This window comes from Microcebus murinus, chromosome 10 (genome assembly GCF_040939455.1).
Source record: "Microcebus murinus isolate Inina chromosome 10, M.murinus_Inina_mat1.0, whole genome shotgun sequence".
Taxonomy (NCBI): domain Eukaryota; kingdom Metazoa; phylum Chordata; class Mammalia; order Primates; family Cheirogaleidae; genus Microcebus; species Microcebus murinus.
Window position 1 is genome coordinate 20,422,940 of NC_134113.1, and position 103,138 is coordinate 20,526,077.

General features: G+C 38.7%; 1 protein-coding gene and 2 long non-coding RNA genes across 6 annotated transcripts; 2 read left to right on the plus strand and 1 right to left on the minus strand.

Annotated features, from left to right (window-relative positions):
- Positions 1-8,145: 8,145 nt before the first annotated feature.
- Positions 8,146-80,669, minus strand: NR1H4 (nuclear receptor subfamily 1 group H member 4). Of its 4 annotated transcripts, none has more exons than XM_012787636.2 (11): positions 80,455-80,669; positions 64,899-65,056; positions 64,110-64,244; positions 48,748-49,113; positions 31,384-31,524; positions 29,377-29,510; positions 26,419-26,517; positions 25,978-26,077; positions 22,455-22,601; positions 9,933-10,046; positions 8,146-8,765 (listed from the first exon to the last, which is right to left on the minus strand). In XM_012787636.2, exons 3-11 carry the CDS (start codon positions 64,186-64,188, stop codon positions 8,527-8,529), a joined length of 1,419 nt encoding a protein of 472 aa, XP_012643090.1. In that variant the 5' UTR covers positions 64,189-64,244; positions 64,899-65,056; positions 80,455-80,669; the 3' UTR covers positions 8,146-8,526. The 4 variants fall into 4 exon arrangements, with proteins under 4 accessions (XP_012643090.1, XP_012643089.1, XP_012643087.1 ...); XM_012787635.2 differs by having other exon boundaries at positions 31,372-31,524; XM_012787633.2 differs by lacking the exons at positions 64,110-64,244; positions 64,899-65,056; positions 80,455-80,669 and adding an exon at positions 55,487-57,336.
- Positions 44,929-50,789, plus strand: LOC142873343 (uncharacterized). The gene is made up of 3 exons (XR_012921399.1): positions 44,929-45,014; positions 46,065-46,110; positions 50,700-50,789. It is a non-coding gene; the product is annotated as an uncharacterized LOC142873343 (long non-coding RNA).
- Positions 57,338-91,504, plus strand: LOC105883958 (uncharacterized). Its single transcript, XR_012921398.1, has 5 exons — positions 57,338-57,601; positions 78,911-78,982; positions 79,564-79,652; positions 80,365-80,446; positions 90,482-91,504. It is a non-coding gene; the product is annotated as an uncharacterized LOC105883958 (long non-coding RNA).
- Positions 91,505-103,138: the final 11,634 nt, after the last annotated feature.

Below are 103,138 nucleotides of genomic sequence, written 5' to 3' on the forward strand. Positions count from 1 at the left end.
AGAAACTGAAATGAAGAAAACAGTCCCAAGCCTTCAAAGTGCTCAGCAGCTTGGTAAAGGCCAAATGGAAGTCTATGGAGGTCTGTGAAAGAGGGAACAGCTAAGAGTCTTTAAGGGTGATGTCAGGTTTGAAGGAAACTGAATTTTGAAGTTTGAATAAGATTGTGTCAGGAGGGAAGGGTAATTGGGAGTAAGGAGTGCTTTCCATGGAGAGGGAAGAGCAAATGCAAGGTTCCAGAGATCCGAAAGCACAAGAAATGTTCTGGGAATGGCAGTTTTGAATGACTAAGATTTGACAATCAGGAGACAGATCAAGGTGTAGGAGTAGGCACAGATGGAAGGTCTGGTAGGTGCTGAGGAAGCTAGATTCTTTTCTGCAGGCAATTGAGATGATGATAAGGAGGGACTGATATGAACATATTTGTGTTTTAGAAAAAAATGTTTTCAAGGAATTTTGAGGAAGGGAGTAAGATAAGTGGCAATTCCAAAACTTAAAAGATGACAATTACCCAAACTATCTCAGAAAGAATGGTGGGAAAGAGGATGTCTTTATATATACATATATATATCTTTTACATTAATTCACAGTACCCCACTCCTTAAGCACACTTACTGTATTACCTGTCTTGATTTTAACACTGCAATTAGTAATTGAGGGTTCCATCTAATGAGCTGCAATCTGCTTTCATGTTCAGGCTTTCTAATTGGTGGTTAGGTTAATAGGCATGTTTTAGAGGGCCTCTCTTTACTTCAAATTGGCATGGTTGTAACACGCAAAGCAAGACTCACCAGTTTGCTTCCATCAAATCACAAATTTGACTAGTTCTGACTTTCTAATTGTGAAGATATACTTCACTTAAAGAAAACACCATGTTTGGAAATATAAGTTTTAACATTAGGAATAATCATTCATCTGACTAAAAATCTCTCCAGAATACAGGAGGGTCTGTATTAATCATATAACACTTGGATCTTGAAATAAGATTTGGCTTTTTCACAGCCCTACAAGAATTCTTCTACTGTTTAAAATACACTGTAGGTGTTGGAGTTTTTTTGTTTGTTTGTTTGTTTGTTTTTGATCAGTTTATTAGTTGTTTTGTTCTGCATTTTGTTGTCATTTTATAAATATTTTTAATTCTTTGACATTGTTTGATGTCAATCTATGGATGGTGCTTTGTGTAAAGTACTGGATGCAATCTTTGTGCAATTGGGGTATTGATTCATTTACAATTAATTGAACTCCTTATTCAGCAAATAACTTATTGGGAGCCAACTATACTAAAAACAATACTAAGCTCTGTCTTAAAGGAATGTTACTGATTAGTGTTAGCAGATATTATGTATAAGTAACTCCATAATATGAAATGTTATGCTTACAACAGCTGTGGTCGAGGATGAAAATAATAGTCCCAAACCCCTCCAACAGACTAACGGACCCTCTTTTGGCTAAAATCACCAAATTGTAATGCTCCCACCATGGCAGGATGGGAGGGTGGTCACATCCCATTTACTTTCACTGCTGAGCCCTTGCTAATCATTACTAGATTTTGTCAAAGGCTGGCTTGAGAGAAATGAAAGGCTGGAAGACCCCTCACTTCATTCATCTCACCACCTGGCACCCTCCTCCTGTTTTTTATGATTCTGACATGTCAACTATTTTGGACCACAAAGAACATTTTCCTGATGTATGACTGTGGACTATGAACTGATTTGGGCCAGTCTCCTGAGGATGCAGAGTTCAAGGACTTATGCCCTATATTTCACCTTTTTATGTATAGGACCTAATTATAATTCATTTAAATGTTGAATCTCCTCCCTAAAGTGAACATGGGTCATATGTTTCTATATGTTACACACATGTAAACCTAATGTACATACATGTGGGTTTTTTTCATGAATATTCATGAACTTATCCTATATCCTATTGAATATGTATACCCTGCTGCCCCATTTAGACTGTGTACCTACTTCTTTCTCTCCTCTGATGCCTGGCTTTATGGTTTTAACAGAGGCTTGCTTCAACCCTACAAGACATAATTCCCTTAGAAATAAAGCTATCCCTTTAAATTCACTAACTTTGTGACTCTTTTTCAGTCCATATGGTTAATACTATAATGTTACGTTAAATCTGTGTAGTGAGTTGAAGTGTGCCCCCCCCCAAATTCATGTTCATTCAAAATCTCAGAATGTAATCTTATTTCAAAATAGAGTCTTACAGGTGTAATTAAGGTAAGGATTGAAATAAGATTACATCATACTGGATTATGGTGGGCCCCAAATCCAATGAGAGTGTCTTTGTAAGAGACAGAAAAGAGCACATTCACACAGAAAGGAGGGAGGGAGGAGGAAAGGGAGGAGAGAGAGAGACCAGGTGAAGACAGAGACAGAGATTGGGACTGTTCTTCCATAAGCCAAGGAATGGCAGGAGCCATCAGAAACTGAAAGAGGCAAAGAAAAACTCTCCTGGAGACTTTAGAAGGAGTTTTGCCCAGCTAATACCTTGATTTTGGACTTCTGTCCTCCATAACTATGAGAGAAGAAGTGCTTGTTGTTTCAGCTGCCAAATTTGTAACAATTTGTTACAGGAGCTCTAGGAAATTAATGTAATCTCTATCTGGAGAGGGATGTAAAAATCTGACAACATAGCAAGAATGACTGCAGCAAGCTACAATTTCCATTCTTCCACTTCATGTACAAGAGGTGGTCACAAATATTAGCAATGTAGTCATACCAGGCTCTCACAGAGCTTATTGCCCAAGTATTACCAAGTTTCTATCACATATAGCTATATGTGAGAGAAAAAATCTTCAAGCTCACTTAAGAAAAAAGAGAATGTAATGGCTCATGCAATTAAAATCCTGGGATAGAACTCTCTAAATTTAAGCACAGCTTGACCCAAGATTTCAAATAGCATCATCGGAATCCAGTCTCTATTGGCTCTGCTTCTCATGTGGGCTTTATTCTCAGATGCCCTCTGGTTACAAGGTGGTTTCCAGGACTTCTAGTTCTACATTCTCTTAGGTTCAGGTCTAATCAAAAAGTAACTCTGTGTAGTTTCTCAAGTTAGAAAACACAAACCATTCCGGGTGCTTCCAGAATAGGGAGTTTAACATGGATTTTGCTTCACAGAAGATAGAATTGCTGAGAAGATAAGCAAGAGAAGAGACAACCCAGAGATGACCAACAGTAGGAAACCACCACAATTCTAGGGTCTGTAAGTTCAAAAGAGGAGTTCAGAAGCTAGGAGCGTCAGCACTAGGGGAGAGTTTTCCCAGTGGGACTGGCAGCCATGTGGGAGATGCAGTCTTTACCGGAGATGAAATCTGCAGCAGAGAGGGTGAAAATTAGCCTAGATTTTCCCTTCTTCCATCGCCTAATCTTTCACCAGTCCTTCAGTGATTGAACTTGGCCAGAGCCAACAGGGGACCTACTCAATGCAGCCTGTTAGGGGCTAGCCATCCTTCCCAATGTGAGCAGAGAAGGGAAGGGTAGGAATGGAACTGAACACAAACAGGATATATTGGTGCGGTTTTTGCTGTGATAACTTTATAACAAACAACTTCCAACATTTTGTGGCTTACAGTAATACACGTTGATTTTTCTTGTTTGTGAATCTGCAAGTTAGTTCACGGTGGAGGAGAAGGGTTCTGCTTCAAGCTGTAGGTTGGGTTTAGGCATGCTCCTTCTGTCTCTCATTCTGGGGCTTGCAGCTCCCCAGGGCATGCTCTTCTCATGGCACATGGCAGATGGACAAGAGCAACAAGAAGAAACATGTGATGTCTCTTAAGGCCTTAGCTCAGAACGGACAGACTCTCACTTCCACCCACATTCCATTGTCCAAACAAGCCACATGGGCAAGCCCAATATCAGTGGGTGGGGATGTATGTTCTGCCCACTGTCATGAGAGGCACTGCAAATTTGTAGGGCAAAGGGCCTGGACATATAATTCTATTACTGGGAGAGAATGAAGAATTTGGAACAATAATACAATACACAGCATACAAGCAAATGAGGGGCACCACCTTCCTCCCAAAATTGCTCCAGGCAATATCTCTCATTTTCTTTAAATGAGTCACATGCCCAATCCTAAACTAATGGCTGTGATATGTGATGTAGGATGCTCTAATTAGTTATGCCTGAGTCACATTTCCAACTCTGGGGCTGCGGGTGGGATCAACTAGGAGAAGGGAAAAGGGTGGTTCCCCTGAGGAAATTAGAGGACTCTTATCAGAAGCAAAGGCAATAGATATTCTGAGTATCCAAAAAATAACAGTCAGATAATACCCAAATGTAATATGTGACAATTTACTGAATTTATTATTTCTCACAATATGAAAAAAATAATAAATTTTAATTTTGTAAAAATCTGGGAAAAAGTAAAATTCTACTGCTGTAAAATCAATGAGTGAAATCAGTTTCTGATTCTCAAACAAAAACGAAATATGGGCTATGGTATGAATACTTGTGTCCCCCTAAATTTTATATGTTGAAATTCTCATCCCCAAGGTGATGGTATTAGAAGGTGGGGCCTTTGGGAGGCGATTAGGCCATGAGGGTGGAGCTGTCATGTTTGGGATTAGAGCCCTTATAAAAGAGACCCCAGAGGGCTAGCTCTTGCCTTCCACCATGTGAGGACACAGCTAGAGGGTGCCATCTATGAACCAGGAAGCCCTCACCAGACACCAGATCTGCTAGTCCCTTGATCTTGGACTTCCAGCTTCCAAAACTATAAGAAATAAATTCCTGTCGTTTATAAGCTACCCAGTTTAGGGTATCTCATTATAGCATCCTGAAGGGACTAAGGATTAGAAAGAGCAGGACTTTTCAACCTCAGCACATTGACATTTGGGGCCAGATTATGGCTGCAGGAGACTATTCTGTGCTTTGTAGGAGGTTTGGCAGCATCTCTAGCCCCTACCCACTAGATGCCAGTAGCATGCCTGCCCCTCAGTCATGAGAACTAAACTGTCTCCAGAGATTGCCAAAAGTCCCTGTGAGACAAAATCACCCCCCCCCCCGTTTGGGACCTGGGGTGGGGAGAAAGGGAAAGGAAAAGAACAAGAAAACTCCTTTATTTGCCCCTTTCTCGGTTGGTTTAAGAGGATGCAGAGCTCTGGCAAGTGCATCCTGTCTGGAAGCCTAGAATATAGGTGGGGCAGGAGGCAAGGCAGGAGTAGGACAAATGAGGAAGTGTCTCAATGGCCAACTGCTCTGCCAAGGAGGTAAGAGTTTTTGCTGAAGACAGTAGGAAACCATTAAGTGGGGTGTGTGGGGGAATCCTTCTAATGACAGTGTGGTAAAGGATCCATGAAAGTGCATATCAGAGAGTGCTTCTTTCATAGAACTTGTAATCTGTACTTCATTTTTTGTGTACTTATTTCTCATCTGTCACCATTACTAAATTGTAAATTCCATGAATCATGTTTTATTCACTGCTGTCACTCCATTACATCAAAACTCAAGAGATATTTAGAAATAAAACACCAGCAATACACTAGCAATGCACCAGCATATGGCAGTTGATTTTATTATTAATAATAATAATAGCTACCATTTACTGGGTGCTTAGCACTTGCTGGTGCCACTAATTAACTTGCTTTTGAAACATCATCAGGCTTAATTTTCACACCAACCCTGTTAGTTAGGAATAGCATATTGTCCACATTTTACAAATAAGGAAACTGAGGCTTAAAGAGGTTTAAATAAGTTTTTTTTGAAAGGTCACATAGCCAATTAATGGCAAATCAGCTTCTGTGATACTCCATATCAATGATATGCATTTTCCAACCATAAAGCCAGATTCTGCCATGTTTCTTCATGGGTATGATATCTAATTTCAAATTTGTACTCTTCTTTTACTCCTTATCTTGCTCTGTGGATTTTCCTTAAAGTCTCACAAAAATGCTTTGTGGGGAAAAAAATCTATTAGTGAATCGTTTCTACTCACAACACCAAATGGATAGGCTTTCTCCACACCGATAAGCAGTTCCGACACCAACTGGGTGTCCTACAATTGAATTCAATTCTGACACCAAGTACCCAGAGGTAGTGCAGACCCCACAGGTTGGAGGCTCAAGATTGCCCCCACTTCAGATGCCAGCCATGAGGACCAGGGGACACCCGTACTTCTGACCAGCCAGCTAGAAATCGGGGGTTCCCACACCCCATCCTCGGGTTTCAATAATTTGTCAGAACAGCTCACAGAACTCAGGAAAACAGTTTACTATTCCCAGTTTATTATGAAGGATACAATTCAGGAACAGCCAAATGGCAGAGAGGCCAAGGCAAGGTACGGGGCAGGGCAGAAGTGCAGAGCTTTGTGCCATCTCCAGGCATGCCATCCTCCAAGAACCTCGGTGTTTACCAGCCCAGGAATTTTCCAAACCCCATTTAGGGTATTTCTATGGAGGTTCCATTGGCTGTGGGGATTGAAATCATTTTCCAGCCCTTCTCCTCTCCTTGTAGGTTGGAAATTGGGGCTGAAAATTTAAACCCTCTAACACCTGGTTAGTAACAAGTCCCATCCTGAAGCTATCTAGGAACACACCAAGGGTTATTATTAGTAGCATAAACTCAGGTGAGGTGGAAAAGGGGGCTTGCTGTAAACAGTAAAAGATGTTCCTATTACCCCTATCACTTGGGAAATCCCAAGGGTTTTAGGAGCTCTGTATCAGAAACTGGGAACAAAACCCAAATACATCCTTCTTACAGTATTGCAATTAGTTTTCCCTGTGATAAGCATTATTGTTTGCTATTACAAGGCCTTAACCACTTGAATAAATCCAGACCTACAGGATTAAGCTTCTGGCTCTGTCTACGCAGCCCTATCGACTCTGGCTCATTCCCCACCGATTTCTGCAGAGATAGCTTGTGATCTGGAGGCACCAAACCATGTTTGGTTCCGTGCAACTGGATCTACCCTTTCAAGCATTCAGAAATTGTTTCTTAAATGTCCTTTCCTCACCATTCTCCTCCCCTGCTGGGCCTGCAACTTCCCACTTACTCTCAATTAATCGCCTAAACCCCTCTAAGCAGTAGGTGCTGATCTCTTCTTTTTATAGTGGTGAAACTAAGCTTAGTCGTGCACCCTGCCTTCCTCCCCCAGATCACTTCTGGTCTTTTAATATCTGCACAATTCCCCACCTTTCTCCTTTTGCTACTGCCTCATCTCTCCGCCCTGAACTCCCTTCCCTCTTACTCTGACCCATAGAATTTGGGGCTATCCTTTGAAGCCCAGAGAAAATTCCATCTTTTTCATGAAACTTGCCTAGGTTCCTAGTAAAGTCCACGGCACTTTCCTCTGCACCCCTTTGTAACTCCTTCCAGGCAGTCACTGGGTCTTAATCATTTTATAACCCCCGTGGAGTTTAGCAAATGAATCTTGTACTTAGTGGGGACTCAAGACATTTTTGTCATATCAAATAGAATCCAACTGATGTAGCCCCAACTCATTCCCTTTTCCACTGACTAGTTATTTTTAGAATTCCAGGGTTATTTTAACACACACAAAAAACTCTTTGCTTGCTAAGCAAGCTCCATTTTGGCTGACTTCAGGAGAAAGGGAGATATTAGCCCATTATTTATAGAAGGTGTTTTATTGTATTCACCAAAGGATAGTGGGGAGAAGAATGCAACAGTATAACAATGAAGGAAGGAAATGAACTAATTCCTGCTTTGGGGGAAGTGTACAACAGCTGTGCACCCAGCTGTAGGAGTGTTTTCAAAAAGCAAAACAAAACAGAAAAATGATTAATTGTATACACTGAAGCCAATAGTGAGCACTTTTAGGAGACATGAGGGAAGGTCCCACCATTGTAGTTATCTGTATATTCTAAAATTGTAAATGAGGCCTAAGACCCAAACTATGGGAAAAGGAAATGCCTGAGGGAATATTTTATGTGAAAATCGTTAAGTTTTCTTTGCGCTATTCTCTTTGAACTTCAAAGAAAAGGAAATGATCAGAGGGTTATTACAAATGAAAGAATATTCACCAGGACTTTTCTGGGATGAGAAAAGTGTCATTTATGTTGGGAGAGTGTATCTTTCTATAAATTTTACCCCCTCAGGTTCAGTAGGATGTCTTTCAGCACTTAAAGAAACAAGAGTTTTTATATTTGTCAAATTTTGCTCCCAAAGAAAAGCCTATTTGCCATTATGTTTGGTTTATTGCCAAAATTGAATACAACTCTTTAATAAAATAAATCCAATATGTTAAAGGGAAGAGCAAAATGAGATTTTTTTCCCAGTTCAACAGGTAGAATTGAAGTAACAATCAATTTAATTAGGCAAACAGGGCATACCAGTTAGAACGTAGGATTCCCCGAAGCCTTGTGAAATACAATGCAGACAAAGTGATTCTATCTAGCCCCGTATTTACAATTGTGGAAATTATATGTGTAATTATTACATAAATATTCATCAAGATTCCTTGGATGAAACCAGGTACAAATGAAACAAAGGAATGTTATACATCAGATTTATAGCATGAGTGAAAAAAGTAGCCAGCCCCTTCCCCTGCAATGCTCATCACTGTACATCCCAGACTTCGCAGAGAAGTGGGGTAAACTTGTGGTCGTTCACTCTCCATGACATCAGCATCTCCGCGTGGTGGTGATTGAATGTCCTCAGTTCGGTCAGGCGGCCCAGCAGACAGGCAAAATGTTGAGGATTTTCAGGCTGATGGATCTTACACAACTTCTGTAGCACGTCGAGCAGTGGCTCCTGAAGCTTCTCTATTGCCTCTCTATCCTTTATGTACTGTCTGTCTGTTTTGAAGTTGGAAATAAAACGACAAAACAGAAAAAAGTGGAAAAGCATTAATTTGGCATAATTACAGCAATGCTAACTTTTCTGAAGTGTAAGCTTACAAATGTTGTGCACTTAAAATGTACACACTGTGTCCAATTGGATGAATTTTTATATATATACACACACACACACCTATATTCATGTAATCACAACTAGATCAAGATACAGGACATGTAATGCTCCAAAGAAACCTCCCTAAATTCCCATTCCAACCAGAAACACTAAATGTGGACATAGTGTCCTTTCTGGTGGGTATAGCTTCAGCAGTGGAATGGCTGGGCCATAGGGCACATGCATAATTTTAGTAGGTTCTGCCGAAAAGTTTTTTTTTTTTTTATCATACATTATAATTTTTATGGTAAAATAAAGTAACAACTAGCACTTGCTCCCAAATTATTACATATAAAAACACAGATACGTTTTATGTACAGAGGTATTCATTTCAACATTGTTTAGGACAATTTGGAAATATCCTGAATATAGTAAAAATTAGGTAAATGTTTATATATCTACACAATGGAATACTATGCATATATTACAACAAACTCTTACCAATATAATTTTTTAATGACTTGTGAAAAGACTTTTGAAGAAATGTAAACTTAGAAGACACAGTGTGTTCTCTATTATGTTAAAAAGTATATAATTTCATTTGTATCCCCGCTCAAATATCAACCACTTAGAAAAGCCTTCCCTGAAAAGTACTTAAAATAGCATTTTCCTGCCACTTTCTTTCTTTATAGTCTCATTGTTATTTTTTTGTAACATTTGTCACCTCCTGAAAAATTATTTGTATTTGTTTCTTCATTTATTATTTTTTTTCACCCTCCTAGAATGTAAGCTCCTTGGGAGCTGTATCCTGCTGTATCCCCAATGTCTAGAACTATGTTTAGTACACAGTAGGTGTTCAATACACATTTATTCAATGAATGAGTATCATGTTTAGAAAAAAGACTGACTGTTACACTAAACTGTTAGCAATGGTTCAATTTGAATGGTAGAATTGTAGGCCATTTTACTTTTTCCTTATATTTCTGTGTTTTCCGGATTTTTTTCAATAAATATTATTACTATAATACAGAGGAAAACATGGCATAAAAATTAAAACATAACATAGAAATTACCTGGAGAGAGGATGACAATTGCTGTGAGCAGAGCATATTCTTCTTGAGTCATTTTCAATTCCCCAATACTTTTATAAAAACTAAACATAGGCGTTATATAGTCATCAGAGATACCTGTGAGGGAAGTTGCAGAATCATAATAAAAGTTTTGAGTAACTGAAAAGGGTAAATCTAGAAACACATTATATATATATACATATGTTACTTTTTGCACCCATATGCACACATTCAAATACTTACTTATAGATCCCAAAGGAAGGTCACTGCAAAGATCAGTTAACGAAATCTTCAATATACAGCCTATTCAGCATTATCTTTGTTCCAGTCACTACTGAATAATAAATGATAATGCTCCCAAACTGCCAAAAGAATCCCAGGAACTTCACTGTTTTCTAGATGGTATTTAGTTAATCTTTTTAATATCAATATCTATAATCAATGCAGAGATAGCATCTTAACAAAAAGTGGTTGTTCTTCAGTCCAAAAACGTAAACAGCTTCATTTAATAAATAGGCCAGGGTTCTTATCAAAGTGTTCTGATCTCTCTCTCTCTGAAGTAGCAAACCTTTTATTTATCCATTGCCTCCTAAGCATTGGTACTTGGATGTTCTCTTCAGACTCAATATGTCCAAAATCAAGGACACTGTGTACAGAACTAAACTCTTGCAATTTCCTCCAAATCCACTCCTGTCCTGGCGTTTCCATGCTCAGTGGCTGCTAGCCTCACCCACTCAATTGCCTGGTCTGACAACTGACATTCAGGTGTCCAGTCCTGTGGCTTCTACCTGCTCAGTCTCAAGTGATATCCACAGCCCTCTCTACTGCACCTGGCACCGGCTTAGTTTAAGCTCCCAACTCTCTTCATCTAGGTCTTGCAGTTGCCTCCTTACTGGTCTTCCGGCCTTCAGTCTTGTCTTCCAGCCACCCTCTATTCAGATACCAGAATGACCTTTCTAAAAATTCAAATCTTTCTCCCCACCTCTTCTTATAAACCTTCAAAAACACTCTGTGGCTTTTGACATACAGTTTTAATTTTCTCCCTTTGTGCATAGGAACCTCTGAGACCTGTCCCCTGCCTATCTCACCACTCGAGATAATAACAACAGGAGTTCATGTATAGTGTGCACTCACCATGTACGAGGCACTGTTCTAAACACTTATTGTGCTAGAATTCATTTGATATCTCTAAATCCCACGAGGTAGATTCAGAGAGGTTATATAACTAGCCCAAAGACACACAGCTGGTGAGAGGTAGGAGCAGGATTCAAACCACAGCTGGCAGGCTCCAGAGTGCTGACGGTGAGCTGTGACTAAGCTGCCCCACCTTCCCTCACACAGCCTTTCCTCTGGCCACCCTCAGCCACACGCGGTTCCCCAGGCAAGTCACGCTGCCCAGTTTTTGTAGATGTTTTTCTCTCTACTTGGAATATCCCCCTTCTCCTTTATCTAGCTCAGTCCTCTCTGTAATTTAAGACTCCTTTGTGCCATTTGCCCCACTCATTCAACAAATAGTAGTTTGGCACCTGTTCTGTGCAAAAGAGCCTTTGGCTGGGGAATCGTGGAGACAGAAAAACAAGCAAAACGACAGCAACAAAAAACCTGTGATGTGACTTAAGAATGAATTAAGATGAGGATGAGTTTTTCAGGACTCATCCAGATGGAAATAGACTGATCTTTTCCTTCGCAAACCAGATCTAGAGCCAAAGAGCTTTGGCTGAACCAAACCAGAATAAGATTTGCTTCCAGATGCTACCGAGTATAGTTATCATCTAACGGTACACTTCGCAGAGAGCGAACTTATCAGAAAGTCTGAATCCTCTCACCTTTAGAAGAATATAAAGAATCTTCCCAAATTGAATCCTTGGCCTTTCCCTCTCGAGTCCAAATACCACACTCCTCTCCCCTTCGACTTTGGGTTTTTTAATTGGTCCCAGTGGGCTCTATTAACAACAGTGTCTTTGTTGAACAACTTGGGGATTGCATCACGTGGAAGACTGCCCTTTACCCAGCTGTTACAGATTGAACAGAATACCCATGAGCAAACCAGATACAGCTTAAAATGCAGAGGATTGGAGTATGTGAGCCTGGAAATATCAGCTCTGGCTTCCAGTAAGCAGAGTGGTAAGAGGTCATGAGCCAGCTCTGAATTTGACGTCTGGCTCAATGACTTGATCTTGGGCACGTTGCTTAGACTCTTTAAGCCTCAGTTTTCTCATCTGTGAAATGCTGTAATGTGTAATGTAATGTATTCTCTGTAGAACAGTAATGTTAAAGAAGATAGTATCTGTAGTGTGCTTAGCACAATGCCTGGTTCACAGTAAACCTTCAATAAATGTTAGAACAAATAATTATAATAGCCATTATTATTCTTACTCAGGAGAATTGAATCAATATATTAGTTCATCTTAATCTTTATTCATCCTAATCTTAAATTTGTGTACTCTTGTTTTTATAAAACTATGTTGGAGGTTTCTTATTATTTATTTTTAATTCACATTTGTTTTGATTGGATATGTTGGTTTTAAAAAAAAAATCCCGCAAATTATAGGGAATAAATACAAATGGTCGAATCAGTGTGATTTGCCTCACTATTTTTCTAGATATTAGAGCTAAACTAAGATCTGTATTTTCTTGGTAAGGTTGTTCTTTTTCATCTTCAAAAAAATGTCAATCTTTATGCTTTTTTCAGCATTAAGGGACTACACCCATTGGTTGTAGTTACCTAAAACAATATTAATAATTCATGGTAATGCCATTATTTTAATAGTACATGAGAATTTGGGGATAATATTCAAGGCAACTGATTTGAAAATATCTGGTTTTTAAAAAATCACCTTCGGTTACCTAATTTTCCATTTCATTTGTCTTTCTAAATCCCTACTTACCCTCCAAAGATGTCACCTCCAAGACATATCTAATTACAGTTGATAATGTTTGGGAAAAATTAGGTTAAAATGTTTATTATGATTGTTTCATCTTGTGCATGTTGTAAAAGCCAAGAGTGAATATAGTGAAATGTAGAAAACAAATAATAGGAGAGTTTAAGAAAAAAAAATTTGCTATTGATAGATCAAATATAAATCTGCTTTTGGAATTAGAGTCAACAACCAGAATTAACTGTGCCGGCATAAACAAAGTGGGTGTTTCAAGTGTTTGCAAACCAGCAATTTCTAACATAAGAAATGTAACAATAACATCATCCTGAAGGGGACAGCCTTTTCCAGTTTTCCGGCTTCCTCCTTCTTCCTGGAGACTTACTTCCTTTTTGCTTGCACAAATTTGCTTCCTTTTTGCTTGCACAACCACGTAGGTGACTTTTTGACCACAAGAGGGAGCTATTTTATAACTTAACTGCAAAGACTTTGCCATGGAAAAGTTCCCAGCTGCAAAAAATCATTTATGATTTCTCCTCCTTTGTTTCTTATTTGTTCCACCTACCTCTTAAAAAAAAAAGTTTGTGATTGAAAAATTAATTGTTCAATGATCAGGAATATTCTTTGATAGAATAGCCATTTGATAGAATTAATACCATACTGCTTTAAGTTGTTTTAAATATAAATGCGTTTTATTTACTAATTAACTTCCTGGTCTTAACTGGGAACAAAAACAAAGCAGGTTTATTTGTGTGTGTGTGCGTGTGCACGCATATTATATATGTTTGTGCGTGCATATTATACAAGACACATCTTCTGGTATTTTAAATTACCTCTATGTATGATTTATTATAAATGACATTCTCAAGCTAGACTGAATATATTGTTTATGTTTAAAATGTTACCATTTGCTCTAGAAATGGCACCGCCCCATAGCAGAAAGCTTAGGGTATACCTGACATGGCACACAAGGCTATGTCTGCCTTCTGCTTTCCTTTCAAACTAAGTTCTCACTGTCCCGACGGTTTCCCTATGAATTAATGACACCGATTCTTCTAGCTTCCTAAAGCTGATTCAGTTTGTTGCCTACACGACCTGTCTACCTTCCCCATCCCTCCCCCATAGCCATATTCCGTGATGGAGGCAGATCCTAGCTCCAACCCTAGGTCCAGTCACTGTCACTCTCATTTCCCACATCAGAAGCGGCAGCAGTCAGGGACAGCAATGCAATGCTGGCCCATGAGACTAAAGGAGAGTCTACTGGGAAGCTCTTAAGAAAGATTCATACTCAGGAAGAGACCACCTCTTTTTCCTTTGGGCATTGTTGTGCCTGGACTTAATGCCTGGAACTGCTGTGGCCATTAGATGACCAGGAGGAGAAGCAGCCTATGAGTAAAGCCAAGGATAGCAGAGCAGGAATATGAGAAGGATTTTTGTTTCTGATGGATGGTTGAGCCGCTGAATTAACCAGTTCTGTTGCCATGCTTCCTCTGGGTTTCTCATTTGAGCTAATACATTTCCTTATTTTTTAGGCTATATTGAGTTAGATTTTCTATTACTGTTAGCCAAGAACATTCTGACAGCTCCCCTAGCAAGGAGCTACACTTTTTCTGTCTTCATGCTTTTTTCCCCTGAAATATGAGAGAGGACCCTTGTTAACTAAGGCACCTCACCCATGTTTCAAGGCCAAGTTCAAATGTTGGTTTCTTGGGAGAGATTTCCTGTCACAGAGAAGCATAATTAGTTGCTTCCTTATCTATGTTCATTTCTATTGCACCTATCATGATTCATATATCTCTCCTTCCCACTGGAGTATGAAATGCCATATAAATTTTATGACAGCAGGAACCAGTTACTGTGTCCCCAATGCCTGGCCCATAAAGGGTGCTGCATAGGTGTTTCTTACTCCTCTCTCTATCTGTAAGAACCTGCATCCTGCTGGTTCCTCATCCTCCTGCATGATAGGAGATCAATAAATGTTGGCTAAATTAGGTTGTAGTATGTTCTGTTAGTTCCATGTGACAAAGGTGACATCGTTGCGAGATGCAATGGGGACAAAGGATGCCATTAAGATAATGAAGACATTGTTGTGGGCCTAAGAGACTGGACTCTGTCCTCTACTTCAATGGCTAAACTCTCCCTAGTGAGTCATTCGTGCCATACTCTTGACCCTAAGTAAAAAGCTGCCATCAAAGCACCAATTCAGAAAAGAACGACTTTCAAAATAAAATATTTAATTTAAAATGCTTAATAAACAATACACTTTCCATGGGTCCTAGTGGCTAAAAATTATCTGGCCAGATTAGGTCTCACTGGTGCTTGGGAATTGCCAGAGTTTGTACTGTCAGGTATCAGACTCATCTCAACAAAATTCACTGATATTTGTGTACCTAACATGTGCCAGGCACTGTGTTAGTGCTGGGAGCACGAAGTCCTCAAGCCGTTAACAGATCAGTGGAAGAGGAAGATGCAGTCAGTCCTCCATGTCTGTGGGTTCCCCATATCCATGGATTCAACTAACCACAGATTGAAAATATTTGGAAATAAAATTGTGACTATAATGAACATGTACAAACTTTTTCCCCTTGTCATACCCTAAACAATACAGTATAACAACCATTTACATTGTATTAGGTCTTACAAGTAATCTAGAGATGATTTAAAATGTACAGGATGATGTACATCGGTTATATGCAAATACTGTACCATTTTATATCAGGGATTTGAGCATCCTCGGATTTTGGTACCCAAGAGAGGTCCTGGAACCTGTTTCCCTTGGATCCAGGGGGATGATGTACACAAATAAATATATAACATCCCAAACTGAGCAAGTACAAAGGGCTTGGGAAGTGGAGCTGAGGAACAAGGGGTTCGGCCTAAGAGAATGGGAATCTGGTCACTTGTATTCCTGTAATACTTCCTCTTAATGTGAAGATTCTTCCTATAATTTGAGTCCCAAATTTTCCCATGCCAAAATTATAATGTGGCCAATTTGAAAAGCAAAATTAGAGATGTTAGGAATTCTAAACTTTAACTTAAGCATTTTACCCTTTCCAATAAATATTCTGCCATTTGTTTCTTTATATTTTCAACCCTTCTTTCAAAGTCAGTATCTGAACTGATAGTCAGCTTAGATTTGCATCTTGGGAAAATGGAGTTCTGATACCTGTTTTCATGTTGTACAGGTTGCAAAGGCTAAAGCAGTAAAATCATAGAGCAGAAAAATCAGCACAACGTACTTTGGTATGGTAATACTAACTAGCAGCAACTTCCTCACTCTAATAAGATTATCCCTTTCCTTGACCTCATTGTCCCTATTCATTTTATCCTTTACTTAAAAGCAATTTGAAATTCCTAAATGCCGCTCATACTTCATGTCTCAACTGAAGGGCAGGAACTGTGTTTTATGAGGTCTTTATATTCCCTACTAGCCGATAGTTGGGCAAATATTAGACGTTGGTGAGTGTCAGGTGCAAGGTATAGAAAGAGTGCTGGGCTTTGAGTTAGAACAACTGCCTTTATTTCCCGACACCCTGATGATTAGCTGTAACATGCACGTATGAGGGGCCATTGGGAGTAGTACTAACAAGATGATGTACGTAAAAACAAAACATTAAAAAAAATCACAAGACACATTGTTATATAAATACTTAATTGAATATTTTTATGTCTCTTGTGGGCATCCAAAAAGGCCAAAAACTACTATAAATTTCAGGGGTTATTTATATTTGAAATGAACAGAATAAGTTGCTATGATCTGTGAGAGGTTATTGGTAATTTCCTTAATGTTAAAAATGTAAACTCATTCAGCATTAGCAAGCCTATCTCAGTCCTATCATTTTATATCATATGATTATTAAAAACTCTGACTTAAAAACCTAGTTGTATTATAATACTAGATTAGGAATAAAATTATTGATGCATTAGAATTGTGTAGAAATAATTCAACCACAGGTTTTATCAGATATATGTTCTAAAGCCTCAATTAGCATAAATAAACACTATCTCTCATTAAGTATAAGCACCTGAGGAGACAGTATCTTTGTGTATATAATCGGGATTTAATAATAACAAAAGAGTATGAATTTGAAGAACAAGAAAAGAAATTTCACAGTCTATTCTTTAAAGAGTTCTGTAGGCATAAACAATGCAACTTTCAGACATCATGTTACTCTGGAGTTAAATGTACAATAGAAATAAGAATGTGTTGTATTAGCATAAGAATAAAAAGTTATTCTTAAAGGTCATCTTGCAAGATCAGGTTTTTATGTGGCATGTGGAAGAGGCAATGTTCTGAAAATCTACTGGGAGAAGCAAATTCATAAATATTAATAGATGGAAGCATCATTATAGACAATAAACTATGAAGCAGCATGTGAGTTTGGGTGGTTTTTGTTGTCACAATATGCAGTTGATATTTGGGGAAAGTATCTTATTATGAACTAGAGACATGCATATTTATTTACATTGACCATATTTTGGAAAACTTCATTCTTGAACTTTTCTGAAACTTGAAGAATCACAAGTTCTGAAACTTATGAAATTACAAGCAAGGTTTTTTCTTTTCTTATTGATTATATGTATTTTAACCGGCAAGATGCTCATCATTACTTGCTTAGTTATTGTGTTCTTCTCTTTGCAAGTCTCCCTGCTTCTTGTCTCAAGGTATGATGAAGAAGTTAAGTTCTTGCCAGTGGAAAGTCAATAGAAGTAGTGTATGCCTCTTCTGGGTCACACCCTCACACGGAGGGTGGGCTGTTCTTTCCCTCCTCTGCCCTCCCCACTGGCCGGAATCTGGTTGTACCAAAATGATGGGGAGCCACTTCAGACCACATGGTGCAGTCAGCAGTCTATGGATGGATGAGCAGCAACACAGAAAGACACGATGAAGCTGCCCTATCAGTCCTCATGCCCAGGCTATTACAAGACAGAAACAACTTTCTATTTTGTTTGAGCCCTCTTTATTCTTAGTCTCTGTTATAGCAGCCAAACCTCTAACTAAAATTATATATGATACATGACTATTTACTTTCATGTATATTTCCCCTGGAAGACGAAGTCCTTGAGGATTATGACTTTATCTTATTCATCTTTGCCTCCCCAGTGTACCTGGCCCCTGGCAGTACTCAATAAAAATTTGTTGGAAAAAGAAAACAAAAATGAATGAACAGATAAACAAGTCCCCAGTGCATATGATCCTCCCTTGCTACTAGATGATTACCATACTGGCAGAGTCAAATGAAAACAACAGGATTCTACACTGACTCAGGGCTCATCAAGGGAGAGGGGGAGGGCTACTGAGCCACCCCGAGAAATATGGGGAGGTATTCTGAGATGATAATGTGAGCCAGAATAGCTTGATTGTTCTTAAGGTTGAGGGGATATTGGTCATCTCCACTCTACGACTCATCGTCAGAGGTGTTCTTCAGGCAAAAACACAGGTGCTTGTAAAGTGCTCAATTTGATAAAAGGAGGACTAGGACATTGTTTCTGCCAATTGGAGGTAGCTGATGTGTTGCAGAAAGGCTCCAGAAATGTGGGGCAGCCAGAAGTCAAGGGAACCTGCGTGTGAGCATGTACCTTGAAGCTTCGGATTCTTCATAACTAGGACCACTCCACTTACCCCAACAGGCTGGGCTCTGGCCCAGACTCAGGAAACCCTGGGGGGCCCCATTTTGCATCTAATTCTAGGAACTTGGCCCCAGCCTTGTTTCTCATGACGATCCCAGTCTTGGCATATTGACTAAGCTTGGAAGTCCATCTTCCTCTAAGTTTGACCACATTTCCATGAGCCTTAACTCTTATGGCATGTTATTGAAATAGACCTTTTATCAATAAGGTTATCAGGTGAGAATGAGGGTGGAGAGATGTTGGAAGTTTGAAGAGAGAGAAGAAGGTGTGAGATGGTTTCCCATAAGAATAAGAGTGGGAAAGGGGATACATGGGTGGTGCTGAGGTCCACTCGAGGTGTGTGTTCATTAACCTACAACCACACGGCTTCAGTTCTCAGGTTTGAGCACAGAGTAGGTGGAGAGTTGTATTTACTCAGAGATGGGGTGTCCTTTGGTGAGAGAAAGACAAGGAGTTGAGGATATGCTGTGAATGATCCAAGGAAGTGATCATATTGATGGACCATGAACACCAAGTCAAGTACTGAGGGAAGTGAGGTCAGGCAAATGGTGGTATTAATAGAATCAATGACCAGAGGGTTAGTGGGATGAGAGGTCAATGAATAGAAATTGTTTTAGGACAAAGAATCCTTGGAATCAGGGTCCTGGAAGCGGGTAAGCTGGAAAGTTACGGGGTAATGTTAGAGAGAAGAGATGCTTGGGACTCAGATTTTGGAGGAAGGAAGTTATTGGTATTAACAGGGTCTAGGTCTGGTGTAGGACTCATAATATCTACTCGAGGTGTTATAAAGAGCAAATGACATTTTTGTGAAGCACGGCATTGGCCGTGGAGATGCTCCATTTGGATCTCCCTTAAGGACAGCTGCAGTGTGGAGCATTGCCCGCTGTTAGCACGTGCTGCTGCCCCTGTGAACACTGAGGACATATTTACACTGGTTGTCTCCCAACTGCACAATGGGTGTGTCAGTGCTGGCCCAGTCAATGGGCAGCTTGGACTAGGTCCCTCTCCGTTGTTCTGCCTGAGACTTTCTCAGAACTGCGCTGTGGTCTGAGGCTCTCATAGCCAATCCTTCCTTCCCACTCTCTGTTCACAGGTGTCAGATCAGTGTGGTGTTATCATGTCCTGGCCTACACCTGCTCCCCCCCCCTTTATTCTTCAGGGGCATTTCCCCCAACTGGGGGAAATGGCACACTCAGTCCCATCTTGGTATCTGCTTCTTGTAGGAACTAGAGCTCACACAAACACTTAGAATAGAGCCTGACACATAGTAGGTGCTGAATAAGTATCTTTTAGTATTATCATTAACAGCCCCAGACATTATGTAAATATGCATTTTATGCTTACATATATAAATTATAAACATTTATAATTTTCCTCTTACTAATTCAGTAAACTTTTTGAGAAAACTAATTTTTTTTTCTTTTAGATGAACCAGAGCAGAAGGGATTTTCTCCACCTCATCCAGGCTGGGGAAAGGACCCAGTACTAACCTGGTGGTCACCATGAAAATGGCAGCACCTGACTTGGCTCAGGACCCAGGAGGTCTGATGAAGCCAGTCAAAGATTTAGAAAAAAGGAACCTGAGCACCCAGGAGAGAGAGAGAGAGAGAGAGAGAGAGAGAGAGAGAGAGAGAGAGAGAGAGAGAGAGAGAGAGAGAGAGAGAGAACAGCTACTAGACAATTTCCCTTCAGATATCCTATCATCAAAACACTTCATTTCATATGATAGATATTGTCTGGCACCTGAATCAACTTTAAATGACTCATCTTTGTGGATGAGGAGAGAAAGAACACAGCAGAACTTCCATACCCAAATTGCCTTTCTCCTTTTCTTACACTCAAATGCAAAAGAGGTATCTGTTCCCCAGATTAACTAGTATAGGCAAGTTTTAGAAAAATGAGACCTTTTGTTAGTTAGTTGTCAGTCTGGGATACAAATAACTCTGATATTCAGGAGAACAACCATCTGAAAAGTAAATAGATGGACAGGCTTCATAACTGAAGACAAACCTCCATTCATTCCACAGGTTTTTGTTGAGCATCCATTCCAAGCCAGACATGTGCTAGGTGTCTAGGATAAAATACTGACTCAAAAAGAGGAAGACCCTGCCTTGTGATGTTTTTATTATCGAAATCCAGGCAAAATGGCAGAATATTAAAGTTAGACATGATTTCAAAGGGATAAAATTGGTTATGGAATCTATTTCAATAGCTTTTTTTTAAAAATGAAACATGCAGCAAATAAATAACGAACCCTAAATTCAAGCTGGATTTCACAGTTTCCTTAATCACCACAGTTTCTTGATGAATATACTGAACACACATTAACCAGAGTATGATTCTTTGAGAGTTAAAGAGACCTGTCTGGAAAATGAATAATATTTTGTCACATGTCATTATCTCCCTTTATTAGTTTTTTTAAAAATTAGATTTGACTCATGGATTTTCCTAAAGAGAGCACCAAGCCAGGACTAAATAAACGACCAATGTATGCTGGTGAGGCTATATCTATCACAGGTTGAAGCCACCATAATTTGCTATATAAAGAGATAACCACCAATCTACCTTCAATTGCTTAAATCAACAACAAAATTTATCCATGTGAAAATTTAGTTTGTGTCCTTTAATTCTTTCCTAAGTTGAACTGTCAGTTACTGATTGTAGCTTTAAAATCAGGATACTTCAGTAGCTGCCTGAATGGCTGAGTGACTGGCTAAATCACCAGTCAGAAAAAAATGAATTAGTTAAGAGAAGAAAAACAATAAGACTTGTAGGATTGGATTGTGCTCTAGAGGTTACCTGACTCAACTTATTTTCCTTTAGCCTGTACACACACACACACACACACACACACACACACACACACAGAGTATAAATTAAGGCCCAGAACAGTAGGTGATAAAATATGTCCAGGGCCAAAAATCCATATTTCTTGACAACATAATGTCTTTCAAAGAATGTTAAGCTGCAGTGATATATCTCCCAGATCCTTCCTGTCCTCTCCATTTCTCCTGGCAGCAAGGATGATATCCTTGAAACCTTTCACCTCCTAACAGGCTTATCCTAACACTGCTGGAAGATTTACAAAGCTTGATTTTGGTGTTTTCCCTTCTCAGCTCAAAAATCTTCCAAAATTACTGAGGAAATAGCAAAATCTTTAGCCCAACATTCAAGACCCTCAATGATCTGGTTCTGGCTTTTTTTCCTTGTTAATTTCTCTTTAATCCAATCAACTCAGCTACAAACTCTTCTTTGTGTGCACATCCTGAGCTTTCTTGCCTCTCTCCCTTTGTGCCTGCTGGTCTTTCTCTTCTGCACCGCCACTCTGGGTATCCAAATCTAATCTCATTCAAGCCCCAGCTCAACTGCCAACAGAACCTTTTCAGAGCCCTCCCAACTAGAAGTCTTCATTTCTCTCAGTTTTTCTCTTCCACATTTTATTATAATCAGGTACAGTTCATCTCTCCTCACTAGACTAGAAGCTTCTAAGGGTAAGGAACAGTGAAGATTTCTCTCTTACTGCCACCATAGTACCTTGCCTTTAAATGTTTGTTAAACTAGTAAATCAATGAATATATTAAGAATAATGCATCTGTTTTAAAAGTGTATTTTTTACATCTACCAATGATGCTAATTATAATTTTAATTTTTAACTAGGAGGAAGAGACATAATGACTATGGAAAGACTGCTTTTAAAAATAATTTCCAAGTTTTAAATTACTGTACTTATATCACAGATGCAGATCAGCCTGAAAACTTTCCTTCCAATTTCTATTCTAAAATACTGGTTTTAAAATCTTTAAACTTATTTCAGTCCATCATAGAATGATATTAATAATACTCTAGAAAGAAAAGGCTCTAAAAGTCCTATTTAACACATATCTTTTTAAAACCATTCTCCATGCTAGGCACAATGGACATATAATATTGTATAAGATTGGCCAGAGCCCTGTCTTCATGGAGGTGTGCTAATTTTACTTGCAGTAACAAACTCTTTTACCACTAACCAAATACTTACCACTCTTTCTAATTCTTTCTTCTAATAGGTCAGCATGTCCAGATGGAAGTTTCTTATTAAAAATCTCAGCTGAACGGAGGAACATAGCTTCAACTGCAGACCCTTTCAGCAAAGCAATCTGATCTTCATGGTCTAAAGTCTGAAATCCTGGGTAAAGATGATAATCAAATCAATATCAAGGAATTGTATTTGTATAACAATTTTTCACATTGTATATGTATAACAATATTTCATCACCATTGATAAAATATTTCCATAAAGTGATTTTGTAATTGTTTTACAATTGGGTAGGCTAGTTGAGTCAATAAGTATTTATTCTACTCCCCAAAATAGAAGCCAACTTTTATCTTATTGAATAGGATTTATTAAATGAGTTAGGCAAAAGGAGATGTCAAGTCCTCACCAGATACATATATTATGTCAGAGACAGAGTGATTCAGATGAAGCAACCCTCAGAAACCGGAGTTAGGCAGATACTCTTTGAGCCACTATTTTTGTCACACCTGGTGTGAAAGGGCCAACTTTGCAGAATGGAAGCATCGGCAAGCCAGAGAAAACGTTATGTGCATCCAGAATATTTGGCTGATCCATGAGTCTTCAGTCAATCTACAGAATGTGTAGCATTTCCCCAAAAAGCCAACCAAAGTCATATTGTGGTATCTGTTCTGAACTCAGGACTGCACCATATGGGGTGGGGAAAATCAGAAAAATATGGGAAGAATTGCCAACCTAAAGGAAAATACACTGCCCTGAAAATCCAAAGTCCTTTCTCCAGGCTTATATGGTACAGTCCCCAGCAGCCTTTCTGACCTCACTTCCTGCTCCTTATTCCCCTCACTCTTTGTGCCCCAGGACACTGACCCCCAGGTTCTACGGTGAACACACAAGCCCACTTTTGCCTCAGGGATGAATGCTCTTCCCAGATACCCCCATGCCCACTCCCTCACTGCGGTGAGGTCTCTGCTCCAGAGTTACCCATCCTAAACGGGTACTCCCAGCACTCCTATTCTCTCCCTGCTTTATGTTTGTTCATAGAACTTACCATTACCTGACACGGTATGAGAGATTTATTTGCTTATTTGTTAATTGTCTGCCACCTCTATTGAGGGTAAACTTCTTGTGGACAGATACTTTATTTTATTTACTTTTGTATCCCCAGTGCCTGGCATATAATAGGTACCCAAGAATTATTTGTTGAATAATTGAATGACCAACTGAACGAATGAGTGAATGGAAAACAAAACACAAGCTGACGTGCATGCTGATACACACACACAAACTAATATGAATAGAGATAAATAATGCCTTCAGGGTCTAAATGGCTTAGGAAAGGATTAAACAACAGTGGGAGTTTAGAGAAGAGTGCAATGCTAGGGATTCAGAGTCACTATTCTTGAGAATCTCCAAGCTTCTTTGAGGGCAGGAGCCATGCCTAATTCCCTTCTAGGTCTCCAGCACCTTGGACAGTGCCTGGCGCAGGCTATGCTCTGCAAACTTCTGAATGCAGTGACTCAACCTTTTTTTCACAAAATGGCCTTTCAGTATTTCTATTATATCCCTATCATTACTATTTGTAATGATGTTATCTCTATGATTATTGATAAATAATTGTTTTCCTTCTCAATGGTTTTTGTGCCTTTTATTTATTTCTGTATTTTCAATTTTTTCCTTCTGTTTTACTCATTGAATGCACATTAGTTGTACTCTTTCCCTCAGGAGCTAGGCTAGGCATTGGGAAAGAAGAGATGTTAAGATATTGGTAACACTTTCAGATAAGCTACTTTCTTATGAATATGACTTTTATTTGTCTTCAGTTATTTCTTGGTTCAAAACCAACTGACCATTTGAACTGAAAACTCTTCTCCCATAAATAACTAAAAGCATCATATTTCTCCCTTTTCCAATTCTTCCCCCCACAGATTTTTCTCTGGTGTAATTTTGTTTTTGTTTTTTATCAAGATTTCAGTCAGCTTAATTAGCATATAGCAAATTAAGTTCCTCTTTCATTGTTAATAAAGAAATGAGAGAATAATTAATGTTTCAATGATGGCAAGAACTTTCTCCTCACATTTTATGAATTTTATGTAGGCTAATGTCTATTCATGACACATTTAATAAAATAATGACAGAAGGGAAATTAATATGTTTAATTAAAATCCTATGTCAGAAGTTTCTTTCTATAATTTAATATTACAGTGTTATGCTGCTATCCAAGGTATTAATATTTATTATACTCTTCTAGACCATGAGATTCTGATGTAGCAAGATTTTTTTTAAAATACTGAAACAACTTAAACCTATTAGCTAAGATATCATTGATAAAATGGCAGAAAGAATTTGAGACTGGGAGATAAGACTCCTGTGTTTCAGTTTTGTGCTGGCACCATCAGAATAACTGTAGATAAGTCCCTCTCCCTTATCTCACACATACAACTATTCATCAAGCCCCATCAATTTTTGAATCTCTCCTTATTTTGTTTTTTCTTTTCTTTCCCACTGCTATTGCTTTATTTTAAACCCTCTTGCCTGGACTTGTGCAGTAGCATACTAACTGATCTTTCCTGCCTCCAGTTCAAATACATCTTATACAAACCTGATAAAAACATCTATTTAGAACAAAAAGTTTATTTCCCTCTCTAACCTACCCAAATATCTTTACCATACAGGAGACATGGATTAAATTCTTTAGCTAAGACCCTTATCAGTCTGGTGCCAACTTACCTTATTGTCTATTCAAGGAGCCCACCATAGTCATTTTACTACAGTCATGCTGAATTTTCTTTCCGATTTCTAATAACCCTATTCTTGTTGATGTCTTATTATCTTTTCACAAGCATATCTCTAAACTTAGAACACCCCTTCTCCCACATGCCAATTGGAAAAATTCTTTCACTTTCAGACACAACTCAAATATGATCCTCTCTGAAATCTCCCCTTCTTTCCCAGGCACAATTAGCAACTAATTCCTCTCCATTCATATAGCATTTCACGTGTGTGTGTGTGTGTGTGTGTGTGTGTGTGTGTGTATGTGTGTATTTTTATTATACCCTTTAATCACTCTCCTTGAGGGTAATAGCTAGACACAGTATAGAGTAGGTATAAACAACAGCTTATTGAATGAACAAATGGTTGAATGGCAACTTCACAAAGTCTCAATTTTTTAATCTATTGATTTGGAAGAGTTATAAATGATTTTAAATATACTTTCCACCTCTCATATCTATAGTAAAATCTCATATCTATAGTAGTTAGACACATCAATTTAAATCAGATGCAATATTAATTTTACAATGAAAAGACCTGCCTCTCTCAATGTTATGAGAATATTTTAGAGTGTAGCAGAGAAATAACTACATTTTTATAGGTAAAAGTACCTGGCAATAGTAATAGTGATAATAGATCTGATCTCACAAAAAATGTTTTGAGAATTGAACAAAACACTTCATGTAAAGTGGTTAACATAATCTGTGGCATATACTTAAGCTCTCAGTCAATATCAACTTTTGTTATTAAAAAAAAATACCTGGCAGCTTTTTTGTGAATTCAACAAGAATCTGTACATGATTGGTAGCCATTTCAGTTAAAATGAGAAAATTTTCTTCTGCACTGAATTCTTCTTTTAACTAAATTTTAAGAAGAAAGTAAATGATTAGTAAGTAGATAAGAAAATGATAAATCAATATAAAATCATTAGACTAAAGAAAAACTAGATTTAGAAAATAAGATTTAAAGACCCAGCTAATGGTTTTCAGATCTTTGAAGAGAAGTTACCGTTACCAAGATAGATGTGAGACTGCTTACTCTTTAATTATTTAATGTTGATAAGAGTTTAAATATATAACTTAAATTCTCATCTCTAATCATTTCAAAGTGACATATTCATATATAAATTCCACCTTCAAAGTAATGAAAGCTCAAGAAAATACTAACTTCAAACCCATGTATTTTCAGATATAATACATACAATTTTGTTTGTTATTTCCTGAGGCATCCTCTGTTTGCTATATGAATCCATAATGTAATGTAGAAGATTCTGTTGATCTGGGGTGAGTTCAGTTTTCTCCTACACTGGCAAGAAAATAAAAGGTGTTAGGGAGGGTGGTTATGAGGCATTCTTTCTACATGTGCATTTATTTGGAGTGAACTAATAATAGAAATCACCGGAAAAGCCCTAAATAAGCAGAAACTATGAACTCTAATATAGTTTATAACTCTTTCTTTGTCCCCTTGGGAAAGTCATATCACATTTCACTAAATTTTTTCCAAGTTGCTCATTTTTCTATCCATAAAATAAGGGTAACAAAATATTCCTCTCATGTATTTCTTAGGAATAAATAATAGTCTGGATATAAAGCATATTGAGCCCATTCATATGGAAAGTCAGTGAACATTCAAGGTTTAATCATAACTAATAAAATGTTCCAGCATAGTGTGAACACTATGAATACTATATTCATGTAGATTTAATATTCCACATGAATACTCTTAGAATATGACCCATGGACCAAATCCATCTGGTTTTGTGAATAAAGTTTTATTGGAACACAGCCACATTCCTTTGTTTATGTATTATCTGTGCTACTTTTGCACTAAGACAGCAGAGTTGAATAGTTGGACTACAAAACACTGATGAAAGAAATTGTAGATGACACAAATGGAAAAACATCTGATGGCTGTGGATTGGAAGAATTAATATTATTAAAATGACTATACTTACCAAAGCAATCTACAGGTTTAATGCAATCCCTGTCAAAATACCAACATCATTCTTTGAAAAATTAGGAAAAAAAATTCTAAGTTCATATGGAACCAAAAAAGAGCCCAAATCGCAAACACAATCTTGAGCAAATAGAACGAACCTACAGGCATCACGTTGCCTGGCTTCAAATTATACTACAAGGCTATAGTAAACAAAGCAGCATGAAACTGGTATAAAAGTAGATACATAGATCAATGGTACAGAATAGAGAACCCAGAAATAAAGCCACATACTTATAGCCAACTTATCTTTGACAAAGTTGACAATAACATACACTGGAGAAAGGACACCCCTTTCAATAAACACCTAGAAAAATTGAATTGGCATATGCAAAAAAATAAAACTGGACCCTTATCTCCCACCATATACAAAAATCATCTCAAGATGAATTAAAGACTTGCATGTAAGACCTGAACCTATAAAAATACTAGAAGCAAACCTAGGGAAAACTCTTTTAGACATTGGTCTAGGCAAAGAATTCATGACTAAGACCTCAAAAGCACAGGCAACAAAAACAAAAATAGACAAATGGGATTTAATCAAACTAAAAAGCTTCTGCACAGCAAAAGAAATAATCAACAGAGTGAATAGACAACCTAAGGAATAGGAGAAAATATTTGTAAACTATACATCTGACAGAGGACTAATATCCAGAATATGCAAAGAACTTAAACAACTCAACAACAACAAAACAACCTCAAATAACTCCTTAAAAAGTGGGCTAAGGACATGAATAGACATTTTTCAAAGGAAGACAAACAAATAGTCAACAGACATATGAAAAAATGTTCAACATCACTAATTATTAGAGAAATGCAAATTAGAATTATAATGAGATAACATCTTACACCAATCAGAATAGCTATTATTAAAAATACAAAATAAAACAGATATTGGTGAGGATACAGAGAAAAGGAAACCATTATACACTGTTGGTGAGAATGTAAATTAGTGCAATCTCTATGAAAAACAGTATGGATATTTCTGAAAGAGCTAAAAATAGAACTACCATACTATCCAGCAATCCCATTACAGGGTATCTAATCAAAGCAAAAGAAATTAATATATAAAATGGTACTTGCCCTCGTATATTTATTGCAGCACTATTCACAACAGCAATGATACGAAATCCACCTAAGTGTCCATCAGCAGAGGACTGGATAAATAAAATGTGGTATATATACACAACAGAATACTATGCAGCCATAAAGAAAAATGAAATAATGTCTTTTGCAGCAACATGGATAGAACTAGAGGCCATTGTCTTAGCGAAACAACTCATACGCAGAAAGATAAATACCTCATGTTCTCACATATAAGTAGGAGCTAAATAATGTGCACACATGGAAGCAGAATGTGGAATGATGGACAATCATTGGGATTCAGAGGGGTGGGAGGGATAATGGGAGGTTGCTTGGTGGGTACAATGTGTATTGCTCTGATGATGGATGCACTGAATACTCTGACTTCATCACAATGCATTATATCAATGTAGCAAAGTTATACTTGTACCGCATGTATATATACAAACAAACAAATTTAAAAAGTAAAATTTTAAAAAGAGAACATCATCCATTAAAAAAAATTCCACCAAATGTCCTGTGCATTATCATAATGTATCTGTCTAATCATCCGGGATACCGTTCTCTATTTTGGTCTAAGTTGCTCAAAGAGTTTCTTGAGAAATTTGTGACCTCAATGGGAAAGGTCTTTCTCTATTAGTCAGTAGATGTGCATTCACCCTGTTTTACTCATTGATAAAGACTAAACTGTAGCCTCTATTGAGACCACATCCTTCCCAGCTTGAGCCTCTCTTCTTAATGATAGGGAAGAAAATGATCATCAAAATTCAGTTGGAAAAAATGTATCTTATACACTAAATCATTCCCACTGGCAATCACTAGGTAGTAGGAGTGGAATGAGATCAAGTAGAGGGAAAACTTTCACTTTTTACTTTATGCCCTGCTATTATTCGAATTTTTACATTAAAGCATATATTATTCTCTTGATTAGGAAGAAAAGAAGGAATCTATTTTGATGCACAGTTGGACTAGAAATTCTACTGTGGCCATCCCTCTAATCCAAAAACCTCCCAGCCAGATCACTATACACCTAGAAGCTCAGCTCCTGCGGGCTTTGGCAGACACCATTGCATGTTATTACCCTGCATGATTTAGTCGTCGAGGTCACTTGTCTCAAGTCACGACCTTCACTGTCTTCATTCACGGTCTGAACTGCTTGCTGCTTCATATTTTTTCTCAGTCGTTTAGATTTACACTGGATTTCAGTTAACAAGCCTGAAAAAATAAGTATAGAAATTTTACCAGTCACAGAAAGTACTGTTGAGTATGTGGTCATGAAATAGCTGATATGTACTCAGCTCAGAAGATCTCCTGTGCAATTTGGCACAGAACTAATTGTAACCTTTCTGGTATTTTAAAAAGAGAAGGCCAAGGTTTAAGAATTGACCTTGAGCAAGAAGTTTAATCTCTGTGACTCTCAGTTTCCTCTTTTGTAAAATGGGAACATCCACATCATAGAGTTTTGTGTAGATTAAGTATAATCAGATCATTTTGTAAAAATGGGCTTTATATAAAGAATTTGTGATGCAAAAGCATTGTACAAATGCAAGGTATTCAGCCTATAAAAAGGTTAGCATTAATATTATTTTCACCCATGTGTATATACTGTACCATAAGAAGTATATTCAATTTCACATTATACACACGTAAACTTGTTGAGTAAAACAAATGTTAACATTCATTAGGGAAAAATTGTAAATCCTGTTAATTTTCAGAACTGTACGAATTATTGAGAATAAATTTAAAGTTGAAAATAACTCAAGGTGACTTTGAAAAGTCATTTTGAGTGATTATACAATATTATCATTGATTTACACTTAAACAGGGCTATAAAAAAATTTAGAACAGTCTTCCATATTCCCATTTAACGTCCTTCTTTTTCTCTCAATGTTAATAAAACAAAGTTCCAGGATTTTTGTTGTTGCTGTTGTTCAGGGAATTTATTTTGTAGAATCAAGAAAGATCTGCATCTGTTACTAGACAAGTTTATGTTCATGCATAATATCATAGCTTCTCATAGGTGGATGTAAGCAAAATGTCCTTGGAGATGCATTTGGAACAAGTTCATATTTAAGTGATGAGCAACACGAACCACCCAGTGTCAAGGTGTTTCCATTGCAAGACTGGATTCCAGCAGCAGCCCCTATTGCAGGCTCTTGTTTCATGGATGCTAAGATGAGATTGTGATCAGCCACTATAAAACTTTCATCTACCCAGAGCTGGATTATTTACACAGGCCTATTTTTCTCCCTCTTGCACGCATTATTTCCCTGGGTCCATCCCAGTTGCCTGTACAGTTCGGGAACAATAGAACTGGAGTCACCTTCCAAAGGCTTTTATTTCATGTGGCATTCCCTCCCTGAATGTTATCATCCCCTTGGTGACATTTGTTTGTCTATTTGTGTTTTGAGGAGGAACAGGACATATCTCAGAATCTGAGTGGTCTGTAAAATTTGCAGAATGAAAAATTAATTATGTTATATAGTAGCATGCATTCCAGTTTTTGATGAAGATTAGAGTTCCTCACAAAGCCAGCAGTTAATACAGTGTCTCTTTATCAGATCAAAGGACAAAATTATATTAAAACTGGGAGTAGTTAATTTCCGGTGTAAACCTATACAAATTGGTTCAAAGCTGCACTAAGAGAAGACAGATTCTTAATAAAATGACTTGGTTTAAAACTCTATTTAGACAATTCAGAGGCAGTTATACCTTATAAAGTGTTCTTATTTTTTCCACAACTATAAATTTATATGCTAATTAAGGAATAAATAAGTATATTAAAATCAAATTTAGAGGACACTTTCAGACTGCCATTCTGGGTAGTTCATTAAAGCATGTTATTTGAACTGTTTGTTAATACCATCTCATTTCATGTACAATTCATTGTAACAAAGAACAACAAAAAAAAATAGGCATTTCTTTCAGGTGAATAAAATGCTCTTTATCTGACAGTTTGGACAATTTCAGTGGTTCATTACCCTTTTCAAGAATGTACCATTCTCATGATGTGAGTTACCTGACATCTGCCTTCTTAAGAGACTTTTAGTGGAATTTAATTGCTTGAAGTGAATACCTGTATACATACATTCAGCCAACATTCCCATCTCTTTGCATTTCCTTAGTCGGCACTCTTGGCACTTTCTTCGCATGTACATATCCATCACACAGTTGCCCCCGTTTTTACACTTGTACACAGCGTTTTTGGTAATGCTTCTCCTGAAGAAACCTGTGGAAAAAAACACTGAAAAATGTCAAAAGTCCTCTTACAACATCTCACCTTTGGATTGCAAGATGGCAGAACATTTTTTCATGAACTGCTGGACAGCGCCCAGGCAATCCGTGAGTACGCTGGTAACAGAGAGTACTTTCAATTACACTGTGCTGTCGAGAAAGCTGATGTTTTTAATTTACCTCTCAAAAATAAACACAAGTTTGAATTATAGCCTATCTTAGGAAAACCTCAGCTTGCTTTATTTTTAAGATAAATCACTTTCATACATCTTTACTGGGAGAAAGTTATGTGCCACTGAGTGCTCGGTGCTGGTGTACAAAGGCAACTAATTCAACTCCCTCCCCTCCTTGAGTTTATAGGCTGGCTGAGGACAAAGACATGCAAACAACTAAACACCTGGAATTAAGGGTTGCATGGGTTCTGAAAGGAGCCTGTGCTGAGGCAGAGCAGACACAAAGACTGGTCAGTTTGGGATGAAAAGGTCAGGATAAGAGAAGAGCATTAAGCTAAATCTTGGAAAGTGAGTTGCTGCTTAGCAGGCATTCAAGGAGAAAGTCGCATTCAAGGTTTCACTTCACTGCCTAATATGCCATCCTGGAATAATATTAAAAATGCCGACCTTGATCTAAAAGCAAACATCTCCCCTGAGAGGGTGTAGCACAGCTGCAGCCTGCAGCAGGTAAGATGCCTAGAGTCTGGAAGGGATAGGACTGGCTTCATCTCTGCATTTCCTCTTCCCCACTCTCCTTTTTCTCCTCCATATGGCTAACCATAGCTTCTGACACTTTCAGAGTCGAGGGGCCAGTGTTGAATAGAGAGAGGACTGTGGAAAGCAAGAGAAGAAATGACAAGAATGTGCTTACTTCCCTGGTATTGTTATAAGTTGGCTTATACTTAGCAAGTTTTCAAAGTTGACTCTCTCCTTGGGTTGGGTTCTTTAGAGACTTCCTGCCATCATGGGGAGACTCTCATCTGCACTTTCTTGATGAAAGCAAATACATGTCTCTTCTAGCCCATGGCTTGCATCTTCTTCGGCATCTAGGAGTTTGGCAATTTTCTCCACACTTTTCACACTGAGGTCCTCCCTGTGGCCCTCTTGGCACAGACCTAAGATAATCCCATGATGGTTTTCTCTAAGTCCAACAATCTCTGGGGAACAGAGAAATCGCTTCCACTTGTCCATGAGCAGTCAGCCACCCTACCTCCTGCCTTTCAACTTCTCAGGTGAAAGTCAGACACCAAGCCTCATGTCCCTTGGCTTCAGGGAATATGTTCTCAAATTTCTCAAGTGATCCTGTTGAAGACCCTTTCATTAGGCCTGGGGCAGTAGGACCTCTTTAATGTACAGATTTGGGAGCAAGAGGAGACACCTTTTTCTACTTCTCACAAAGGTACTATACATTCCAGTGGTGGCCTGAGGGGCAGACATTCCCACCTCCTTTGCAATGGGGATGTAAGATGCACATAGATTACTAGTCACATGCTCCAAAATCTTTACAAGACCTCTCTATGATTTCCAACTCCTGAGCTCTTTATACCTTCAAAATAGGTGAAGTATTTAACTGGTTTTTGAATATCCACTGCAAAATTTCTGTAAGATGGGCTCACTTTGGAATATAGCATCTAGTGTCTTTTTGCCTAAAATTAAAAAGTGAGTCTTTCCTATTTTAACAAACTGTTGGAATAATATCTAACATTTATTAAGCACTTAAATAGCTATTGTTTTAACCACTTTACCTCCCACTTAGTTATTCAATCATCTTATCAATGTTAAGATGAAGGTGGTATTATATTTCCCCATATTATATAGATGAAGAAAAAGAGGTACAGAGAGGTTAAGAACTTTGGCCATGATCACATGGTTCATGAGTGGACTAGGAAATTTCAAAGCCAGGCAGTCATGCACTAAAGCTTTTAGTCTTAACCACTGTATTACAATTGCCTCCCTTGGTTCAGAAGAGAGTAGAATAACTTAATATTAATTTCCTCCCATCTGAGAGCTGCATTCTCTGACCTGGGAGATATCAAGATGAATAAGGCATTCCTTATCCTCAGAACTTCCAACTTAGTGGGAAGACAAAGAAGTAGATTCTCAGCATAATACAAGAGATGAATGACAAGATGGTTAAATAAGTAATACATTGTTGGGATGTAGACATGAAAGAGATTATTTCAGGGCCACACTATATGCTTGCAAAGGTTGTGCCACATTTAGGGAGTAGGCATGGAGATTCGTGTATTTATTATGACAATTTTCCAGCAGAAGGCAATTAGAAACTTTTTCTAATAAGGTATATATAATATGATAACTTCCCAACAGCTACAAGTCAGGTGTCCTGAGGAAAAGGACATATGGGTTGGAAGCAATCCTGATTAATTCTGAGTAGGAGGAAACCAGGGAAGGTTCCATGAAGGAAGTAGACATTGGAGGGCAAGTAGGGTTTTTGAAACATGGACCATGAGGAAGGAAAAGCATTCTGGGAATAAGCAAGGGCAAGGTGTCATGGAAGCTGCAAGGCAGGAGGGGATAATCCTTCTTGGTGGGAGGGTAGAGTGTGGGGAGACTTAGTAGGAGATGGGTAAGGGGTTGAAGCAGGAACAGTATTGATTAAATGCCCTTGCATGCCAAGCAAAATTGTTGAGTCTTTACCATGCAGAAAGAGAGAAGCCATTGAAGGGTTTTGACAGAGGAGGGTATGACCTAACCTGTATGTTGGGAAGACTCCTTGGAGCAGGGTGAAGAAAGGTAGCCCAGAAGATTGGAGACTAGAGACAAGAGTCTATTATTACCATACACAGTTAAGAGGTGATCAATGCCTGAACTACCCTGGGAGAGAATAGAAAGGAGGAAACTGAACGTCAGGTCTTGGTAACAAACTAAATATGAAAACAGAGGCTGAAGGAAAAGTTAGAGATGTCAAGGTTAACAAAGTCATGGACTTTCTTGTGAATTTTCCAGCTGGTGTAAATTTCAATAGGAAAGATCGTAACGTTTTCCTAAATGTCAAATCCAACCAAATAGTCTAAAAAAAGACTTTGTGCTTCAGATCAGTGTTGATATTGAGAGTGCAAATACCAAAGCATGCATTTTAAAGGAGACTAAAAGCAGAAAGAGAATTTTTTTTTTCCTGGCACCAAACCATGACCTCAATGACCAATTTGGTCCACGTGAGTCAGTCTTCTTACTAATCTTTAGCCCCTCCCAGGAATGATCCCTTTAAAACTGTCATAGATACTGATAGACAGCTCAATAATTAACAGAATAAAACTTCTTATTCCACGATGAGTCAAAGGAACAATGCATAGAACAATTCTGTAGGTTTTCTCTTTTCCCCTACTCTGGTACTAACTGAAAAAGAAGTCATTATCATCTCAATAGCTGAATTAATTAGCTTTCACTCTGAGATGGTAACACAATATTATCATTTATCATTTAAATATGGGTACATATACTGTATTTATACTTATGCAAATCTATCCATACACATACCTCTGCCTCTGTCTTGCTCTTTCTTGTGCATATTCAACAATGCTCATATCAGAAAAGTCATTTGAAAATGAATGGAAAGGAAATTCACTGAGGAACAGAGCCTTCCTGGTAATGAAAAATGAGTAGAGGAAGAGTTGGCATCGCCATCCGGGGAATGTGTAGCACCAGGGGAAATCCCTGAGGTGCCAGGGGAATGGCTATACAATGATACTTTTATATGAGTCCCTCAATTGTGCAGAATTTCGCACACCCTGCTTTTCTGCTTCTTTGTACAGGTGGAACCCATTTACTCCACCTTATTCCCAAGGCATACACTCATACGTGCACATGCACATGTATGTGTCAGACTCCAGTGACTGATACTGGTAGCCACTGGTAGGAAGCCACCTATTACTTCAAAACCAATAAAATATTGGTTGATATTTTAAAATATTAAGAGTCTCCAAGTTTTTTAAATAGCAGCAAACACACAGAGCTGAGTAACTAGAGATCTTTATACCTAATAAGTCCTAAACAGAAACAGCTTTTAGGTCTGTCTCAGCTTACATAGCACTTATTTCGTGCCAAACCCTGTTCTAAACCCTTTGCAAAATGGCAATTCGTTCCCTATTCATAGTAATCCAATGAGGCAAAGGAGACTGAGCTACACAGAGGTTAATTTGCTCTGTCCCACAGATAGTAAATTGTAAAGCTCAGATTTGAACCCTGATAGGCTTAGATCAGACTCTATTCTTTTAACCACTATAGTATACTATCCTGTCAGTAAGGAGTTTACATTCTTAAAAATTATCTTGAGGCATCCATCTCTCCAGGTCTCATATAGCATGGTAAGTGCCCAGACCATAACAGAAGCTCGTTACCTTTACCAATTTGAGTTCATAAATGAGTACTTTGCAGTAATTGTAGAAATGTTAAGGTGAAAGGATAATTTATCCAATTATTCATGTATATTTTGTTCTTTTCCATATATTCCTTTTTCATTTTCTTCCCACTACAAGAGGGTAATCATATTTTACGTTCACTTGCCGGAACAAAGTTGAAGTTTTCTACCTCTAAATAACTCTTGCCTATGGCGTTTGTTTTCAATTCCTTGTTGAAAGGGTTATACTGGATCATCTCAAAGATGTTGAAGGCAGAGGTCAATGCTTTTAGAATTGGGGGAAGCAAAGGCAGCTTAGCTGGAAAGAGGTTTGGAGAACTTTCCCAGAGCATGAGAATGGGATGAATCTCACAGGTTCTATGAGTATTGAATCAGCACCTAGAAAGAGCCTCCAGAGAGGCGACAGACCTTTAAATGGGATGGTTGGGATGAGGACAGGAAGACACTGAGAATCATGGCCTTGAAACCCTGGGGTAATATTTCCATGCTGAACCATGGCCAAGTTGTTCACTTTCAAGGGATCAGTTCAAAGTTAGACACGGAGTATATCAACAGGTAACAAAAGAATCCACCCTGTGTAAGACTCCTGATATTTGTGCATGATTCTAGGGGAAAGAACACCCCAACCATAGCCCAAATGAAATTTCTCCTCAGCCAGGAAGGTTATGAGCTTGGAAAAGATTAAATATGATTTAGAAAAGTATAGAAATATGATATGCTGTACACCTAGTCCTACCTTTTCCAATAACAGAGAATTTCTGAAAAATTACACATAAAGCAAATCCAATAGAGGTGACTACCTAAAGAACTAAGTGAAAATGAACTAACTGAAAATGAAAACACAACTTGTCAAAACTTATGGGATGAAGCAAAAGCAGTATTTATAGGGAAATTTACACCATTAAAATGTGTATATTGATTTAAGACTTAAAATCAATAATCTAAGCTTTCACCTTAGGAAACCAGCAAAGAAGAACAAATTAAGCAAGCAAAAGAAATATAATAAAAAATTAGAGCAGAAATCAATGAAATTGCAAGTAGAAAAACTATAGAAAAAAATCAATGAAACCAAAAGCTTGTTATTTGAATAAATCAATAAAATCAATGAATCTCTAGCAAGGCTAACCAAGAAAAAGAGAGAAGACAAAAATTACCAACATCAGAAATTAAGGAGGGGCCCCTCACTACTCACCCCATGGACTGTTATTAATAATGCCAAGCCCCACGAATTTGATAACCTAGATGAAATTCCTTGAAAAATACAATCTACCAAAACTCACAAAAGCAGAAATTGCTAATCTGACTAGGTCTATACTGTTAAAGAAATTGAATCAATAATTAATAACCTTCTAAAACAGAAAGCACCAGGCCCAGATGGTTTCAGTGTTTTATTCTAGCAACACTTAAAGAAGAAATAATAACAATTCTCTACAATCTCTTCTAGAAAACAGAAGCAGAAGGAATACATCCTAACTTATTTTATGAAGTCAACATTACCATAATGCCAAAACTATATAAAGACATTATAAGAAACGGAAACTACAAGTCAATATCTCTTTTTTCTCATTTTTCTACTTTAATTTCATTTATTAGCACTTGCTTTTGTTTATTTTTATTTTTGTCTAGCATTGCATTTTGAGTTCATTATAAAGATCAGTTCATGCGGTGGATTTTGGAAGTGATTTCCTTTTGAGATGGATATGAACTGAGCTTTTCATCAGCTTTTCCCAAATTCAAGCCTACCTTGAAACACCTGGACTCCAAGCCCAACAGACAGTAAGTCAGTCTTACACACTGGAGGGCCTCTTGGGCAACTCTACTGAGGAGGAGATCCTTATTGGCAACTAGTGGTTCATTCAGAACCACTGGCAAGGGTAACTTGGCCATGATGAAGTTGGCTTGGCACACCTTGACTAGGACAGAGGTAGCTGTGCAGATGGTTGATAAGATGGAATGGAACTTCTTTAGACTCCAGGGACTGTACAAGAACAGCGTGCTGCCATGCACGCAGCTGCACGGGGCCTGGGAGGACTCTGTGCAGTGGAAGACAGAGGTTTGCAAACTGCTTCCCACATCTATCACAGCACCTCCCAGGCTCTTAAAAGCATTGCCTCCAAACAGACTTAGGAGTTTAAGCTTTAAAAGATCGAGCTTCCTAGGAGATACGAGGAGGGGCATGCCACCTCCCCACCATCAAGCCTCCCACTTCAATACCCCTCCTCAAAACTGCAAAGACTGGAAAGATGAACTTCTCTGGGGGCATTTCTCCCTCCTTCCCTTGCCCTTCTCTGTCTTTTCTTCCAAGATTATGGGGAGGGAAGATGATTCTGCAAAAATAAACAAAGGCTATCCAAATGACAAAGAAGAAAAGAAGAAATACAAAAAGCCAAAAGCAAAAATAACCCCAAACAACAACAACAACAATAAAACCTCTAGTGGTTATTAGTGGCTGCCTCAGGGGACCTAGGGAGAGGGGAGGCGCAGGGCCTTTTCCCCATGATATGCCCTTCTTACCATTTGACTTGGGAATCTCGTAAGATCATTGCTCTGAAAAAAAATGTTTATTAAGTCATGAAGTAGTCTAAAGGAGTAGAAAGCAAAAATCCACTACTGGGCGTCTGCTGGGAGAATGAGGACAGGATTATGATGCTCTGCTGGACGATGGCTTTCCGTGGCCATTTCTACCCTAAGGCAGGCAAACTCCCAAGAGCTGGTGGCTTACGCTGACCAGACCCTGCGCCTGGCATCCTTTCCGGACCAGGTTCTAGATTCCCAGTTAGGAGAATTCCAGCCATGGGAGGTGCCTACCGGCCGCTTGTAGTTGCCTGGGCCCAAGGGAATTAGTTTGCTCTGTGAGGTTAAACCCTTACCTTCTAGACAGCTGCTTAAATGATTATTTTCATTTCTTTCTCACTCTTCTCATTCAATAATTTATGCTTTAGAAAGTTTCTTTTAGTCATCACTTACATATTTACATATTACTAATATATTTGCTTTAAACTTTTTTTTTCCGTTTAAATCGAGTTTTCATCATCTTAGTTGTGTCTTGCCTTATCGCTTATATATTTATTTGAAATGCCAATTCACATCTACTGGAAATCATCCTTTTACCATTTCCTTTTTCTGAATATTCTTTTAGATATTATTACATTGATTTTATTTTTTTAATCTTTTTTTGTTTGTTCGCGTCACTGTTTTCTCTTCGTGTCTGTTTTAGTTCAGTTATATAAACTGTTTTCTTGCTTTTGCTGTAAAATGGCAGCTATGAGGGCAAGAATTTTGTCTGATTTGCCACCACTGTACTTCCCATGCTTAGAATAGTGCCTGGCATATAAGTTGGTACTTAATAATATTTGCTGGATAAAGGACTGAATTAATTATCAGGAAGAGGGAGAACTTAGAAGACAATGTATGACCCAAATTGTTATAATTATAACAATAATAAAACGAGAATTCATTTAAAAAATAAAAATGCTTGATGCTTAGTGAGCACTCATGTGTGCCAAGTACAGAGCTACGTGTTTTAAAAACAATGTCTCATTTCTTTTTTCTTCACAACAAACCCACTGATAATAGCAATAATAGCAGAGATTTATTGAGGATTTATCACAGGGAAGAACGGTGTTAGTTGCTTCACACACATTACCTTATTTAATCCTCATGACAACCAGTAGTTAGTTCCCTATCTCAAAGGGTTGTCCTGAAGATTAAATGAGTTATCACGTGTAAAACCTGCACACAGTAATCACTTGACACAGGTTATCTTTCATGGTCACCACCATCATCGTCACCATTGTTATCGTCACAATTATCATCTCCTCCTCCCTCTCATCTTCATTATTATCCTCATTTCACAGGTGAGGAGTCTAAAGCTCAGAGAGGTTAAGTAACTTAAGACAGCTAGACAGAGAATCAGCTGAGATTGGAATCTAAATTGTCTGTCTTCAGAGTCCCATCCTTCCCACGATGTTTATACCACTTACTACAAAAGGCTTCCAATGCAGTGAAATAGTTTGGAACCCCACTTTGCATCATTCTCTAAGATAATTTGACCCACAGAGTTCATTAAGATCATTCTTAAATTTTATAAAAATCAGACCTCCCTTGATCTCCAATAGGATTTCAGTAAGTTTATCTGTAGGTCAGGGCTCCTCAGGTTTTACAAATGTCCATAAACAAAGGATCCTTTGGAAACGCTGCCTCTATTCTATACTAGAATGGTTTCAATAATTTTGGAAGCCTTTCTAAAACTTTAGAGCTAAGTCTAATGCTGGTTCACTATCTTATTTAAAAATATATGCAAAAGGACAGTAGCGTTGCGCATTCCCTCAGACAGTGCCTTTTAAGAATTCTAGCATTCTCTCTCTGATATGTGTAGACTCTCCTGACGCTGAAATGAATGTGACAGACACTGACCTATTTGGAAATGCGGCCATTTGAAATTTTCAGTTAGAAGCTGATCGGTTTTGTCGGTTGGGGTTTGAGGTTTGAATCAAAATTCATTCATACATTAGCACATTTCCATATGCCGCACTGATAACTGAAGGGGAAGGAAAGCTCTTGATTTAATCTACTGCCAGGCAAATGGCAGTCATTGTCACTCTACATTATGCTTCTGTTCTGCAGTTATTACCTTAAAAAATTGAAAACTACAACTTCTCTCATTGACGCTGTAAATGTTTATGACAAATAAAACCACGCAAATTAAAATATTTCTAATGGAACCAGATATAAAGAACAATGAAATCACGAAATTTAACAATGTTCTTTGTTTTACTTCTAAGTTTTTTAAAAACTTCTCTTGCTCTGTGTTTTTTTTATTTGTTTTAAATATCACAGGTCTGACAGATCTGCAGTGAATTCCTAAAGCAAAAGAGCTGGCAAGATCATTACATATAATAATCTTATTTAATTCTCATAAACACCCTGTGAAATAGATAATATCCCCATTTTGCAGATTTGTGGCTCAGAGAAGGAAAGTATTGCATAGACTCAGGATTGGTTGGCTTTATATCCACTACACCCTCCTTCTAATCTAATGCATATCCTGTACCATAGAGGTGGGAAAGTAGAACACAACCTTTTCCCGACTCCCTTGCAGCTAACCTGGTAGATATGATTTAAGTTTTGCTGTAGAGATGCCCTTGTAAGACATTTGGAAAGGGGAAATGAGGCTAGAGCTGTGCCTCTACTGCTTCTGTTGTTTCTACTGGCAAGCAGGATGGTGGAGTTTTGCTATGGTAGCATGCTGGTTTCCACTTGCTAGCTTTGAAGGCATTGAGCGGCAGGCAGCATGCAGGGCATTCATTATTTGTAGGTGCAGCTTTAGCAGGCAAGCCATGCCTCTGGAGCCAGTAATGGTAGTGAAGGCAGCTTCCTGATCTCTAGATGGCAGCTGAGGTGGTGTCTTCCTGGAGCCAATGGTTTCGTGATGGCCTCTTGAGTACCTCTTTTCTTGATTGCAGCAGAATAGTAACCTTCCTGGCAGGCCAGTTCTGCACTGTGGCATGGAGCATCTCCTGGAGGCTCAGATAGAACCTGTTACTCTGACTCTTCCAACTTCTGCGTTAATTCCTTTCTGCTTGAAATGTTGGTTCCTGTTTCATTTCACTGAACTCCAACTGATAAATATTAAGGAACTTGCTTATTCAGCCAAAAAGTACACAGCCTAGATTCAACGTGTGCTTGTCAGACCCCAAAGCCCAAGCTCCCTTTGATGGAAAGTTACAGAGTGAAATTTGCTTTATATCTGCTGAGCACAGATATCCAAGAGATGGGGGTGGGGGTGGGGGACAAAGTTGGCTGAGCAGCTCTCTTAAGACCAGCCAGGCAAGGGGTGCCAGTTCTTTCATATGTGCTCTACCCTACTCTACGCTCCTCTGGTTTTCATTGCAGCCCCTTCCCCTTTCTCCATTCACTATGCTAAGACAATTTTCATCTGTTTTCTTGAAAGAACACACAAAGTGCACAAAGGAGCCTATTATTTATTGGCTGACCAAAGCCTAAACACCCTAATCCCAAAGACTAGATAAAATTTCTTCAACTTGGGAGGAAGCAGACAATTAAAGAGTAAGTCAAATGTTAGGCACTTAAGAGGGGTCCTGAGCTCTGTCCCTGCTATGCCCCTCTGCCCAGACTGAATTCTAGGATGGGTGGAACAAGAGACAATAGAAACTCCATGTCACTTGGGATCCTAGAACAGAGAGATTTTTGTGTCCTTTCCTGGGTAGAGCTGGGGAGTCTCTCAGGAGTCCCCGCGTCCAGCATGGCATAGAGCAGATGGAATGGCTGTGTGGTCTCTCTGTATCCAGGTGTCCTAGCACAACACTGGGGCAACATCGGGGACCCCCACACATCTGAGCAGAATGAAGCAGACAGGCAGGGCCAGGAGTGTGCTCAGGACCCTAGGGGTGGTGCCACAGAGACCTTTCCCACTAGTGTCTGAAAACCAGATAGGACAACACCCCAACAGATGCCAGACTGTGTCAACAGCCTGGGGACAAGAGCCCTACCCAGTACCCAAATGCTCCGCAACATTAAACTCCAGAAAAGGTCTGGAAGGGATGAATAGAATAATGCTGGAGTGAATAAAACAAAGTTTCCACCAGGGCTTGAGATTGCATTAAGTTCAATTATATAAATTAAGGTGGCATTTCTTGCACATACGGGCTATGGGTTGAGTGTTGTGCTCACTCACTACGAACACTCATGTGAATGCTCAAGAGCATTTGCTTTAGAACAGGGGTCAGCAAACTATAGCCAACCCGCTGTCTGTTTTTTATTTTCTTGCCTATTTTTGTAAGTAAAAAAGGAAAGTTATTTTGCAAGTAAAGCCCATCTGGTATGTGGCTGCATTTGCACTATACAGTTGCAGATTTGAGTAGTTGCAACAGAGGCTGTGATGGTGCAAAGCCTAAACTATTGACTTTCTATCTCTTTATAGAAAAAAAAAGTGCTAACCGCTGGTGTAGAACATAGGCCCTGCCTGGTTCCATTTCGTCCCCTCCCTTGCATAATGCTTATCCTTTTGCTGACACCATGGAGGTGAATTCTCAAATCAAAATCAGTGAAAAAACTCTGGCTTTCTCTGCTTTTAAAAATGTGTTTATGACCAAATCCAGCTTCTTCTTTCTAAATTTCCTCAAAGATCAGTTCTCTTCTGACTACTTTCTCTGTTTCCCTGTCTCCTGTGAGACTTTCCTGCTACACTTTCCTGGTAGCCTCATATCTCTGACTTCTTCTAAGTCCTTAATGGGCTTTTCCTCCTCTACATGCCTTTAAGGTTGGGTTGTCCTTGGCCCACTGGTCTCACTCTATTCACCCTGCCATGCACCAGAATTCTTCTTAAGAGGACTTAGTTTTGCTAAATAATTCACTTCTAAGGAGGTGAGCCATCCAAGGTTACTGATCTTACAGGTTTATTCTCTTGGCTTAGATAATACCGATACCTTAATACCTAAATGGAGCACTTGATTTTCTTCTTTTAGCCACTGAATTAGTCAATATTATCCTTGAGCAAATAACTCAAGAATAGAATGATCACTTAGTGGGCATTAAAAGGCACCGTAGCCTCGTGGTCAATCATATAGACACTAGAGTTAGATTTATGAGTTGTAGTGTTGAAGCTCCATCCCCTTATAAACTGGGAAGCCTTGGGTAAGTTGATTAACTTCTTGTGCTTCAGTTTCCTCTTCTATAAAATGGGCACAAGGTGCTCAACATTACTAATCCTCAGGGAAATGTAAATCAAAACTACAATGAATATCGTTTCACTCCATTTAGCATGGTTACTATCAAAAAAGCAAAAGATAGCAAGTGTTGGGAAGGATATAGAAAAAAAGGAACCTTTACACACTGCTGGTGGGAATGTAAATTAGTACGGCCATTATGGAAAAAGTATGTATAAAGTATGTATAAAGTTTGTATAAAGTTTCCTCAAAAAAGTAAAAATACAACTCTAGTATGATCCAGCAACCTCACTACTGGTTATATTTACATTCCCACTGCTGGTGGGAATGTAAATTAGTACGGCCATTATGGAAAAAGTATGTATAAGGTATGTATGAAGTTTCCTCAAAAAATTAAAAATACAACTCTAGTATGATCCAGCAACCTCACTACTGGTTATGTGTCCAAAAGAAATGAAATTAGTATGTCAAAAAGATATCTACACTCCTATGTTTATGGCAGCACTATTTACAATAACCAAGATATGGAATCAACCTACACGCTCATAGTGGATGAACGGATAAAGAAAATGTGGTATATATGCACAGTGAAATACTATTTGGCCATAAAAAAGAATGAAATCCTGCGATTTGTGACAACATGAGTGAACCTGAAGAGCACTATGTTAAGTGAAATAAGCCAAGCACAGGTAGACAAATACTACATGAGCTCACTCATATGGAATCCAAAAAGGTGTTCTCATAGAAGTAGAGGGTAAAATAGAGGTTAGGAGAGGATAAGGGAAGTGGGGAAGTGGAGACAGGGAGCAAGTGGTCAGTAGGTACAAAATTACAGTTAGATAGGATGAGTAAGTTCTGATGTTTATTGAAGCATAGGATGAATAGAGTTAACACTAATGCATTCTACATTTCACAATAATACCTACTTTCCCCAGTTGCTGTGAAGACCTGAGAAAATGTAGAACGCCTGCCATAATAATTAGCATGCCATTGGTGTTAGGTCTGGTGGAGGGTAAACAGCTGGCAAGGAAGTGACTAAGGGCGGAAAGTGGGAACCGAATTGTGCTAGGAACCAAATTGCAGATGGGAACTGTTTCCTGGTGGGAACATACATAGTAAGAAGTCCCCAGTGACCTTTAACTGATCTAGAGCTTATTACCATCTAATTAGCATAACATGGGTGGAGCCTTGTGAAGAATTCTGGGGAAGACAAACGGGTAGAAAGGGAAACTGTTACATAACCAACCTGTTAGGTAACCTGTCATGTGATCTGTTATATAACACCAAGCTGTCAATCACCCCAAAAGGCTAGGAAACAGCAACCAATCCTGCCAGGAGAAAGGCGGGACAAGCTAGTGCGCATATAAAAGACAGGGTGTACTCAGATGTCCTCTTTCTCACTGACCCAGTCCACCATCTGTAGAAGGTATTTTTGCTTGTGTCTTTTTGTGTGGCTTTACTTTCACTTCATATAGGTTCTTTCTCTTTCCTTTAATAAACTGTGGGGGGTGGCTCTGTGTCTGTGATCACTCAGTCATTGGTTCCACGCGGTACCATTACTCATTCTTGACACTGGAAACCAGGGGACCAGGGAAAATCCAGACAGATCTAACAATTTGCACTGAAATTTGTAGGTTCAAAAGTATTTGTATTGAGATTTTCCTTTTGAGTCAGATTTTCAGAATGAACTATGCATGTTCTATTCTGTTTCTCTTTCTCCAAGCAGGAAGCATGACTTACATGGGATTTTGTGTCTTCCCAGCCTGGGTTTCTAGGCTACATTTTTATCTGTTGAATTGTTCCTCTGATGACCTCATGGAAAGCAGCATTCCCTCATTCCCTGCTCCCATCTTGCAGGTTTCACAGTCATGACGCACAACCAACCTGCTTTCCCAGATAAGTGTCCTCAGGTGCCTTTTTAGATGTTATTTACCCTAGTAGTTCTCAAACTTTAGCATGAAGGGCTTGCTGAATCACAGATCCTTGGGCCTCATTCTCAGAAATTCTGATTCAGTAGGTCTGGGGTAAAACTCCCAAATTTATATTTCCTAAAAATTGTTAAGTGACAGTGATACTGCTGGTCCAAGGACTACAGATTGAGTAGCACTGGTCTACACAAAGCAAAGTGCCTTTTGGTAATTTAGATCAATGTCAACTATGTCTTGCCAAACATCTGATAATCAGCTGGACATCAACATTTATCAAACAAGCAGAAAATAATCACATTGCCACTACATTCTATGTAAATAGATTCTAGGACCATCACAATGATAACAGGCATTTATTGGGTTTTGACTATGTATCACACTTTTTTATAGGTCCTTTACACATATTAAATTGAATTTTTCATGTTTTATTTTATGACAGTCTTTAAAAACTAATCATAGCATTATCTGGATTATCTTTAAGACCATGTTACAATGACACCAGACTTATTGCCCTCCTTTTTTGTTTTTGCCCATGATCTCATTAACAGCAAGAGGAATGATTTATTTGTCAAGAGCTATGAGAAAACAACAAAGGTAAGCTTAATATGCATAAGAGGTACCCAGCTCAGGGATGGCCAAATGGAGCACTGGGTGAACCAAGGTTTGGATGAATCAAGTTTTTGAACAGAGAATGCAGTGGAAAATTGAGGCCTCACATGACATATGGTCTAGGCATACCAAACTTGAAAGCATCTGAGCTTTAGTAATATTTTGAGCAACGAAACCACATAATCTACCTTATTATTTTGTTTATGGTTTTTTAATTTTGTAAATTTGTTTTTAAAATAGCACAAGCAATTTGATAAAAGCAATTTAGGTCAACATTATAGGCACCCAAGAAATAGCTTCCTTCAAGAAAGCCTCATATATAGCTCAAGTTTGAGAAACTCCATATTATAATAGTGCTTTTAACTGAATAGTCTCTCTCAGTGCTTTTCGACGGGGGTGATTTTGCCCCCCAGGTGACATTTAGCAATGTCTGCAGACATTTTTGGATGTCGCAACTAGGGGGTTGAGGCGTCTGGTGGGTAGAAGCCAGGAATGCTGCTAAACATCCCACCATACATGCAAAGCATCCCCCACAACAAAGAATTATTCGGCCTAAAATGTCAATAGTGCCAAGGTTTAGACACCCTGGTCTATCTTTCTCTTTCATCAATTCATAGTAATAAGAGGGGTTACATAAATTATAGATATTTTTCAATTTATGAAATTTACAAACTTGGTCAGAAGACAAGACACATAGGCCTGAGATAATTAGAATATTATGAAAGATGGTACTGCAGATTCAGAGGATTTAAAGAAGGACCTCAAGCCAACTTATTCAATTTCCCATAGAAATTTCCTGTGTGAGAACTCAAGTCTGTTCATCTGTCATCTTTCTGAACTCCTGTAATAATGAAGAGTTCATTATCACCTGAGGCAGGAAGCCAGTTTCATTGTTGGAACAATTTGTGTTAGCAATAGAAAATTAGTTCTTGAATTAAGCCCCCAAACATGCCATTCCATAAGCTTCATCTTTTTGTCCTAATGTTGCCTTCCAGAGTAAAAGCCCCAGCTGCTTTTTGACTAGAGCTACCACAAAGTTAGTTCTCCTTTACTGTTGGTTGGCAGTTGGTTCCTCAGACCTACTTTTATTTTTATTTATTTAAATCCAACTCTAAGTCTTGTCATTTTGAAATTATTTTGTTTTTCTAGCAAATTAATAATTCCTTTTAGCCTTATTACAACCCCCTGCTTGCTTGTTTTTTTAATCTGTAACACAAGCAGATCTCTATAACTCTGCCAGCTCAAAAAAATTGGCACTTGATATGGGGGTTCAAGGGTAGCACTTACTTTTTATTATTTTGAATTGGGGAAGAATTAAGTATTGTAAAAATTTTTAATGTACTTTTACAAAGTAGAGTTTTATACACAGTGGCTAAGTACCAGCAATGAACAAGGATTTTCATTATGTCATTCAAAAGACATTTATTCCATATTTACTATGTACCAGGCACTGTGCTAGGTACTATGGTTAATAATAGAGGTAGAGAAGACATAATCTATGCCTTCAACAAATTTATAAGTTCATTTACTTATACAAACTTGACTTTCCAAAAATAGCTCAAGGACATTTCAAAGGCCATAAATGAGATCTTTAAAATTTTCTTTATAGATGTTTTAATTTTTAAAGGTGGTGCACAAATACTTTTTTATTTTTAAAAATGCTAACGATATCACATCCAGTTTTTAAGAATCGACAAAAGTATTGCGCAATCTGATCATTTGAACATTCAAAGGTTTGAAGTGTCCTTGAGTCATTTTTATGTGACTAGGTCCTCTGTTTATTTTGGTAGCAATCATTGGCATCTGGGAACCCCAATTTGGCACATTCTCCAACAGATTCTGCTCTAGAGACAGTTTTTATTCAGCTTTTAAAGCTAACAGAGTGCCTAATGTGTGGTAGGTGTTCTAGAAATATTTGTTAAATGAATAAATGAAACAATAAATAGATGAACCTATTAGTCCATTGTGTTCTTTCCTTTGAAGCTTTATAAACTTATTATCCATGCCCACATTGGAAGAGTAATCACATAGGACTTTATTTACATGGAGTCATTTTTATATATCATGTGTCATGTTTTACCCCTTCTAAATGGATTGTAATTTTTTATGATTCACCTATAGCATCTATCATAGATCTATGAATCTATTAAATAGCATATTTATTGAATATAAGCCATTATTACTTCCTTCTTTCTTTCTGTGTAGTTTCTTCCTCTACCTCTTAATTAACTAAAGTGCATGAAAATATATTTTAAAATATTTTTAAATAAAGTCTTTCTTCTTGATCTTCATTTTCAAAGAGATTAGTTCAACAGTTTCTTTAAAACAAAAACAACAAAAATAAGCAAAACCCACAACTAATTGAATTTAACAATAAATTCCTTTTGACTGACTACGTGTGAGGTTGTGAATAGGAAGGAAAAGGCTAACTCATATCTTAGCTAAATACTCTAACAGGCTTTTCCTAGACATCTATGACAACCCAACAAAGGTGAGGAGGTAGAAACTGAGAAGGAAAAAATGGGAAGTTATCTGGGAAAAGGGAAAAATCTAGTTCAAGGTATTTCAACAACCAAGATAGTAAAACCTTAACAAGGAGAAAAGTGCCAACCAAAGACTTACCTTTGCATCCCTCACAGGTGAGTGCATTATAATGGTATCCAGAGGCTCTGTCTCCGCAAACAACACACAGCTCATCCCCTTTGATTCTCCCTGTTGCCGTGCCCATTCGGGGCTTCTTTGTTACAGGTATCTCTGCTACCTCAGTCTCTCCCTGGTAGAGAGTTTCAGCTGGCATTCGCCTGAGTTCATATATTCCGGGAGAGTACCACTCTTCAGGCTGCTGGGGGTAGAAGCCCAGGTTGGAATAATAGGATGATGAGGAAACCTGTGGTTGAACTTGGGGAAACTGAACATTGTTGTATTGTGAGTACGGTTCCACTTCTAGATTCTGTCCCAGAGGACCTGCCACTTGTTCTGTTAGTACACCTGAACAAAAGTGACAACAAAACTGGAATTAACATTATCATTCTAGAAATCAGACAGGCAGTTTAGCATTATGGTTAGGAGTGTGGGCTCTAAGATAGGATTGAAATATTTCACTATGTAAAAATTAACAACATTTTAACAGCATATATAGTTGTAGAATTAAATGACAAATTACAATCTCAGAAAAATATCTGCGGCATAGAACACAGATCGAAGACTCATATTATTAATATGTAAAGAACTCTTGCAAGCCAATAAGAAAACGTCCAACAATCCATGGGAAAAAAGATAAAGGTCATGAATGGACAGTTTTTAGAAATATAAACACAGGTGTTGTACAAACATACAAAAATTCACTCAACCTTGTCAATAATTAAATTCAAATTGAAATTACAATATAACAGTTTTCATCCTCAAAGATGCAAAAGTTTTAAAAGTTTGATAATACACACTTTTGAGAAAACAAATGTTTTTGGAAAGCACATTGTCAATATCTTTCAGCATTTAAAACTCAAATACCCTTTAACCCAGCATAAATTTTCCACTGCTAGAAAGTTTATTTTAGAGATATGGTTGAACATGTATGAAAAAGTGTTTTTGCAAAAAATATTCCTTTGCAGCAACTTTGTAAGAACTATAAATTGGAAACAATTTCAATATCCATCTATAAGAAGTTTGGTTAAAAAAATTGTTACACCTATACACTAAAATATTTTGTAGATGTGAAACAATGATTTAGATCTCTATGTGCTAATATGGAAAGGTTTCTACTATCTGGTGCTATTTTTTAAAAGTAAACTATAGAACAATGTCTATATTCACGCAGGTATTAAAAACATTATATGTGTGTGTGTAAGCAAGGCAAATCTCTGCATGATACAAAAGGAACTACATGGAGGTTACTGTAGGAGATGATACTATTGCATTATTTTCTGGGGTAGGGGATTATACAATCTTTTTACTGTTTGTAATTTTTGCCATGTGTATGTGTTATTTTAATCATTATAAAATAAAAGAGGAGCTTTACCAAAAAAAAATAAAAAAGGATGCAGCACCTGGAATCTGTCTGTCTACCCGGGTTCAAATCCCTGGTCTGTAACTATATGTATGTGGCAAACATCTTTAAGTCACAATATTCTCTTCATAAAACAGAGAATAATAACACTTACCTCATTGGGTTGATGTAAACATTACAGGCCAAGCACTTTGCTAAATGTTTGGCACACAGATACTTGATAAATTATAGTTGACATTAAAATAGGAATGATAATTATTCTCCTCACTACCATTATTATCATTAAATAAGCCCTTTATGTATAAAAACCTCTAGGTACTAGTAAACTATCAGGTTATAAAAATGCTTCTGTTTCCTGGAAACAGAAATTATGGCTCTTTAGAACACAGAAATATTTAAATCATGTGAAACACTAAAAAGACATAAATAAGAAATAGGAGAGTATACCAATATGTCTGATTCTTCAAAGCATTGTCAGGCAACCCTAGACCAAGATTCCAACTCCATCTCTTATGAATAGTGCGACTTAGAGCAAATCACTCAAACTATTGATGAACTTCATTTTTTACAGCAGCAAGCTTGAGATGAAAATATCTATGTCAAGGATTACTCTGAGGATTGAACAAGGTAATATGTATTCACAGCTCCTCATTTGAAACTATTGGGGTCATATGTGTTCTAGAATTAAGAATTTTCTGGATTTTAGAATAGAATACAGTACTATTTATACATTATATAACACTCCCAGCACAGTCTGGGACAGAACCCAGAATCAAACACAGCAATATTTTCCACAGTGAAATGTATGAATATTTACACTAAGTGGAATAAATAAAGATATCAGTTTCATATCAGTTTCACACCCATTCAGTCAGGTTCTGCCATCAAATGAATTTGTGCTAAACTTTTAGAAAAACATTTGGTTTTCAGCACTTTTGGAATATGGAATTGGCAATTAGGGATTGGGGACCTATACAGGTAAACATGTAAAATGAATGCTCATTACAGCGATCAAAAGGTAGTTAATATTATTACCATTATTATTATTATTATTACTATTGGAAGCAGAAAACCTTTATAGAGTTCTTCCTAGTGCCAGGCACCTTCTCATTTATTTCTCACAAAATCCTATGAGGTAGGTAACATTATTATCCCTACTTACAAATGAGTACCCTGAGACACAGAGAAGTTAAGCAACTTTACTCCTATCTACCTGAGTAGTTGGGATTTGGACTTTGGGAGTCTGATCTCAAACCCCAGGCACTGAATCGCTATCCTCTGGGATAATTTCAGACAGGTGATGGTTCAAAAGCATGATAGTCAAAGGCTTGCTCTTCCTCCTCAGTCTGTACTTCCCTTCATAGCCTTCGTTTGCAAATAACCTGTATCTAGGCCTGCAAGGCTCTGCATAACCCTACCCTTGCTTTCTTTTCCAGCCATTTTCCATGTTCCAACTTCTCGTTTCCTGGAATGTGCCTCATTCCTTCCAGCCTCTGTACTTTTCCCACAGTCTGATTTCTGAGCCTGGAAACTTCCTTGACACAGTCCTCCTAGAGCTTCATCTCACCAATCCCCATTTATATCTAAATTTCCCTTTAAGTATTGCTTCTCTTGGGAAGTCTTCCCAAGAGACAAGGTCTCTAGGACCCTGCAGGTCATGGTTCTGAATCTAGACATATGGCATTTAAAAAACATAACTTACCTACCCTACCTGGACCTTCCTTTGCTCACCTGCCAAGAGAAGACTCTATGCTACATGATCTTCTAGTTCTTCTTTACATCTAAATCTTCATAAGTATATGACTAATAGTTTATGAACATTAGGATTCAGGGCTTTTCTACAATGGCAAAAAGGAGTATATACATATTAATTGTTGCTGAAAAGAATGCTTTCTGCTTGACCCAGGAAATGATTGACAGAGCACACAGTATACAATATCTGTACAAAAACCAATTTCCTTTCTTTCATGGCGACTAATGCATATAAAACCAGCATTAAATCAGTACATACAACAGACATAAAATTTTGGAACTGGTGCTTGTCTTATGACTACAAAATGGAATACTAAAATATAGAATTATCACACAGAAAATAAATGATAAAATATAAGCAAAATCTTGATCTATTTTATCACCATCTATGACTAAAATTTCTGGAGTGAACAGAATTGAAAATAACTAAAAAAGTACTAAAAGCATTAGTTTCACTTACACCTGGATTTTATCCTTCCCCACCAGCCTACTTTCTCTCTGACAGTTCTAGTAAGGTTAAGCAACTTCCCCCACATCAAACAACCAATAGAATCTGGATCCTATAGAATTCAAGAATCAGATAATATGGAGATTCATAGTTTTTTTTCCTCCTCACATGACAATTCCAAGATCTCTGAGCATTTTTTAAATAAAACAATTATTTTTATAATAAAAAAACCACAACAGAGTCCCAATTCAAGTCAGGTAATGATATCAATGTCATATCAATCTCTAGAATCATCTAGATTAAAATGGAAAACTTTCACAGATATAAATGTTATGCTAATACAATGAAATATGGTAAAAATATGAGAACAATACAAAATAATATTAAATAACACTCCTGTTCTCAAAGCACTTCTTCTAGTATTTCATGGTGTGCCCCACCAAATCCCCACAAAGTAGAAAGGTAAATAGTAGGCGACTTACAACCAAAGAACCTGCATGGCCAACATATTGCAAGTGGTTGGACTAGAACAACTTCCACCATTAACTGACAATGAGATCTTAAACAACTGCATAACTTTTTCTGTTTCCATTTCTTCTATAAAATGGGACTATAACACTCAGCTTTGCTATCTCAAAAGGTAGTTCTGAGTATAAAATATAGTTGTTGAGAAAAAGTTTTGGTGAGTCAAATATTTCCTATAGAACCCAGCCTTTCTCTCATTTGTGTGCTTTTTCCTTTGCAGGGGTGGATGGCGGAAGAGATGTCAAGTGCTAGGGTAAAAACAAGTAAATAAGTAAATAATTACAATATAAAACTCTCTGATAGAGAATAAGATGTAAAGGGGGAAGTAGTTCAATTTTAATTTAGAGTATGCCTTCTGAAAAGTAAGTTTATTTCTATTTTAATACAGTTTAAAAGGAAAAATCTATATTAAAATTTGGATTTTATGAACCCTTTTTTGGAATCAATCGGTCAAGGAGTAGAGAATATGGATTCCTTTATGACAGGAAATTCTCCATGAGAGCTTAGGGAAGAGCTCTTAAATGGGAACACATGGATGGACTCCAGCAGAGTGAGAACCCCTAAAAAGAAAGCAAAATTCGTTTGGATAGAGGTTCTCTAGCTTTCAATAGATTCTCTAAAAGAATGCCATCCCAGGGAAGGTTCTAGAAGTTATAGAAGGTTCTAGAGGTGATAGAAGGAAAGGTTCTATATCTACCAATGTGGTAGCCACTAACCACATGTTGATATTGAACCCTTGAAATGTGGCTAATGATCCTGAGAATCTGAATTTTTAATTTTATGTAATTCTAAATAATTAATATTTAATGTTAAATAGCCACATGTGGCTAGTGACTGCACTCTAAGGAGTGTGTGACCAGAACCACTGTGCCCCCAAAAGCGAGAATCAGTCAGGCTCATGCAACAGTGATGGCACTTTCCAAGATCTCACTGTTAGTTTCCGATGCTCCTGAGAAGGGGTCCAGGTTACCTCCAGTTTTTCATCCCTGGCACAATGCCAACCATAGTAAATGTTTAAGGATTGTTCGTTGAATTAAAGTGAAGGAAAAAATTACCTTTTCTGTCTTCCTTTATTTCCTAACCCATGGTTTCTTGACTAGATGACCCAGTTTCATTTGTGAAGTTTTTTTGCTGTTCCTGGCACCTGGCCTTTGTGCCGCTCCCTGCCTGGTCAGCTGATCGCCTCCTCTAGGAGGCCTGCCCCAGTTCCCCCAGGTGCAATTAGTCTCTCCTACCTTCTGCCCACACCCTCTAGCACTTATCAGAAGCACGTACAATCGTTTTTATTTGTTTCTAGGCTTGTCTTCCACGCTAAACTTGAGGTGGTATGAGATTCTAGTTAAGAGCACCCCACTGAGTAGACAAATCTGGATTCAGTTCACCCACCACTGGCTAGGTTTATGAACTTGGGAAAGACATTGAACTTCTTCAAGCTCCTGTTCCTTCCTTTATAAAGCCGGAATAATGTGATGCCAATGTGAGAGGTTATGATAACAATGAACTAAGACAAAGAATGTAAACTGCATAGTTCCTGACACAATTTAACCACTCAATACATTTTTGTTATTGTTGTGGTCTGTGAACTCTTTGAGGGAAAATATTAAATTATATTCCCCTTTTTTCATTTCTGAGAACCTAACACAATGCCTGATACATAGTAAATGTTTGTTAAATTGAAGTGAATGGTAAATTTTCTCCTCAGCCTTCCAACTAATTTCCATTTCTAAATACAGTGTTAGTCCCTTTTACAGACCACCTTTAAATAAAATGTTACGTTGCCAAGTCTGTGATCAAAAAATATGTTCACAGTTGTCATTATTGCAAAAATGATTAGAACTAGAATTTATTTTTGCTGAAAATTTGAAAGGTAATTTTCTGCTTTGAGAAAAATATTATTTATATTATACTGTGTTTTAATTATAACTTATGCTTTAATTTGGAGAAAACAAATAGCCTAAGCCTAAAGCTCAAGTCTTTACTTACTTGATTTGTCATAGAGACTATTGGGAGAAACTTGCTGTGAAACTAGTTCATTAAATTTGTTTCTCAATTTCTTTTTATTATTTTTTTTAACCACAACTCATAGTCTGAAATACATTTTATAGCATGACCTCTGTATACACTTATCTATATGTAACTAACACAAAATTTTCATGAAATACCACTTACCCTTACTTCTTGAGGGGCACACTGATAACTTCTATTCCAGTTTTTAATACTGGTCACATGCCACTAAACAGATTTCATAATCCACTGGGATCTGGGACTTGCCATTTTTAAAACACTGCATTCAATGTACATTAAAATGTGTTTTTTTTCAAGTGTTCATTGACATCAGTGTTAGAACTGTCTAATGTTTGACTTGAAAGAATAGTGCCAATTCGACATGTTATCCTATAACAAATTTTAGGGGAAACATACTTAGATTTAATCCCATTAACGTAACCTACTTAGAACCCTATAAAACTCACTCCATCCTAACCTCCCACCCCAGTCTTCTGGGTCTGCTTGAGCCATCTTTGACAGGGATCTGTTGCTATAATCTCCAACAGAAACTCCCCTGATTTCCTCGGTCCAGCTTCAAAAGCTCTGTGACCAGACAGGTCCAAGAGCACCTGTGACCCGTGTCCTACCTTTAGCAGCCTTCGCATTCATCATTCCCGTGAGAAATCCTGACGGTGTGTAGCTGTGGTGAGGACTAATTTGAATTGGATTTTCTAATCCCTGAAACTGCATTACCATTCTGAGCTTATGCACAGCAACTGAAAATGAGACTAGGTGAGGAGTAAAAGAGGCCAGAGGTTATGTGGTTTACTGATTAACTTCATTACAGAGCAGAATATTTGTAAATGTTTATGAGAAAAGTCCTCAATGCCAAATTGCCTAGTAAGCTGGAAACCAGTCGCTTAGATAAACATTTTCTTGGAGCACATTTCCAGCCTAAGAACTTTTAGAGGGTAGATTTCTGTTCAGTGGCTCTAAGAATGGATTTGGAGGTCAAGTACCATGCTCTAGGTTTTGACATTCATTCTTATCAAAAGGTTGCAGAATGATACAATTTTGTAACATCAGGAAGCAGCAAAGCATGATGCTTACCAGTATGAGGTCTGCAGGCAACTGACCTGCCCACCTGGGTTTGTATCCAGTGTAATAGGTTAAACTGTGTCCTCCCACCACCAAATTAATACAGAAGCTCCTCAACTTATGATGGGGTTACAGTCCAATAAACCCATCATAAGTTGAAAACATCTTAAATCCATCTTAAGTTGAAAATATCATAAGTTGAAAATGCATTTAATAAGTTTAACCTTCCAAACATCATAGCTTGGCCTAGCCTACCTTAAACATGCTCATAACACTTATGTTAGCCTACAGTTAGGAAAAATCATCTAATGCAAAGCCTATTTTGATAATAAAGTATTGAATATCTCATGTAATTTATTGAATACTGTGCCGAAATCTTTTTTGCATCATCAAAATCTAAAAATTGTTAAGTCGAGCCATTGTAAGTCAAGCCATCATAAGTTGAGAATGTACATATGCTAAAGTCCTAAACCCTGGTACCTCAGAATGTGACCTTACTTAGAGATGGGGTCATGACAGAGGTGATTAAATGAAAATGAGGATTAGGGTGGGCCACAATCCAATATGACTCAGGTCCTTATAAAAATGGGAAATTGGGACACAGAGACAGACATGTCCAGGGGGAAGTTGCCGTGAGGAGATGTAGGGAAAAGATGGCCATCCATAGGCCAAGGAGAGGGGCCTGGAACAGATCCTTCCCTCACAGCCCTCAGGAGGAACCAATCTTGCTGCCACCTTGATTCCAGACTTCTAACCTCCAAAACTGCAAGATAATTTTGGTTGTTTAAGTCACCTAGTCTGTGGTATTCTGTTACAGCAGCCTTCGCAAATTAATACTTGCAGGCTTTCATGGCACTTACTAGCTCTGTGAACCATGGACAAATTCCTGAACCATATTCTGCCTTGCTTTCCTCATTTGTAAAATGAGGCTGGTAATTGCAGCACCTCATGGAGTTATATGTGGATTCAATAAAATAATATGTATAAAATGCTTAGCACAATGGGTAGCGATCTGTCATCATCATATCAACGTTATGATTATTCAGCTTTGGACTCATGGTGTAGCTCGGGTTGCTTATTGAATAGGAATAATTTCATTTTTTTACCTTGCAGCATAACTTCAGTACATCATGCTTAAGTCTGCTGGCTGTTTTTTAGAAAGCAAAGTGTTAGAAGGGGATTCAGTAAGTCCAGGGTTGAGCCCAGGCATAACGCAGCCGGACACACTGTGTGTAACCCTAGGCGAGTCTCAGCTTCCATGGACCCCATTTGTCTACATTAACAGATGGTAAAACGTAGATAATGATTCCCGCCCTACTTCCCTCATAGGCCTGTTGTGAAGATTAAAAAAAAGGAGATAATAAATCTGGAAGCAGTTTTAAAAGGCAAAGGTGATCTATATAAATATAATGCTCATTGCTAAGACATTTCGATAGCCTTTACTAGTTTATGAAGTGGTTCCATATACATTATCTCATTGGATCCCCCCTTGCACCTTTTGAGAAAGGTATTATTTCTGATGCCCACTGTCTCCAATCCTGTTTTGCAGATGAGGAACAGCAAGTCAGTGAGGTTAAGTGATTTCTCTATCCAGCTAGTAAGTGATGAAGCCAGGACTTTAACCCAGATCATCTGACTCAAAATCCCATGGTGGAAATACTAAGGTACGTTTGTCCTGATTGGCAAGAAAGAGGAAGTGAGTAGTGGTCCATGGGTATATTTCAGTTTACTTCTGACCTCAGTGTACATCTGATCCCACTCTCCTCTCCTCACAATCCCAGAGCTATCCTTGCCTTAAGAGGATGATAGGCAGAAGAGCTACCCAAAGGATATGAACCAAGACAAACAATTTCTGAATTTTCTATTTCAAGAATTCTCCACTGAGTTTTTCACTGGCCAAAATAAATGAACCTGTCTGTTGCCCTCAGAAACATCTATACTAAATAAGAAGTGAGCAGAATAATTTAGCTGATCCAGGAAACCCCTGTTGCTGAGTGAAATTCACACAGACCACAGAATGTTCTCCTAGTGAGACTCATTGGATCCCTTTGCTTCTCTCTCAGAGATCATCAACTGCCTTGTGTTATTTTTTTTTTCTAAAAATACATTTTTCTCTTGGAGATCTGTACTGTCTGAAACAGTAGCCACTAGCCATATATAGCAACTTAAATTAAATTAGGGTCAGTTCCTCAATTACTCTAGTCACATTTTAAGTTTTCAACTCCACACGTTCAGATAATGGCCACTGTATTGGACAAAGTAGATCCAGAACATTCCTTCATCACAGAAAGTTCTGTTGGACAGCACTGCCATCCATGGTACTTGGGCGCAATATGAATGATACGCCATTCATGGAGCATGGAGCATCAGCCACGAAGGCAAGAAAAAAGGGAAGTCCCAGAATGAATGTTGACAATGCTTTTCTGAGAACTACCCTTGAAAAGAGGTGAGGGCAACAGACTTTAAGTAATATAAGCTCATTGAAAAGACTTTCTCAATTGAGAAGATAAATAGGAGTATTCTTTCTACCCTGGAGGCTCAAACATTCAATTTTGATTCCTTGTCCTGATTATATTTTGGTAGCCTACTTACTAGTTATGGAAGCTTCAGCAGATTTAACATCATTAAATATCCATTACCTCACCATAAAAGAGGAATAGTAATGGTACCTACCTTATAGGAGTGCTATGAGAGTTAACATTAATGGCAAATAGAGTATTTATGATGTGCCAGGCATTCTTCTTAGCACTTTGTTTTAAATAGGCAAGTAACTTGCTCAAAGTTAAGGAATTTGCCTAAGACCACAGACTAGTAGATGGCAGGGATGGGATTGAACCCAGGAAGTCCGCTAACAGATCGAAAATGGACTTAGTGTGATGTCTGGCACATAGAAAGCACTCAAGATAAGGTAGCTGTTATCATCACAATTCTTTTTATCGCTGTAGATTTATAAATTTGCAATCTGATTTTATAGTCAGTCTTTCTCAGCCTAGTGCCTGTTTCTTAGCCTGCAAGGTTGACAGCTAAGCCCTAGATTGCAATGAAATTACCTGCCTGCTGGCCACCTTGTCTATAACTCCCTGACTCTTTGCATGCCCTTTCCAAGCTATGCATGCCCTATCTATTTCCTTGTAATAAGGAAAGGCTCATTCAATCTTTCTTTCCTTTTCCCATTTCTTTACTATACTAACAAGGGTACCAGATCTGAGGTTCCTTGGGAGAGCAAAAACCAATGTCACAACGAATTAATACAAACCCTAGAGATTGCTTAAAGCTGTGGGTAAGGAATAGCAGCGATAAAATATTTCAAGTATGCAAAAACAAAGCTTCATTTTGCCTGAACCAATGGTAGTTTTGGAAACTTTCAGCTTTAATTCACCCAACAAGTCAGAACGACATTCACTCAACTTGAACTCAGTGAGGTGGAAAAATACCTGAAATCAAATGTCGGAAATACTCTGCAAAACTGTATCTCAAGACCGTTAATTGTATTTCAAAACATCTGACTAATTCTGCAACATCTGGAACAGTGTTTTAATTTAAGCATTAAATTAATAGGCAAGAACCAGATTCCAAAGTGAGTATCTTCTGATAAAAATAAAGCATGCCCAGAGAAAATGAGCGCAAACAGCGAGGTGGAGCGGAAAGCAAGGAGAAATAGCCAAAGGAAATGAAATGTAAGCGTGTAGCATTGCATGGCATCTGTCCCCTGCCATTTGCTGGGCCTCATTCAGAGTAGGGCTTTGGAAAGATTGCTAGAAACAATAATAAAATAACATAAAACATGGATTCCAAAGCTGTTGTTAGCAAAGTTGTTAGCTGCAATGTCAAGATGAGACAGAACATGTGTTCCCTTCCTCAGGGCACCCAGAAATTTATTTACATATTGTTAATTCTTGTCGGCTCCTTGAAAATTCTTTGCACTCCACAATGCCAAAATAAACAGTACTTCCTTCTTTTAATGAGTGGAGTGGTGTTTATCATTTCAACAATTCCAAATGTAACAACTAAGCCTCCAACTCTGGATTGATGATACTATTTGATGATGCCAGGCAGCGTACGGAGCAGTTTCCCACACGGCCGATTCATTCCTCCCGACAAATTGTGAAGTGTGTCGTCACCACCCCCACTTACAGGGGAAGAAAACTGAAGTTCAGAGAGTCTCGCCTGCCTCTGAGACTTTCTTTCTTTCTGTTTCATTCCGTATTTCCACTCCCAGTGTCACCTCGCTAAGTGAATGGGGACTGCTGTGGGAGAAGTGACGCCTATTCCGTCCTATGATTAGAATGTCTTGTCTCTTAGTCTCTAACCTTGTGTGATTTTTGAGTTTTTAAACCACAGTTTGCTAAAATTAAACATAGAATTGAATACACCACCTCCTGCCCTGTTCGCTATGTCAAATGGTGGGAAGCTGTGGACTTTGTCATCATTACTTTCAATTACACACTAATTGCATCAAACCTCGCCTTCATCCTTCATAAGAGAGCCTTTCTTAACCCATTAAATTGTTCTTTGACCAAGTGTTCTGGCTTGTCAGATCTCCCAAAGGAAAGGCGACTTATCTCTGTGAGGCCACCAGCCTCCCACCCCCGTCCTTTACACAGATTCAGTTACCCGGGGCTGGGTTCCCACCTGGATCTGTCAGGATCTTGGGCAACAGAATAAATTAAAGGAGCTCAGAAGATGATTGCAGCCCCATCTCTCTGATTCCATTCTGCCCAAGCTTCTTTCCTTTTTTTCTGGTGATGGTGTCGCATCCCTGCCACCCACCTCTGACTTGCGTGGTGGCTGTGGCAGCTCATCCTCTGCGAGCTCAGACTCACCTCAGGCTGACAGCCGCCCTTGCGAGAGCACCCCGCCCCGCCTTTCTGCCCCAACTTCTCCAGGACCACAGGAGACGCTTGGCCCGAGCCCAAGGACGGTCCAGAAGGGCAGGGGAGTTCACGTCCCCAGGGGCCACCCCCAACTAACAGGAGCCAGAGGCCGCTTAGTTAGTACATACTCCAGTCCCTGCTCCCTCAGCTGACAATTCTCATGCTACTCCTAGTGGCACCAAGCTCACCTCCCCCATGGCAGTGATCTGGATAACTCACCCCATCTGGGTGTCCCTCCGTCCCTGTCTCATCCTCCACTCCCTCGCTTCTGCCCGTCACCTCTCACATGAACTGCCCGCACACAGTCCCTGCTTCAGGCTCTGCTTTTTGGAATAAGCATTTACACGGTGGAGATACCTCACGTTCCCCTTCAGCAAAGCCTTTGGAGAGTGAGGTGTCCAGGTTCGTTCCAGCAGAAGCCACTGTTATCACTGAAAAGGTCATTAGCGTCCCCAGCTCCCGTTAGGGTGCTCATCAGTATTTGTCTTCCACACAGGTCACCTTCCAAATGTCTTAAAGGTGTGATTTTATTATGGCCTTTATAGTCATTTTCAGTGAGGAGGATCATGCCCAGGGCCATCTTAAAGGACTTGTCAAAAGCCGTGTACCAGGTGAGTACCACTGAGTCACCACTTCCTGGCAGACAATTACAGCACTTTGTGGACTCAGACGTTAAAACTAGACGGGGTCCTAGAATTCCCAGCCTAATAATCTCCTTTTACAATCAAACCTGAGTGAGTTGTTTTTAAGACAACACAGCTGGCGAATGGGAGAGCAGAGGCTAGAGCCAGTTCTAGACTTTCTCCTCCTGCCCTAAATCAAAATGAGAAGACGAGGCCCTTCCAAGTCCATTCCAGACTTTGGGCCTTTGCTCTCCCTCTGCCCTCCTCCGGGAGTGAAAGTCCCCCTGGCTTCTTGTCCTTCAGGCTCAGCTCAATTGTCCACTGCTCAGAGAGGTCCAGTCACTAGGACAACACTCTGTTTTCTTATTTTCCTGGCACTTATCGCTACCTGCTATTATTTTGTGTCTTGATTTATGGACGTGTATTGTGCATCCACCTCTGCTAGGATCTTGTCTGTCTCATTCTGGCTGGTTGATCCATCCCATGGATTAACCTTTCTGGATCTCTGGCGTAGCTTAAGCTACAGGAGTGATGAGTTAGGCTGTGAGCTGTTCTTCCGGGGGTCACAGTCTGTTCCCTGGCATGCCCCACCCTAACCACAGGGAGGGGCCGTAGAGCATCAGGACACACAAAAGGATGGAGAGGAGGAATAAAGGAATCAGAATTCTCTTCATCCTCCCCTTTGGCATGCCTTTAGCTCAGGTATGCTGAGTGGAGTGGGACCGAGGCCCTGGACGAAAGAGATTTGAAAAGAATGCTCAGACCTGGCTCTAAGTGGGGACAGATGAAGATACGAGGAATCTGCTCCAGCTAGGACTAGCAGCTGTGCATTGCAGCTCATGCATCTTGTGCTATATATGCTCAGAAACCTTAGATGCAGTGTTAGGAAACTGGGTAAGAAGAATATGGTCTAGTAAAGGGGTGATGAAAATATGGCCCAGCAAAGAAGAGATGAAGGAACCACAGCGCAGCAAGCAGGAGTCATGGCGCTTCCTTAGCAATCATTTTCAGATGTTTCTGACCTGACCGCCCCTGCATGACTATTTACTGACACCTTTTTTACCTCATGGCTGCTGGGGTCAACCTGCAGCCTGTGTGCTTGCTTAAAGCTAGGCTGGTTTGTAAGAGAAACCCTACAACTTCCTCTCTGCGTACACATTGGAGCTGAATAGACTGGTTGAATAATGATGACACCAAAGTTCAGATTGGGAGAGTTCAACATGCAATTGTAAAATTTTAGAGCAGGAAATGGCAGTTTTCATTTGAAAAAATAATCTTCAGTGGAATTTTCCTTCGTCTATCATAGGTACCAACAGTCCTCATTATTCTGTGAGTTCTGATTGGTAGAGCAAAAAATTATGAAGACGTCTGTAAATTGGTTTTTCTAAGGACCCATAGAAGGGCAGGCCAGAAGCAAGGAGTCAAGTGGCCAGACAAGGAGGCAGGGCCTCCTGCTGCCCTTGACTGAATCCACAGGGTGAAGAAAAGTCAACTGGAAGAAATTAGATGCAGTGAGAATGGGCGTTTCATAAATAATTACTACTGTCTTTGGTCTCTCAGACAGTTACTGATCAACATCTCTTTTTTTCCCCTAAACCTCTTTTCTCCTTCCCTTCTATTATTTATTACCAGATTCTTATTTATCAAGCACATTTTAGGATTAATAAAATAGGGTCACTGCCCTTAAATGCTCTTATACTGTATGGGGCAGGTAGATACATAAATAGGTAATTCAGATAATGACTCCTCCTTGGAAATGACCTGATAAACAATGACACAATAAAGTGCTAATGACTAGTAAGTAATGACATAAACTATTAATTAATATCTGCTAGGAACATCTGCAACCAAGTAAGGGATCATGCCTTAACACATTGAACTTTGAGCAACTTCAAGTATTGCCTTTTCACTATTACCGTCTACCTTGGTCCATATATTCATGGAGGGAAAAAACAGGGAACACCTGAGCCTCCCAGCAGGGCTATTATGCAGAAAAGAATTATTTTAACAGAGGCAGAAGGCTCCCTGCCCCACCTGAAATATTGTCCCAGCTGACTCTTTATTAATGTTCTCAGTTGAAACTCTTGATAATGAGATGTTTTTCATAAATGCATAAAGTAGAGCAATATAGCATTTTATGGTATCATCTAGTTACAGATCTACTGAAAACAACTTAGTACAATTTGTCCCTAATCCAGTTTAAGTGACTAATCCGGACGCTGTGACATACTTCCCCCAGCACCAGAGACGTGGTGAAAAGGAAACCTACTACGGAGCTATAACCTAAGTAAACTCAGCCTTTAATAGGTATAATATTAAACCATAAGAATCATGATTTCATGCTTTAGTGCCTGCTATAATAATATTAGAATTAGCCCTGGAGCAGGAATCAGTTCCTACTCCCAGCTCTGTTAATTATCTAGCCTCATGGCCTTGGGCAAGTTGCAAAGCTTTGGAAGTCTTGCAGTCTCATCTAAAAAATGAAGACCATTAGGTCCAATGAATCCAAGGTCCAATCTACCACTAACCTTGCAGAGTAGCCAACATTTATTGAGTACTTAGAAGAAATAAAAACATTTTCTTGACTCTTGGACTCATCATCTAGGCTATTTTCCTCATGTATTTCTAAATTGCAGTTTGTTTTTATTGCTATTCACATGAACGTGACAACTTACCAAATAAATTTTCAGAAAAAGAAAATTCATCCGTGGTAGGTAAATGGGAGTGTTCAATGAGATTCATTTTTGATCCCATCCAAGTTTTTCAATTTGAGAATGCGCTTTTGTTATGGTGGTCTTCAAAAGAAAACCCTGAAAGGCAAATAAATAAAGTTCACAATTGCAGGGATGTGGGGGGTGGTTAAGAGAGATGGGGAAGGGGAGAACAAGATAATTTACAAAGGTACAAATGGCTCCCTTCGTAAACTGTTTGCCATAGCCTTTCTGTATGTATCTTTTCTCAACATTTATCATTTTTATACCTCATTTGGATTTAAAAATGTCCAAGATGTGTGCTTTCAGAAGAGATACTCTCTAATTTAGCTGGGAAAACACCATATGTTTTCATTTAAATTTCAGCAGTTGGGAGATTTGGGGAAGATATGACATTTTGGTTATGTCTTTATTTCTTTTATGTGTAAACACACACACATGCACACAAATAAAATCCTTGATTAAAAATGAGATGAATCCATGATTTATTATCTTCTACTTTAAAATTGAACAATCTTTCTAAACACAGAATAGTGATTTAAAGCCACTTTCTTCTAGAATTTTCTTGACTATTCAGGCATTGTGTCTGCAGATATAAAATTCAGAAAATATTCCCCCAAAGATCTTCTTTATTTCTGCCTTTTAGAGAAAATTTCAGAGGTATGCATTTTCACTCTCATGGTCTACCTTGGTTGTATATTGATCTAGGGTAAAAAGAGGTTACAACAAAAAGAAAATAATGGCAAATCTCACCACAATGTCTGAAGTTTCATCCTGCAAAATCTCCAGAATACATCCAAGAACCCAACAAAAGTAGTGTTCACTCTGAGCTGTATCTCTAGGTCTTCTTTCCTGCCTGTCTTCCTTCCTTCCTTGTTTCCTTCTTCCCTTCCAAGATGTCTTCTACTACCCTAAAGAAATAATTTGAAAGGTCAAATAATGAAAAGGTGTGCTATCAGAACCTCTTCTCATAGGCTGTTTTCTGAGGATGGTTTTCAAACCTTTTTTTTTTTTCCTGTCTTCACCACAAAATCATTTTGTTTACGAATACATAACTTTGTATTTGCTACACAGGAAGAGAATATAAGGGTTTTGTTGGACAAATATTTATTTCATTAGAATTTCCCCATGAATAGTGGGGAAATTCTATTCTCTATTTCTTTCTCTCTCACTCACCAAATGGCCCAGTTCAAACAGAAGTGAGTTTCAGATACATTTGGCTGCTGGTAAGGTAGCCCACAAGAGACCTGTTTGCTTCATGCATTCACTTATTCATGCTTTCCACCAGTATGTATTGAGAATTTATTCTGCACTAAGCCCTGTGCTGAATCTTTGAAGATAAAATTGCAAAAGGAACAAAAGAATTCATAATCCATGACATCAGGCCTAATGAGGAGTGGAGACATTAAACACATAGTCACTCAAATACGTAGATGATTAACATGTTGTTCTTAAAGCTGTTTATGAAGGCAAAGAACAGGATGCTCTAATAGAGAAGTTTGTGTATGAAGACATTGGGTGTCAAGAGAGAGGGAAGTAGCTATCTTGACTACTGAAGAGATAGCAGTCTCTCTGAAAGAGGATGTGGTTTCAAGAGAAATTTTTAAAGATGGGCAATACTAGACCACATATGAATTGAGGATAAAAACCAGACAGGGGGTGGTTGTAGAGGACAAACGAGAGTCTCCTGAGAAGGGACACAAACTTTGTCCACTGTAGGGTCCAGACATACCTGAGTTGATCTGGTAAACCAATGGCATAGCCCTACCCAATTCTACCAAACTCTACTATCCATTAAGACGAGGGTCTTGTTGGGAGAAAACCCATTTTAAAGTCAGAGGGAGCTAGGAAACATGACTTTCACCCCAAGACAGAGCTTCAATCATGAGAGAGGTGTTAATGCTTGATATAGCTGTGTTTGGCCGACCCACACTAGATTCTGAAGGTCTTCCTGCCCTCTACAGGTGAGAAGGGAGGGGCTATAAATAAAAATGAAGTCTGGAAACATTGAGCTATAAAGTAGACTCTTCTAATGCAACAAGTAGGGGAGACAGAGCTTGTTTCAACCCCACCGTTACCCTCACCTTCAAATGACTTGGCCACATATCACAGTGGAACGTTGCACCCACGAGGGCTCAGTGCCCTTCTGGGGCAATTGTGGTTATGGCCATCCCAGGTATGGCCATAACCCCTGTGGAAGTGGAGAATGGAGGCTCTTACAAGGTCCTGAGCAATAAGCCAGCAAAAGTTGAGTTGCTGCTATTAACGGGACCTCATTCATACTGACAAACTAGTTGAATACTAGGGAAATTCAAGTTTCAGTGCATACATATCAATCATGTAAGAATATATTCAGTGTGTTTACATGAATATATATGAACCATATATCCTGACTGTGTATACAAATACATGTATGTATATTTATAGTGTAATAAATGGGTTGAAAAGCACCTCCCCCCAAAAAAAATTCCAGCAACTTCTCGATAGAGTTTCTCCTATCTCCAAAATGGGAAATTCCACAATTTCCTATACTTACCTTCCAGGTCCACAGTGTCAATAGTCAGAAATGTTCCCTAATATTCAAACCAAACTTAAACTCTGTAACTTAAGACCCATTTCCTCTGGTCTTTAAAAAAAAAATAGAAAATTACAGAAGCTGGGCAAGATGGTGCCACAATGGTAGTCCCAGCTACTTAGGAGGCTAAGGCAGGAGGATCACTTGAGCCCAGGAGTTTGAGGCTGTGGTACACCATGATTGCACCTGTGAATAGCTACTGCGCTCCAGCCTGGGCAACATAGCAAGACAGGCAAGAGCCAAAAAAAAAAAAGAGATTATAACTCCGAGTTTAGGTTTCCCTCTGTGCTCTCCTTTTCTCACATCTGTATTTGTTTTTAACCTTGAGCCATGTTCATTATGCTCCCCTATAACTTCCATAGCACATTATAGCTCTCTAATATTTTCCAGGTACACACTCATCTCTATCTTGGATTCTGTAATAAATTTCCCTCTATATGTTCAGACAAACTTGACACCTTCAAATCAAGTGCCTGGTACACAATAGACCTTCAAGAAATGTTGGCTTAATTAAATTATCTCTTTTTATTATTTTCTTGCTTAGTTCTGCCAAATTCCATGACATTTGCTGTGCTCTTCCTGGAGAAATGGTATAAAATAAGAATTTCATTCTCCTATTGGCACAAAGCTCTAGCACATAATTTATCACTTGCTCACTGAAATGAAAGTCCATTTCCTCTAATTCCGCATCATTTAAGTTATTATCCCTGGCTGGAGACCCACCATGGGGGTGACCTTGGTAAGCTAACAACAGAATTCTCTAGAATTCAAATAGTTAGTAGGGTCCACTCACATCAGATTCATTGGGTTTACAATCCTTAAGGGTCTTTAAAAATGGAAACTTTAATTTTTGAAATGGTAACACAAGCACATGGTAAGCAAGTCAAACAGGACATTGAAAATTAAGTCTTTACAGCTCTGTCACCAACTCTCCTCACCAAAATGCAATGACAGTGGCCAGTTTCTTGTGTATCCTTCTGGAAACTATGCTCACTCTTTAGCATAAAGGGACCTTGAAACACTATAGCTAAAACCAGATTTTGGGCTGGGCGCGTTGGCTCACTCCTGTACTCCTAGCACTCTGGGAGGCCGAGGCAGGAGGATCACTTGAGTTCAAGAGTTTGAGATCATCCTGAGCAAGAGCGAGATCCCATCTGTACTTAAAAATAGAAAAAATTAATCAGGCAAGGTGGCATGCATGCCTGTAGTCCCAGCTACTAGGGAGGATGAGGCAGGAGGATCGCTTGAGCCCAGGAGTTTGAGGTTGAATGAAGTGGGTAGAATGACTCCGCTGCACTCTACCTAGGGTGACAGAGAGAGATTCTGTCTTAAAAACAAACAAACAAACAAATAAAAGTTAAAACCAGATTTTGGCAAACTATTGCCTTCAGGCCAAAATTGGCCTGCTGCCTGTTTTGAGATAACCTGCAAGCTTAGCATAGCATGGTTTTAAAGTTTCAAGTGCTTGAAAAAATTCAAAGGAAGGATATTTCATGACACACAAAAATTATATAAAATTCAAATTTCAGTGTCCATAAATAAAGTTTTATTGGCATGCGGCCACATCTATTCATTTATGGAATGTGTATGGCTGTTTTCTTCCTACAATGGCAGATGGGAGTAGCTGCAACACAAGACTGCATGGCTCACAAAGCCAAAGAATTTACTCTCTAGCCTTTTGCAGAAAAAGTATGTTGTTAATCCCCGCCTTAAACAAATAACAGAAGAGATTCAAATAATCAAAGTAATATTATAGGTAATTATGAATAAATGCAATGATTACTATGGGGATATACATCTCATAACAGTAGGATTTTACCTCTTAACAGCTCCTTAGTGGGATTAGCCACTTTAACATGCTTGCCAAGTGCATATATTATTTCTTTAATTGAGATTACTTCTGTGCCTTCTTTCTCTAATACTCTTTACCAAGAAGACTTAAGGGAACAACTGCAATAGAAAGACTAACTCCCAGGAGTCCCCTCAAGTTAGCTCTAGAATTTTTTCCCCTTAAAATCCTCCTTATGATAAAATGAGTTATTTTAGGTTGAGAATGAGTGCTAGGTGTTCTCTACACTAATGGTCTTTAAATAGTTATGCTTACCTACTCCTTAAAAGAACCTTGAAAATCAATATGTTCCTTCAACAGATTTTTGAGGTTGACATCTAAAATTTTCCACATTAAAAATAAAATAGTTGCAATAAATATAATTTCTGACATATTATAAAAATTGATATTTTTATATATTGTTGCATTACTCTTTAACCCATTTAATTAAATCTAAATGCCACATCAGGACTAGGCATGGTGGCTCATATCTGTAATCTCAGCACTTTGGGAGGCCAAGGCAGGAAGATCGCTTAAGGCCAGCAGTTCAAGACCAGCCTAGGCAACCTACAGAGAATGGTCTCTACAAAAACTAAAAAAAAAAAACTAGCTAGGTGTGGTGGTATGTGCCTATAGTTCTAGCTACTCAGGAGGCTGAGCCAGAAAGGTCCTTGAGCCCAGGAGTTCAAGAGTAAGCTATTAACATGATCATGCACTGCACTGTACTCCAGCCTGGGTGACAGAGTGAGACCCTGTCTCTAAAAATAAATAAATAAATACAGACATAAATGAATGACACTGCAACTTAATATCCTCCCTAATCTTTTTAAGAAATACATACAGATGTTCTTTAACAGTTGGCAATTTTTTTTTTTTTTTTTTTTTTTTTTTTGAGACAGAGTCTCCCTTTGTTACCCAGGCTAGAGAGAGTGCCGTGGCGTCAGCCTAGCTCACAGCAACCTCAAACTCCTGGGCTCAAGCGATCCTACTGCCTCAGCCTTCCGAGTAGCTGGTACTACAGGCATGCACCACCATGCCTAGCTAATTTTTCTATATATTTTTTAGTTAGCCAATTAATTTCTATTTATGGTAGAGCCAGAGTCTCGCTCTTGTTCAGGCTGGTTTCGAACTCCTGACCTTGAGCAATTCTCCCGCCTCCGCCTCCCAGAGTGCTAGGATTACAGGTGTGAGCCACCGCGCCTGGCCTCGTTGGCAATTTTTTTTTTATCATTTCTTGAGTTCACATTTCATTCTACTTACCTGTAGAATTTTATCCTAATGTAGCATATTTCTATGCTTGAGTCTATTATTGATCATCCTATCATAACTTTCTGCCACTAAAATATGTATATACATTTGAATGTATTTTTTTAAATTTCTAGTGACTTTAAGATTTTAAAGATTTAAAAAATTTTCAGGATTGAGTTTATAGCTGGTTATTATTAGTACCCATTTGATCAAATCTATGCCTTGCCCTTTAGACTGTCCCTAGAAACAGGGTGGCTGACGCTTCTCCTCTGTGCTTAAGAGCACAATTACTGAAAGCAGTGTATTGTGGGAGAGAAAACAGTGCAGATCAGAAAGGGAGACAAGAGCACATGCACTAGAGGAAGGAAACCTCCTTTGTGAAAGGTTCTGTTTAAATAATGAACTTGGAGCAACTGCAGACAGAAAGCCCAGGAATTCTCTGGAGTTAGTAATAAAAGCTCAGATAACATGAAGGCACCATTTCCATTCAGATGAAACTATGTATGTGTTAATACAGAAAGGATTAAATATAGTATCAGAGCAGGTAGAGAAGACCTTAATTTGCACGTGCTCACTGCCTTATCTTCCACACCCTGCTCAGTCCCTGCCCCTGCCCTGGATGTGGGGAGTGGGTTGATGCAGAATGGATTAAAACTGCCTTCTCTGTGTTAGTTTAATCATTCTCAATTAATAATTTTGTTAACTTAATAAAGCCCCAACTTTAAGAATTCCTTCATGCACTGTTTTATGAAAATAGTTAAAATTTATTTTTTTTAATGAAAGCATTTTTAAAATAAAAGACCCATTGCAGTATATTCAGGCAGTTCAGAAAAGCATAAAAAAATGCCAAACAAATTGCATTTTATAATTTTTTTTTCAATTTACACTTCCACTAGTAGTGAATAAGAGTGCTTTTCTCATCACACCTTTGTTGGCATTACCCAATCTCACTTTGAACAATCTTTTCTAATTTGCTTGGTGACAAATATAATCTCATTGTATTAAATTGTATTTCTTTGATTAGTAGTGAGGTTGAAATTTTTTAATGTCCTTATTGGCTAGCTGTGATCGTTTCTTTCCATTTTCTGCTTATATCTTTTGTCATTTTTCTATTGAAGTGTTCATCTTTTTGATTGATTTGGAAGAGTTCTTTGTATATTGAATTATTGGCATTCTGGTATATTTACTACATGCCTTTAAATTATCTTTACCTGAAAAGTTTTGCATTGTATGTAGTTAAATATATTAGATTTGTTAAAGCTCACTTTTATGGTTTTTTATTTTTAGTTTATGGTACAAGGTGAATTTTCTCAGAGTTGCTTATTAAATACTTTTCCCTTCTCCATTGATTTATGATACTTCTTTTTTATAACTGACTGTAGATTTTTTTTCCATGTATGTCCCCACTTGCTGATGGATGTTTCCTTTGTCATTTCTCTTCCCCCTCCTTGTGTGGTAATTAATGATTTGATTTCATCCGTTTTTGTCTTCACTATATCACCAGATCATAAACTTCTAGAAGACAGGAATCATAAATTTAAATTTCTTTTGTACACAGCTATCAGTGTTATGCATACATAGAAATAATAGCTGTGGTCTAATAGAAATATCACAGAGGAGGAGATAAGGCTGGGTGTAGTGGCTCACCCCTGTAATCCTAGCACTTTGGGAGGCTGAGGCAGGAGGATCACTTGAGGCCAGGAGTTCTAGACCAGCCTGAGCAAAAGCGAGACCCCGTCTCTACAAAAAATAGAAAAATTAGTTGGGCATGATAGTGTGCATTTATAGTCCCAGCTACTCGAGAATCTGAGGTGGGAGGATTGCTTGAGCCCAGGAGTTGAGGCTGCAGTGAGCTATGATGACACCACTGCACTGTATGTAACCCAGTCAACAGGGTGAGAAAGAAAGAAAGAAAAGAAAGAAAGAGAGAAAGAGAAAGAGAGAAAGAGAGAGAGAGAGAGAAAGGGAGAAAGAGAGAAAGAAGGGAGGGAGGGAAGGAAGGAAGGAAGGAAGGAAGGAAGAAAGGAAGGAAGGAAGGAAGGAAGGAAGGAAGGAAGGAAGGAAGGAAGGAAGGAAGGAAGGAAGGAAGGAAGGAAGGAAGGATCACAGGGGAGTAAACATGAGAAGATTAAGGGTGGAGCACCAATTCTGCCCTTCCATACTTTCATCCATGACCTGGAACTATTCATTCAACACCTGCTCCCCAAACTACCACCCTGAGCCTCCACTAAGTGAGGCTTTAAAATCTAAATAATCAGGCTGCTATAAAGATTAAAAGTGAACCTTTCAGAGGTACTCACACTTATATATATAGGGTAATAGGTACAAAAAAATTTCACTGCATTGTTTCCAATAATAAAACATTGGAAACAGCATAAATGTCCATCAAAAACAGAACGGATACATTAAATAATATATTCATAATTGAATACTATACAGCAATTAAAATGATTATAAATGGAACCAAAATACTATAAAATTAACTAGGACTATGTGTATTCATAAAATAAATTGAAAAACATCATATTGAGCAGCCTATTGAGAATCAGGTTGCAGAATGACACATACAGTTTGATATAATTTATATATGTTTAAAGATATGAAAAGAATGCTACATATTATCACTGATACTCTACTGCAGGGGTCAGCAAACAAATCCAGCCTGCCAAGGTACCAGATTTGCCCTTTTGTTTACTTACTGTCTATGGGTCTATGGATGCTTTCTAAGCTAAATGGCAGAGTGAAGTACTGTAGCTGCAACACAGTTCACACTGTGTGCAAAGCCTAAAATATTCACTAGCTGTCCTTTGTAGAAAAGGTTTGTGATTCTCACTTTAGACATGAATGAAAGTATGGAACCCCACGTTCAGAATAGTGATGCAGAATGAGAGTGGAGGGGAATTTAGGGCATTTCCATAATGCCTGTAACGCAACCCTTCTTAAACTGGGTAATAAATACGAGGAAGTTGATTATATGACTTTATTTTCTGCATGTTGGAAATATTTCACAATGAATAAAGTTGAATGAAATTAGGTATGTGGAAAGCTTCCTCGTCTATAAAGATATGCAAGTTGATACGGGGCTTCTCTCTTTCTTACGCACTCTTGCCCCCGCCCCCACACACATTCTTACAGCTTGGAGGAGAAAGTAATCTCTTCCCATAACATGTTTGCAGAATGTAACTACGGCAGATACTGGAAATTTGGAGTGACACAACGAAATCTGTATTTAAGAAGATTACTCTAATGAGAAGGTGGGAGGGGGAAGGGAGTAAAAGAAAGAGAAAAATTTGGGAATTGTTGCTAAGATGATCATAGTGCGCACCAGTGTGGCATTTGTAGAGATGGAAAGGAAGAAATGTCAATACAGCATATGCAAAGGAGGAGGAAGAAGAGTAAGAATTCTGATGATACAAAGCTTAAACCTTGGGCAATGGTAGGAGCAGGGACAAAATGTTTATCTTACTGTACATTTATTTATATGATGCTGAAACCTGATTCTTGACTTAAGGACCCAGGAATAATTTCAGAAATGGTATGCACTGCTTGTTTTTATTGTGATAAGACACACAGTTGCTGGTAGCTTGGACTCCCACTTTCTGGTTATCAATATTTACTTGTTTAGATACTGGGTGTCACAGGAAGTTCATGGTGAATGGAGCTCCTCTGAATTAGTGTAAACCATTGGCCTATGGAGACCTTGAGAAGCCACTGCTCCAATTAAATAGCTTTGACTCTGATTTAGAGGAATCTCAGCTCTTGAGAGATGAAGATAAAAACCAATTATATGTGCCGGTTCGCTATGAACTCTTCACACACAAAGACATCACCCTTGGTGACATTTTCTCAGATGAACTCAGTAGTTGATGGCAAAACAAACTTTGTTGGCTATCCATATCATCCATTTTTAAAGCCCAGGAAAAAAGTGAAGCCTTTCTAGCCATCATCATTTCATTCTCAAGGGAAGCCCTGGTTTCAGCCCAAAGACTGGAAGAATATTGTTAAGAGAAAACAGCTCCAGAAAAAGAAAAAAATATCTTTCCAGGTATTTAGTCTTCCCAGCAGCACTCAAACTGAAGTATTTTCTAGGTCAAAAGTGTGGATTTAGGATTAATAGATCCTTCCTAAAGTCCAAAGAGACGTAAAGGACAATGTATGGCCAGTATTGACCACAGGCCAAGTAGGATGGCCTTGGGCCAATATGGCCATTAGACTATATCATTCTGAATATGGTGCCCAATAAAATCCAAACAGTAATGAACTTGTATATCTAAGATGTCCAAGTAGACAACAGGCGTACACCACCACACCTGGCTAATTTTTCTATTTTTTGTAGAAACAGGGTCTTGCTATGTTGCCCAGGGTGGTCTCAAACTCCTGGCCTCAAGCAATCCTCCCACCTCGGCCTTTCAAAGCGCTAGGATGACAGGTGTGAGATATCATACCCAGCCTAAAGTGAACGTTTTCTTAAAAGTACTAAATTTACTCTTTAAAAATGGCATCTCAATGTCAATTTCCAATTCACTTATTCAATTTATTCAATCAGTATACATTTCTTGACTCTGTGTCAGGCACTGGACATATAAAGACAAAAAAAATCACTGCACTTCAGGAAAATTAATGAAAGTCAGGCCAGGAAAACCCAATTAAAATAGTGCGAGGATTGCTACAACGGAGGTAAGCACAACAGAGGTCCCTTCAGGAGCACAAGCAGGGACTTTCGTTCATCCAACGCTCACTAATTCTCTCCTAGGTGCCAAACTTTGGTCCAAGTTTTGGAAATACAGAGGTGGACGAGACAGTTTACAATCTAGTGGGAGAGATGGATAATACACAAGTAAGCAAATACCAGGATTTCTGATGATGATTATAAGAAAATAAAAGCAGTAAGGATAGAGTGGTCCAGTTGCACACCATTTTGGAGAGGTTAATCAGAGAAGAACTCTCTGAAAAGTGGACATTTGAACTGAGATGTGAAAGACAAGAAGGAGTAAGCCAAGCAAGGGGGAGAGAATTCCAGGCAGAGTGATCAGCAAGTGCTAAGGGCCTGCACTTGGAAGCATTGGAGAAACAGCACAGCCTAGTGAGCCTGGACATGAGTGAGCCAAGGAGACAGAGTAGAAGATGAGGTTCAAGAGTGGGCAGTACTCCTATGGCCTGTGGGCCAGGTAAGGAGTTTGAGTTTTATTCCAAATGAAAGTCACTGGGGGATGTTAAGCAAGGGTATGACTAGGAGAATGAGGGAAGTTTTTCTGAGGGTGAAGTGTTGATTCTTGAACTTGGTCTTAAGCAATTCCTAAGACTAAGGAGGAGGCGTTAGACCAGGCAAATGGGCTGGAATGGGGATGCTATAAGAAGGGAACGTAGCAGGCTGTACTCTGAGCAACCATAAAGAGTTCTCTCTGTTGTAGTTACTGGATTCAGCTCAAATCAATGGAAGAAGGATGGCCTATTTAAGAAATTATATCAGAAAATTTCTTTACGGGGTAAAAAAAAATCACTTCAGGCTATTATTAGGAGGTAAAAGACTTCTATCTTGCATTATTAATAAGAATAAGTCTCAAATGGATTAAAGACTGAAAATTATAAAATTATTGGAAGAAAATATATTTAATATCTTTATGAACTTGGGAATTGAGAAGGACTTGTTATATAAGAAACAAATAGGAAAAGAATACATTTTACAATGTTAAAATGTCAGATAGAAATTAAGACACCATAAGCAAAGCTAAATAAAGACACTGGAAGAAAATATTTATAACATAAATAAAAGCCAAAATATTAGTACAACCAATATGTAAATAATTCCCATAAATAAAAATAGAAAGGATAAACAATCCAGGAGAGAAATTGGCAAAGGAAATAAAAAGGAAATTCACCAAAGTGGAAACACAAGCGGTCAATAAACAGAGACAACATCTGAAGCTGATTAATAAATAGAAAAATGCAAATTAATGTAACTAGATATCATTTCCATCTATCAGATTGTCGAAAAAAATTTTAAGTTTGATAATATTCAAAGTTGGGGAATGTATATGGAAATATGGATTCTCACATATTGCTAGTGGGAGCTTAGTTTTTAGTCTTTTTAAAGGGCTCTTTAGAGGTATATATTAAAATAAAATGCAATTCTAATACTTAGGTATCTTTCCTGGAGAAATCCTTGCCCACATGCACAAGGATGTTCATTTCAGCTTTGCTTCTAATGGTGAAAAAGTGGAAACCACCTAAATGACCATCAACATTGGAATGGCTAAATAAACTGTGCTCCATAGCATCACATATTAGGTAGTGGCTCAAAAGACTGAAGTGTTTTTACATGTAATTGACATTGAAAGAGTGAAGTAGGGGAGAACAGGGCTGGTGGAAGGCCAAAAAAAGATTTCAGACATAGTTATAGAGTCGTTCCTTTTAATAAGATAAACGCATTAAGGTATTATCAATTCTATAGATATCATTGCCTGTCTTCCTTCATTTTGCCAATTATAGAATTGGATGCCCTAAGGAGGCATATTTAGATTTTTCTAGAAGGGATGGGTTTGGTTTGTTTTTTAAAAAACATTTTTAGGATTGTGTAGCATTTTTGAGCTTCCATGAAAATTATAAACCTCCCTCTAGGAAACACATATATAAAGTGAACAGATTTTTTTAATTAATAAACTTTTCTTTTAAGAGCAGTTTTAAGTTCATGGCAAAATTTAACAGAAAGTAGAGAGAGTTTCTATATATCCCCTGCTGCCACACACGCACAACCTCCCCTACTATCAATATCTGGCACCAGAGTAGTACATTTTTTACAATTTGTCAACCTACATTGACACATCATTATCACCCAAAGACCACAGTTTACATTAGGGTTCACTCTTGGTGTTGTACACTCTATGGATTTTGAGAAATGTATTCACCATTGTAGTATCATGTAGAATGATTTCACTCCTTTAAAAGTCCACACAAAATGCATAGATTTTTTTAAATATAGTCACAAAGGATCCCTGACCTCCTGCAGCCCAGTCAGGCCTGGCTTCAGATTCAGAGTCTGGACTCCAGGAGAGCAAGGATGTTCTGCACAACCACTTTGGAATGACATTTCCTTGTCCTGCCCTGCCCTCCCAACCCTGGACCACAGCCGCTTTTGCTCCTTAAGCCCCATGCTGGCGTGCACTTGGCATCTACCCTGAGAGCTTCCACCTCTCTCTAGGAAGTGGCAGCGGGTAGTTCTCTGCTCTATCGTGGACAATCTCAGCCTCAGAACAGTGGCATTTCCTCTGATCAGTGACATCCCTCAGCAGGACTGCCTTCTCCATGGACAAGTGAATTATTTACCATGTCTTCCAAATAACCACGTTAACTACATCTGCAGGACTTGAAAATGCAAAACCACACCATTTCTCTTTGTCTTTGTATTCATGACATTCATGAAAGTGTAAGAGACCCAAGTTATCTCAGGCTCATTAGGACTAGGGAAAGACCATCTAAATCTATTTAAAATGGGAACCCAAATCTCAAAGTTTTATTAGAATTTTATCTCGAAAAATGAAAATTAATAAAAATTTGTTTTACATTCATCCATATTAAGTTTAATCACCAGAACCCTGTTATATTTCTTAGACTTAACAAAGAATAAGCTGGGGTTTTTTTTCCTGTGCAGGATTTGCAATTTTACATCACAATCAAGTTGCATTACATTAGCGTTGTATCAGCACAAATTTACAAAGAGGAGAGAGAATAAGAATAGCAGACATTTCTTTATAGCCAACATTGGGAAGGGACAAGCTGGGGGAGAAAATAACTTGCTGTGGGGAGCAAAGGAGTTAGGGGATTCCAGAGCAAGGTGAGAGACATAGGAGAGAAGAGAGATGGATGGATATTTTTATGTTATGAGGCTTTTTGCCTCTTCATGAAGCTTGGTGACTAAGGGTACTCATATAGTGATGCCCTTTTAGCTACATCTCCACTGGGAGAAAATATAGAGACAATGAGAGATACCTGGGGTGACCATTGTTCCTATTTCTTTTAGCCCCTTCCTAATCTACGTTGCTAGGATTTAAAGCAAAGAGAAAACCTTCTCTATTAAGAAAAGAACCTTCTTCCCATCCTAATAACAACGTGAGCCTTTGAAAATCTATCACATCATGATATGCACATCATGCATCATGGCATTCATAACCTGCAGACTGGGAACCACAGCAATTCCAAGCTCCTCCACGATGGCCCTCATCACAGCGTCATGGAGGGTTCATTGTGGTCTTTAATGAAGATGCTGATAACTGAAGTGTCCACTCAGCTATCCTAGACTGACCTCTGGGTTAAAACAAATTGTGCTGCATACTTTCCACTTCCCCTGCTGATGATGCAGTCGTTAGAAAATGCCCTATGCATGAGGCTTTGGGAATCTTCAGAATAGTTCTGGACTTTAACAAATCATCCCTGTCAAGCTGGAATGTTTGCTGGCTGGTCTCTATGCTCCCTGTCATTCTTGATTTAAAGTTTTCCCAGCCTCTAGCAATATTGGGGTAGCCAGGAAGGGGCTTTGGAGTCAGAAAGACCTACCCTTGAATTCAGGTCCTGATGGTTGGGCATGGTGGCTTACACCTATAATCCCAGCACTTTGAGAGGCCAAGGTGGGAGGATCACTTGAGGCCACAAGTTCAAGACCAGCCTAGGCAACGTAGCAAGACCCCATCTCTACAAAAAATTTTAAAAATTAGCTGGGAGTGGTGGCATGTGCCTGTAGTCCCAGCTACTCAAGAGGTTGAGGCAGAAGGATCCCTTGAGCCCAGGAGTTTGAAGCTACAGTGAGATATGATGACACCACTGCACTCCAGCCTGGGCAACAGATGGAGACCCTGTCTCAAAAAAAAAAAAAAAAGAAGAAGAAGAAATTCAGCTCACACTGAACACTTCCTGTCTGCCTATGAACAGGTTACTTGCCCTCTTTGGGCCTCAGTTTCCCCATCTGTAAAATGACTATAAGAAAAAAAATCCCATGCAGGGCTGTCATGAGAAGGAAGCAGGCAATTTAGATAAAGACTAAGACATGTTACTAGACATGGAATAAAAGTTAGCTCCCCCACATCCTCACATACACACACATTTCTTTTCTTTTCCTTGCAGGGCTCGCAGAGTCTCACAACCATTGGGTATTCCGTGACAACTGGGCCTGATCTTGGAGGTGGAGAAACAAGCGTAAGGACAAGGGTTACATTACTTTCCCTCTCCAGGTGCGGGGAGAGGTCAGAGGTTCGTGGGAAACTGCCGCAGATACTGAGGAAGGGTCTCATGACAAGAGCGCTTGGTCCCTCCCTGATCAATACCTGATCAGTTAACTAGGAGTTGCATCAGTCCTGTTGCAACATTCTCGGAAAACAGAAAAGTCCACAGTGCAAATGGCACAGGTCCGTAATTTGGAGGATTTGGGGGTGGGGGTGACACTGAGATGAAGGTGTCTATCATTTTATAAAATCACAGCCAGAAACACAATGGCTCCCCAAATATTTTTCCCTACGCTTCTCCTCTTTCTTTAGGAAGAGGAAATATATATATTAATATATGTATACATATTTAAACCACTTAATTGAGGTATAACTGACATACAAAAAGCTGTACATACATATTTTATGTGTACACCTTGATGATTTTGGGGAAAGCATACACCCGAGAAACCATCAATGACATAAACCTGTCACCTCCAAAAGTTTCCTCCCGCCTTCTCATTTATTATTAATATTATTTTTGTGTCTCTACCGCTCTTGTTAATACTGCTGAAGTGATTCTATCTAAGACAGTACCAGAAGCAACATGGGATGTCTTTCAAGTTCAAAGCTCAGGTGTGAGTTTCTCAGAGAAAGAATCCAAGGTGAGTCACTTGTCATACCCCAGCCCCTCCCGTCTAAATAAAAACCCAATGAAGAGAAATGATCCAGGCTCCACAGCCGCCTAATTCACTGTGTCAGCAAAGAGACCAGGAGATAGCTTATCTATAGATTCAGTCCTTGGACAATTTTAATAATAAAGTTCTTCCTCAGATATTCCATCTTTTAAAACTATTTTCATCTGATATTTCCATTTGATATACATTAATATTAGAAATGAAAAGCAGTAGATGAGTCTACAGCTGAAGTCAAAAGAGAAGGCTTTTTAAACCTACTCTTCCCCTAGGGAAAATCTGCATTTCAATTAAGCACAGTGTAAATGTCCTAGTCCTAGTTCTCAAGTCTTCTGGCATTAGCAATATTCCCACACCCACATCAGTATTTGATAAATCACTAGAACATAGCACATCATACGGGTCAAACTGCTTGTAGAGTAAGAACAGCAGCATTTCTGAAATTTACTTTCTCCAGTGATTCTCCTTAGGTGAGCACAATATTTAAGAATATTCCTAAACAATGTTCAATAGGTTATTGGGTAATAGGTAATACCTATTGCTTCAATAGGTAAGCAACTGTTAGACGCATTAACTTCTGCTTCTTTTTGTTTTTAGAGTTTCTTTCTTTGTCTTTTTTTTGTTTTTTAACTTTCAGGATTTTACACCAAACACTACTAACTTAGACTTCGTTTATCGACAGAAATTACTGATGTCAAAGAGAAACCTGTGACTCCTTCTGCTCTGTTGCCAAGAGACAGACATCCCACTCCCAAAGGAATCAGGTACTTACTTGGATTGTTTTGGCTCAGAGATGAACTTTCAAGGCCCCGGGAGGATTCTGAGTCCAGTCCTCCTCTCCAAATCCCAGCAATTTTGCTACAAATGCCCAGATTTGCACTGGGGGAAGGCAGGGAGGTGCGGAGGAGGACAGAGTTCTAGCCAGAGCGGTGGGTAATCACAGCGGCCTTCCGGCCTAGCGGCAGCATCTCCTCCTTGGCTCCGTGCCTCATGGACACAGATTAGTCATTAACAATCCTCCCCTGCTAAATGATATAAACACAGAAGGGAACCTTGGGAGAGCCTCGTGATTCCCAGGACAAACCCCCAGAGCCCCGGAGCCCTGCAGCTCGCCTTGTAAAAACACTACTGCCCCGTCTGCTCTGTAGGAGCCTGGGCGCCCATCTTCCTGTACACATCGTCTAAAACGGAGCTGCCCCTCCATCTCTCCCCAGTCTCTCTTAATAGCTCTATCACTTCCCAGGAACTGAAGCTAGAAACTCTGAGCCTTCTTCACCCTTCCCTCTGCTCAGCCTCCCCTATCAAGTAATGACAGATCCTGTCTTTGCACTGTCTCTGACTTCCAACCCGCCTTGCTCCTCTGCTGATGGGGGCCTCCTTCACCCATAACCCATTTCTCTCCTCTTCTTCTTCTATTTTCCAAAATGCACAGCAGTACAAAGCACAGGCTCTGGTCAGATGCCCACTCTTTAATCACCACCTTCAGCAACACACTTTGCCTACCTGAGTCTTAGTTTTCTCATCTGTAGAATGGACATACACTGTCTCATGGGCTATAGTGAGCATTGCACAAGTAGTTGAGGAAAGTGCCTGGCCTACAGCAAGTGTTCAATAGATTTTGGCCATTATTATTTCTCTCCTTTATTAGTTGAACAAACATCAATTGACTGTCAGCCTACTATGTACCCAGCTACTTGTTAGGTGCCCTCCTAATCAAAAGTCTCCAATGGGTTCTCATTGCCTAAAAAATAAATGTAAAATGCTTGACATTTAGAACCCCCTCCACCCCAATGATCTATCCCTAATCTATCTTTCTAGAATTTTCTTACATCCTGCCTCTTCAGAGACCCCAACCTCTGCCCACCTATAGAAAGCTCTCCTGCCTCTGTGCCTTTGCACAAGCTCTTCCTTTTACTGTATCATCTTCCTTTTATTTTATTGTATTTTTGTTTTGGAGACAGAGTCTCACTCTGTTACCTGGACTAGAGTGCCGTGGCATCAGCCAAGCTCACAGAAACCTCAAATTCCTGGGCTCAAGCAATCCTCCTGCTTCAGCCTCCTGAGTAGCTGGGACTACAGGCATGTGCCACCATGCCCAGCTAATTTTTTCTATATATTTTTAGTTGTCTAGCTAATTTCTTTCTATTTTTAGTAGAGATGGGGTCTCACTCATACTGAGGCTGGTCTTGAACTCCTGACCTTGAGCGATTCTCCCACCTCAGCCTCCCAGAGTGCTACGATTACAGGCATGAGCCACCGCGCTCGGGCCATATTCCTTTTATGTCCACACATCTTCCAGGCATAGAACAGAAACTAAGTTCAGCCCCATCCCTTATCAGCCCCTTCTCTGCACACCAGACTCCCCTGATCCTTTATTTTCAGTCCCCTTGCTGTCCCCTAACTCTTCTGCCCTTACATATTATAGTTTAAGTCCACCTATTAAACTCTTTTTCAAGAACAAATTTCCCAGAGGACAGGCACGGTCATAGAATTGCCTTTGCATTTATACTGGCTTAGCAAAGTACCTCTCAAATAAACATATTGCATAATATTTGTTAACTCAGTCAATGTGTGAGCTTAGACATGAATAACTTTCCAAAGTAGCATGGCTACACATGCATGTGTGTGTGTCTATGTGTGTGTGTCCCTCATTGTAAAGTCAGCTAGTGGAAGGCCAACATTTAGACCTGTTAGAAATGGTATATTTTGCTTATCTTATTAAATAGCATGTGTAAGTCATACAGGCTCATACTCCCTGTCTCTGTGGCTCCCAATGTAGTACAGTGCATGCCCCTGACTCTTTGTCACAAGGAAGAGTGATGACTGAAGGCACGAACCCTGGAACCTGATCACCTGGGTTCAAATCCCAGCTCTGCCATTTATGAACTGTGTAGCCTTGACCTTAACTTTTACTTAATATCTTTATGTCTCAGTTTCCTCAGCTGTATGATGGAGATAGAATTACTATGTGTTTCATGGAGTCATTGTAAGGATGAAATGAATTAATATGTGCACAGTGGTGGTCTACAAGGGTATCTGATACACAGAAAGCGCTATGTCTTCATGTTATTTTCTCTGGGCATTTCACACTAACAATCATATTCACCCTCCTGGACTAGATACCCCTGAGAGTGGAGTGTGTTTCCCATCAATATGGATCTCTGAGCAGTGCACAATGTAGTGCTGGGCATGACATAAGTGCTTTTTCAAATATTTAAACAATCATTTGTCTTCTCTTCACACTATATAATCAATCCATTTGAAAATCCTTAAATTTTACCTTCAAAATAATACATTCTGAATCTGATACCTTCCCACAACTTCTCCATCATAACTTTGATTGAAGCCAGATTTCTCACATTGGGTTCGCACCAGAGGCTCCTAACCGTCTCCCTATCTCTGTGCTTATAGTCTACTGTTCATTCCTGGCATCATCCTACTAGAACCAAAAGATCATGTCATTCCTCTGCTCAACACCCCTGGAGTCATCCTACTAGAACCATAAGATCTTATCATTCTTCTGCTCAACAGCCCTGGCTCCAACAATGGCTTTCATCTCTCTGACTAATGACCAAACTTCTTACAGTGACCCAATGACCTACACCGCCACCCAACTCCACCCCATCCCACCATCTCTCTAACCTCTTCTATCCCTTCCTCCAGCCACATGGCCCCCTTGGCATTCTTTGAAGCCACAAAGCATGCTCCCTCCTGCTCCATAGCCTGCAGTGCTTTTTGCCCAGAGACCTTCAGTTGCTTCTTACAGGTTTCTACTCACCTTATCCGAGAAGCCTTTCCTGGATACACCAAATAAAATGGCATTTCCCTCCCAAGTCCAAGACCTCTCTTCTCATTCTTACCTTGCTTTATTTTTCCTCACAGCACTTAGCACCACTTGGTGTACTTTGACTTGTTTGATACCTGTCTCATCACGTAGAACATAGCAGACACCATCTACTTTGTTCACTGTCGTGTCCCTGGTAATAGAAGTCTCAAGCAATGTGTTAGTGCTGAGTAGGAGAAACCCAGAGCCTAACCTCTGGAAGCTCACCATCCAATGAAGGAGGGAGATACTCAGCAAAATAATAATAATAGCAATAATAAATGAAATCATGTAAAGAATTAATAATATTTAATTATGATATGTTGTAACATGGAAAAGTTCAGGATGTCATAAAAATATTAATACTCTCCATTAACCATAACAAAACAGAAAATGTGCTCTCTATTCATGAGATTAATTCTAATGACCACAGGGAGAAAGAAGAGAAAAAGGAACAAGCATTTATTGAGCACTTAATGTTTTCCAAGCAGTCCGGTAAGTACTGGCAATTCAGCAGTGAACAAAGTGATGTGGTCCCTCCATTCATGCAACTTCCAGCCTAGTGTAGGGACAAACAATTAATAAAAAGTATACAGATAATTTTATAATTTCTCTGTGACAGCATATTATGAACGAGAAATACACAGTGCTATGATCATGTTTATCAGGAAGCCCCAACATGTCAGAAGGGCTAAGGAAGCCTTTCTCCAAGGAAGTGGTGTTTTAGCAAAGATGGAAAGATCTCAGATGTGTTGGGAGTGAAAGGTATTGAGGAGAAAAGGGAACATTTCAGGGAAAGAGAAAGGCAGCAGCAAAGGCTCTGAGGCAGGAGATAGCTATCCCATGAAATAAAGAGAAGGACAATGTTTTGCAAGGAAGAGTCTGGAGGAGGAACAAAGAAATAGGGGTAGGACAGGAGGTGGGGGCAGTGGTGTGCTGGTAAATGATTAACAACCAGCTCTCAGAGAGGGAGGTAGGTGTGTGTGTGTGTGTGTATACCTATATACATACATACATACATACATACACACATATATACATTTATTTTATATTTTACTGATATAACAGATATATAACACATATTTTACAAGTAGAAAATGTATAATTATATATTATTAATTCCACTGAGTAGTCAATTGAGTCAATTGAGAATGTTTTCACTGAGTGTTGCTGAACTCTTGTATTAGTGGCCAACTTGGTTTAACAAATGACATTACATCCCAGACCACTAATTCTTTTCCCAATATAGTTATTGTTCTGAAATGTTATATGTGATCTACTGTTAAACTATTACTTGAGTATAAATTATTTTCATTAAAAGGAATCCTCTTTCAGCTCCAACACTATGCATGTTGGCAATTCAGGCCGGGCGCGGTGGCTCACGCCTGTAATCCCAGCACTTTGGGAGGCTGAGGCGGGCGGATCGCTCGAGGTCAGGAGTTCGAAACCACCCTGAGCAAGAGCGAGACCCGTCTCTACTATAAATAGAAAGAAATTCATTGGCCAACTAATATATATAGAAAAAATTAGCCGGGCATGGTGGCGCATGCCTGTAGTCCCAGCTACTGGGGAGGCTGAGGCAGCAGGATTGCTTGAGCCCAGGAGTTTGAGGTTGCTGTGAGCAAGGCTGATGCCACGGCACTCACTCTAGCCTGGGCAACAAAGCGAGACTCTGTCTCAAAAAAAAAAAAAAAATAGTTTTCACATACTGGAAAAATATTTCTTCAGTTTTTGTGTGTACTTTTCATTAACAGCTACAAAATGACACACTTTTAAGTCTAATCTACATTATTAACAGTTTTTCCATCATTTGGACAAAGGGTCAATAAACTTTTTCTCTATGGGGCCAAAAAGTAAGTATTTTAAGCTTTGTAGGCCATATCTAGTCTCTATTATATTTGACAAACCTCTAAAAATGTAAAACCTCTCCTAGCCTGCAGACTGTATGCAAATTGTGCCCACCGATCTTAATTTGCTAACCCTTTTGACAAGGGGCTCTCAATCCAGAGGTAGTTTGCCCCCAGGGGACATGTGGCTACATCTGGAGACAGCTGTGGCTGTCATGATTTGGAGGGAGTGTCATGGGTTAGTAGAGACCAGGGATGCTGCTACACATCCTACAGTGCATGGGACAGCCCCCCACAGCCAAGAATTACTCAGCCCCAATGCCAACAGTGCCCACATTAAGAAACCCTGCCTTAGATGGTTAACAATACAATAAATCATGTCTTGATTTGTAGATTTTGTTCATTTTCAAGGTGTAAATACTCTCATCATGGCCAATATCAAGCTACCAATGTAATGTCACCTAACGCGGAGCTGGGGAGAGACGGACAGTGGCACACCATGCAATATTTAATAGTATTTCCACCACACGGGCACAATAGACACAAATAACCACAGGAGCATCGACAATTGTGAAATAATTAGGACATGATGAGTTTTGAATATTTATTACCTCTGTTTTTCTTAATGTCTTTGATTATAAAAGTTTATGTAGTAATAATTTAATTTTTCATAAGGGCTGTGTTTAACAACCAGCTCAGAACTTTCTGAAAATGTAACTGTTGACTCTCTTGAACCAGGGTCAGCTGGCTCCAGCTCAGCACTGGGAGAATGAAGGCTCCTTCCACTTAGTCCTTACCTAGTTAGGAGCTGGGTGGTATTATCTTCTTTTAACAAATGAGGAAACTAAGCCTGAGAGATTTGGTGACTCAGCAAAGTGACAAAGAGGGGTTTCAAATTCAGGTTTGTGTCCTCCAAAGCTAATATATTTTCTCATACACTTTACTCCACTTTCGAGCCAGGCAAACTGAGATCAAAGTATTTATTCTGTGAAATGCTTATCAGTCCTGAGATATCTTAATTAATTGCTGAATAGAGTAGAGATAAAAGAAGTCATTAACATATTGCTAATGATCAACTCTAGTATAATATCAGGGAGATGACAGAAAGGCCATCCTGCCAAAAAAGATTTCCATCCACAGAAATTATTTTTTTGATTAATGTTTTGATTCCTTCACCTTTCCCAGGATTCTCTCTTTTTAATGGAACATTCCACCCCCAACCCTAATTAATTAGTTCACAACAGATCAGGATCTATGAAAGATCCTGAAACACATGGGAAGAAAACAGGCAAACTATGGATATTGATGTATCAAGGGTATGGCTGAGGCCAGCACTACAGGCAGAGGACAGAGTCCGGGCACTCAGCTTCACAGGGGGGTGGCCACAAGGGGGACACAGAAGTGGACATAGAGAGAGGAGAAAGCATGGGTAAATAATCAAGGTACCTCTTCCGCTATTTTCTCAGGCCTGGCTGTGTGAGGCTCTGTCCCAACATGGAATCAGTCTATTGGAAAGTGTTTGGTGGCTGCAGCTTGAATCACTTCTTTTTTCTCATTAGACACCACAACCCTCAAGAAGCTGTGTTCTCAGAACCAAAGTTTTCAAGACCTAGAGGCATCATGATATGGGTAGTGCTGACAGCATGGGTGTTAGAGTCAAGGGCCTGGGTTTGACTCTGAATTCTGATCTTATCATGTGACCCTGCACAAGCCAATCTCTGGGCTTTGGTTTCCTAACTCAAAAAACAAACTACACAAACACACACACATATATATATAATGGGAAAAAGAATTCCTATGTCAGATAGTTACTGTGAGGGTAAACATGAAATATCACATGAAAATGTACGGTAAAAAACATCAAAGAGAAGCAGGCCCCATTGGATATGAAATCTTCTAGAAGCTGGTAGCCATATGGGAGCCCCACCTGTCTCTCTGCAATCAGCTCTTTTAAGTGACTCACTGAAGTCCCTGGGTCCACGCTGTGCAGAAACTCTTCTACAGACGGATGAAGCATGAAGCCAAACACTCATCAGAGCTTGGATAGTCAGTGCTAATGATCAGAGCCTTAAAATATATATATATTCACAAACTGCTTTATTGAATATGTAACCCATGAGATAAAATATTAATTTATTGTTGTTAAAAAGTCTCAAATGAGGCCGGGCCCAGTGGCTCATGCCTGTAATCCCGGCACTCTGAGAGGCCGAGGCGGAAGGATGGCTTGAGCTCAGGAGTTGGAGACCAGTCTGAGTGAGAGCAAGACCCCCTTTCTACTAAAAAATAGAAAGAAATTAGTCAGGCATGGTGACACATGCCTGTAGTCCCAACTACCTGGGAGGCCGAGGCAAGAGGATCATTTGAGCCCAGAAGTTTGAGGTTGCTGTGAGCTAGGCTGACACCACAGCACTCTAGCCAGGGCAACAGAGCGAGACTCTGTCTCAAAAAAAAAAAAAAAAAAAAAGAAAGTCTCAAATGAGTTTCTTCACTCATCCAACAAATGGATATGGCTTTCTTTATTTTCCTTGCTCTTCCCTTGTTTTTGGAGGAGCCCTACACTGGCTGTTGTTGTTATTTTTAAATTACACAAGTCATTTAAATTTAAATTACATGATGGTCATTCTAGAAAAATTAGAAAGTACAGATAAATCAAAAAGAAGAAAATAAAATTTCCCTATAAGCCTACAACCCATATGCTATGGACTGAATTGTGTCTCCTCAAACTATGTGGGTTGAAACCCTAACCCCAAAGATGACCATATTTGGAGATAGGGCCTTTAAGGAGATAATTACGGTTAAATGAGCTCATAAGGGTGGGACCCTAATGTTATAGGACCGATGCCCTTATAAGAAGAGGAAGAGATACGAGGAGTATGTGAGCACAGAGAAAGGGCCATGAGAGGACACAAAGAGGAGATGGCCATCTACAAGTCAAGGAGAGAGCTCTCAGGGAAACCAAACCTACTGACACCTTGATCACGGACTACCAGCCTCCAGAACTGTGAGAAATAAACATCTGTTATTTAAGCCACCCAGTCTATGGTATTCTGTTATAGTATCCCTAGTGACCTAATACACCTTATATTGATAGAATACACTGTTAATAGTTAATATGTTTTCTTTTGAACATTTAAATTAAAATTGATATATCCATGTATTCTCTTTTCATTAAAAAAATGACATCACACAGTATATACACTGTTCTATACCTGCTTTCCTCATTTAATATATCATAAGTATTTTAATATCACTAACTCTTTGATTACATATATGATATATTTAATGGCAGTACATCCAATTCAAAAATATATGCTTTCATTTGACTAATTCCCTACTGTTGAACATCTAACTTATTTCCAGTTTTCCTACATTTTAAATGGTATTTCATTGATCGTCCTTTGTAGCTAAATCTTTGCCTACGTCAATGATTATTCCCTTGGCCTGATTGTAAGAGGTGGAATTGCTGAATCAGAGTGAACACATTTTTAAGACCACAGTAAACTTAGCAAACTGCTTTTAGAAAGGTTGCGTGCATTTGTTATTTCCCCAATAGAGTCCAAATGTGTCTATTTCCTGCCGTTTCACTTTTTCCAGAGAACATTTCTTGTGGATGCCCCCAGGCCTCACCTACCCTTCCCAACAGGGAAGCAACATGGACATTAAAGCAATAATTTTGGAACTGCGTGATGTGACCCATTACTGTTTTATAAAATCAGTTTAGTGGGTTGTGACTGGTGGTGTTTGTTTTCAATGAAATAGTATATCAATGAATAGCAGAGCAAATATTTGCATTGTAAGTAGTAAGGTAAACATCAATTAATGGAGCTTTTGTTTCACTTGTATAGGTGTGTGTTGATGTGACCTAGATTTCAATGTAATACAGTTGTAAAGTCACAGTTTAGAAAGCTTGAAAAGTACTGGTTAGTCAAAAGTTCATTGAATCAAGGTCTAAGAGACTTGGATTCTGGGCATAATTTGGAAGAAAAGGAAGCCAGGGGAACAGAGAAAGGACATACATCTCATTTACCTTCCTTGATGGAAAAATGTTGATGGAAATGTGATAGACAAAAAAGTTAGCTACTAAAAAAAAAAATTATAACGTAAGTCATGGTTTTATAATAAAGGCAATTATAAATTTCAAGGTGTGGCAAATAATCTATAACTCTCTCCTCCATATATTTTAGTCTCCTTACATCCATGATTACAGATCTGGCTCTGCCTCTCCCCAGCTGTGTTTAATACTCTGCGGTCATTATTTTGAAATTCTTAATAATTTTTTAATAAGGGGTCTCATATTTCTATTTTGCACTGAGCCCCACAAATTATGTAGCCAGTTCTGCCCATTGATTAAGATGACAATGTGCAACGTTTGGGGGATGGTCACGCTTGAGGCTCTGACTCAAGGGGGGACGTGGGCATGGGCAATATACGTAACCTTAACACTTGTACCACCAAAAAAAAAAATAAAAAATTAAGATGGCATGCAGTCTTGCTGATAGGAAAGTGCAATTCTTTTATTTGGCACTGCTGAGCGCTGAAGCAATAACTCTCAACCTTGTTGGATAAGGTACGAGCTACTTTGAGGGTTTGTAACATACACCATTTCAAAGAATCAGCTGTGCACTAGAACCACGCAGAAGGGAATCTCTAGCTGTTTAGAACTTTTGTTCTGCCCGAGGCTTGTGTTCAATTGTTCCAGCTCCAGCTGGAGTAGATTATTCAAACTGCATTCAACTCATAAAAAATAGTCTTAAAATAGGATGACCCACTTAATACCATTGCTACTATACGGGTTAATTGGATGTGAAACATTTGCACCAGGTTCTCAATAAAAGACATAACAGAAAGATGAAGGTCATTGTTGGGCCTCAGTGCTGTATTATGTCCAACCCGCATTTAAAACCCAAAGGTTCCTGAAAGATCATTAATAGAACAAAGAACCACATTTGAGGATGTGGCCTATTTTATATTTGGAAAGGTCCTTCTTTACTTGGGAAATTTAGCTGATAGTTCAATGGTAAGTTCACTTTCTCCAGTGGAGATAAAGCTCCTTACTATCAGACAGGCAAGGGTTTTGAGCTTGGCAGTGACGGTAGTGATGTGTTTACACTATTCCTTTTGTTTTTTAGGGTCTGGGAATAGGCCATAACTGTGGAGCAGAAGCAGATATGGTGAAAAATCCCCATGCTGGTCTCCTTAGAAATGAGTCTGAAGCAGAAGAACCAGGCAGTACTTAACCAGAGGAGCCAATCAGTCTTTACACACAGAACAAGCACTTATTGAGCATCCACTACTCAAAGGCTTTGAACACTCTGCACAATTTCCTAACCAGACGTGGCCCACATGAATGTTCCCTCTCCTCTGTGCTCTCAAAGCACCCCATGCTCACGCCTCTCAAAGCACTTTTTATTCTTTATTGCAAATGTTTATTTCTTCATCTGTCTCCTTCACTAGCCTTCAAGCTCCTTGAAGGTAAGTCCTGTCATGTTACTGTTTTTAATCTCTGTATAAAAGTCATAAAACAGCACCAAGCTTGCTGTAGGTGCTCAGTAAATTTCTAGAGTTAAGTAAAAGAATGAAGGGCATATAATATATGAAGAGCTCCTACAAATCAGTAATGAAAAAGACCTAGAATGCAAAAGAAAAATGGGTAAAGCACATGATGACAGCACATAGAAAAAGAAGTATAAATTACTGCTATGTAAATAGACATTCAAACTCAATTATAATAAGACCCATAATAAAAGCCAAAAAAAGAGAGACTGTAAATGCATTATACTTACATGAAAATGTAAATACATTGAAAAAATTCATTAAATACATTAAAAAACATTCAAACTCAATCATAATGAGAGAAATGCAAATTAAAACCACAGTGACATATCAATTTTTTTCACCTATTAGGTGGGCAAAGATAAAAAAAAGTTCACTAACATATATTGCTGGTGGGGGTGTAAACTGGTACAATCTCTGCGGAGAAAAAACTGCAAGTGTGCATAACCTTTGATGTAGCAATTTCACTTCCTGGAATTTATCCTAAAAGATATATGCACACGTGTATGAAATGATGTCTGAACACAGAGCTAATTTCACCTGGTATGCTTCAGAAGCAGTTGTCAAAATATCAATATGCTTACTTATTTGTCAATAAATACTGCTGTCTCAAGTCTAACCATTACCCACTGCTGTCCTGTCATCCAGCCCCCTCCCCAAAGTCTGCAGACCTTGTTATAACCTGGCAACTCAAGAAGTAAACTCCTATACTACAGGGGGGTCTCTGGGATCATGCTTGAACACTATGGCCAGCATCATTCTGATTTGTCAATATCTGTGCTGTAATAGTTGTTAAATATTTGGATACCACTCCTATGTTCAAGGTTGTTTAATGGTTCAGAATGTAATAGCAAAACTTGGGAAACAAACTAATCAATAGCTAACGTTTACTGGAGCTTACTATGTGCTGTACACTGTTCTAAGTACCTGACATTGATTAACATATTTAATCCTCACAACCACCCTAAGAATAGGTGCTATTACAATTCCCATTTTACAGATGAGAAAACTGGAGCACAGAGAAGTTAAGTAATTTGCCCAAGATCATATAGCTACTAAGTGATGGAGCCAGAATTCTACTGAGGCAGTCTGATTCCAAAGTCTGTGCTCTTAAAAACAAATGTCCTTTAATAGGGATTAATGAAATAAATTAGGGTTTGATCCACAGAGTGGAATATTATGCAGCTGTAAAGAAGATGGGGAAGCTCTTTATCAGTTTATATACTATTGAAGTTATACTACTAGTTGAAAAGAAAGTACAGAAAAATGTGTGTGGTAGTTATCCAACTTGTGGATAACACATATATGTATATCTATGTGTGTGTGTGCATATATATATATATCACAAATTGGATATGTATCACATATAAATGTGTGTATGTGTGTGTAATGTCACAAGTTGGATATGTGAGATATGTCTGAAATAATGTATAAGAAGCTGGTAACACTCACCCCCTGCTTTTGGGGGACAAGATATTAGGAAAAATATTTGCTCTGTGCCTTTTATGCCTTTTGAAATTATACTAGATGCATATATTGCCTATTTTATTTTATTTTATATTTTTTACAATTTTTATTTCTTATTCCTTTTGCTTCGTGGCACGTCCTTAGATAGATGCATGTATTGCCTATTTTTTAAAAATTAAACTGTAAATGAATAATTAAGAAAAGAATGATATGGTGTGTACCTAAAAACCCTTGAGGCAGAAAGTGGAAAGAGCTTAGAGAGAAATTAAAAAGGGATGCAGCTGGCCAGAGGTGGGTGAGCCTCCAGCCTTCCGGTCGGCAGGAACAGCTGAGAGTCTGAGCAGAGCCTTGGAAGGTGGGGACGCTGTGAGGACGTCTGGAGAGTGGGAGAAGGGCGTTGGAAGGGGAAGTGGGGGAAGGACACTGCACAGAGGCAAGGAGGCTGTGACGACTGTGACAATAGCGAGCCACAGGGGAGCTGAGAGCCGCGGGAGGCACGCGCCCTGCACACCTGTGCGCGGGCGCGTGGAAGGCAGCCAGGACCCGAGCGCGGGGGCCGGCGGGGCCTGCGGAGGAGTAGGGACCAGACTCGCCCAAACCCCGTCGCGCCCCACATCCACTGCTGACAGGGAGTGGAGCTGCCGAGCTGTCCCCAAGGGACGGGGCAAGAAACAAAGAAGTAATTGAAGGGTTGGGAGAAAATAGGACCAAGGAAAAAATGGACCAAGAAGCTGAGATTGTTGTGATTCTGAAGGAGGAAAATTGCTGTCCCCTACTTGACAGGCGCGTCTTTGTCAGCGGGACGGTGACCAGCTGTTCCCGGCGCCACAAAGGAGACAAAAGAGGGACAGGGCTTCGACTGCAGCATGGGTGGATTAAATTAGATTCAGAGAAAGTCTCCCTGTCAGAGAAAAAAAACTAAAGTTGTGAAAAACCGAGGGAAGAGATTCTGAGGGAAGACGCCGTGTCGCCATCCCTCCCTCCAGCTTCGGGACTTCACACGGAAATGAACCTGGGTTTGGATCCACATTCTGCTGGGCAAGTCAGTCAGTTTTCCAATGACTTCGTCTTAAACTGTGGGCAATAATGCCAGCCTCACAAAGTTGTTGTAAGGACTAAAAGAGATCCCATGTGTAAAGCATTTAGAACAGGGCCTAACATACATGCATTCTCAATAAATAGCAGATATTGCCCTTTAGGGTAAAAGAGACAGTTCCATTAACCACAAATGCCTTAAGTGATTTAGACAATTACTTAGGATGGTCCCTGAAGGTCTCTTGGATTTAAAAAAATATATCCCAAGTGCTTCATCAATAGTTTCATAGACACAGTTTCATAATGAAATTTTAACTGTTCTGGAATAAATATTAAACCATTCAATTCATCTGCTTTGGATGAGAGGAGTTCTCACATTGCTAACAACCTTACCTCTGGATGAGTGCTATGCAGAGACTGGTTTTTCAAAAATTTGGACTGTGACCACAGTAATAAATAGATTTCACATTACAGCATGGTATGCACGCACATTCATATACATTCAACTGAAATGAAAGCTTGCAAGAAAATACTAGGGCTTTCTATGTGTGTGTCATCTATTTTGTTATTTTCTGTTTTATTTTATTCTTTCATTTTTTAAAAACACTTGTCTTGACCCACTAGATGGATTACACGACCCACCAATGGCTTGTGACCTACACTTTGAAAAATTCGTATTAAGTTTAAGAGCTGTAACCCCTGACATTGGGCAGAAGTGGACAAGTTTCTTAACTACAAGGCTCTACTTGCTCATCGGTAAAAAGAGAATTAAATTATCTATATTTTAGTGTCACATGAAGTTTAATTTGGGACATCCAGTGCACTGTCCCTGACATTTATTTAACAGACCCTCCTCAATCAAAGTTGGTTATGTCGTGAAAATGGCTGCCACAAATCTCCTGCACTAAAGCTGGGCTTCGGTCCCAGTCTAGAGCCATATTAGCTGTTATTTGGCAGGTGTCCTCCTCAGTCTTGGTGCTTGGTGACCCACCAACAGAATATGCTCATCAGAAAACCAGAAATGCCGATGAAAACTTAAGAGCAAAATGAGAAGTGGCAGCAATGGAGGAGATCAGAGTACCTCTTGTAGCTCTTCCCTCGGAAGTTCTCCCAACGACCCCAGGCAGAGTGAGGTATGCAGAAGGTTAGCCGAATGTCTACACCAATCTCTGGGATTTTATGTTTCAGAAATAAATTCATACTCCTACTACAATGATTCATCATCATCCATCATTTTGGGAGACTATACGACAAGGTGATGCTTTAGGGAGACACATCTCACTGCAGAATGATGGATTATTTTAGACATAAGATGTTGTCAGCCCAGCCCTCTTTCTTGTCTCTAGCCAAAGGAAGTGAACGTGTCTGTATCAGGTTTGGGGATCAGATATCATGAATGAAGCTGAGAAGAATTAATGCTTTGTTATTTTATCAAAGCCTATTTTCAAAGGTTATCTCTCCCTGCTACTGTAGTTATCAAAGAGAATCAGATTATCATCAGAACAAGGCCCACTATTATTTTATAAAGAAAGCTAGATCATTACTCATTGGGTTTTAATTACTGGGTTTAATTTTGCCAATGCCTCCTTTAATTTTCTTCAATTCTTGGAAGTTTCTCCTATCATTTCTGATTTTATTAGTACCTATCTATAAGCATTAAATACTTGGCATATTAACATTTTTTTAAAATTAACATTTTTTATTTCCAACACCTTGGTCAATTTGCACAAATTCAGTTCTAAATACTGGATTCTATGAATCACTTTAGAGCTATCTTCTCTATGGATTCATAAACAATGATCAAATACAGCTAATCATGGACATTTCCATTAATGGCTAATTTGTTAAAGTATTGCTCTTACAACATAATATTAAACCATCTATCAGCAAATGTGGGCTTCCCTGGATGAATGCATTATATTGAAAAAGCAAAGCCACTATCTACATAATAAAACAAATGTGTCCATAGCAACCACATATGAAGTCTAAAGTTATTATCAGACTGGAGTTTATTGTCTCCCTCCTAACATATGAAAGAAAGTAAGATGGAGAAGGAGATTATAAAAATCAAACAGATCTTCAGCAAGAGCAGGAAAAGGAACATGTGAATTTCAATTAGGCCAGTGAGGGGTGGGGAGTGTTCAGCCCTTCAGCCCCCTCAAAAACAGAAGATGTCTTCAGGTACAATGTAATATTAAAAGGACTATATTTGCCAAATCAGAAACCTTGATGTAGGAATGATGAGGATAAGTGTATTTCTGGGCACAAGCCCTCCTCCACTTCACTGTCATTCATTCCTACATTCATTCATTCAATATGCATTTATTGAATCCCCATGCTGGAACTGGTGCTGATTATACAACACAAGACTGATGCATTTCCTATCTTCATGAAGCATATTATCTAGTAAATTCTAAATCTACTCACATAAACAAAACAAAATGAAAAAAATGCATGAAAGTAAAAAGAAACTGAAAAGAATCGAGGTAAATCTTAATTTAAACCTCCATGGCTATAAATAGCAGAATCAAAGAAAATTAGATAATCATCATATCAATCCTTGTGATGTATTGACCTTCTGTTTTTCCTATAATTACTTTAACATTTATACAAACTTTCCAAAGTAGACCCCATACACTTCTTTATAGCTGAAGAAGCTGAAGCCGGCTAAGGAGCTTGCCTAACTCCAAGTGCTAGAAAGTGAAATAGTGAGATTGAACCAAGCCCCATCAGTCTTCCAATACTACTGTGTTTTTTCTCTACAGAGAAATCTTCTCTGGGAAAAGGGCCTTTCCTTCACTACTAAGCATCAGAGCAACCTGGAAGTGTCTGCTGGACATGAGACCATAGCTATTCTTCTAGCAGTCTAGGCACAAAATTAACCACTATTAACACACACGAGACAGTGCCCCTCACCCTGCATTGGGCTCCAGTATCTACAGCGGGTTTCATCTATCTATCCTTGCAAAGGCATTTGCTAACTGCACACCTGAGTGGATCCCATCTCATCCTTCCCTGCTCACATTCCTGGAAGGAAACCCTTAGTGATACCTGTGTTTTGAGAAGGCAGGAATATTTCTATCTCTACTAGGTAGCAGACAAGAATATAAGCTCCTTAACTGCAATGGCTGTTTTTTATTGATCTTGGTATCTGTGCCTGGGTTTACCATCAGGTTTTGCACACAGCAAAGGTGCTCAATAAATACAAGGTGAGAGGGTGAAACAAGCAAAGTGCAAAGGCAAGTGGAAGTGGGAGTGGGTCTGAACCTTGGTCATCCAGCTCCCATCCACTGAGTCTCTCACAGGTGGCACCATCACAGTTTTTCAGGTGTTTGGGAGTCTCGATTTTCTATCCAACTCACTCTTTTTAGTTCTACAGTTTCTGATCTCAATCATTGCATCATATTAGCACAACAGAAGATGTATACCTAGAGTATACTAGCTTAGCTCTCCATAGAAATGTTTTGCAAGGATTTGCCATCTGTTCTTTAAAGACCATTAGAAAAATAACTTTTATATATAAATCATTTCTGTTTCTTCTGAAATACTATAGTTGAAGACATTATCATTTATGATACTGCCACTATTAAAGTCCATGCAGTAAGTTGTTTTGTTAAGCTTGTATGCTTTCTTATGTTAGCTATACAACCCAACATGTTTCTCTTTTTCACTCTAGCTTCTAGGGACTTCCAAGTTTAAACTCTCTCATTTTAGTTTAATTAATTCATTTATTCATTCAGTGAACATTTTAGAAAATAATTCGTTTAATTATCTTGTCCCTGTCTCAAAAAACTTTTAATTTCCTTTTTATCTTTATTGTAACTGCTTTTCTGTTTTATAATGTATTTTATTATATCTGTCTTTTGAAAGTAATAAGTAGAGTATAAATGTGCATAATAAATAAACAACTAAAATAGTTTTATTGTAAAAAATGATAGGATCTGGGACATACGGTAGCATAGGAACTAAGCATGCAGGGCTTGCAATCTTGTAAACTCTGGATTCAACTCTCAGTTCTGCCCTGCCAGCAGTATAAACTGGGACAAAATATGTTTTCTGAGCCTCAGTTTCCCCACATGTAAAGTGGGGGCTAAACATGAGATGTTTATGAAGACTAAATAAGATAATATACAGCACTGCCTAGCACATAGTAAGTGTTTAATAGTCATTACTTGTATTAAAGCAGGTAAGTATACAATAAAAAACTCAATCCCTGAATACTCAGTCTCTGTCGTGGGTTGAGCTTGGTTTCCATGGAAAATAAATGGACATTTTTAAAACTTCAAAATTTAAATTAATTTTAAACTGTTTCCCTTTGGTCCTCTCCAAGATTCTCGGCCATGTTCCATCACCCCTTGTTGTGGAGCCTTCTTGTCTAATTATAAACTAAATTCTGGCTTGTTAGCAGGAAAGATTTTTCTCAGGCTCTGTTCTATAAACAATACCAGAGAAATCACAGATGCTTTGAAAACTGACAGGGCTCTCCCAGTCTGAAGGAGTTTTTGTTTTTTCTTTCTTTTCTTTTCTTTTTTTTTTTTTTTTGGTTTTTTAATCTTAAAGATCCCACAAATGAATCTGGCTTTAAAAGTTATGTATTTGCTATCAACAAGCACAGCACATTAAGCCTTTCTCTTCGGTAGCACGCATCACACTGTCTTGTCATTGTTTATTTCCATGTTTGCCTTACTCCCTAGTAAACTCCTTGAGGGCTGGCAGTGTGTCTTACTCCCTGTTCTTCCCCTGTCCCTAGCCCAGTAGCAAGCATATGTAGATGTTCAGTAAATATTGAATCAAAGAATAAACCAGTCAATTAATGAAAAGCTGCATAAAGGCAAGGACCATATCTAACGCATTTGTTGTCTTCTATAGCACTTATCATTACAAATGAAGGAATAAGTGAGTTACTATTTCGCCAAGTTCGCTTGAGACACAAAGAATGTTTTAAACAAAAACAATTTAAACATGATTTTTTTAAACCTAAAGCCCCCAAACGATAACTTTTTAAAATCTGCATCAATTTTTAGAGAACTTTCATAGTCACACCCAGTGTTTAAGAGATTGACTATTTTCTTTGTGACTATTTTTACCAAAATACTCAAACATTATCTCTAATACAAAATTCTTAATTTCACACAGCATTCTGGTGTGGAGTCGTGGTGTCATGCTTTCTCTTTAAGGATAGGGGAAGCCCGGGCAGCGAGGAGTGAACGGGCCCTCCCAAGGTGAAGCTGAGTCTAGCATGGCCCACAGCTAAGACGCAGGCTGGTGAAAGAGGCCTGCCAGGAGTTCATTCACTAGGAAAACCCAGGAGACTCCTGAGAAATCACTCTTCCAACATCAGGTTCAAAGTCACTAAGCCAGTGTAAAGTGGAGGGGTGGTTCTGGTACTTCCATTTGTGCATTGATCACTTAGTCAGTCAAGTGCTCTTCCTGTCAATGCACCTTACTGCCTCGCACTTGAACCTCGGCCCCTTTCCTGAATTTCCACACACATCTGCATATGTAAAACCCACCCTCACAGAGCCTTTCTTTGTTCAGAAGACTTAATAAAATTTGAGAAGTCCAAACTTTTGTCAAGTAACTTGGCACCCCTCCCTCTCTCTCCTCTTTTCAGGGGGAAAAAAAAAAATCCAAATACTTTCATTTACCTATGCAGAAAAACATCCAAACTCTTTTCATTCTACCTTCTCTTTCTGCTCTTTGCCTCACTGCTTATATTTTCACAACCAAATGACTTTTAAGGTATTTCCCTAAAGGCACTTCCTTCCTTAAGAAGAATCTCATATCAGCTGTTAAAGGATTATTTTTGCCACCTGAACACATATTCCTAGTTGTTTCTCAGTATCTGTTTTCCCTGTATTCACTTAGAACTCTTGAATTTTAGCTGGGTGTATATATGGACTATACCCAGAGTAAAGCTATTTGTTCCAGCCTCTCTTGCAGCTAGGTGTAGCCGTGGAGTATGAACAAAACGATGTGAGCAACCTACTAGTCATGGAGCATGCCCTCCACTTTCTTTTTACCTCCTTTTTATTGGGTGATACATATTAATAGACGTGATGGTGAAGGCGAGGCAGCCACCTTGGACTGTAAATGGACATTGTGTGTTGAGAATGACACAGCAACAAGGTAGAAGGAGCCTAGGTCCCTGACACTGTAGAGCTGCTGTTTCATTCCCGGACCACTTATACTCAAACTATTATGAGAGAGAGAAATAGACTTTTATTTTGGTTCTTGGTGACAGCTCACTATAACTATATTCTAATAACACCTCTTTACCCAGATCCTGGCAAACAGCAGAATCCATAGCCATGTGACAGGCATTCTAATCAGATTATCCATTAAAGTGAGCCCTGCTCATGTCTCTTGCTTTTCTGTTTTCTTCTTTTATGTAGAATCATTTCTGCAGACTCTTACCAAGTCAACAGACCTCTATTGCTTTGAGTTATAAATGAACAATTTTAGCATTTTGTATCTGATGAGATTTTTTTCAACCAATTCCACTTAATATTGCATGCTTCTGAATTTAACGTTAGTTTACCTTTAAATTCAATTTAAAAGTTCTATGTAAATTTCATTAAGCTTATACTGTATTTCTTTCAGATTTTTTAAAAAGTTTTTCAGCATGAAGTCTTCAAATATCAGAAAAACAAACTATTTTCTTAAAACCCCAAGAACTCACTAACCAATCATATTCAAGAAATCTTAAGATTTTGGCAGATTTGGTTTGGTTCTTTATTCAAAAGAAATAAAACCTTACATATAGTTGGAAGTACTGTGTACCCCTCCCTGATCCCATTTTCCTTCCTTCTGCCCTAAAGGTAGCCCTATTATGAGCTTTGTGTGTTATCACTCCTACCTATATTTTTATACTTTTGCTATATACCTAGTCATAAACCATTTATAGTATTCTCCTGTGTGTTTTCAACTTTTAAATAAATAAATTTTATGAATATCATTCTGTAATTCCTTTTTCATCCAACATTAGTTTCTAGTTCATTAATTTTAATTCTCTTTTATAATTATTCTGCAAAGTATGCATTCTCCCATTGATTAACATTAAGGTTGTTTTCACTTTTTCACTATTTCAATCAATGCTGCTATGATTATATCCAGCTCCAGTTGCAAAGTTTCAAATGTTTTCTAGAATATGTACCTAAAAATAAAATTGTAATGTTGTAGTGTATGCACACGTTAAACTTTAATAAACTATTCTTAATTGTGTTCCAGACTTGCTCTACCAATTTATACTCTAATTTCTTTATGTCTTCACTAGCATATGATATTGTCAGATTTCTTACTTTTTTGCCAATATGATGGGTCTGCAATTCATTATCATTTTAACTGACGTTTCTTTGCCTACTGGTTAGGTTTATTTGCCACTCAGTTTCCTTACTGTGATTTGCTCTTTTTATATTGTTTGCCCATTTTACTTTTGGGTTGTTTGGCTGTTCTGTTAATTTGTAGCTATTCTTTATATTTTGAGCTTTATATTCTTAGAAAGGTTTATATTCTGAAACCTTTTTTAGTTATATGCATTATAAAAATCTTCTCCTAGTCTTTTAATTTTGATGCACATGATTTAAACATTTTAATGTTAATTCTTTCTGTCCATGAATTGTGCTTTTATCTTCTGATGAAGAATCTTTTCCTACCTGAAATCATAAAAACATTCGCCAATATTTTAACCCAATAATTTTAAAATTTTGCTTTTCAAATACAAGTCTTTAATCTCTGGGGAAGTAAATATAAATTTAAATTTAAATATTTTAATTCTAGGAATACCAAATCATGGGTTTTATGACATTTGAAGTATTGGTAAAAGAAAACAACAAAAAAAGAGTGATCAAATTATAAAAAAAAAAGAAGAGATAACATTCAAAAAGTATCCAGAAAAATATCAGAAGTAGCTGAAAGAATTCTGTCATATGGGGACTGTTTTTTGTGTATTTGTTTGGTTTTTTTTTTTTTTTTTTTTTTTTTTTTTGTCAATTTTCAAGTACTTTTAGGATCCTTTCATTCAGTTCTCCTGCAGCATGTGAGCCTTGGCTTATGTTCTGAAGTCAGTACATGCACCTCTGCAGATCTGCTCATCCTCACATACTCTCCAGCCCTGGCCACTTGCCTTTCTCTCCAGGCTGGAGCAGGTCCAGAGATGGCTCGCATCCCAGCTGCTGCCACCATCGCCTCATATCCTAACTTCTCCAATTTTCTCAGCCTGCTCAGGGACGGGGCCTGTTTTGGGCATGAAGCCACAGCAGACCCAGTGCGCAATCCAGCCTGACTAAAGCCCAGGGGGAATCTGGTGTTTCTTAGCCCATACTTGCCCAAAGGGGGCTGGTCATGCAACTGGCAAGTGAGGGAGACTCAATGCCTTGAAGGGCAGGCTTTCACCCATGAGACAGGAGATGGAAACAAGTTTGCAAATGAATTTCTTGCACTTATTCTTCTTCCATGGTGGACTGTTCTGAGAAGCAGTAATTCCATGTGGCCACTTAGGAGATGGCCCCCATTCCCTAACAATGCTTTCTTGGGAAGGAGTGCCTAAGCTTGGCCATATACCAACCTGCATTCCTTAGTTGCATTATCCCCCTTTTCCCCTCCCTCTTTCTTCTTTAGGATGGCATCCCTCTCCTCAGTAAGTAATGGCATGTAAGTTCTGCTTCATACTCTCTTTATAGGGATCCTGGACTGAGACAATTTGCTTAAATTCTTAAAATACATATGTTATTTATCAGTAACTAAAATTCAAAATTTTTATTAAAACTGGCAAACAATGCTATTAAAGATGTTAAAATATAATCAATAAATTTTGTAAATACTGTATAAAGGAATTGGTTCGTTGGCAAGTCAATTATTTGGTAATGGCTTTCATCTGTGGAAGGGAAGATAAAGAGAAGTACAAAGACCTGAGTAGTATTTAAAAGATACATTGCATAAGAATTTGTCATTGACTAACTGTGAAGGTTAAGGGCTAGATGATGTTACGGATTACACCCTGTTCTCTGTTTTGGGCAACTCAGTGAATGACAATGCCATTCATTTCATTAAAGCAGAAGGAGGAGATATGCGTGTGTTTAGAGCAGGGCCTCTGGATTTGGGCAGAGCACTGTCAGGGAAGATGATGAGTTCATGGAGTCTGAGTGGTCTGAGATAGTTTGTGAGCATTTGCATAAATGGGTCTAAGTTTCATGAAGTAGATCTGAGTTGGAGACACTGATTTTTGAGCACCATGAATGACACTACTGATCGACCATCCAACAACCATTTCTCCTACCTTCCTTGCTACGAAACCCCATTTTATTCAGGCAGTGCTGTATTCAGTTCATGTGATGAATGAAATTGGTTAAGCCGACCATGGTAATCCCATTTCTCCTCATCAACTGACTGGACGAGGGTTCACAGATGATCCATTTCTAAGGCAAGGGAAGTCTACTTGGGGCACTTTCGTCCCTGATAAAAAAAGAAAGCAGCATGAGAAGAAATCTCTCTTCTGCCTTCAAAACCCCCTTCCTTCCTACTTTAAATGTGTTATGTGAGAACCTGCGGCTTGGAGCTTCAGCCGCCATCTCGAAATTGCAAGACGGCTCTGTGAGAGGCAGAAAGAGCCTAGATATCTGATGACACTTCTGAACCCCTGTGCCAGCCCCTGGAACAGACTATCTCCAGACTTACTGTTCTCTGAGATACTTAAATATCATCATTGTTAGGCCAATATTGGGGACTCTGAT

Excerpts from the sequence above, each read along its gene's own strand:
- NR1H4 (XM_012787632.2), bottom strand. The coding sequence starts at position 55,595 with ATGGTAATGCAGTTTCAGGGATTAGAAAATCCAATTCAAATTAGTCCT. Across the intron at positions 49,114-55,486 it reads GAATGCGAAGGCTGCTAAAG|GTGTACTAACAGAACAAGTG; the intron begins GTAGGACACGGG and ends ACTTTTGTTCAG. Across the intron at positions 10,047-22,454 it reads AGAAAGAATTAGAAAGAGTG|GTATCTCTGATGACTATATA; the intron begins GTAAGTATTTGG and ends CTTCCCTCACAG.